Raw genomic sequence first — 144,179 nt, 5'->3', positions numbered from 1 at the left:
GTTCAAGGTAGTTTCTTCTTTAGCACAAAAGTCTTTAGTATCAAGCAAATCTTCTTCTTGGCAATACAGTTCGTAGCAACAAGGTAGCCCACACGGGGGCCACACGACGTCGAGGCAAAGTTAATCCAAAGGTTCGGCGTCGACCGCGAGGAGCGCTACGTCGAGCCCGGAGTCACACGGACCCCCAACAACACAGTACCTTTAGGAAAATGAAGCACCCGATGATCAGCGGCGTCGGGCAATCCGGCGTCGCGTCTTCGGTGTCGATCAGGCCTCAGCAGGCATCGTCGATGGTGCGGTTGCACAGGGTGAGCAGCGCTCACGGCGTCGAGAGGGCACACAGTTGATGCGATCAGCAGCGGTGCAGACACGAGGTCCTCTGGAGCTAGAGCCGTACTCCCACTCACTGGCGTTGCTGCTGGCGTCGGTCAGGCCCGGCGGCCGGTCGTCGAGGAAGCGGGACACTGGGGCCGTTACCCACTGCGTCGAGCTGGATTCGGCGACGTCCGTCGGCGTCGAGGTTGCTGGTTCTTTCAGAGGTGCTGGATTCATGATCCCGATTTAGAAAAGGGGGTGGTGATGAACAGAGTGTCTGAATTAAGCAGACCACTCTTACCCAGTCCAAAGATCAGGGCTTGATCCATCACCATTATTTATCTCACTGCCCCATCCCAGCTCAGAACCTGGCTATATGCAAATCAGTCTGTCCCTGGCCCAGTGCATCATGGGAACAGGGCAGACTAAACTACCAAGCCAATTCTTCACCAGAAAGGAGACAAGCTACCGGGGACCGGTTTCTGGCATTTCAGCCGTCTTCGGCCCGGCTTGCTTGAATCCTGATGGAGCAGTGAGAAAGGGACTCATGTCTGAGTATACCCTGCCACACCTATAGTGGCCAAAAACGATTTAGAAAAGGGGGTGGTGATGAACAGAGTGTCTGAATTAAGCAGACCACTCTTACCCAGTCCAAAGATCAGGGCTTGATCCATCACCGTTATTTATCTCACTGCCCCATCCCAGCTCAGAACCTGGCTATATGCAAATCAGTCTGTCCCTGGCCCAGTGCATCATGGGAACAGGGCAGACTAAACTACCAAGCCAATTCTTCACCAGAAAGGAGACAAGCTACCGGGGACCGGTTTCTGGCATTTCAGCCGTCTTCGGCCCGGCTTGCTTGAATCCTGATGGAGCAGTGAGAAAGGGACTCATGTCTGAGTATACCCTGCCACACCTATAGTGGCCAAAAACGATTTAGAAAAGGGGGTGGTGATGAACAGAGTGTCTGAATTAAGCAGACCACTCTTACCCAGTCCAAAGATCAGGGCTTGATCCATCACCGTTATTTATCTCACTGCCCCATCCCAGCTCAGAACGTGGCTATATGCAAATCAGTCTGTCCCTGGCCCAGTGCATCATGGGAACAGGGCAGACTAAACTACCAAGCCAATTCTTCACCAGAAAGGAGACAAGCTACCGGGGACCGGTTTCTGGCATTTCAGCCGTCTTCGGCCCGGCTTGCTTGAATCCTGATGGAGCAGTGAGAAAGGGACTCATGTCTGAGTATACCCTGCCACACCTATAGTGGCCAAAAACGATTTAGAAAAGGGGGTGGTGATGAACAGAGTCTCTGAATTAAGCAGACCACTCTTACCCAGTCCAAAGATCAGGGCTTGATCCATCACCGTTATTTATCTCACTGCCCCATCCCAGCTCAGAACCTGGCTATATGCAAATCAGTCTGTCCCTGGCCCAGTGCATCATGGGAACAGGGCAGACTAAACTACCAAGCCAATTCTTCACCAGAAAGGAGACAAGCTACCGGGGACCGGTTTCTGGCATTTCAGCCGTCTTCGGCCCGGCTTGCTTGACAGGAACAGACTAATTTGCATACAGCCAGGTTCTGAAACTGGGATGGTGCAGTGAGCTAAAAAACGGTGTTGGATCTAGCCCTGATCTCTTGACTGGGTGAGAGCTTTCTGCTTAATTCAGAGACTCTGTCCCTCACCACCCCTTGTTGTAAAGATTCACGATCCCAGCAAGTAGCACTTTTAGCAGATGAAGTCTTTTAGCCCTGTGACTTCAGCAGGAGACTGGCACTCTTCCAGTCCTTGGAGATTTTCTTAGCAAGCGTGAGAGTACACACCTAGTTCCTCTCTCCTGGTTCCTTGGCAAAAATAAAGAAGCAATGCAGGATTCCCCCAACAACAGCACACTGGCAGAAGGGGTAGGCAGTCCTTAGATCAGCAGGCCTCTTGTCCTTGGTTACAGGGTTCCTTGTCAGAAGTGATCTGATTTCTTAGTTCAGGGGTCCTTCTCTTATACCCCTTTCCGGCTTTGATCCCTTTGTCCATGCAGGGGATTTCCCCACATCCTGGGTCTGTTGTGGGCGGGGCCAGGCAGACGCACTTGGCCTATTCACTGAGCAGGGCTGGGTCCTCAGACGCCCGGCAGGAGGTGGAGCCAGCATTGACACTGGCAGGAGCAGAGCTATCGGCCTCCTGGCAGGAGGTGGGGCTAGGATCGTCCATGGCAGGCACAGAGCCATCAGCCGCTTGGCAGGAGGTGGAGCCAGCATTGTATCAGGCCGGGCCGGCTATCAACAACTACTCTCCCCCTACTCTCAACGTAATGTCCCACTCATCCCACACTGACTCATCCAGACCTGTGGAGCCACCCAGCTCCTGTCACACACATGCAAGACCAGCAGAAACCAGAAATGGTTAGACAAGAAAATAGACACTTTCTAAAAGTGTTATTTTCGAACCCAGAGTCCAAAAACCATCCGCACCAACGGATGCGTAATTAAACCCCGAGTTCAGGGATACCAAACTCGACATTGCACCATGCTCCCCGAGCCCTCTAGGATCATAGCATTAATAATCCCGGCGGCCCATTCTAATCAACGGAGAGCAGGCTACCTCGCAATAGTGAAGAACGAAAATGGCGGTACTTCACTATCAGGACATGCCAACTTGGTCAGGCGTGTCCTACCTTATACTTACAATGCACCCTGCCCGCGGGCCTACTGTAGGGGGGACTAACATGAAGTCAAGGGAAGGTTTGAGGGGCTGGCAAGTAGGTATACTTGCGCAGCCTGCGCGACAGCACTAGGCTGCACGTGGGTCTCGCAATGACCGACCCGTAGACATTCTTTTACGAGGCCGCTCCTGTGGGTGGCACAACACGTGCTGCAAGCCCATGAGCGGCATTTGTATTTACAAGCCCCGGCACTCCTGGTGCACTAGACGAGGGACTGACAGTAAACCAAATAAGCCAAACATGGATACAATAGATACATCAATTTAACATAGGGAGCACTTGCGCTGTGGCACTGATCAGCAGTGACACCGCGCCCAAAGCATATACCAGCAAAACATCGTAAAACAGTAGAGGCAAACAGAAAAAATGGAAGAGAGACTCAAGCCAATGATGTCAGGTCTAACACGTGTCCCCTCCAGCTGAAATGTGGGGAGAACTACCCTTCCCCTGGGGAGTTCTCATCACTAAGGCGGAAAAATCTGGACAGACCATCAGCATTGGCGTGATCTGTACCAGGGCAATGTTCCACCGTAAAGTCCATCCCCTGTAGGGAAATGGACCACCTCAACAGTTTCGGATTCTCACCCCTCATCTGCATCAACCATCTGAGGGGCCTGTGGTCTGTCTGAACCCGGAAGTGAGTCCCAAACAGGTAGGGTCTTAGCTTCTTCAGCGCCCAGACCACTGCAAATGCTTCTCTCTCTATCGCACTCCACCTCGTTTCCCTGGGAAGTAACCTCCTACTGATGAAGGCTACAGGCAAGTCTCGGCCCTCTTCATTCACCTGAGCTAGAACAGCCCCCACGCCATGCTCTGAAGCGTCCGTCTGGACAATAAACTCTTTTGAAAAGTCGGGTGCCTGGAGTATAGGTGCTGTGCACATTGCAGTTTTCAGGGTGTCAAAGGCCGTTTGACAGGCATCAGTCCAGATCACGTTTCGTGGCTGCTTCCTGGAAGTCAGCGAAGTCAAGGGGTGCACAATGTTACCGTAATCCTTGACAAACCTCCTGTAGTAACCCGTGAGTCCTAAGAAGGCTCTCACCTGCGTTTGGGTTTTGGGCGGCGCCCAAGCCAGGATGGTATCAATCTTGGGTTGCAGGGGGGCAACCTTGCCGCTCCCTACTTGGTGCCCCAAGTACACCACCGAACCCTGCCCAATCTGGCACTTACTGGCTTTGATTGTGAGGCCTGCTCCGCGCAGGGCCAACAACACTTCCTGGAAGTGGCGCAAGTGTTCCTCCCAGCTGGCGCTGAACACTGCGATGTCGTCCAGGTAGGCGGCACTGAAATCCTCCAGTCCAGCCAAGACCTGGTTGACCAACCTCTGGAAGGTGGCAGGGGCTTTCTTCATCCCAAAGGGCATCACCCGGAACTGGTATAGCCCATCTGGTGTGGAGAATGCGGACCTCTCCTTTGCCCCATCAGTCAAGGCGATCTGCCAGTACCCAGACGTTAGATCAAACGTACTAAGGTACCGGGCAGCCCCCAACCGATCGATGAGCTCATCAGCTCTGGGGATGGGGTGCGCGTCAGTCTTCGTGACCGAATTGAGCCCTCGGTAGTCCACACAGAACCGAAGTTCCGGTGAAGCACCAGGCGCTGCAGCCTTCGGGACCAAGACCACTGGGCTGGCCCAAGGACTGCTAGAGGACTCAACCACCCCTAACGCAAACATTTTGGAGACCTCCTCCTTAATGTAAGCTCGGACCTTGTCAGTCACCCTGTAAGCCTTGTGCTTCACAGGAGGGCTGTCTCCGGTGTCAACGTCATGGACACACCAATGCGTGACACCCGGAACCAAGGAAAACAGATCCGGGAATTGTCCCAACAGGTGGCGACAATCCTGTTTCTGCTCAAGGGTCAGTGTGTCAGAGAGGACCACACCATCCACTGACCCGTCTTGCTCTTTAGCACACAGGAGGTCAGGAAGAGGCTCACTCTCCTCCTCCATTCCAGCATCTGTAGCTAGGAGCATGCCCACTTCGGACCTCCCTAAGTGGGGCTTCAAACGGTTGACATGCATTACCCGCAAGGGGTTCCTGGGAGATTTCAAGTCCACCAGGTAGGTGACATCGCTCTTCTTTTCCACAACCTTAAACGGTCCAGTCCACCTGTCCTTGAGCGCACAAGGTTCCACAGGGGACATGACCCACACTTCCTGACCAGGCTGAAGCTCTACCAGAGTGGCATTCCGGTCGTACCATCGCTTCATCTCCTCCTGGCTGGCCTCCAGATTTGCCTGAGCAAGTTCTCTGAAGCGCCGAGTCTGGTTCCGAAAGGCCAGCATGTAGCTGTATACATCCTGGGGAGGTTTCCTGGGAGATTGCTCCCAGCCTTCCTTGACCAGACTCAAAGGCCCTCTTACCGGGTGACCGTATAAGAGCTCAAAGGGGCTGAACCCTAGAGACTTCTGCGGCACCTCTCAGTAAGCAAACAACAGGCATGGCAAGAGGACGTCCCATTTCCGCCTCATTGGTTCTTCAAGACCCATGATCATGCCTTTCAGGGTCCGGTTGAATCTCTCAACCAGCCCATTTCCTTGAGGGTGGTAAGGAGTGGTGAACTTGTAGGTTACCCCACACTCCTTCCACAGAGACTTCATATAGTTCGAAATGAAGTTGGTGCCTCGGTCTGACACCACCTCTCTGGGGAACCCCATCCGGGAGAAAACACCCTTCAATGCCCGTCCCACCACGGGGGCCGTCACTGTTCTGAGAGGGATGGCTTCCGGGTACCGTGTGGCGTGGTCCACCAAGACCAGGATGAACCTGTTGCCCAGGGCTGTCTTGGGGTCCAGGGGCCCAACAATGTCAATGCCCACCCGGTCAAAGGGGGTACTGACCACTGGAAAAGGTTGGAGGGGAGCCTTCTGCTTCCTTCCGCTTTTCCCACTTGCCTGGCAAGTGCGACAAGTCTTGCAATGGATGTCTACATCCCTTCGCATCTGAGGCCAATAAAAATGGGTGACAAGCCTGTCATAGGTCTTGTCCTGCCCCAGATGTCCAGCTAACGGAACGTCATGAGCCAGCCCCAGTAGGAAGGCTCTGAAGCGCTGGGGTACCACCAGCACACGGGCTGACCCAGGCTCAGCAGCCTTAGGCTCGCTATACAGGAGGTCGTTCTCCCAGTACACAAAATGTGACCCTGACTGATCACCTGAGGATTGGGCTGAGGCTTGCTGCCTCATGCCCACAAGAGAAGGGCACACTTTCTGTTCCGCACAGAATTCCTCCCTGGAGGGACCACCATCCTGCTGCCAATGGGTCAGCTCGGGCAGGTCTCCCAGTTCGGCAATTTGTTCCCCTGTGGGCTCCAGGGCATCCCCCTCAGGGTCTACCTCCTTCTGGACCACGGGAACTACGGGGGCCGGTTTTACGCGCCTCCTGCCTCTCCTCTTCACAGCTGGGTCCTGGGCCGTACTTTCAGGCTCCAGGACCCCATCAACACCCTTACTCGCTGTCATCGAACGAGTGGTTGCACACACCCACTCTGGCATGCCCAACATTTTCAAGTGCGCCTCTCTCTCCACCTTCGCCCAAGGGGAGTCTTCTAAATCATTGCCCAGGAGACAATCGACAGGCATGGCGGGCCTCACAGCAACCTGAAGAGTACCTGAAACTCCCCCCCATTCAAAGGAAACCTGAGCTACCTCGCACTCTCTCTGGGAGTTGTCGGCAGCTATCACAGGGTAGAATGCGTGGGGAACCACCTGCTCTCTGGACACTAAGTGACACTTGACAGCTGTCACACTCGCTCCGGTGTCTCTGAGAGCTTCCACTCTATGGCCATTAATGGTCACCCACTGCCTATATTTACTAGTGTTACTAGGCAGAGGGGGTGGAGGGACCATTTGCATGTCTCCTAGCGAGACCAGGGACATCTCTGCGGGACCCCTCCCACCATGGACAACCATCTCCTCCCCTCCCAAGGCTACACTCGCCAACTGACGGGGGGGTGCACGCGGCGGTGCATTCGAATCCTTCTTGGGACACTGGGGGTCATAAAACCGGTGTCCCACCTGCCCACAACCGTAGCAGGTTAGGGAGCCCCTATGAACAGGTTTACCCGTCGGGGCCCCTGGCTTCTTCTCAGGGGGAGGCTGGGAACCTTTCCCTTGGTTCCCTTGGGGATTACTTTGGGGCCCTTTCTGAGACTCCTTTTGTTTACCCTTGTTCCCCCCACTCTTCTGCTGGGGACCCTGCCCACCTTTGGCTGAGTCTCCCACTGGACCCTTGTGGACCCTGGTACTGACCCAGCGGTCCGCCTCCTCAGCAAGTTTTCTAGGGTTAGATATCTTGCTATCAATCAGGTGCTGGCGCAGCTCTGGAAAACAGTTATTCGACAAGTGCTCCCAAGCAAACAAATCATAAAGAGCTTCATAACTTTCCACTTTGTTGCCCTTCACCCAACCATCCATGGCTCTGCAAAAAGAAGACACATATTCAACCCACGTCGTACCAGGCAACTTCTTACATTCTCTAAAAGCTTGTCTGTACTTCTCGGGGGTTAAGCCATACCGCAACATTAAAGCATCTTTCATATGAGCATACGACATCCTATCCGCAACAGGCAGGTCTAACAGGGTATCTCTCCCCTCATTCACAAAGCGACCCCACAACCCCGCTCCCCAATTCTTCTCAGGGACCTGGTGGGCCAACAATGCTAGCTCATATGCCTTAAACCACTGACCAATATCTTCGTTTCTGTGATAATCCTTTATCACATCTTTGGGAAAGTAGAACTTACTTTCTGCAGGCCCAGATGGAATGCTGCCACCAGAGGGATTCAATTCTAATTTCTTACCTTGGATATCCAGTTCCCTCAACCTGGCTTCACGCTCCAAAGCTAACTTCTCTCTTTCAAACTCTAACTTTTTGATCTCCAACTCAGCTTCTCGTCTACCTCTTGCATTTTCTAACTCCAACTGCCCATTTATCTTTAGCCTTGCCATTTCCATGTTGTATGCTCGCTCTTTCGCCCTTTCTTCACGTTCTTCAGGGGAAAGACCTTTGGAGGAAACACTGCTTCCGGGAGAGGACTCAGGCCCATTCGCTGGCGCCTCCTCATCCCCTTCCACTGGCGGTACCACCACCGGATCAGTGGGATCTCTGGCTTCCAACTCGTCCAATTTGTAGACGTCTAACTTCGCTCTGTCGAATTCCTCCTCAACAACAACAACAGGGGTAGTGACTCCGGTGTCACTCATGGTCAAAACTGGCAGTGTTCAAAAAATCAAGCTTCAGAAAAGCGGAGAACCAAAAATAGGATCCTTCCCAATTAGATTGTGACTGCGTTATGGTCTGCTTTCACTATGTAGCGCACACTAATCACTGTACATGGGTCATAAATGCAAGGTCCAGATCCTCACCGCTGCATCCAATGTTAGAGCCGGCTGTCTCTAGTTGGCAGAGGTATGCACTTCTGACAAATAGGGACACACCTTTTCTAGTCAGGGCAAGGGGATCACACCCTTCGATAACCCCTGCTCACCCCCTTGGTAGCTTGGCAGAGCAGACAGGCTTATCTCAGAGGCTGTGTGTTAAGCAATTATGACCACATACAGTAACAAAGTGAATACACTACAAACGGACACGACACAGTAGTATTATAAAAATAGGTATTTTTATATAAGGTTTAGCACAAGACCAAATAACGACAAAACTGCACACAATCGTAATAAATACTCTAGGAGGGAAAAAGGGATAGTTCAAGGTAGTTTCTTCTTTAGCACAAAAGTCTTTAGTATCAAGCAAATCTTCTTCTTGGCAATACAGTTTGTAGCAACAAGGTAACCCACACGGGGGCCACACGACGTCGAGGCAAAGTTAATCCAAAGGTTCGGCGTCGACCGCGAGGAGCGCTACGTCGAGCCCGGAGTCACACGGACCCCTAACAACACAGTACCTTTAGGAAAATGAAGCACCCGATGATCAGCGGCGTCGGGCAATCCGGCGTCGCGTCTTCGGTGTCGATCAGGCCTCAGCAGGCGTCGTCGATGGTGCGGTTGCACAGGGTGAGCAGCGCTCACGGCGTCGAGAGGGCACACAGTTGATGCGATCAGCAGCGGTGCAGACACGAGGTCCTCTGGAGCTAGAGCCGTACTCCCACTCACTGGCGTTGCTGCTGGCGTCGGTCGGGCCCGGCGGCCGGTCGTCGAGGAAGCGGGACACTGGGGCCGTTACCCACTGCGTCGAGCTGGATTCGGCGACGTCCCTCGGCGTCGAGGTTGCTGGTTCTTTCAGAGGTGCTGGATTCACGATCCCAGCAAGTAGCACTTTTAGCAGATGAAGTCTTTTAGCCCTGTGACTTCAGCAGGAGACTGGCACTCTTCCAGTCCTTGGAGATTTTCTTAGCAAGCGTGAGAGTACACACCTAGTTCCTCTCTCCTAGTTCCTTGGCAAAAATAAAGAAGCGCTGAAGGATTCCCCCAACAACAGCACACTGGCAGAAGGGGTAGGCAGTCCTTAGATCAGCAGGCCTCTTGTCCTTGGTTACAGGGTTCCTTGTCAGAAGTGATCTGATTTCTTAGTTCAGGGGTCCTTCTCTTATACCCCTTTCCGGCTTTGATCCCTTTGTCCATGCAGGGGATTTCCCCACATCCTGGGTCTGTTGTGGGCGGGGCCAGGCAGACGCACTTGGCCTATTCACTGAGCAGGGCTGGGTCCTCAGACGCCCGGCAGGAGGTGGAGCCAGCATTGACACTGGCAGGAGCAGAGCTATCGGCCTCCTGGCAGGAGGTGGAGCTAGGATCGTCCATGGCAGGCACAGAGCCATCAGCCGCTTGGCAGGAGGTGGAGCCAGCATTGTATCAGGCCGGGCCGGCTATCAACAACTACTCTCCCCCTACTCTCAACGTAATGTCCCACTCATCCCACACTGACTCATCCAGACCTGTGGAGCCACCCAGCTCCTGTCACACACATGCAAGACCAGCAGAAACCAGAAATGGTTAGACAAGAAAATAGACACTTTCTAAAAGTGTTATTTTCGAACCCAGAGTCCAAAAACCATCCACACCAACGGATGCGTAATTAAACCCTGAGTTCAGGGATACCAAACTCGACATTGCACCATGCTCCCCGAGCCATCTAGGATCATAGCATTAATAATCCCAGCGGCCCATTCTAATCAACGGAGAGCAGGCTACCTCGCAATAGTGAAGAACGAAGATGGCGGTACTTCACTATCAGGACATGCCAACTTGGTCAGGCTTGTCCTACCTTATACTTACAATGCACCCTGCCCGCGGGCCTACTGTAGGGGTGACTAACATGAAGTCAAGGGAAGGTTTGAGGGGCTGGCAAGTAGGTATACTTGCGCAGCCTGCGCGACAGCACTAGGCTGCACGTGGGTCTCGCAATGACCGACCCGTAGACATTCTTTTACGAGGCCGCTCCTGTGGGTGGCACAACACGTGCTGCAAGCCCACGAGCGGCATTTGTATTTACAAGCCCCGGCACTCCTGGTGCACTAGACGAGGGACTGACAGTAAACCAAATAAGCCAAACATGGATACAACAGATACATCAATTTAACATAGGGAGCACTTGCGCTGTGGCACTGATCAGCAGTGACACCGCGCCCAAAGCATATACCAGCAAAACATCGTAAAACAGTAGAGGCAAACAGAAAAAATGGAGGAGAGACTCAAGCCAATGATGTCGTGTCTAACAGTGCTTTTTTAAAAGAATTCGCAAATTACCATCAACAACAAGTTGGTGGTAATTAGCAATTTCTTAACCAAAATTCGCAAATTTAAATTGCTACATACATAGCATTTAAGGAATTGCAAAAATTGCGATTCCTTAAATGCTATGGCAAAATAAGGAATCGCAATTTTTTGCAATTCCTTAAATTGCGATTTTTTCATACATTCAAAATCATGCAAAAAGGCTGTTTGCGAGTCGCAAAAGGCTTGATACATCTGCCCCTAAGTTCCCTAATGCCACCCAAGGTCAGCAGCTCTAGCTGTTAAGCCACATCCTCTCCCGAAAAGAAAGACTTTATGCACAGAACTGCGAGTTCATTACTATATCCCACTTGAAATTTGTTGGATTCATGTTGTCCGTTCGGCTGTGGATAGTGAATGCAGCCTTGTTTTGTTTTTTTTGTCTCGTGGTGCCTGAAGTTCTGTGTTACTGTTTCATACGGGCCTGACTACAAGTACCAGTACACTGGGATCTAAAAAAAGGAAAAAAAGAAGGCCTGCCATAAGTTACTCACACCTCGAAAGTGCAGCTCGCATTTCTGAGACTGGTTTCCAAGTTGCCAGCCAAGGAGTAGCTAATGTCTCAAGTTTGGCCCACAAGGATCCGAGCCCTTAACTGGCACTATTGCGCACAATGTACAACTGAGTATTGTAAGAGTGGTGACGTGCTGTAAGTTGCTGTTGGGTTTTCTATGTGGTTGCATTCTGAGGGGGGAGATCTTTGTGCCTGCTAACTAATCTCTTCTGAGATGTTTATAGGGTTGGTTCTGCAGGGTTCTTTTAAACCTCTGCCTAAACTGTCACCTGTGTTTTCTAGTCTTTCTTCTTAGGGTCTTGTTAACTTTGTGTTGTATAAGGCACACCTTTACTTTGCTAGATTTTAGTGGAGTGTTTATGTTAGTGGTGCTTGGGGCATACAGTGGTTCATTGCATTGCCTAGAGTGTTTATATTGATTCTAATGTAAGGCTGGTTGTTCGCGGTGCTTGTAGACCTAGAGTAGGTATATTAGTTCAGTGTCCAGGTTAGTCAATGAAGGTAACTCTCTGTAGTTGTGACTTGCATAAGGCAGCAACCTACTTTATCCTGTGCCCCAAAACCTTGATGATGTAGTTGTAAGATGAGGGATTTCTCCAAAGTGTTTTTTTGTTGGGGAGTGAGACAAGAGTGAGTCAAATATCCCCCATGGCCCAAAAGGGTTGGGTATTATGATCCTCCCCCTTTTTGAGGTTCTCCCACAGGCGCTAGGGGATAGATGGATATAAATAGACAGGAAGACAGATAATCAGACAGATAAGCATCTGCACAGCGATATATTTGCGGTGCAAGGGATAGCTCTGCTGTCAGTAATCAATGCAGACCGGCACTGGGGTCTGCACCTAGTGAGGGGTAGCTGTGCAGTCTAAGACAAGCTAAGAACAACCCTGTTCTCTGCACTGAGCAAGAGATCAGTCACCTGAGCAGTGTTTTGCTCTGCCAAGAGTAAGAGATTAGTAGTTTGCACAACATTTGTGACATTTTTATTTGTGCAGTTCAATGAAATAATGCATATGGTGCGAAGTGCACACTTTTATGAGGTCTTATCAACATCCTGGACTTTTCCCTCTCTGAGGCATCTAGGGTGCTCATCAATTCGAGTCCACTGCTTGTGATACCTCTGCCATAATGGTCATAATGAACCAGTTGCTTGTACATCCGGTAGGACTGTTTGAGCTGGTAGTGTTACCGGCTGTCAGTACTGCTGCATGTGGGAGCTGGGCCAAACAACTGGTGGGATCTGGGCCAAACAACTGGTGAATAAATGGGGTTAGCATAATTATTGTCCTGCTAGTTCTGCACGTGCAGGCAAGCAGCAAAATGGTAGGAGGCATTTCCTATAATTATTAGAGGAAAGGGGGAACAGTTTTGTTGTAACAAGACCAAGTAATTTCGGGAAATGTGTAATGCTGCAGAGTGCAAGCAATGTCCGGTACTTCAGTTACCAGATTTTGTTCCTCACTCTGCAACATAACTGGTGGGTTTGTAATGAACCTTTAAGTGTCACATATCCTTGAACGGAGAGGAAGTGTCTTGTTCTCAGTTGGGCTTGTTTGTTTGCTCACTCGTGATATAATACTCATCTCCCAACATTTACACCCTCGCACTTTCATAACTCACCAGCCACCACTGCTGGGTAGGGGACGGTCGAGGGGGATACCAAGGCCAATCTCCTTTTTAGCTGTCAAGCAGCTCCACTGGGCATCAGCCATGTTGCTCAGGTCTCAGCGTTCAGGTATAAAAGCAGATTAGATCTGAAGGTATCAGAGCGCTTTGCATGAATTCCACATTGTTCCAAAATAACATCAGTTACAGGAAACATATAAATATCTTTGAGGACGATGTCAAAGGAGCGTAGAGGGTAGGGGTAGGGTAACGGGGTTGGGGGGAGATACGATGGGAGACAAAGGGAAAAATCTGCCCAAGGTCCGACTGGGTAGGTGAAGGCTGAGGGGGATGTCACCAGCCCACAGAACAATATTTAAAAATCGTAGAAGACAGGATGAATAGGTGGTAGGGTGAAGGGGAAGGTGGGAGGTACGACAGAGAGATGAAGGAAGGTTTGACCAAGGACTAGCTGGGTAGGTGATGGCTGAAGGGGAAGTCCACAACCCATCACCTCTTTAGCTATCTAGTAGCTCCACCGGGCCTCAGCCAGAAAGCTAGGTCTCCACTGTCGGAGGAAAGATCAACAAGGTCAAAGTCCTGACGGGTAATCATGATAGGGGATAGGTTTAAGGTCAGGTCGAAGTTCGGTTTATGTCCCATGGCACCTCCTATATCCCTCTTACTCTACTGTTAAGGATAAATTAGCCTCAACAAGAATGAGGACAAGTCTTGAGGTGCTGTTGGTTAAAAGTAGGTGGACGTCAGGGTAACAGTGGGATATAAAAATGCTAATGATCCCGGCCGTGGGAGCTACTAGTCCAGCTTTAGTTCGTCGGCCATCTTTGTACTGTCTGCCTTTGTGCTGAAGTCCTTTGATGCTCAATGGACCAACTCTAATTGTAAGTTGCAGTAGAGCAGTGTCTCCAGAACCATATAGTAGCAATCTAACAGTGGAGCATGATCATGGCTATCATTCTCCCATGCAGCATTGACACAAAATACCTTGCTTGGTCCTCGCAATAGGTAGGGACGCTTCCCATCGCCTCTAAATTCTTTGTCCTGTGCTACACTATATAATCAGGCCCAGCAGTGTCAAATCCATTTCCGTTGTGTAGAAAAAATGAATTGCGTCGTCTCTGGCTCTTCGTTGCTGTCCCCGGGGCCACCATCTTAAGGACAGGCAACCAGGTATTCCTGTTGCTGTCCCAGGGGGCCGCCATCTTAAGGTCAGGTAACTGGGTATTCCTGGTCCCCGCGTAGCCGTTCCTGAGGTCAGAACTTTGGCTGCCGCTAGACCTGGGACCTGGTGAGTAGGCCGTTTGCTTTCCTTCTGAGGTTCTCACAGCGTTGTCTTAGATTCGAGCACCAGCGCCGGACAGCAGTCACGAGCGAGAGGAGGCCTCGCTCTCCATCGCCCCAGAATCAGTCACTAATTATATATATTGCACCACTGACATTACCCAACAGAATCAAGAGTGCATGTTTAGCAGTGCAGAGTCTCACACAGTATGTAGGAAGCATAAGCAGAGGCAGGACCTTGGAGGGCGCAGCTTGAGTGTGAAGCTTATGCTGTTTACAGCCGCTGAGGTGGGGCTGAGGAGAACAAGGCCACGAGAAGCAAGTGGCAGCACAAGAGACATCTGCAGCTCACAGGTGGTCAACTCGGGACTCCCAGTCTACAAAGGCGTCTGGAGCTGTGGCCCCCAGATTGCGGCCCGCTGACACAAGTACCTCGCAGCTCTTGACTTCCACATCACTGGGGGAGCACATGAGTTTCCACAGTATTTGATGGTTTCTAATGCCAGTGATCAGTATACCTGCCAAATAACACTGCTTCACCCCAACAGCACTTAGGATTCTGGGGCTGTTGTCCCCCTGAGTTACCACTGAACATTAGCCACCATGCCAGATCTTGGGGTGCTTGTCGCTCCTTGCAGCACGGAGGTGCAATGTTGGACAGAGACACATACTGTGTTGCAACCAGTTCCCAGGAAGGGGAGGTAAGTGCCAGAACTACCAGGACCTCCCGCATAGCTCGCAGGCCTGCGTCTGCCTTGAAGGTCAGCAGAGCACGCATTGGAGGTACTGAGCCTGCAAGGCAACAGGGCTGCGAGTGCAGAAGGTGGCGAATCCCACATGGAGAGCGATGCAAGCCAAGGTCTAGAGAAGCTCCAAGGAAGAAGGAAACTAGGCTGGCAGAGATTGCTGAGTTCTGGTGTGGAGGGTGGTGTATGAGCTTAGGTAAGTTAAGGCCATAGAGTAAGAAAGGAAATGTCAAACGCTCAGGACTTAGAATGGGATCTTATAACAACTGTTCAACTCCACCTGGTAGTACTGTGGCTGCGACTATCCCCCCCCCCCCCCCCCACCCCCACCCCCAAATGTGCTGAGCCCTCAGGAAACAGCTGACAATTAAGCTGGTACTGACAATGAGGACAAACAAACACCAGCCCAAACCCAAAAGGAAGTAAGAACTCACAAGGGGCCTTATGATCTACCATGTTAAGGATTCTGCGGGGCTCACAAGAAGTACTCAGTCTTCAAGCAAACAAAATGGACATACAAATTAGCCTCCTGAACACTCTAGCAATTTATGTGTGAGGCATTGATGAGAAAATTGTGAACTGAAAATTGCAAACCAAGAGAGAGCACAAGCTGACAAGCAGGGAATAGGGCAGAGGTGCGGGTGCTCCCCTGTCTTAGACAAGCTATCAACACTTCCGGTGACGATGAAGAATCTACTGGTTGACCTCAAAGACATGAATATAAACAGGCCCCAAACAAGCATAGGAACCCTGAACACTAAGGCAGGCGCCTCAGTGGTACCACTTCCAGTAGAGTCAGAAGGGCTGAAGTGTGGCTACCTTTCTGGCTGAAACAATGAGGGGCTGGGGACTGCTGGATCTAACACTGCCAACACTGGGGTGGCACCTACACCAATGGCAGGCTCACCAGATTTAGACAGGACCCAATAAAACAAGGATGAAGTACCAAAACAGCAGAAAGCAAGGAAGAGAAAGCGTTGCAACAAAAAGCTTCTACGGCCTAACAGGCTTGCAGCCTATCCAGTCTTCAATACAAGACTCAGGCCAAACTCTGCACCCAGGGATGCAGATCTCTATAAGAAACTGATGGCTCAGGACAGGGAAGACATTGCAACATTAATGACCACTTTTAAACAAACCAGCCCTTAGAACAGATAGAGGTAACATCCTCAAGCTCATTCGGACAATAGATGAGATGGGGAAGCCGCCTCACATAATTTAGTATCAACTGAATGTATTGACCAGGTGCTGGTCAGTGAAATCAATCAACGAAAGTAGTGTGTGGCTCTATTGTGAAGATCCTGAGTGAAGCCGATATATTCCAAGGCTGGGGGGGTAGCATTACACCATTCACGGGAACAGGATATCCCCATGTCCTGAGTCACAAAAACAGGTTGACTTAACATCGACCTGACCGAGAACTGTCTACTCGGTCCTGAGAAGCGCAAGAAGCAAATTAAATGGGCTGAACAGCCCTGTGGTGGGTCTGCCAGAGAATCAGAAGTGGCACAGAGTGGGGTTGGCTGTCTGGTGCCTTGAATAAAACCAGAATTTTACAATGACAAGACACTGCTCTTACTACTGGTATTGACAAAGCCCCTAGGATCTGCTCTTGGAATTTTAATGGCTTGGCTAATAAGCTTGAAAGACTAGACACCTACCAATACCTGCACACCTTCCATGTAATTCTCCTCCAAGAAACCTGGGCTCAGGTCACATCTCATCTAGAGGGCTTTACAAGCTTTTATACCTGCAGTAAAAGCACACAAACATGGCTGCAGTAAGGGCGGTCTGGCAATATAAGTCTGAGCTTCAAGCAATATTGAAAGCCTAGAGCAAGAAACTGATGATGCTGACCTGCAAATCGTAGTAATGATGGTCAATACTACAAATAGCCCGCCAAAGAAAATTAAAATGGTAAACGTCTACATTCACCCCAACGCCGCAAACAAGGCTAGGCTAACAGAGAAGCTGACTGAGACAATCCTGGTTTTTAAGGCTAAATGAACAAGACTGAAATGATAGTTACAGGCCACTTCTACATGTGGCTAATGAGCAAGTTACCGAAAAATGAGGTCACAGAGGCCCAAGAAGCACTTTGGATGATACCAACTCAGGTGGCATAGGAAGATAGGAGAAGTCAAATCCTACAAGGAAACCTAGGTCATTTAGGCCTTAGAGCAGTGGTTCCCAATCTTTTGACTCATTGAGTCACCACTGGAAGCCGGGGACCCCCAAGCAATTTGTATGAGTTACATTTCAAACATTAAAACAGTAATTCGAAAAAAAATACACATGTGTGCACACAAAACAAATACTCAAAGTACTAAGGATTTTGGGGCCAGATGTACGACCATTTCATTTAGCGCCTCGCAATTGGCGACACATTGCGAGTCACTAAATGAAATGTACAACAGTGTGTTTAACACTGTTTGGGATTCCCAATGGGTTTGCAAATTGCGAGGTTCATTAGTATTAATGAGCCTCTCGCAATTTGCGAGCCCATTGGGAATGCCAGCCCTCCCAGCTATGGTGGCCTGCTGGGCTCTGCAGGCCACCATGTCTCGGACTGCTTTTAAATAAAGCAGTTTGAAAAAAAAATGCAGCCTGTTTACCATGCATGCCCTTAAAAAATAATTTTGCATGCATTTGCAAAGGGGAAGGGGTCCCCTGGGGACCCCTTACCATTTGTGAATGCATTACCATCTACTTGAAGTAGGTGGTAATTGTGACTGTTTTGCGACCGCAAAACATTTGTACATGGTTTTGAGACTCGCTATTTGGAAGGGAATGCCCCTTCCATATAGCAAGTTGCAAAACCTATTTAGAGAGTCGCAAACAAATTGCGACTCGTGAAATAGGCTATGTGCATGGCCCAATAGGTTTTTGAATGCGCAAATGGGTTCGCCAACCTGTTCGCGCATATAAAAACAGATCGTACATCTGGCCCTTAGTATTTTATATTGAAGTAATAGCAACTCTGTCACATGTATTTCATTTGTTTTATAGCATCTCTCATACCATTGTAGGATGTCAGAGCACTTTACATCACACACATATAGAGACATTGAATCATACATGTAAATCAGTGTGTATATAAAATGATTAAAGGTTGCTTGGTCTGGAAAAGCATAAACTCAGGATTCAGAGCATAACACTGTGGCTAGCATTGACTTTAACATTAAAAATGTATTTCCACCCAAATATATCTTTTTAGCAGCATCAGGATAATGAATAACTGGGACAAAATATAAGTTACTAACTGGTACCATGCAGTTTGCAAGCAGCTCTTTGATGAAAGTTTATAGGTCCCTCTGCTAGATTACGATTGTCACTTATGAAGTTCACAGTAATAAAGGAATCTCTGTGACAAAAGCAGTAACCACGAACCTAGGCACATAAAATGCTGCTTTTTAAGATGCATGTTACATGTCCTTTGCAGTAGGCACATTAACCCTCTGTGCTACAATAGTTAAATCAAAGCTGCCACTGAACAAAACTCTCCACGCTCTCCAGCAAGTACATTAATCACTGGCATTCTCTTGACACTTTTATTGTTGCTGGAAAGCTGCTAATTATACAAGAAATATTTTTGTGCTTTTAAAACTGTTGCCTACGGACCCCCTGGGAAAGTGTCACGGACCCCTGGGGGTCCGCGGACCACAGTTTGGGAAACACTGCCTTAGAGCATTGAATGGTCGGTACAACCCGGCAAACCACCTGAGCCTTCTTTTCTGTCCAGATCTGGTGCATCACTCATTGACTACACATTTGTAAGTTTCTCACTACTACAAGTTGTTAGTGCTTATGAGTTAGGTAAGAAATTGGAAAGTGTGGTCTCCGGTCCCAAGAAATAATTCTAGACTTAGGCTTAGAAGCACTGTACCCGCAAAGGATAATGGAACTCCAGGTTACACGATCAACCTCAAACGCATAAAATGCACAGTCGCCTCCCTAACGGCACTGGCACAAATTGCCAAACTATTGGTGATTCATTCTAATTCTAAGACAACTGATGAAAACCCACTGATCAGCTGGGAAAGATTCATTATAAAACTTGCAGATCCGACTGCACAACCAGTCACTTTAGTTTCAATAAACAGGCAACATCAAGAGAATAAGGTCAACTCCCTGGAGAGGAGGGAGTAAACCCCCATGATCTGGATGACCAAAAAGGAAGCCAACCACCTTTGCCGAGCCCTCAAAAGGTCACCTATGGACCCTGTCATTCTGAAAGATCTCAGGGCTTTAAGGAAACAATTAAAAAGGGCAAAATTGCAGCTTCAAAGGGTGTCTCAGGATTCATTCTGGGCTAAGCTCCTGCATGACAGAAGAGAAAACAACTCCACCTTCTTTTGGCAAACAGGAAATGAATCAACAGGCACATTAGAGGGCATCGGTTGCAAGAATCTTTTTACTAATCCCGAAACAATTACATCTCAGGACAAAATGAGAGTTAAGAAGATGTATAGGGAATGGATAACTCTAAGTAGGGCGACTACTGAAGAAAGCAAACCTACAGTCGCTGCTTATTGTCTTTTGAAAAGCGAGAGTGGAATGGAACCCTACCTCTCACTGACCCATAACGCACAGGATGGATTTTTTATGACTCATTTTAGGTTCAACCTTTTACATCATTTACTGGCGGACCCCCCAGGTTTTACATTAACAGTTGAACAGAAGGGTACCTGCGGCTGTGACAATAGGTCTCCGCAGGATACCCTTCATTTTGTTTTATTATGTCCTTTTTATAGTCTACCCAGGCGTAAGTACCTTGTGGGAATCTTGAAAAGAGTAAAGTTCAAACACGCCAAGGTAGCTTTATTGTTCCTGCAAAAGGCTAACGATGCACATACCCTGTTCTGTATTATGAATTTTATCAAAATGGCGGTCAGGATTAGGAATTCGCCCGGGAGTAGTTGATTGTCATGACTGTTAATCAAGTCACCCTTGAAAAATGAAATGTTATGAACTGAATTGTTTTTAATGTTTTTTAATTGTTTTTATGTACTTTTATGGTATTTTCTAAATGCCGAATAAAGGAATTTGATATTGACATTGAATCAACAGGCTATTCCCAAGAGTGGAAGCATCCAACAACTCTGAGACAATCTCGTATCATTTCTTGTGTGTCACTCGAGGAACAGAAAATGCGCAAATTAGATGACCCGGACCCAGCAAGTACATCTCAAACCTCACAAAGGAAGAGGGCCCCAGAATTAGCCAGGTGCACATTCAGTCCTTGCACTGTGCAGAGGCAAAATGCAAGGGGATGTAGAAAAGGGGCACTGGGCTCAAATGCCATCCCACCAGCCATTTACAGGGAGGACCCACTTTTCTGGACAGCTCAACTTGCCCCATTCAGCTCCATAGTATTCCTTCCTCATGGAGAGGTTGAAATCTTGCCCCAAAATACAAGGGGAGATTAGGGCAACCCCAGAAATTACTGTTTAAAAGCCTTAATTGACAATAATGTAAAATACTGTGCAGGTGTTCTATCGGAGGAATTTCAACATTGGGCTGAGGCATACCTAATTGTTCCAGTAAATCAAACCGGCTTTACTAAACAAACAAGGACCACAACAAACATTATGGTGCTTTCGTTGTTGATTGATTCTACAAAAATCAATACAAACCCTGTCCACCTTGGTTTAATTGATTTTCAATCTGCTTTTGATACAGTGGATCAGGGTAGGCTCTGGAGGAAGTTGGCAAACCTAAAAATGCCAAATGGTTTGTTAAGAGCCCTGGAAATACTGCACACAGACACCTGGGGCCTGATCAAGTTAGGGGATGGCTCCCATTTATCAAGGAAAATAAAAACAATGCAAGGGTTAAAACTGATGTGTTTTGGCCTCAAACTTGTTTAACCTGTTCCTTACAGACCTCACACCTTGACTAAATGAAGTGAACTTACACTCACCAAATTGGTGGGCATCCAGTTATCGAACCTACTGTATGTAGATCATTTAGTCCTTGCAAACAGAACCAAGGTCGGCCTACAGCGCTTGTTGAATGAAACCCTCGTCTACCGTGAATAACAGAAAAAAACACAAATATTACCAATGCAAAGAACAATGGAATGGATGCATACCTGGCGTCTGGGGGATGATAGAATTGAATCAGTAAAAAGCATCAAGTACCTTGGAGTTTATTTCAATCGGAATGGAAGCTATAGCGTCCAACTGGAGGAAATTAGGAAGAAGGGCAAAGCGTTGGCCCTCGATTTGAGGTCTCTTTTCAACAAGCTTAATGACCCCACGTTTCCCCCCATCTTACAGGTAGCACAAGCTAAGATCCCTCCCACCTTCACATATGGGAGGAAAGCTATATGCTCTCAGGGGCAGGGACAGTGCAAATCTGGACAGAATGATTCTCAAATATAAGGGTGAATTTTCCTACTACCTCCGAACACATTGCCTGCTCAAATAAGGCTGGAATTTTTTATCCCCAAACAGTCAATGGCTCGGAAGACAGCCTTTGTGTCCTGTTGCCACAATTTTAGGAAGGCTCCAGAGGGCTCCCTGGCCAGCCACCTGTGGCAGGAACTGGAACTCAGGCCGAGCGCCCCGATCATGTCTATGTAAACCAGGAACTGAGTTCACAAAGCTTAACACATGTTTGGGGTTTAACTCTAGGCCTTAGCAAACTAATCAAATCTATTGCACAGTTGTTATCAATGTTTGAGGATAAAGATAAACTGTCTAAACGTAGTTATAGGTGGAAGACACTTCAAAAATACACCAGGTTAAAATCACAGGGCTACCTTCGTTAAACCTATTGCAATTGGGCCAAGGCGCATTTCCTGAAGTACAGATTGGGTTTATAACCATTATTAAAGATCTCCTCTCATGGAGAAGAAGGCCAGGGCAAGCCATTTGCCGGTTATGCCTGCAAGAACTGGAGAACATCATCCACGTCGTATGCCTGTGCCACACCAATATGGGGGATCTATGTGAGCGTTTGTGCAGGAACGGGAGAAACCTGTCATAAGGTCATGAAGGGAGGAGGTGCTAGCCTGTTTTGAGGCTACAGATATCAGTCTGAACTGTGCCTTGATCAAATTCCTTCAGAGATTTGAAAAGAGGGCTGCGAGTAAGGAGTAGGTAGCCGGTGAAGATGCAAGAGCTACTAGAGAAGTCACCACTTGGGCATTAACACTCTTAAACCTTGCAATTTCCCTACCTAGGCTCCAACCAAAGACCCAATACTGAAAGGAGGGAAGAATCGCACTTCAACTTTGAACTTCCCCACCTCAACCCCCCTTGACAACTGCTCTATCGGTTTGCTTACTCCTTTTTTCCAGCAATTAACATTTGTCTTCATTTTTAGAAAAAGGGTTTTTATGAACTGATATCTTGTACTTTAATGTTTTATTGATTACTAATGCCCGCACCGGTACAGATCATATATTTTACTTTTTAAATTAACATTAAATGCTTTTAAAATGGATTACTGCTATGAAATTAGTTGTTTTATGTGCTTTGTATAGGTGTTTTATCATGCATTTTATTGCAAAGATTTTAACAGATCATGAATTAAAGATTTCTTACTTAAAATAGTTCATGAGCTTTTCTTTAACTTCCAAAAAAGCTTAAAAATCCACAGAATCATGTAATCAGCTTGCTGTTTGGTCACAGAGAGGAAAAGGTGGTTAGGTGCAGAAGGATGGGCGTTAATAGGACATGAGCGTTATAGGTGACATGTCAGGTTTAGGAGAGGTGGGCAAGGCTAAGAGACGTTGGGTGTAAAGGACACAGGTGACATGAACCAGAGACAGGGGTAATGAAAAGAGGGAAGGGCTGTAGGAGCAGGACTTAATATACAACTTATTAAGTTCTCTGAAAAAGGAGAAGCAGCTCCAGAATTGAATCAAAGGGCAGGCAGCAGCGTAGCTTTGGTGTTGAAAATGGGTCTGTTGAATTAGCCCATCCTCTACGAGGAATTTGGGGTGGTCCTACCCATACCCACAGTGATGAAATGGCTACTCTGTGATATGCGTCAGCCCTCATTCAGGTAGATTGGCCGAGACACAAAGAGAAGAAGAAAGATTAAGGCTTCAATACAGTTGGTAACCAGTTAAGTTAGGCGCTCAGCAATATCACAGGAAAGGGAGTTAAAGCAAATTATTTTCCTAGGTGCTATTAGGGGAGAGGGATACGGTTACCATGCATACCCACTAAAAGCCTCTTTTGAAACGTTGAAATATATTTGATCAATGTTCTCTCCGAGCACTCTAAAATATCACAATTCCAAAGTAAGTCCAAATCCAATATCAAAGTCTCATATCGCAGGAAGAAACACTCCAATCCAATTTATCCACAGTAATGGTTTTATATCATCCACTTTAATCTTCAAAACGCAGCCAACACGTGTTTCGTCATGTCTTTTTATACATATTGACTTCTTCAGGGTGAAAAGTTCATGCTGTTCCATACAGAAGTGAACAAACATGGCATGTGCTATATTTGGTCCCACAATTTGCTGCAGATTTCACCTCGCATAAATCACAATAGCAAACCCCCACACTTTCCGAACACATTTTTGTTATCAGCTCACTCTTAATAGAGGCCTGAGAGAGGTACAGAAGGGAAAACACATTTTATATTTAGCAATTAGTCACCCCATATTAACTAATTTCTTATTGGTGCATCAATATGTATCAAACAATTCAGTGAGTCACACACTATCAAGTAGTAGAGAAATGTATTTTATATGTATGTATGTGTTATTTATGGTGCACCAAAAGGTAGTGGAGCTCTCAACACAGGGCAAGGCAAAGACAAAGTCAGCATGTGATGAGAGGGCTGTCAAGTTTTTTTTTATACCACTATAATTGTTGTGACTTTCACAATTGCTACAAGTCATAAAGTGTGCAAAGTTTCTGCTCAGTTAAACTTCCTCATTCACCATATGCATTAATAAAATGTGGTTCAGATGGGAAACTGTTGCAGAAATTTTCCCCAGCAAGTTTATCTTGTTCAATTTTTATCTTAGCACAGGGACAGATGCCTGTAGGGGTTTTGTCCACGTTTGCTTTTTTTGATTTAAACAAACAGAATAGTTTGTTCTCTTCTGTCTCAATACTTGGGTCTCTTCTCCCCCATTTTTATCCTCTCTGCGCTACTTTTCACACTTCTCTAACTTTCAATTTTCTGTGCCTTTTCTCCCTCTTTGTGCCACATTCCCACATTGTGCCTCTTTCCACTGTTTTTTCGGCCTCATTTTGCTGCCTTCCCCTCACTCGCTCTTACAGCCTTTTTACATTGTTTATTAATAGGGTAGTTATTTATTTTTCTACATATTCCACAGATGCTCCCACACTCGCTGGCACGAAGGTTCCCCTTTTTAATGTTTGCCGATGATACCTTTATTTTATCTAAAACACAGAAAGATTTGCAATTAGCTCTAGGCAGATTTAAGGTTTCTGCAGTAAGCATGAGCTCGTAGTTAATGTAGATAAAAGAAAATGTATGGTTTTACATAAACGTAAAGTGGTGAAAGGAAGTGTATACATGGACAATGCTCAGGTGGAACAAACCGATACCTTTAGGTACCTGGGGGTAACCCTGGAAAAGAAGCTAAGCTGGAAACCCCAGATCGATATATTGGCCCTAAGGCATGTCCAACTTGCAGGTGTCTTACTAAAAGAGCACTGGCTCTCGCAAGCAAACCCGGTTGGCCCTGCACTAACGATATATAATGCTAAAGTTAAGGCCTCAATTCTATAAGGCGCAGAGCTTTGGGGTTTCAAAAATGTATCACCCTTAACAACAGCCCAGAATAAGTTTCTAAGAGTTTTAACTGGACTCCCACAATCAACTCCCTTAAAACCCCTATATTTAGATTTGGGTTGCTGTGAAAATAGAGGAGATAGCTCAGTTCCGGCCCATAGCATACTGGAGAATGCTCTGGACTACTCTGGAGCTGTAACCCTAAGTGAATGCATTAAACCATGTAAGAGAAGCCGACACATCTTGTAAAATTACATGGCTACACAAAATCAAGGGTACATTGGTGGACATGGGGTTCAGCCACTTGTGGGAGGATCCAGTAGGCAGCACATTTCCATCAAAAAAAGCCTTTAATGAAATCTGTAGGAATATGGCTAAATTAAAGTGTATGTCATCCGCCCAGAATTCTTCCCTCTCGCAAAAATTCTTGGAGCATATGCATAGCACTCAGTTCGAGGCCTACTGGAACTTTATAACCAAACATGTTACAGGAAATTGTACAATCAGTTTAGGGTTGGCTTGCTTCCGATAAAACCATTTACTACAAAATGGCAAAACACAACGGATATTATATGTCCATCATGTCAAATGACTGTTGAGTCAATCACTCATATCCTGTTCAAATGTCCAGCGTACAAATGCCCTAGAGACAAATGGCTTAAGCCTATCTGCCAAAACCATGGCACTAGATCCAGCATACATGCACTTCGTATTCTCAAGACCAACACACATGCACACATAGTAATAGCTACAGCCAAGTTCCTGAGCTGGTCGTGGGGGATACGATCAAACAATTTGAAGAAACAAGGTGCAATGAGTGGCAATCACACATAACAGAAATGTTTTATGCATACAACTTGTTCCATTTTATGGTTATTTGTTGATGTGTAATAGGAATGTGTTCTAGTGCACTCAATCATGGAAATGAGAATATGGAAATGTGTGTCACCCAGGTCACTCACAATATATCACTGTGGAAAGGTCAGTGACACACAACCATAATTTAACATTTTGTAATCTATCCTTTGTTACTAGTTTTAATATTTTAGCATTTTATGAACTAAAAAAAAGTACTTTTTAGCACTTTGTAAATTTATACTCTGCATTTGTGTAGGTTTGCAGTGTACTGTTTTGTTGTGTCTTTAATGATTGAAAAAATCTAAATAAAGACTGATTTGATTTGATTTGCAAGAGGCTAGCTTCAACAGCTCAAAGGAGATCTTCTCGATTGTCGCCACCGCCCTGGCCGCAGCCCACACCATCACAACCTGCAACAACCATTTTAACTTCTTCCACAGCAAAATAGAAAAGATCTAGAGCAACATTGAACAACAAGCAGACCCCAAAGATCTCATTGTCAACCAGAACACCACCAACCGAGACAAATACCTGACTGAATGGAAAACAGTCACTGAAGAAGACATCACAGCGATCTTAAAAAAGTACACTTAGGTGCCCCAACGGACCCATAGTCCCATCACAGCTACAGCATGGGAGGACCCCTAATCATCAACACTCTCACCCACATCATCAACACCTCTATCAAATTACAACCTTCCCAGAAGACTGGAAACATTCAGCCGCCAAGCCCTCCTCAAAAAACCATTGGCCAACTATCTTGATCTGCAGGACCTACTTGACAACACCCAATCAGCATTCTGTAGCAACAACAGAACAGGAATGCCACTCATCATGGCTACAGGCCAGATGTGCACCACACTGGACAATCGAGTGACCACAGCCCTCATCTTACTCAACCCATCTGCTGCTTCTGATACAGTTTCCCACCATACCTTCATCAGAAAACCGCACAATGGAGGCAAAAATTACCGGCCCTCAACTGGATAAGCTCTTTCCTCACTAAAAGCATATAGTGGGTCAGACTACCACCCTACACATCGGAATCCAAGAATCTGATCTGCGTCCCCAGGGCTCATCTAAGTGATGAGCCCTGGGGGCGCATATCAGATTCTACCAACCCTGTTGAAAATCTACATGACACCACTCTCCAACATCATCAGATCACAAGGCATCTCCCTCATATCCTACACTGATGACACCCAACTCATCCTTTCTCTGACAGAAAAGTCCAACGTCTCTTACTACGTGATCAATGTAGCACACTAGGTGGCATACAACTGCCTGAAACTCAACTGCGACAAGACGGAAGTGCTGAACTTCTGAAACAAAAACGCTCCTTGAGACTCCACCTGGTACCCATCATAGCTCAGACCTACACCAACCTACCACGCCAGAAACATGGGAATTTATCTGTACAACAAGCTCAACATGACAGCACATTCCAACGGAGTCAGCTCCTTCTTCTTCCATATTCTCCACATGCTCTACAAGATCTCCAAATGGCCCTGAACACCAAAGACACTGTCACGCAAGCCCTCATGACAAGTAGATTAGACTACAGCAATGCACTCTACACCAGGCTCTCTAACCATCTCCTCCACTGACTCTAGACTATCTAGAACACTGCAACAAGACTCATTATTGACCTCCCACGACACACCCACATTTCACCACATCTTGGAGGACTCCCCTGGCTCTCCAGCCCCATATGCAGTCAATTAAAACTCCTCATGCACACATACAAGGCACTGCACAACACTAGACCAACATACCTGAACAGCCACATTTATTTCCACCAAAACACCAGACACAAATGCTTAGCATCACTGGAACTGACACACACACCCCACATCAACAAAAGCAGAACAGGAGGCTGAGCATTTTACTATATTGCAGCCAGGATCTCCCTTAAAACATTAGGAGCTCCTCCTCACTTCTTGAATTCCACATGAAACCTGGCTCATCAACAAATTCTGTGGGCCAAACACCCAACAACATTAGTCTAATGCCTTCACGCCTGCTCATAAATCCAAGTGGGGCACGACTCTTGAGCACCCTGTTGCCGCACTGCGGATAAGGAAATGTTTCCTACATCATGTTAACCATACAGTGATTCAGCTTTAATCTCTCTTTATCAATATTTATCCAAAATCTTTAGTCATATTTTTGCTTTAGTGTTGCACCACTGCGGAGACGGCATGTTTGCGCTATGAATTTTTATTCAACATTTTCAAGTGTCTGACGTTGCCAATCCAGGATTTTACGAAGACATGTGAAGACAAACATGTTCTCAAAAGCAGTCTTTAAACGTAAGTATTTCCCAATGCATTTTGAATCATTTAGATTCTTCGTCAGGGGTTAACTACAGGTAAAAGATAAGAAAACAATTCAACAGGCTGTTCAGTCATAAGTTCAGTGCAACAAAACCCAGCTCATTTCTCTAATTTCAATCTAACCCGAACTCAGCACCCAAAAGAACAACCCTAAACCAAACACAACCTCCCAGTTTTTATCCATCCCAATTTTCAAGATATACATCCACCATTCATAACCTGTCAAGTGACACGACTCTCTCCCATTAAAACGTTATCCCAAAGGCTACGAGCGACCCTCTCTCCCAAGTACCTTATCTGTGCCATGTTTGGCAACATAATTCATTTCCCTTGTTTGTCGCCGAAATGATCGTTGTAACTCCCTCCCGTCCGTAGCGTTTTTAAAGATAAGGTATTTCTCATCTGTTCGCAATCAGGTCGTGATTCGCTCCACCCCCCTTCTTGCAACGTGTTCCCGAACCAAAACTACATCTCCCACTAAGCACTACTAATAATATCTGAACTATGACACAACTCAACACTCAAAATAAATGCAATCCCATGAATTTGACAAAATGTAAACCATAAGCGTGAGTCCATATTAAAACAAAGCTAACAAATGAAACAGTGTTAGAACAGCTTGTTTGAGATTCAATGCAAAATGTTTGAGCAGCGCAGTCAGTTGCTTCCTAGATACCAGTGAGATGAGTCATTACATTTAAAACTTCAAGCTTTCAGTGATGTTTTTTTCTTGTGTCTCCGTCGTGATGCTTTCTTAGATTTTTAAACTTTGAAATTTGGGGTGCAAGCTCTTGAGGCGATAAGTTGCAAAGCAGGCTCAGGTGCTTCACGCCTGCTCAAGCACCTGGATACCCTCATGAGTGATTAGTTGCACCATACAAATCCACATATTATAACAGATTTTGCATGCAAACCTCTAGAAAGCATCCAATTGTGCAACTTTGTGAAGTTTTCCATTGACTTTCAAACAAATTGTGTGTGGAAAAGAAATTCCAGATTCCAGGACGTCGAACAGCAAGCAAGGATGTGGGACGTAGGACTGATGTTGAGACAGTCAAGTTGTGCTTGCCAGCACCTCCCGACACAGTGATAGAGTGGGTCTATCAGTGATGCTGTTGATGTAAAACAAGGTCCACATGTGACAACATGGGCCACTGTGTTGAGGAAGACGCTAAAATATGCTAAGTCACACAAAGTCAGGCATGAGCTTGCTGATGCACATAGCACCTACTATGTTTAATGGTGCATGCTATTATGAAAAACGTAGAGCTGGGATCTTTGATTCGGGTTTAACCCACTAATCAACATTCCACTATGCTGAAGTAAAATGCTTTTTGTTTGTGTGGCATCCCATCAAAGAACAAAGCAGGAGCCAAACATAGAGACAATTTATAAAGTGCATCTGCTGTTCTTAGCCTTACGTGCTAGGATAATCCCCGCTCCCTGAAAATATCCAGTTGGGTGGATATGGATACTGGTACCATGACTGTGGGTGGGCAAAAAGGTAGCCAGCTTGTGAACATAAGTATTCAACTTGTTCAGTCTGCCTGCACAGAGAAAACGGTTTGAAAAACTTCTAAACTCACCCCAAGGTGTCATGAAAAAATCTGAGGAGTTCTTGCATGAAACCAGACCAGAACAATTCCTGTCCTCAAGAGGCTTAAACTTTACATTTTCACACTGTAACACATATGCAACACTTATTGACCTAGTAATCAAACCAGAAGATTGCATCTTGCAAACCACTTTACATTTCAAAAATTCAGGAATGTCTTACTTTACTGTCTCTCTTTCCATCCTTGGGCACTTGCAGAAATCTACCAGTGGGCCAATTTCTGTGGAATAGGAGTAATTTAGGTTCCTTGGAGTATAACACTTAAGCTACAAATATAAGTGAAAAGCTGATTGACAGGATCTACCTAAGTAATGTTGTCAGCCCTGAATTAAGAAGGCACTCGACAATCTTCAGTAACAGCTCTTTCAGATTGCCAGCCATCCCATCAGTAAATGAACCAGGTAATTCAAGGGACCACTTTGATACATAACTGCCACAGAAACAACATATTGCAACCAATGTTCCCTCTAACTTTTTTCTTCTGTGTGTGGCACTGTAAGGTCTCTCTGTGCTGCAGCCAAGGCTATATGCCCCAGTAAACCAGCCTTAGCGCTGCTGGCGCCCCGTGTGACAATGTTTGTTGCCCCCCCCCCACCAATGACAACCCTGCCAGTGATTCCCTCACATTTATCCTTTAACAGTGCCCCTCAAGGTCTCCATTACCATTCTCTCTGAGATGTATTTAATTTATTTTATAGCGCCTCTCATACCAGTGTAGGGTGTACTTTACATTGCACACATAATAAACAGAGACAATCAATCATAGGTATGCAAATCAGTGTATTATAAATGTTACATATGACTGAGGACTGCAATGTACAGGAGTAACATGTCATTCATACTCATAGGCAGTAAAGTTTAAGAGTGCTTTGTCTGGAGAAGCACAAACACAGAATTTAAAATGTAACATCATGGATGGGATTTCTCTTTATTAAGAATCGCTCTGTAGCCAAATTAACCCTATTTGAAACATTAGGATAATGAATGGCTGGGGAAAAAATCATAATGCTCTAATCTGTACCTTGCAGTATGCATGAAGTTCTTTGATGACAGTTAATAGTTTACTGTTCTATATTAGGATTTTAATTTATAAACGGCAAGTAACAAAATTACCTCTCTGACAAAAGTAGTAAACCGCTAACCAATTTTCATTTTATGCACTTTGTGATCTGCATGGTACACGTTCTAAGCAGCAGGCATATTAACCCTCTGCGCGACCTTCAAACTTCCACTAGAGAAAATTCTGATCTCTCTAATACAACAAGTAACATTACACCTACAACAAGCCAGGACTGTTGACTTTGTCAATAGTTCTTATTTGCATATGATAAATAAGCACCAACTACACCTTCGTTGTAGTTAACATTGCAAATGCTTCTGTTCTGACATCGTGACACTGAAAAAAGAATAATTAGTCTATTTTTTACTAGTGGTGCCCCCAGCCACAATACATTCACGGTTTAGAATTCAGCAGGCAGCGACGGTGTCAGTCAGACCAGGGTGGCGAAGTGATTTGAAGCGGTGTGGAGGGCGGTGCCAACAAGGCATGGTGCAAGGAGCAGCTTGGTGGTGTCATCCTCAGTAAGACCAATGTTGCAGTGTGAGATGCGGCAATGCCTTCTGTAGTGCCTTAAGGACACGGAGCCAGCGATGGAGTCGCTTGCTTTTCCCTTCTCTGTGTCAACTGGTACAGAAGCGGTACCCCAAGGTTGGTGAAGTCTTTGCAGTCCCTGAGACTTCAGAACAGAAGGCAAGCTCTACTTCAATCCCTTGGAGATACTCAGCACAAGTGAAGAAAGTTCTGTCAGTCCTTTCACTGCCCAAGGCAGAGGCAGCAACCGAAGGCCAACCCATCAAAGCAACAACACTGCAAAGAGGCAGTACTCCTCCTGGCAGCTCTTCCAGCTCTATTTCCTGGCAGGCTCCTTGATTCCAGTGAGTTCTAAAGTCTGGGCCCCAGTATTTGTACTCAAAATTCCTTTGCTCTCTCAGGCAGAGAGTATCTGGGCTTAGTCCAAACCAGTTTGGTCCTCTCTGGCCCAGGTTCCCAGCAGGAGGCGGAGACAGCATTGTCTAAAGCAGACCAGACCCACTGAGGTGCAAGGGAATCTCTTCCCACTTCTTTAAATGCAGCCCAGGTCGATTCAGCGCAGCCCAGACTCATCCAGGAAAGGCAGGACACACCTTGACTCCCCAGTAGCTGTCTGAAGAGAATGCACATTCCCAGCCACAGTCACTCCAAAGCCAAACAGTCAATCCACTAACCCAGCAGAGGCACACAGGATGGCTAAGCAAGAATATACCTACTTTCAAACTCCCCCATCAGCACACGGGGTTAGCGGGGAGACGAGCACATACCTGGCGCCTGGTCTGCTTGTGCTTTTGAAGGTCGGGAGCATCGGTGGTGACATTGAAAGGTTCAACTCCGGACATCACGAAATGGCACCCTGACCGGGAGAGCGCCGGTGCACTCGAGAGCGGGGTCAGAGAAGGAGCCTCTGGACTTGTGAAGTCCGGGGAGCCAGCCAACGGAGGGTTGCCCGCACCGGAGAGCCGCCTGATCACAGCTGTAGAGACCTCGCGGAGCAGCGAGTACCCAATTGCGCCCCCCTGCGGACAGCGAATGGGAGGAGGGCTGCTAAAATTGAGACAGGAGCAGAGGGGCCTACACCTCAGGAGCTGAGGTCCGGGACACACCTTGACTCCCCAGTAGCTGCCTGAAGAGAATGCACATTCCCAGCCACTGTCACTCCAAAGCCAGACAGTCAATCCACTAACCCAGCAGAGGCACACAGGATGGCTAAGCAAGAATATACCTACTTTCAAACTCCCCCATCAGCACACAGGGTTAGCGGGGAGATGAGCACATACCTGGCACCTGGTCTGCTGGTGCTTTTGAAGGTCGTGAGCAGCGGTGATGACATTGAAAGGTTCAACTCCGGACATCACGAAATGGCGCCCTGACAGGGAGAGTGCCGGTGCACTCGAGAGCGGGGTCAGAGAAGGAGCCTCTGGACTTGTGGAGTCTGGGGAGTCTGTCCATCACCTGTTGTTTTTGCATTTGTCCCCCCGAGTGGGACGGGTATGCTCAGACGTGAGTCCCGTGCTCTCCATGCCACTGGAATCAAGCTATCCAGGCTGATGAGGGCTGAAAGCCTGAAACCGGTCCTTAGATGCTTGTTTCCAGTCCAGAGAGGACCTGGCTTGGCAGTTCGGGCTGGACTGTTCCCATGGGGCACAGGGTCAAGACTGATTTGCATATGGCTGGGTTCAAACTGGAATGGCATGGTGAGCAAAAAAACAATGGATTTAGGCCCAGATCTCTGTACTGGGGTGAATGTATGACATTGTTCTGCATTCTGTCCATCACCTGTTGTTTTTGCATTTGTCACCCCGAGTGGGACGGGTATGCTCAGACGTGAGTCCCGTGCTCTCCATGCCACTGAAATCAAGCTATCCAGGCTGATGAGGGCTGAAAGCCCGAAACCGGTCCTTCGATGCTTGTTTTCAGACCAGAGAGGACCTGGCTTGGCAGTTCGGGCTGGACTGTTCCCATGGGGCACAGTGTCAAGACTGATTTGCATATGGCTGGGTTCAAACTGGAATGGCATGGTGAGCAAAAAAACGATGGATTTAGGCCCAGATCTCTGTACTGGGGTGAATGTATGACATTGTTCTTCATTCTGTCCATCACCTGTTGTTTTTGCTTTTGTCACCTCGAGTGGGACGGGTATGCTCAGACTTGAGTCCCGTGCTCTCCATGCCACTGGAATCAAGCTATCCAGGCTGATGAGGGCTGAAAGCCCGAAACCAGTCCTTGGATGCTTGTTTCCAGTCCAGAGAGGACCTGGCTTGGCAGTTCGGGCTGGACTGTTCCCATGGGGCACAGGGTCAAGACTGATTTGCATATGGCTGGGTTCAAACTGGAATGGCATGGTGAGCAAAAAAACAATGGATTTAGGCCCAGATCTCTGTACTGGGGTGAATGTATGACATTGTTCTGCATTCTGTCCATCACCTGTTGTTTTTGCATTTGTCACCCCGAGTGGGACGGGTATGCTCAGACGTGAGTCCCGTGCTTTCCATGCCTCTGGAATCAAGCTATCCAGGCTGATGAGGGCTGAAAGCCCGAAACCAGTCCTTGGATGCTTGTTTCCAGTCCAGAGAGGACCTGGCTTGGCAGTTCGGGCTGGACTGTTCCCATGGGGCACAGGGTCAAGACTGATTTGCATATGGCTGGGTTTAAACTGGAATGGCATGGTGAGCAAAAAAACGATGGATTTGGGCCCATATCTCTGTACTGGGCTGAATGTATGACATTGTTCTGCATTCTGTCCATCACCTGTTGTTTTTGCATTTGTCACCCCGAGTGGGACGGGTATGCTCAGACGTGAGTCCCGTGCTCTCCATGCCACTGGAATCAAGCTATCCAGGCTGATGAGGGCTGAAAGCCCGAAACCGGTCCTTGGATGCTTGTTTCCAGTCCAGAGAGGACCTGGCTTGGCAGTTCGGGCTGGACTGTTCCCATGGGACACAGGGTCAAGACTGATTTGCATATGGCTGGGTTCAAACTGGAATGGCATGGTGAGCAAAAAAACGATGGATTTAGGCCCAGATCTCTGTACTGGGGTGAATGTCTGACATTGTTCTGCATTCTGTCCATCACCTGTTGTTTTTGCATTTGTCACCCCGAGTGGGACGGGTATGCTCAGACGTGAGTCCCGTGCTCTCCATGCCACTGAAATCAAGCTATCCAGGCTGATGAGGGCTGAAAGCCCGAAACCGGTCCTTCGATGCTTGTTTCCAGTCCACAGAGGACCTGGCTTGGCAGTTCGGGCTGGACTGTTCCCATGGGGCACAGTGTCAAGACTGATTTGCATATGGCTGGGTTCAAACTGGAATGGCATGGTGAGCAAAAAAACGATGGATTTAGGCCCAGATCTCTGTACTGGGGTGAATGTATGACATTGTTCTTCATTCTGTCCATCACCTGTTGTTTTTGCTTTTGTCACCTCGAGTGGGACGGGTATGCTCAGACGTGAGTCCCGTGCTCTCCATGCCACTGGAATCAAGCTATCCAGGCTGATGAGGGCTGAAAGCCCGAAACCGGTCCTTGAATGCTTGTTTCCAGTCCAGAGAGGACCTGGCTTGGCAGTTCGGGCTGGACTGTTCCCATGGGACACAGGGTCAAGACTGATTTGCATATGGCTGGGTTCCAACTGGAATGGCATGGTGAGCAAAAAAACAATGGAGTTAGGCCCAGATCTCTGTACTGGGGTGAATGTATGACATTGTTCTTCATTCTGTCCATCACCTGTTGTTTTTGCTTTTGTCACCTCGAGTGGGACGGGTATGCTCAGACGTGAGTCCCGTGCTCTCCATGCCACTGGAATCAAGCTATCCAGGCTGATGAGGGCTGAAAGCCCGAAACCAGTCCTTGGATGCTTGTTTCCAGTCCAGAGAGGACCTGGCTTGGCAGTTCGGGCTGGACTGTTCCCATGGGGCACAGGGTCAAGACTGATTTGCATATGGCTGGGTTCAAACTAGAATGGCATGGTGAGCAAAAAAACAATGGATTTAGGCCCAGATCTCTGTACTGGGGTGAATGTATGACATTATTCTGCATTCTGTCCATCACCTGTTGTTTTTGCATTTGTCACCCCGAGTGGGACGGGTATGCTCAGACGTGAGTCCCGTGCTTTCCATGCCTCTGGAATCAAGCTATCCAGGCTGACGAGGGCTGAAAGCCCGAAACCAGTCCTTGGATGCTTGTTTCCAGTCCAGAGAGGACCTGGCTTGGCAGTTCGGGCTGGACTGTTCCCATGGGGCACAGGGTCAAGACTGATTTGCATATGGCTGGGTTTAAACTGGAATGGCATGGTGAGCAAAAAAACGATGGGTTTGGGCCCATATCTCTGTACTGGGGTGAATGTATGACATTGTTCTGCATTCTGTCCATCACCTGTTGTTTTTGCATTTGTCACCCCGAGTGGGACGGGTATGCTCAGACGTGAGTCCCGTGCTCTCCATGCCACTGGAATCAAGCTATCCAGGCTGATGAGGGCTGAAAGCCCGAAACCGGTCCTTGGATGCTTGTTTCCAGTCCAGAGAGGACCTGGCTTGGCAGTTCGGGCTGGACTGTTCCCATGGGACACAGGGTCAAGACTGATTTGCATATGGCTGGGTTCAAACTGGAATGGCATGGTGAGCAAAAAAACGATGGATTTAGGCCCAGATCTCTGTACTGGGGTGAATGTCTGACATTGTTCTGCATTCTGTCCATCACCTGTTGTTTTTGCATTTGTCACCCCGAGTGGGACGGGTATGCTCAGACGTGAGTCCCGTGCTCTCCATGCCACTGAAATCAAGCTATCCAGGCTGATGAGGGCTGAAAGCCCGAAACCGGTCCTTCGATGCTTGTTTCCAGTCCAGAGAGGACCTGGCTTGGCAGTTCGGGCTGGACTGTTCCCATGGGGCACAGTGTCAAGACTGATTTGCATATGGCTGGGTTCAAACTGGAATGGCATGGTGAGCAAAAAAACGATGGATTTAGGCCCAGATCTCTGTACTGGGGTGAATGTATGACATTGTTCTGCATTCTGTCCATCACCTGTTGTTTTTGCATTTGTTACCCCGAGTGGGACGGGTATGCTCAGACGTGAGTCCCGTGCTCTCCATGCCACTGAAATCAAGCTATCCAGGCTGATGAGGGCTGAAAGCCCGAAACCGGTCCTTCGATGCTTGTTTTCAGACCAGAGAGGACCTGGCTTGGCAGTTCGGGCTGGACTGTTCCCATGGGGCACAGTGTCAAGACTGATTTGCATATGGCTGGGTTCAAACTGGAATGGCATGGTGAGCAAAAAAACAATGGATTTAGGCCCAGATCTCTGTACTGGGGTGAATGTATGACATTGTTCTTCATTCTGTCCATCACCTGTTGTTTTTGCTTTTGTCACCTCGAGTGGGACGGGTATGCTCAGACGTGAGTCCCGTGCTCTCCATGCCACTGGAATCAAGCTATCCAGGCTGATGAGGGCTGAAAGCCCGAAACCAGTCCTTGGATGCTTGTTTCCAGTCCAGAGAGGACCTGGCTTGGCAGTTCGGGCTGGACTGTTCCCATGGGGCACAGGGTCAAGACTGATTTGCATATGGCTGGGTTCAAACTGGAATGGCATGGTGAGCAAAAAAACGATGGATTTAGGCCCAGATCTCTGTACTGGGGTGAATGTATGAAATTGTTCTGCATTCTGTCCATCACCTGTTGTTTTTGCATGAATCTGGGGAGCCAGCCAGCGGAGGGTTGCCCGCACCGGAGAGCCACCTGATCACAGCTGTAGAGACCTCGCGGAGCAGCGAGTACCCAATTACGCCCCCCCCCCTCGGACAGCGAATGGGAGGAGGGCTGCGAAAATTGAGACAGGGGCAGAGGGGCCTACACCTCAGGAGCTGAGGTCCGGGCGCTGCCCCTGCAGTTCACCCACGGCACACCATCATCCCGAGTGCTGGAGGGGAGCGCCGTGTGCAGCCGGAGTGAGCAGAGAGGAAGCACTTTGGGCGCCCGATATTCAGGTGATCTGGGGGCTCGGGAGCAACAGCAGCGGCCTGAAGAGCCCGACCCCTGGCATCGCAAAATGGCACCCTAGCGGTGGGGACGCCGGAGCAGCCAGGAGCAAGGCCTCAGTGGGAGATCAAGGACCTGGGGGTTTGGCAGGTCTGCCGGAGGGGCTGCTTGACCAGAACAACAGAGGCCCCGCGGAGCAGCAGAAGTCTTTGCGGCCCATTGGGGCATTGGGGCCTGCACCGGAGGGGCGGTGATCTAGGCACCTAGGACCAGGCCCAGACCCTAGCATCCATCGAAGCGAGCATCGCCATCTAGGAGGGGTGGCGCACTGGACCAGACACTGCGGGGGAGTGCTCGCCTGGAGAGCCCCGCCCGAGAGGAACTGCGACAGTGGCGAGTCCCCTCGGGGGCCCACACCTGGTGCACCACAGGGCCAGTGATAGGTCCTCGGGCACTGGGCCTACAACACGAAGGCAGAACCGGCGAGGGGTCCCGCTAGGCCATTCTGAGGTGAGCGCTGGCACAGAGTGACTGTAGGGGTGAGCCCGGGGGAGCCGGTGCCTGGGGTGGGGGAACCAGCATACATAAACCCAGTGGGCCGATCGCCAGGGGAGGCAGCAGAGTAGAGGGGATGCCAGGGGCCATCAAATAGGGCCCGGGCGTGGTGGGGCCACACCCCCCCTCAACCAGCACAACACTGCGGACCCTTGAGGGTGGGAGCGGAGGCCCTACTACAGAGACAAGGGATTACACAACAACTGCACAAAAACATAAAAGAATACTTAGCACATAACGATACACCTGATGCACTAGTGACAGCGGTATGGGGAGCGCTTAAGGCGGTGGTACTGGGTGATCTCATCACGATATCAGCCGCCGAGGCTAAGGAAGGTAGAGATAAAAGGGAGGCGCTTTCGGCGCAGGTGGCGGAACTGGAGAGAGTGCACAGGGGTCCCCAGGATTTGGCGACAACTAAAAGCGGCCAGAGCGCAGCTGGCAGGACTGGATCTCGATCGCACGGAATATGGGACCCTTTGGTTGCAACATTCATACTAACCGGACGACTGCTGGCAAGCAAACTCATGGCGCGGGTTCAGAGGTCTAAGATCACCACTATCCAGGACAACCAAGAGCGGGAGCTCCAAGAGGAAGTTAAACTTGTGGAAGCCTTTCGGGCCTTCTATGCTGAGTTATACAGCGCAGATCTCTCTCTAGATAAAGGGGAGGCGGATTATTTGAACGAGGAGGCTGTAACAGCGCTCAATGAAGCCGGTGCTACTTCATTAGATGCACCTATCAGGACGGAGGAAGTGATAGCGGAGATTTCACGCTGAAGCCTCTGAAAGCGCCGGGTACGGACGCATTCACAGCCAGCTTCTATAAAGCATTTTGTCCCCTACTGGTGCCCCTCTTGACTAAGTTATTTAATTCCTTCCAAGGGCCGGTCTCCATCCCCCCCGACATGCTTGTGGTCAATGTCCTAGTACTGCCGAAGCCGGGCAAAGATGCTACGCAATGCGCCTCTTACAGGCCCATATCTCTGCTCAATCTCGATCTCAAACTCTTTACGTGGGATCTTAGCAGCTAGATTAGGACTGTGCTTACCTGCATCATAGAGCCAGACCAATCGGGATTCATCCCAAATAGGCAATGAAGCGACAACACCAAACGGCTTCTAATGTCATAGACAAAGCCCACTACAACTACTCTGATGCGGTGCTCCTCTCTGTCGACGCTGGGAAAGCGTTTGACAGGGTGGACTGGGGCTTCCTGGACAAGATGCTCATACGATTCGGTATAGGTGATCGAATCAGAGCCTGGGTTGCCAGCTGCTATGAGGCTCCCGGGCATCTGTCCTCGTCAACAGCATCGATTACTATCCGTTTGACATCAGATGGGGCACTAGGCATGGGTGCCCCCTCTCGCCTTTACTGTCTGCGCTATACATAGAGCCGCTTGCGCAAAGAATCAGGGACAACTCGGATATAACTGGCATCACATTCGGGGGCGAGCAGCAAACCATAAGCCTTGACGCCGATGACATCTTGGCGGCTCCGGATAACCCCAAACAGTCTGCGCCAGCCTTCCTGAAAGAAATGGAGGCTTTTGGGAAGGTATCGGGGTTCAAAATGAAAATGGTCCATGATCCTTCCTTTGGGCCGCAATGCTCGTAAGTCCACTAGCGGAACATTGACGTATGGGGGATTGGCTTCTCACACCTCAATCACTTACCTGAGAATCACCCTGACACCAAGTAAAACGCAGACTGTTGACCGGAACTACTCAGATCTCTACTCCCAAATCCAGGGAGACCTAAGAAAATGGAGACGACAACCGCTCTCACTGCTGGGTTGCGTAGCGGCGATCAAAATGTCCCTGCTGCCCAAAGTCCTATACATATTCCAGACCATCCCCATGAATCCACCGTTAGGAATGCTAAAGAAACTGCAGGACGCAATACTGCAGTTTGTATGAGTGGGGAAACGTCTGCGAATGCACAGGGATCTTGCTCAACGGGCGCCACAAGAGGGGGGCTTAGAGATTCCAAACCTTTTAAGGTATTTCCAGGCGACGCAGCTACGATATTTCTTAGAATGGAATAGACCGAGTCAGAAAAGAGATGGCTCTTCCAGGACAGAGCAATGGCCCAGATGTCGCTTTGGAAGATCCCATTCCTGAAACGCTCAGATAGACCAGCACACCTCAAGAGATCTCCAATTACTCACACGATTCTCAGGGTGTGGGACGCGGTAGCAATCAAAGGGGGACTTACCACCTTCCCCTCACCTCTCACACCCCTGTTTGACAACCCTGCATTCCCACCGGGGATGGAGCCCCACGCCTTTGTGGCAATGGAGGGCTTCCGATTGCAGGTCAGTGGGACACATTTTTGACCTAGAAGGCTTCATCCAACTCGATGACCTAAAAGGAATGTATAATCTTACTGCCCCACGGCGCTTTCAATATTTTCAGATCAGACACTGGCTGACTCAACCTGACACTCAGCCTCTTGTGGGTAGGCAACTCATGGCCTTCGAGAAATGGCTATTCATGAAAAAGACTGATAGTAAGGCGATTACGGATCTTTATAAAATGATCGGTCCTGAGCCACTTCCACACCGATCGGCGGGCCAAAAAAGGTGGGAATCTGAGCTAGGGAGAAACCTCTCGGATAAGGAGTGGGGGGATATCTTCCACAGAGCGCACCACACAACTAGAAACACTGCGAGTAAAGAAACGGTGGTTAAGATTGCTTCCTATTGGTACCTGACGCCTGCCTGACTAAACAAAAGCAATCCACGCCAGAGCACCACATGTTGGAGGGGTTGTGACGAAACGGGGACTCTAACACACCTACTGTGGGATTGCGTAGAAGTGAAAGGCTACAGGACAGATGTTCTTGACGCTATAAACACACACTTTGACACTGACATTCCTCGCTTTCCGGCCTATTCTCTCTTGGGTCTCCCAAATGCACTCACCTTCCCCTTAAAATCCATCAGAGGAAAGCAAATGGGGTTGGTACTAGGGGTGGCAGTTCAGCATATCCTCTCGATATGGGGTTCTTCGAGGCATCCCTCACACACGGGATGGCTCCATAGACTCTGGTATATATTGGGTATGGAACGAATCCAGGCAACCCTCACGCAATCATCAGAGTCATTTACTACTGTTTGGCAGCCTTTCCTATCCCTATTATCCACAGAATTCAATGAAATCACATGCCTGAAGTACCTGCGCCTGCTGAGGCTCACCGACATACCCACAACCAAGAGCGTCCGTGCTTGATGGGTAAGGACAGACGTCATGTTCCAGCACCCACACAGTGCAGTTTAGCGACACACCGGGGGGAGGGGGAGGGAAGAGGGTGGGCGGGGGAAAGGGGGGTTTGGGGGTTTTGTTGTGGGAGGGGAGGGGGACGTTGTTACTTCATGGGGTGGTAGGGTACACCGCCTGCTAAAGCTTGCCTCATACGAACTCTCAAGGACACTATACTTCCATACGGCTTTGGGGCCTGTACAAGCTCTGCTCCGGAGGAGGCAGGGTATTAGAACGACATCTGTACAACAAGGGGCATGTGATTATTGTGTTGTACTGTACCTATTGCACCAGAAATTTAATAAAACAAAGTTAAACAAAAAAATGATGTGTTTTTACACTCTGAGTCCAGCCATACTAAACTCCATTTACCTATCGTTTCCTAATGGGAAGTTATGCTTATAGGATGTTATAAGTAAAACTCCCATTCTTTCCTATGGGACAGTTAGCCTTGCAGTGGGGAAAATGAAATACACTGTAATCCACCACCAGGACATGTCACACACACCAGTACATGTCCGACCTTTAACAAAGACAGTACCCTGCTCACAGGGGTACCTTGAGCCAACCTAAGGGGTGACATACATGTATGAAAAGGGAGGATTAGGGCCTGGAAAGTGGGTGCACTTGCCATGTCGACATGGTAGTTGAAAACAGCGCGCAGACACTTGAGTGGCAGGTCTGAGACCCCCTTTCAGGGCTTCTTCGGTGGGTGGCACAATCAGTGCTGCAGGCCCACTAGCAGCATTTGATGTACAGGCTATGGCACTCTAAGTACATTTTACTACGGACATACTAGTAAACAAAATATGCCAATCATGGAAACACCAATATATAACACAATTTACAACAGGAGCACTTTCACTTTAACACTGAACAGAAGGGAGAAAGTGCCCAGAGACATAAAACCAGCAAAAACCGGGAGGTCAGAAAGCAAAAAGCGAGGGGAAACACGCCAAAAGATGCACGGTCTAATACAGTGACTTTTTGGATCTCTAGTTACCACAGCATGCAACCACAGTACAATATAATTATTAACCTACAGTGCAAACTGAAGAATAGACTATTGGCTGGTGTCTATGAGCCTGATATCCTAGATTAGGCACCCTTGCATTCTACGCAGATCCTTATCAGACAACTCCCCAATAGTTCTGGTACACGACTGTAAGCAAGATACAGGACATACTGGAACTTGGAGATCTAAACCAGAATTCTAATTAGATGTCTCTTTCAGGAATGAGCAGTGTAAAGCAATCACTGAACACTCGTACCTCAACCTAGTCTCTGTGCTGCGGATAACTAGGGGGCATATTACCAACAACTAGCGATAATTTTTGTCTCTAACTTGTTTAGAGACAAAAATTATCGCCGCACATCGGCGATTTTTATCGCAGATAAACCTTGCTATTAGCAAGGTTTATCGCAAATGCGATAAAAAACGGCCGAAATGCATGAATATCGCTGAAAAGTCAGCGATATTCATGCATTACCGAGCTAATGCTCTTAGCCATGTTATCCACCTCCCATTGGATAACATGGCTAAGAACTGCTCAGGGCAGGTGTTAGCTTTTGGAGATATTCCCGCTTAGCGCGAATATCTCCAAAAGTTGATAATAGGAGATAGCGATGTTAGAGACTGTTTTCAGTCGCTAACATCTTGGCACGCCCACTTTGCATCTCATTAGTGATAAATATCACTGACATGCAAAGTGGGGCCCAAGATGGTTGCTATCTCCTACTAGCTGTCGCTAACTGGTGTTAGCGGCAGCTAGGTAATAGGGAGATAATTTTATCTCCGCCTTCTTGGCTTTTAAAGCCAAAAAAGCGGAGATAAACCCCCTTGATAATATGCCCCTACATTTTGGCAGGCCTTTAAAGTGTATGTTGTAGGTAAGGACATAGCAAAGGAAGCAAAGACATTGAAATTGCTGTGATAATGATTAACATGACTTGAAAATTATCTCAGGTAGCTGGAAAAGATTAAACACGGGATCATAATTATGCCACACTTTCCTGAATGAATGAACCATTAAGCAATTACATGGAGGTTGCAGAGCACGAAAGGAGATTCTTAGCAAAGCAAGCTGAGGAATTGTGTATTAATAAATAATTTTGCATTATTAACAATCTGCATAATCTTAATCTGCACTCAAATTCACACATTTATACTGACCTGATGCTATTTCATTTGAAATAATTTGTTATGACCTGTTAAAGTGTGGTATCCTGGCTAACTAGGCTCAATTGATTTTCAATACCATCTTGTAAAAATGTATGTCACATTCACTGTTTATTTCTGCTGCACATAATCAAGCAAGTTATGTTTGTTTATTTCTGAATGACACTGTTCTTAAAGAAGACTCTTTGGCATGGACTTAGAATGTAACATTTTTCCAAGGGTCTCACATGAGGTATTGTATTTATTCACAATTGTTTACTGTTGTTGCTGTAACTAGTTTGTTCTGACACCTCCCGATGACATTAGGCAGGGTTAGGGAGTATTCATTAATCACATAGTAGGTTAGTGCTTAGGTAGTAAGGCTGTACGATGTTTTAAAAGTCTATATTCTGATTTGTTGAACATGTATTGTCTTCCTCGTACCATGATTCTGCAGTTTTTATACTGTTTCATGAGGCGATTTCATACATAAATGCCCAATTTTGGGGGTGAGCTGTCGGAGTTCTTACTGATTTTCCTGCATATTTGGAACTTGTTCTTTTATGGATTTTGCCTATTACTATGTTTTGTTCTATTAACCCCTTCGCTGCTCATGACGAGCTCAGCTCGTCATGCAGTACACTGGTCGTGTGCTTATGACGAGCTGAGCTTGTCATGAATCATGGAATATAACAATTTCCAGCACAGGAGAGGAATCAGCTTAGCAGTCATGTGGTTAAAGAGAGCCTTCACTGCAATGACGTTAGGCATATAAATGAGATTAGCTGCATTTGAAGAGCATTCCCAAACCACGCAACCAGTGGGAGTGTTTTTGTAGCGTAAGGTTTTAGGATACAGCACACTCCCAAAACTCAGGGCAATAGACTGGAGAAAGGTAGAACACCCAGTTGAGTGCTGTCTAGTACACTTTGAAATATTGCATGCGTTCACACCGCAGTGGGATCGGTCTACAGTCATATCACACATGGGCCATACTCCTATCCCCATCCTATTATATGTGGACAACGCAGTTCAAATAGACCAAACTACAAATAGTCTCCGGCACCTCTTAGACTTGTTTTGTAATGTAAATGGAGGACCTATACCTCAAAGTTAATTTTTCAAAGTCCTACATCATGACCGATGGTAGCCCTGGCACCAAATGAAAGTCTTTTAAGATGGGCAAATCTGCCTTATCAACGGTTAACATTTTTAGTTATTTAGAGATTTTATTTAAGCACCATTAAGCTGGTCATCACTCATAACATTGAGAGGTCAGATTTTTAGAGGACATATTGAAGCCATTTTTAGATTTGTCAGCAAGCTTCAAAATAAACCAATTGAGGCAATGCTGAATATTTGCAAGAGTAACTGTATGTCAGCATGTGTTTAAGGTACTTGCCTCTGGGGGCAGAATAGCATAGAAACTTTACAACGCAAAGAGAATCAAATTATGCGTAGACTTTTATGAGTCCTGGGAAGCACTACCTCTCTTATTTGTCACGAAGAGCTTGACATGCTGTCTCTGAAAGATGTGATAGGGCTAGCACCCCATTACTCTGGACAAAAATTTGGCCATCACAAGAGGCTGGAATAACAAGATCTTGTATCTGCAATTGCCTGCTATTAGATGGGGCAGAACCAATGCCACCACTTAAGTATGTGAGGGTTCTTTTGCATGGTTGTGTCTGTCCGATTATTACAGGTCCCCCTTTTTAATTGGCCCATTTTTAAGCAACGTGTTAAAAAAGCAAACTTTGAGCACTGCAAAAATACCTCTTAGATGCACCCCAAAACATGCAAAGTATTGTAAGTTTTTTTTTTTTTAAAGTATTGTCAGTTAAGCTCAAGTAACAACAACCTCTGGTCTAGAGCCTTACCTGGGATGAATTATATACCCTACTTATCGTTAATGGCTTACCCTTTTTAAATTAAGGACTTTGAACTTTAAATTTGACTCTTCCACAATTGGGCCCCTGGCATCAAGACCTACCTACCTGCAGGTGTGACAATATTGCAACTCGAAGTATCAGACACTTAGTTTTGTTTTTCCACTTGTACCAGGAGCCAAGACTTTGATCCTTGGCATCCTTTTTACGGAAGGCCAATGTGAGACAGGACTAGGAAGGGCTACTGATTATGCAGGCACTAGGTGCTTCGAAGTCTGGTGTGCGGGACTCAATTGTATCAAATCAGCATTACACATTAGGAGGGCTTATGAACCTTAAAAGATGCAGTTTCTGTATGAATCAGTTACAGTCTACGCTTTTTAATCTAATGAAATGTTATGAGTTGTACTGAATATCCTTGATTTTATGTGACTCAGTGATGTGTTTTTATTTATCATATTTTTATAACTATGTGATCTGCCTTTTGTGTGCTTTTATGGCCTCTCGTCTAATACAATTTATCTTGACTTCACTTGATATCGCACTTTCATGAATGGAAAGGTTCACATGTCTGCCTTGAGGATTTACTAGAGGTAATAAAGTAGCTTCAGAGTGGTGAGGTATCTTGGGCCTGATGGGATTTTAATTAGATTTTATGAAACTTATGCTGATTTAAAAAGCCCCCTCCTACTTAAGGAGTATGAAGAAGCCATTCTGGAAGGGTGACTTCCCACATTAACATTAGAGGACATGTGGACAGCACTTCTCAAACCCTAACAGATCAGAAGAACGCTGGGCATCATAAAGACTACTGTAATTGCTTTACATTAACAATATGGTATTTGCAAAAGTTCTAGTTAGTAGGTTAAAACCACTTATGTCAGGTCTGGTACTTCCAGACCAGACTGATTTTATACCCAGTGTTAGAATTGGGGTCTCTAGTTGGCAAAGGTAGGTACTTGTGCCAAATAGGGACCCTCTCCTCAGGTCAGGATAAGGGGGATTACACTCCTAAAATAACCTCTCCTCACCTCCTTGGTAGCGTGGCACGAGCAGCAAGGCTTTATCTCAGAGGTGTTGTAAGTTGAGCATTTGTGACCACATACAGTTACCCAGTGACAACACTACAAATGGACACCACACAAGGTTTTATATAAAAAATAACTATGCTTTATATAGAGTTACCACACGACAAATAAACAACAAAAAGAATCTACAATATTATTAGATTTCAAGAGTTCTGGTTAAAAGGCTTAAATCAAAGTTCTGTGCGAGTCGGTAGCCTTGTCCGGCTACAGTGTTGCTGAAATAACACAGAGTCTAACAAATCCAGCGTACCGTGGCGGTCCGGGCCCACTCAAATGTCGACAGACTCAGTCACAGTACCTTTTACTTGAGGCGGCTGGCACGGATGTGCGAGCCGGTTCCAGTGTTCGTCGTGGTGCGGAAAAGAAAGCGTTGCAGGACGCGTTGTCCCTCGACGCAGTGCAGGCAGCGGCCCGTTGATCAAGTCAGTGGATCCAAGGTCTGCGTTGCAGGGCGAGACGGTGCTTCATTGCGGTGCTTTCAGCTTGCGGTGCGGCGACAGAGCCGGAGTTCGGGAACTGGCGTTGTTCAGTCCGGACAGTAGTGCGAGTCGGGCGGTGCATCGCGAAGCATGCGAGGCGATGCCCAACTCCAGTGCGTTCACAGGACTCGAAGTCAGCAGCCGTGACCGCGCCGGTCAGACAAGTATGAGTAGGTGTAGCGAGTCGTTGCACGTCGTGGTGTCCACCAGTCGCGGTGCTGGCAACGGCTCGGTGACGGTGTCAAGACGGAGTCGCTGAGCTCAGAGCTTGCGTTGTTCGAGGCGGACATTTCTTGATGCGGTGCCTACAGGACACCGGGCTGGTCGTGAGAGTCGGTCACAGCTCCCTGCCTCTGTAGCCACTGAAACAGCGTTTCCAGCAGCAATTCACAAAGCCTGGGGAAGTCCACTGGTCCTGGGACTTCGGTCAAGGGGAAAGCCCTCTTCCAAGCCCTTGGAGATCTTTGCACAAGTTGAATGTAAAGTCCACAAAGTTCTTTCTGCTCTCTTTGGCAGTCAGGCAACCACTGCAGGCCAATCCCCCAAGCAGCACTTCAGCTTGGGAATAGTCTCTCCTCAGTTTCTTTAGGTTCTTCTCAGCAGAGGTTTCGTCTTGTAAGTCCAGAAGTGATCTAATTTCTTGGGATCAGGGTCCCAATATTTATACCCCAAAATCCTTTGTTCTCTGAGGGGAGAGGGGCCTGGCCCAGTCCAAACCAATTCTGAAGCACTCTGTTTACCAGACTTCTCTTTCCTTTCGCAGTGCAGAGCAGGAACATCAGACGCCCCACAGGAGGTGGAGCCAGCATTGTGGAAGGCAAGTACAATCCTGGAGCACTTTGTTGACAGTCTTTCTCCTCTTCTTTCAGTGTGCAGGGCAGAGACATCAGACGCACCACATGGGGTGGAGCCGGCATTATAGAGGGAAGGCCCAGCCCTATTCAGGTCCCAGGAGCAACTCTTCCCTACCATCTAGATGCAGATCTCCCGATTCATCACGGGTAGCGCCAGCCTGTCTCTTGGAATCCCCCAGCCCTGTCACTCACAAAACCAGATGAAGGAATACACAACTTCGCAGAGGCAGGCTGAAATGTTTAGGCAAGCAAATACCTACTTTCTAAAAGTGGTATTTGCAAACACAGAATATTAAGATAAACTTCACTAAAAGATGTATTTTATTATTATGAGTACAGGCATAAAAAACTCGAATTTCTACCATGTTCTCTGAGTCTGTTAGGATTATAAACATGTAATAATCTAGCAGCCCATTCTGGCCTTTGGAGAACAGGTAGCCTTGCAATAGTGAAAAATGAAAATGGCTGTAATTCACCATTAGGACATGCCACACACATCAGGGCTTGTCCTACCTTATACTTACAATGCACCCTTCCCTTGGGCCTACCATAGGGGTGACTGATATGAAGAAAAGGAAAGGTTTAGGGACTGGCAAGTGGGTGCACTTGCCCAGTCAGCATGACAGTACCAGACTGCCAGAAGGCTCTGCAATGGCAGACCTTAGACACGTTTTACAAGGCCGCTTCTGTGGGTGGCACAACCAGTGCTGCAAGCCCACTAGCAGCATTTAGAATTACACACCCTGGCACACACAGTGCACTGTACTAGGGTCTGACAAGTAAACCAAACATCCAATCATGGAACCACTAATCAATACATTAATTTACAGTAGGGAGCACTCGCACTGTGGCACTGTACAGCAGTGGCACAGTGCCCAAAGCATATAACACCAGAAAAAACACATGAGGCAAAAGAAAAAATGGAAGGGAGACCCACGCCAAGAGTGCCAGGTCCAACACCCAGCCACCCAACATTGTTACATTAAATATTCTCCTAGCAGTGGTACATTATTTAGACCCTCAATTACTGGCATAGTCACTTCTTCTTGGCATTAAAAAAGTATTTGGCTCTCTGGAATAGACATATATGTTTTAGGTATTAACTAAAATGGGCCAGGTTAGGCATTTTATTAAATTAACGTGTTCCGTAGGAACCCCTTGGCCAGAGTGTTTATCAATGGGCAGTGGCACCAGACAGTGTTGCCCTCTATCACCACTCTTATTTGCCATTTCTGTGGAACCCTTGACCTTTGTTTACAGAAAGATGCATGCACATAGAGGAATTTATATAGGTGGCAACCCATTGGTAGTATACCTGTACATGGACAATGTCCTTCTGTATATACAGAACACAACCGGAAACATGAATCCAATTGTTCAAGAAACTGACTGATTAAGTGTTATCTCTGGACTAAAATTTAATTGTGCAAACTGAAGTAGCCAGAGGGTCATGTTTTCTTCATTTGGCATGGACATCTCCATACATAGCTACGTTTTGGGGCGCAATTGATGACTGCACTGTACAAGATGAGATAAATCCTTGCACTGTCGTTCCTATTATTGGCATTGTTAGGCTTGAGGATATGTAGCTGGGGCTCTACTTTTGGCAAAGTGTGAAACTGCAGTGTGACGGATGAAAGGTCCAACACCTACACCTACACCTAAAAAACAAAAAAAGACTTAAGTTATTAAAGTGATTTGGTGGTCCTCTTTAAGGACTGATCCGCCCAGTGGCAATATCGTGGAACTTCAAGGACTCACTGAGAACATAACCTTTTTTTGTTTTTACACATTTCTTTATTGGTTTTAGCACAAGTAGAAAAAACAAAAAACATAATAGTGACAATTCTGAAGTGCCACTCACAAACGATATCACATCAAACAAAATTAACAAATGTGAACGGTGGAGTCACAATAGCCTACAGCAAACATAAGGAGATGATAGACTGAGTGCTGAACCTTTTCAGACACTCACCCCGAGTCACAGATCTGGGTTGACTCTATCATCGTTCTTTAGCTAACTTCGCCGCCCCAGTTCATACCACGAAACCAGTCCCTGGATGCTTGTTTCTGGTCCAGAGAGGACCCGGCTTGGCAGTTCGGGCTGGACTGTTCCCAGGGGGAACAAGGTCAAGACTGATTTGCACATGGCTGGATCTGAACTGAGGTGGGAAATTGAGCTAAAGAACGATGATGGATTCAACCCAGATCTGTGACTCGGGGTGAGTGTCTGAAAAGGTTCAGCGCTCAGTCTATCATCTCCTTATGTTTGCTGTAGGCTATTGTGACTCCACCGTTCACATTTGTTAATTTTGTTTGATGTGATATCGTTTGTGAGTGGCACTTCAGAATTGTCACTATTATGTTTTTTGTTTTTTCTACTTGTGCTAAAACCAATAAAGAAATGTGTAAAAACAAAAAAAGGTTATGTTCTCAGTGAGTCCTTGAAGTTCCACGACTGTGCTTGGTCAGTCATCTCCTTGTGTTTGTCATAATAGTCTAGACATGTCACTCCTCCAATCTCAGGTGTGGTAGCATGTCATAATGAAGAAGGGCCCTGCATTGACATGGGTGGCAGTATGGTGTATCGTGGCAATAGTCCCTGGGGGTACAACATGATTTGGAAGGATACCCAGGAACGTGTACTCGCCAGTACAGGCTAATCCACACATGGAGATATAAGAAGATCCTGCAGGCCAGTGCCAGTGGTCACTCCAAGCCAGTACAACAATTCCGGGGTGCCTGAGATCCACACCCACAGTTGTAAGGGGCCGTGTTGTTGTGGCTGTATTACCTATGTTGAGTCCTCATAGGGGCATGGTCCCGCTATCTCATGTGCTGGCATGGCTCATCGTATGAGTTGTAGAATGGGACAGAAGGACCTAGGGTAGTGGTCAGGGTTCAGGGTTGACGTGCATACTTTTTTCCCTCTAAGTTTCTGATATAGGTATCCCAGAACCTGTCTCTAGCATTCTTCCCTCCATGTCTACGTGCCACTGAGAGGACATCCAGGTCAGCTTTTGCCCATTTGAGCAATGTGGAGAGCCAACAGGGTGTATCAGTGGCTGTATGAGCCTTCCAGGACATGATGATTTGGCGTTTGAAGAGTATTATGGTGGCTAGGTCAAGGAATCCATGAAAGTAGTTATCGCTCTTAGTCTTGGGTCTAAGACCGAGTAGGCATGATTCCAGGATCGGCAGGACCAAGTGCTCTAGCAAAGTGGAAGTAATTCTGGGACTTCTCCCCAGGGCCGCTCCATCACCCGGTGCTCCCAGACCATGTGGTCAAAAACCTTCTTCATCTGCTCTACATCTGGGGCATGCAGAGGATGCTGTAGGAAACAGATGCTTGATGCGTTTCGGTGTGAGATGCCCCTGATGCAAATAGTAAAATTGTGTGTAATAGAAGTGTGGATTATGTGAAACCTCATTTACATGTTGTAACACCTGGGTCCAGAGACTGTCTGTGAATTGCATCTCGAGGTCCGCCATTCATCGGTCTTCAGCCCTGTCATACGACTCACAATGGGACGAGTGCAATGCAACATTAAGGGCCATAATATTTTTCTTTGGGACAGGATTGCGTGGAGTGGGGGTGTAGTGTTGTGATCGCATGCTGTCCGGCAAGATATATCAGGAAATGTCCTGCCACAATGCCATACGTGTCCATAATCTCAAAATGGGGATTTGTGCAGCCACCATGTCACCCGTTTGGTCAATCTCTGCCTCTCTCCAAGGCGACATGTTATGGTGTTGTTGGGTCACCTTACATACCAACCTAAGAGTAGCAAGGGGTCAAGAAATTCAGTGTGTGCCTCATCCAGTGATGATGTGTGCTATAATCAAATGAAATAGCGAAATCTGTCATAGGGTCTCTCCAAATGCTCAAAGAGATCCCATCAGACTTCCACCCTGTACCGCCCTACATCATTTGGGAACCTTCAAAGTGCACATGGGAAATCGAGTGCCCAGTGCAAGATTTGGCCAGACTCAACCAAATCTGTCACATCAATCCCAAACAGTCTACGATGTAATCAATATTCGGTATCAGGAGGTTGTTGAAAAGCAGTGCTAAATAATGTAAACCAAAAGTGTATAAAGTGCTGTGGCTAAAATTGAGTAAAAGGAGGAAAATATTTTTAATGGACACCTCCTTTTTCTCAATATTAAAAACAGTGCAAATGGTAGCTTTAACAAATAACTACGCAGATGAAAAAAATGGTCGACATGTTTCTGCAGACTATAAATGGGCCCATGGGTCACCTTGCTGCTTCATCAGGACCTATTTTTGCTACTGCTATGTGTGGTGTTGTGAAATGAATCAAAATAGAAAGTAATGTGACAAACAAAGTAAATATCACCTGAAAATTCTCCTGTGTTCAAATTGTCAGAGTACACCAAATGGGCAAACATACACACACAAAAAAATAAGAGAGAAATGTACATATCGTTAGTGAAAATGTCATTTAAAAAAAAACAACTGCTGAATTATTATGTCCAGTCAGGTAAACGAACTGCAAAACATCATGTCACCTAATATAGGTGTACCATGAGAGCTAGACCATCAGTGTATCTAATAATCATATGCACGGTGAACATATAAACTCACACTCACCCAATTTGTAGGAGAATGTTGCCCCCCCTCACCTGGCCACAGCTCAGGTAACACGGAGCACCGCTCTATTCAAGCCAAACAAATGAAATAGATCAGAGGGAGCACCTCACTGCTGCAAAACAAAACTTCGCACCTTTACTAGACTAATCATGTTTGAATAAAACCTTCATTTCTTATTATAAATGTTATAGTCACTGACCAATCAAGTCACCCCTGAAAACATGGGTGAATTGAGGCTCAACGTCTGTGCAAGTAGTCAACATATTTTTAAGAATACTTTTAGAGTAGTGTCTACTCACAAAACCCGTCATGGTTGAGTTTCTGTGACATTCATCATGTTGCACACAACCCATTTTAATCAAATATATACGCTCTCATAGTGGTTTGCTTGCCAATCACTTATTAAATGTAGAAAATGTGGTGAAAGAGCCCAGGAGTCACGCTTAGTATATACTGCACTACCCCTTAAGTAAAGCGAGACAAAGCCATACACCGGGCGATTGCTATTGAAAGCTATTCTACGCCGTGTGTGTGTTTGGAACTCAAAAATGAAGCTGCGATCCCTCGCGCCATCTCTTGTCTCCGAGCGTGTAAAAAGTGCTTTCTATCGTTTCAGCAACGAGTGACCTCAGCTGTTTTGCCGCGCTGGCAGTGTGTGGATCTTACTTCAAATATCTATCGCATGCCTGCTGATCTATCTTCTAGTTCAATGGTCAACCGGCGTCGCCTGCCTGCCTACCTGTCCGTCGGTACTCCAGACGTCCTTCTGGGCTGTCTATGGGAGGTACCGAATGGACAGGAGGAGGTCTATTAGGCGGAATCCCAGGTTGGCTGCCGCTGTGTTGTCATATCAGCGCGCCCTCGAGGCTGTAGGGAAATGTAGTGCGTTGGCGTGCAAGCTCCGATTTCACATGACAGATGTAAATTCTGGATGTGTCTAAGATCACTTATCCTCATGTCTTGTGACTCAACTTGAGCATTTAGGAAATTCAGTCTTTCATCCCTTAGTATTTATTGTAGAAGATGATTACTCCGACATCTATTCTCAGAGGTATAGAACTACAGATTATACTACAAAGCCCCTGGGAATCTAGGGAAATGTAGTTAAATCTACCCCGTTTTCACACTATTAGCAATCTTGTATGACGGAACCCTCCTCTTAGCCCTCCTGCTGTTTTATGCTCATGGGAGAGACCAGATGTATTAGAGGAGCCTGAGTGAGAATGCGCAATGTGTATAGACGCATTAAACTTAGAGATAAATAAAATCACGCCAATCAGTCCCAGCAGACATAGCAAAAAAATGGTCGAGCGTGATTCATAAAAATGGGCTTTAGCCATTTAATCTATTGTGCTTACCCTCTATTGTCGAAGGCTCTCATATGTTATCCTGATCATGAATTCTCTCCTCTCTCTTGGGAAAACAACTCGTACCTGGGGAACTGGGACGCGTTGTGCGATGCGTGTAAATATATTACAAAGACATCCATGGGATGTCTTCGTTCAACCCATGTTTATCAGTCTGTAATTTGCAGACCCATCTCTGCTCACGTTTAAAGAGGAAGCCACTTACATCAGTGACGTGTGTTGGTATCAGTGGCTGTTCTAATACAGTCCAGTTTAGTTCCAAAGGACTGTGTTTTGCCTCTATAAAGTGATTTGTCAGCCTAGTTGCTTGCTTGGAGCATCTAATTGAACTTTTGTGCTCAGAGATGCGTATTTTGACCTTCCGTGTGGTCATCCCTACATATCGTTTCTTACAAGGGCAACTAATCAAGTATATCAAATTGCTACTATTACAATTTGTAAATCTGCGTTGTTCTCAAGGTCGATCTGTGCCAATGTCTATGGTCAGGGACTTCACTGTCTGTGGACAGGCTGCACAATTGCCACAGGGATGGTGGCCCGTAGCTGCCGGCATATCCCATAGAGTGCCTATTGCTCGTGGGATCTCACCTTTGGGTCGGGTATGTACCAATCTGTCCTTGAGGTTCTGGCCTCTTTTGAACACAAATAGTGGGGCAGGTAAGATGTCAGCTCCTGTATTCAGGATTTTCCAATGCTTCCTCACTATTTTCTGAATCTGATTTGATTCGGTGCAGAATGTTTGTACACACGTGATTCGATCCTGTTTCAGTTTGGGCGGCAGAATCTCTAAAAGGCTATCTCTGTTATTATTTGATGCTCTTTTTTTTGACTTCCGAATCAGTTGCCTAGGATAGTTCTTCAGTGAAAGGTCTGTTTCAAGGCTCTTCGCATGGTGTTCAAATGCCTGTTTCGTAGAGCAATTTCGTTGGAGCCGAAGGAATTGCCCATAGGGCAAGTTATCCCGGAGTGCTTTGGGATGACAGCTGTGGTAACTGAGTAGGGAGTTCTTTGCCAGTGGTTTGCGGTACAATTCTGATTCTAGACCCGTGGAGGTAGAAGTGATTAAGAGGTCAAGGAATGCCAGATGTGATCTGCTGTGTTCCATAGTAAATTTTAAGTACCGATTCCTTCCATTCAACCAAACGTGGAAGTTCTGAAGTTCTTCTTCCGTACCTCTCCAAATTGCTAGAACATCATCGATGTAACGCTTCCACAGGCGTAAACTGCCTGTGAAAGGATTTGTTTCTGCGAAGATGTGGTCTTGCTCAAATCTGTGCACGTAAAGATTCGCGAGACTAGGGGCAAAAATACTGCCCATGCTAGTCCCGCTGATCTGTAAATAGAGAGATTCTTCAAACTGAAAGAAATTTTCAGTCATGGCCAGATTCGCCAGAGTCATAATCACTCTGACTGGAGTGATGGTGTTAAGATCCTTCTCAGCCAGAAGAGCCTCCACTACCTCTAAGGTCTCTAGCTGAGGTATTGAGGTATACAAACTCTCTACATCGAATGATACCAGGATGTCTTGATTGTTGTCGTAGTCTTTCTCAGGTAAAAGTCTTAGAACATCCTTAGTGTCCTTAAGGTAGGTGGGCATTTCCCCCACCATTGGTTTTAAAAAGAAATCGACGAACGTCGACAAAGGTTCCAAAATGGAGCCTATCCCCGAAATGATCGGGCGACCAGGCGGTGGACATGTGGGCTTGTGTACCTTCGGTAGTTGGTAAAAGTAAGGTATTCTCTGGTTCACCGCACACAGGTATTGTCCCTCCTTGGCTGTAATCCACCCTTCACTAAGGGCCTCCTCCACTATTTGTCCGATCTCTCTCGTCAGTCTCTCAGTAGGGTCTACAGTTAATTTGTGATAGGCCTGACTATTATTCAGTTGACGTAGACATTCATTCCGATAAGTCTCAGAGTCGAGTAGCACTATCGCTCCACCCTTGTCCGCAGGTTTGATAACTATGGACTGGTTGTTGGCCAAGTCTCTTATTGCTTCTTGTTCTTTTCTGGAAGAGTTGTTGAAAGGTCTTCTGTGTAGACGAAACAGTTCTTTCAAGTCATGGTCAACAGCTTCTTCAAAAGTGAGCACTTTTGCTGGGAGACCTGTCGTAGTGGGGTTGAATGTTGATGGTTTCTTAAGACCAGTGTTTAGGTCAGCACTCTGGCTCTCTAGTAAGGTTGAATTCTTATCGGCAAATAAGTAGTGTAGCCGAATTGTTGTTGGGTCACCTCCTGGAGTGCCAGCAACTGTCAAACTGGGATCAGTGGGGAGTATGGAGGATGGGACCCATTGCCTTGCTCGTATGCATGCCAGCACACATATCCTATCTTTATTTGATGTGTCTCATATGGTCGACGAGCCCTGGTGTCCAGCAGCCACATATATATGTGTCCACCTAAGGAGCCTGTGAAAGGTTGCTCTCTTCGGTCAAGGGGCTGTGCCCAGCCAGAGCATCAGCCACTGCAGCTGAGCTGCTGCATAGTACAACTCATAATTTGGACCACCCTCATGAAGCAGGTACTAGAGTATGAAGAGCACCACCCGTCTCCTGCCTGAGCACCATATCAGCTCCAGCAGGAGACATGGAGGTCCTAAATGAAGCGCTTGGTGAGGGAAAGTGGTAACACTGCAAAGAATACAGGAGTCATGGCAAGATAAGCATTTTGAAGATTACCCGCCAGCCTAGCGGGGACAGCTGCAAGGACAACCATAAGGGAGGGATTTACAGATGTAGTTTGGGGCTCTACCCATGTTAACATTGCCCTCCACAAGTCCTTGTCCTAGTGGTAGATCTGTACACCCAAGTACTTCATCATGTCAAGGTGCTATTCCAGCTCAAACCGTGGCAGGGCCCTCCTGTTATGCTCATAAACTGGAGAGAGGGGGAACAGGTAAGACTTAGACCAATGCAATTTGAAGCCTGATACTATTTCAAATTCCTCCAGTGTCTCCATCAAGGCTTGAAGTGTGGCAGTGGCATCATACAGATAGATAGGGTCATCATGTGCTTATAAAGAGATGATATGGCGCTTTTCATGTACTTGGAGACCCCAAAGCTGCACTTGTAAGCTCTGGCAGCAGGCCAGGGGCTCCATGGTCAGGATACAAATCAATCAACAGGGATAGGGGACAACCCTCACTGGTGCAGCTATGTATGTCAAAGCGGTCGGTTATCAACTGTACCATCCTGACTCTTGCTTTCGAGTTCTTATAGAGGGTGCATATCTAATTAAGGTACCCCGGTGTTAGAAACGGGACCCTGGCCGGCCAAGACTCGCGTCGAGGTCAGTCAGGGATCACCATTTCTAAAGTCAGGGAAGGGGAGTCACACACCAAGGCAACCCCCACTCGCCCTCTAGGTAGCGTGGCGCGAGCAGTCTAGGCTAAACTTGGAGGCGGTATGAGTTAAGTATTTGCGCACGCACCCCAGCAACAACACCCAAGGCCCACCACAAAGAAGGACTCCACACAAGGTTATATAAAAAATAGCCTTTGTATTATAATACACAAAACACATTAGATAACACACGCAAACTGTACAATGTGCCAGAGGCACAGGCAGAATTTACAAGGGGAATTATGTACAGGACAGGGCCACATGGACCACTGTCAGGGGTAGGCACTTGTTAGATAATAATACTGGTAGATATACACTTATGTCGTAAACATAGAATGAGTAGCACCAAAATTATAAATGCAACACACATCCAGTAATCACTGGAACAATAAGGACCTCCTACGCAACCCTAACTCACTGGAGGTAATCACGCAGGTAACCAGGACCTAAGGAAGGAATACCAACACCTAAGCAGTTCGCTCTTAGCAAAGGGAAGGAAACCTAAACATAACATGAACCATCAACACTCTACTATGCAGGTCACATCTAGCATAATGGAATAAACATAAGAATACCTAATCAGGTCACTTTTAGAAAAGGTAAGCAGAATCAACATTTCACTGTGCAGGTCACATTTAGTACAGTGGATAAACCTAAACAATCCTCTCTGCAGGTCACATTTAGCAAAAAGGGGATAACCATAAGAATACCTAGTCAGGTTACTTTTAGAAAAGGTACAAGTTAGAACACATGCGCAAGAATTGCATAACAAGAAATTACAATGCGCGGGGTGCACAAAGCACAATACTCAAGTGTCCCTCAGGCCAACTGGCCTCGAAAGGGGCGGAATGCCCTGAGTCTTAATGTCAGGGCAGCTGTGCAGGCAGCACAGCACACCAACCTAAACGTGGCAACTGTCCACTAAGTGCTGGACAGTTGTAAATATGCAGATGCACAACGTTGGAGCCAGGAGGGCTCAAGAACACAGTGGGCAAGGAGCCTCTCAGGGGCTCACCAAGCAAATGTGCAGATGTAGAGCTTCAGCGCTCTCAATAGAATGAAAATGCCCCCCAGAGCCTCTCTCAGGGCTCTCAATCAATGGGGGCGGGAGCCTCGCTGGGCTCGTGGATTAACTGGGGCCAATGAGCCTCGCCGGGCTCGAAGAACAGAATGGCCCCTCAAGATCGTTGGAGTCCCTCACGGGGGACTCGGGATTCAGCAATGCCCCCAGGAGCCTCGGGGCTCCACACAACAAAAAGGCGGGCGTCGTGGGAGCGGCCCTCTGCCAACCGGGGCCGCTCTACTCTCAATGGGGAGGCCCCAGCCCCTCTGCACTCACCAGCTCTCCTGCGTGCTGCTCCGGTGCCGCGGGCGGGGCTCCTCTCCCTTCCAGGTTCCTCGGGACACGGCCGGCTGCTTCTCCCTTCGCTGCTCGGCTCCGGGGGCGGGACTTCCGGTTCGCCTCTCCCGGGCCGCGCAGCGATTGGCCGGCCAATCCAGCACTTCCGGGTCGTCGCGGGCAGCGCGGCGGCCCGTTCTAGACAGGCAGGCGGGCTCACAGTATCCGAGGAGTGGGCTCCCTCGCGATACCTACAATATCCAAGTACGGGGCAATGCCGGGTGGGCACCGGCGCTCAGAATCAAAATAAAGCGAGGTGGGCACTCGCTAATGCCGTAAATCGGCACAATCAGACGGGCAGATGCCGGGTGGCATCGGCTGCACAACGAGCGCTCCCCAGCGCTCGGGGACAAGGCACAGCGCTCTCAAGCGCCAAGGGAAGCGCGCTCAGCGCTCCAAGGAAAATAAAGCACGCCTAGCGCTATAAATCAGAATAAGAGCGCTCCCATGCACTCTAAGTAAAAAGCAAAAGCTCCAGCAGGGACTGGAGGCAGGCAGAGGGGCAAAGCAGGGCCAGAGCCAGCACACTGGGTCTCCAGGCAGGGAGACAGCCCAAGTGGCGGTCCTCTTGGCCCCTGCAGCAGCCCCCTCTGGTAAGATCCTAGGCAGAACCAAGAACAGGACAAATTGCATGGGGACACAGCCCCTTCTTATACAGGAAAACCCCTTTGTCTCAGGGTGCAGGGTGGGGGGAAAACCAGTCGCAGCTGGTTCTGAAGTACTCTGTTTACCTCAACCACCCTCTCTATTCACTGGCAGGGCTAGGGCCATCAGTCGCACTACAGGGGGTGGAGCCAGCATTGTCCGGGGAAAGTCCAGGCCCATCAGGGACCAAGTGCACTCCTCCCAAGCCATCAAGCATGCTGATCTCACACTCACCACCGGGCAGACCCATCCAGCCTTCCTGGAGCCAGGCTCACCAGCCAGCTCCAGCCAATCACACGACAGGCATATTTTCCAGCAATATGCCAAGTCCCAGAAATGGCATTTCTACACATGACACACTCACGCAACATACATCATTGCGAAGCATTCATTCCCACGAACACGCACATACCAAATTCGAGCATGCACTCCCCACACATCAGGAATTACTAGGGACACAGACATTCCCCATGCATCCCTATGGGAGAGCAGGCCAGCCTAACCACATGCACGCACTTTACTCTGGGACACAGAGAAAAAGTGCGCACAGACCAGAAAATCATACATACAGATCACAGATTAAAAGCAAAAAGATTAGGGGTGAACCTGCCATAAGGGCCAAGTCCAACACAACCCCCTACCAGCCAAAACGCAGGGCAGACCAATCACCACCGTGATGGACTTACCTGCTTGGGGCGATAAAACACGGACGCGGGCCCGCAACTGCAGGGACACCCTGCTGTTTTACGCCACTGTGAACCCCTAGGGTTCTTTCTAAAGCTACTGTAGGGACTCACTGGATTACCCCACTGGTAATCTCCAGCTGCCCTCGGCGAGGACCAAGCCCTAGGCCTCCCAGGTGCCACTGGTTCCTGCCAACTCACCAAGTGGGGGGTAGTAACCCCTGGCACATAACAGCCATGCTCCACTCTTCCTGTCTGCAAGACAGGGCTAGACTGCCACTGGTTCTCCAGCCTAGGGTCTACAACCTTAGGTGGACCAGGAGTCTCAGGGAAGGCTCTCCTCCCCTTACCTCTTCTCCTAGGGTTCCTCCGCCTCCTGCGAGGGGTACCCTCTAAACACCACTCTCCCAACCTAGGGTTTAACCCCTCAGGTGGTACCGGGGTCAGAGGCGGGCCTTCCCACCCTCTGCACCCCCTTCCAGAGTCCTGCTCCCTCCCAACCGGGGCGGTACCTCTGGAGAAAGAACTGGTTAGGACACTGCTTACAGTATTCCCACCCTTCAGGTCAGGCAAACCCTGAACCTGGACCTCCAACCTCCGGTCTAGAACCTTTGGTGGAATCACTGCCTGGCACTCCAGGACTTCTGAGGACTCACAGGTCACTCCCAAATCACTCATCTCACTGGACTTCTGTACTCTCCCCACTGGAGCAGTACTGCCAGACTCCACAACTACAGAAGCTTCGCTCACAGATGCTCCAGGTCCCCCACACACTAGGAGATCTCCCTCAAGTGGACTAACAGGTAAGCATAGGTCCCCACCCTGGTGTTCCCTAAAGAAACCATCCAGGCTCTGAGGCAGGGCTTCGGGCATCTGGGGACTCTTGGTCTCACACTTACTTCCGCTCCACTGAGACAGACAGCAAGCCCCTACACCCTCCTCACTATACTGAGACCTAGCTGGGCTACTCTCACCCTCCTCCACCACGCTGGGTTGGAGAAAACCTGACCCACTATTATTGGAATCACTCACTAGCGGCGCTAAGGAACCTCTTGCACTCTCCCATCGGTCGGCTTCCGCTGCAAGTTCACATGGTGAAAACAATCCACACCCCAACAGGTGTTGACGCAACTCTACTGAACAACAATTGAGCAGGTGCTCTTTGACAAACATGCTGAACAATCCGTCCCAATCACATTTCGTGGGACCCAGTACCCAATCAGACAGTGCCCCACAACAGTCATCTTCAAAATCTTCCCAAGACAGGTGAGACGGTTTCCTAAGGTTCCTAAACCTCAACCTATTCTCCTCCTCTGGAGAAACAGGAACCATACTCTGGGAACTGGGAGTGGGACTGTCTACACCAACACTTAAAAAGCTGCCACCACTGGACTCCACCCTCCCTGGGGAATCCAGACAATTACACATGCACTCAGGGGGTAACCTACTCTCTCGGGCTACCTTCTCCCTGAACAAGGCCCTCTCAGCCTCTAGCTTGGCAAGCTCCCACCTGAGCTGTTCCATCGCTAGCTGATGTTCCCTCTCTTCCTTCCTATCCAACCACTCCTCTGGGGACAGGGAAAGGGATGGGGCGCTGGTACTGACACTGGGCTCAGCAAGGGACTCCCTATCTATGGGGTCCTCACTCTCTGCTGACATCCATCCACTGTCATCACCATCCAACTCACATTCATCAACAGAATCTTCAGGGCTCCCCACAGACTCACCACCCTCATGGCGTGCGGCCCGGGCCCTATCTCTCTCTCTGTGCTCGAGATCCCACTGATCCTTTTGCCACTGGATCAGGCTGTCCCTAAGCTGGGACTGAGTAACCAACTCACTCACCTCTATGCCTCCCTTTTCGCAGAATCTGACCAGCTCTAACCTACTGTACCTAAACAGACTACAGAGATCAAAAACTGGCTCCATTTTGACGGACGTTCTCGGGAAAAGTTTGACACAGGGAACCTGGGGGTCTGAGCTAAACAGGAGAATACAATCACAATTCAGCAAGATTCCTATCTCAGAACTTGCACTCCACTGTCCAGCGTAACACACACTCATTCACACACAACCCTCCCCTCGGACTGGTAAGGCAGTTTCTACCACCCCTGATTCTCTCAACCTGAGCACTAGCGACACAGGTACCAAACTCTGGGAGCAGGGCGGGGAACAAGGTACTGGACAAAATACAAAATGCCACCTTTCAGGAGAAGCAAAACTGAACTTCCCTAAAAAACAATAATTCCCAAAATGTGGTTATCTAAAAAATGCAGAGCTTTGAAGTGTGGCCTGTCGCCACTGTGGTACAGCGCAAACACAAATCCTTATCCTCACCGCTTGCCGCCAATGTTAGAAACGGGACCCTGGCCGGCCAAGACTCGCGTCGAGGTCAGTCAGGGATCACCATTTCTAAAGTCAGGGCAGGGGAGTCACACACCAAGGCAACCCCCACTCGCCCTCTAGGTAGCGTGGCGCGAGCAGTCTAGGCTAAACTTGGAGGCGGTATGAGTTAAGTATTTGCGCACGCACCCCAGCAACAACACCCAAGGCCCACCACAAAGAAGGACTCCACACAAGGTTATATAAAAAATAGCCTTTGTATTATAATACACAAAACACATTAGATAACACACGCAAACTGTACAATGTGCCAGAGGCACGGGCAGAATTTACAAGGGGAATTATGTACAGGACAGGGCCACATGGACCACTGTCAGGGGTAGGCACTTGTTAGATAATAATACTGGTAGATATACACTTATGTCGTAAACATAGAATGAGTAGCACCAAAATTATAAATGCAACACACATCCAGTAATCACTGGAACAATAAGGACCTCCTACGCAACCCTAACTCACTGGAGGTAATCACGCAGGTAACCAGGACCTAAGGAAGGAATACCAACACCTAAGCAGTTCGCTCTTAGCAAAGGGAAGGAAACCTAAACATAACATGAACCATCAACACTCTACTATGCAGGTCACATCTAGCATAATGGAATAAACATAAGAATACCTAATCAGGTCACTTTTAGAAAAGGTAAGCAGAATCAACATTTCACTGTGCAGGTCACATTTAGTACAGTGGATAAACCTAAACAATCCTCTCTGCAGGTCACATTTAGCAAAAAGGGGATAACCATAAGAATACCTAGTCAGGTTACTTTTAGAAAAGGTACAAGTTAGAACACATGCGCAAGAATTGCATAACAAGAAATTACAATGCGCGGGGTGCACAAAGCACAATACTCAAGTGTCCCTCAGGCCAACTGGCCTCGAAAGGGGCGGAATGCCCTGAGTCTTAATGTCAGGGCAGCTGTGCAGGCAGCACAGCACACCAACCTAAACGTGGCAACTGTCCACTAAGTGCTGGACAGTTGTAAATATGCAGATGCACAACGTTGGAGCCAGGAGGGCTCAAGAACACAGTGGGCAAGGAGCCTCTCAGGGGCTCACCAAGCAAATGTGCAGATGTAGAGCTTCAGCGCTCTCAATAGAATGAAAATGCCCCCCAGAGCCTCTCTCAGGGCTCTCAATCAATGGGGGCGGGAGCCTCGCTGGGCTCGTGGATTAACTGGGGCCAATGAGCCTCGCCGGGCTCGAAGAACAGAATGGCCCCTCAAGATCGTTGGAGTCCCTCACGGGGGACTCGGGATTCAGCAATGCCCCCAGGAGCCTCGGGGCTCCACACAACAAAAAGGCGGGCGTCGTGGGAGCGGCCCTCTGCCAACCGGGGCCGCTCTACTCTCAATGGGGAGGCCCCAGCCCTTCTGCACTCACCAGCTCTCCTGCGTGCTGCTCCGGTGCCGCGGGCGGGGCTCCTCTCCCTTCCAGGTTCCTCGGGACACGGCCGGCTGCTTCTCCCTTCGCTGCTCGGCTCCGGGGGCGGGACTTCCGGTTCGCCTCTCCCGGGCCGCGCAGCGATTGGCCGGCCAATCCAGCACTTCCGGGTCGTCGCGGGCAGCGCGGCGGCCCGTTCTAGACAGGCAGGCGGGCTCACAGTATCCGAGGAGTGGGCTCCCTCGCGATACCTACAATATCCAAGTACGGGGCAATGCCGGGTGGGCACCGGCGCTCAGAATCAAAATAAAGCGAGGTGGGCACTCGCTAATGCCGTAAATCGGCACAATCAGACGGGCAGATGCCGGGTGGCATCGGCTGCACAACGAGCGCTCCCCAGCGCTCGGGGACAAGGCACAGCGCTCTCAAGCGCCAAGGGAAGCGCGCTCAGCGCTCCAAGGAAAATAAAGCACGCCTAGCGCTATAAATCAGAATAAGAGCGCTCCCATGCACTCTAAGTAAAAAGCAAAAGCTCCAGCAGGGACTGGAGGCAGGCAGAGGGGCAAAGCAGGGCCAGAGCCAGCACACTGGGTCTCCAGGCAGGGAGACAGCCCAAGTGGCGGTCCTCTTGGCCCCTGCAGCAGCCCCCTCTGGTAAGATCCTAGGCAGAACCAAGAACAGGACAAATTGCATGGGGACACAGCCCCTTCTTATACAGGAAAACCCCTTTGTCTCAGGGTGCAGGGTGGGGGGAAAACCAGTCGCAGCTGGTTCTGAAGTACTCTGTTTACCTCAACCACCCTCTCTATTCACTGGCAGGGCTAGGGCCATCAGTCGCACTACAGGGGGTGGAGCCAGCATTGTCCGGGGAAAGTCCAGGCCCATCAGGGACCAAGTGCACTCCTCCCAAGCCATCAAGCATGCTGATCTCACACTCACCACCGGGCAGACCCATCCAGCCTTCCTGGAGCCAGGCTCACCAGCCAGCTCCAGCCAATCACACGACAGGCATATTTTCCAGCAATATGCCAAGTCCCAGAAATGGCATTTCTACACATGACACACTCACGCAACATACATCATTGCGAAGCATTCATTCCCACGAACACGCACATACCAAATTCGAGCATGCACTCCCCACACATCAGGAATTACTAGGGACACAGACATTCCCCATGCATCCCTATGGGAGAGCAGGCCAGCCTAACCACATGCACGCACTTTACTCTGGGACACAGAGAAAAAGTGCGCACAGACCAGAAAATCATACATACAGATCACAGATTAAAAGCAAAAAGATTAGGGGTGAACCTGCCATAAGGGCCAAGTCCAACACAACCCCCTACCAGCCAAAACGCAGGGCAGACCAATCACCACCGTGATGGACTTACCTGCTTGGGGCGATAAAACACGGACGCGGGCCCGCAACTGCAGGGACACCCTCCTGTTTTACGCCACTGTGAACCCCTAGGGTTCTTTCTAAAGCTACTGTAGGGACTCACTGGATTACCCCACTGGTAATCTCCAGCTGCCCTCGGCGAGGACCAAGCCCTAGGCCTCCCAGGTGCCACTGGTTCCTGCCAACTCACCAAGTGGGGGGTAGTAACCCCTGGCACATAACAGCCATGCTCCACTCTTCCTGTCTGCAAGACAGGGCTAGACTGCCACTGGTTCTCCAGCCTAGGGTCTACAACCTTAGGTGGACCAGGAGTCTCAGGGAAGGCTCTCCTCCCCTTACCTCTTCTCCTAGGGTTCCTCCGCCTCCTGCGAGGGGTACCCTCTAAACACCACTCTCCCAACCTAGGGTTTAACCCCTCAGGTGGTACCGGGGTCAGAGGCGGGCCTTCCCACCCTCTGCACCCCCTTCCAGAGTCCTGCTCCCTCCCAACCGGGGCGGTACCTCTGGAGAAAGAACTGGTTAGGACACTGCTTACAGTATTCCCACCCTTCAGGTCAGGCAAACCCTGAACCTGGACCTCCAACCTCCGGTCTAGAACCTTTGGTGGAATCACTGCCTGGCACTCCAGGACTTCTGAGGACTCACAGGTCACTCCCAAATCACTCATCTCACTGGACTTCTGTACTCTCCCCACTGGAGCAGTACTGCCAGACTCCACAACTACAGAAGCTTCGCTCACAGATGCTCCAGGTCCCCCACACACTAGGAGATCTCCCTCAAGTGGACTAACAGGTAAGCATAGGTCCCCACCCTGGTGTTCCCTAAAGAAACCATCCAGGCTCTGAGGCAGGGCTTCGGGCATCTGGGGACTCTTGGTCTCACACTTACTTCCGCTCCACTGAGACAGACAGCAAGCCCCTACACCCTCCTCACTATACTGAGACCTAGCTGGGCTACTCTCACCCTCCTCCACCACGCTGGGTTGGAGAAAACCTGACCCACTATTATTGGAATCACTCACTAGCGGCGCTAAGGAACCTCTTGCACTCTCCCATCGGTCGGCTTCCGCTGCAAGTTCACATGGTGAGAACAATCCACACCCCAACAGGTGTTGACGCAACTCTACTGAACAACAATTGAGCAGGTGCTCTTTGACAAACATGCTGAACAATCCGTCCCAATCACATTTCGTGGGACCCAGTACCCAATCAGACAGTGCCCCACAACAGTCATCTTCAAAATCTTCCCAAGACAGGTGAGACGGTTTCCTAAGGTTCCTAAACCTCAACCTATTCTCCTCCTCTGGAGAAACAGGAACCATACTCTGGGAACTGGGAGTGGGACTGTCTACACCAACACTTAAAAAGCTGCCACCACTGGACTCCACCCTCCCTGGGGAATCCAGACAATTACACATGCACTCAGGGGGTAACCTACTCTCTCGGGCTACCTTCTCCCTGAACAAGGCCCTCTCAGCCTCTAGCTTGGCAAGCTCCCACCTGAGCTGTTCCATCGCTAGCTGATGTTCCCTCTCTTCCTTCCTATCCAACCACTCCTCTGGGGACAGGGAAAGGGATGGGGCGCTGGTACTGACACTGGGCTCAGCAAGGGACTCCCTATCTATGGGGTCCTCACTCTCTGCTGACATCCATCCACTGTCATCACCATCCAACTCACATTCATCAACAGAATCTTCAGGGCTCCCCACAGACTCACCACCCTCATGGCGTGCGGCCCGGGCCCTATCTCTCTCTCTGTGCTCGAGATCCCACTGATCCTTTTGCCACTGGATCAGGCTGTCCCTAAGCTGGGACTGAGTAACCAACTCACTCACCTCTATGCCTCCCTTTTCGCAGAATCTGACCAGCTCTAACCTACTGTACCTAAACAGACTACAGAGATCAAAAACTGGCTCCATTTTGACGGACGTTCTGGGGGTCTGAGCTAAACAGGAGAATACAATCACAATTCAGCAAGATTCCTATCTCAGAACTTGCACTCCACTGTCCAGCGTAACACACACTCATTCACACACAACCCTCCCCTCGGACTGGTAAGGCAGTTTCTACCACCACTGATTCTCTCAACCTGACCACTAGCGACACAGGTACCAAACTCTGGGAGCAGGGCGGGGAACAAGGTACTGGACAAAATACAAAATGCCACCTTTCAGGAGAAGCAAAACTGAACTTCCCTAAAAAACAATAATTCCCAAAATGTGGTTATCTAAAAAATGCAGAGCTTTGAAGTGTGGCCTGTCGCCACTGTGGTACAGCGCAAACACAAATCCTTATCCTCACCGCTTGCCGCCAATGTTAGAAACGGGACCCTGGCCGGCCAAGACTCGCGTCGAGGTCAGTCAGGGATCACCATTTCTAAAGTCAGGGCAGGGGAGTCACACACCAAGGCAACCCCCACTCGCCCTCTAGGTAGCGTGGCGCGAGCAGTCTAGGCTAAACTTGGAGGCGGTATGAGTTAAGTATTTGCGCACGCACCCCAGCAACAACACCCAAGGCCCACCACAAAGAAGGACTCCACACAAGGTTATATAAAAAATAGCCTTTGTATTATAATACACAAAACACATTAGATAACACACGCAAACTGTACAATGTGCCAGAGGCACGGGCAGAATTTACAAGGGGAATTATGTACAGGACAGGGCCACATGGACCACTGTCAGGGGTAGGCACTTGTTAGATAATAATACTGGTAGATATACACTTATGTCGTAAACATAGAATGAGTAGCACCAAAATTATAAATGCAACACACATCCAGTAATCACTGGAACAATAAGGACCTCCTACGCAACCCTAACTCACTGGAGGTAATCACGCAGGTAACCAGGACCTAAGGAAGGAATACCAACACCTAAGCAGTTCGCTCTTAGCAAAGGGAAGGAAACCTAAACATAACATGAACCATCAACACTCTACTATGCAGGTCACATCTAGCATAATGGAATAAACATAAGAATACCTAATCAGGTCACTTTTAGAAAAGGTAAGCAGAATCAACATTTCACTGTGCAGGTCACATTTAGTACAGTGGATAAACCTAAACAATCCTCTCTGCAGGTCACATTTAGCAAAAAGGGGATAACCATAAGAATACCTAGTCAGGTTACTTTTAGAAAAGGTACAAGTTAGAACACATGCGCAAGAATTGCATAACAAGAAATTACAATGCGCGGGGTGCACAAAGCACAATACTCAAGTGTCCCTCAGGCCAACTGGCCTCGAAAGGGGCGGAATGCCCTGAGTCTTAATGTCAGGGCAGCTGTGCAGGCAGCACAGCACACCAACCTAAACGTGGCAACTGTCCACTAAGTGCTGGACAGTTGTAAATATGCAGATGCACAACGTTGGAGCCAGGAGGGCTCAAGAACACAGTGGGCAAGGAGCCTCTCAGGGGCTCACCAAGCAAATGTGCAGATGTAGAGCTTCAGCGCTCTCAATAGAATGAAAATGCCCCCAGAGCCTCTCTCAGGGCTCTCAATCAATGGGGGCGGGAGCCTCGCTGGGCTCGTGGATTAACTGGGGCCAATGAGCCTCGCCGGGCTCGAAGAACAGAATGGCCCCTCAAGATCGTTGGAGTCCCTCACGGGGGACTCGGGATTCAGCAATGCCCCCAGGAGCCTCGGGGCTCCACACAACAAAAAGGCGGGCGTCGTGGGAGCGGCCCTCTGCCAACCGGGGCCGCTCTACTCTCAATGGGGAGTCCCCAGCCCTTCTGCACTCACCAGCTCTCCTGCGTGCTGCTCCGGTGCCGCGGGCGGGGCTCCTCTCCCTTCCAGGTTCCTCGGGACACGGCCGGCTGCTTCTCCCTTCGCTGCTCGGCTCCGGGGGCGGGACTTCCGGTTCGCCTCTCCCGGGCCGCGCAGCGATTGGCCGGCCAATCCAGCACTTCCGGGTCGTCGCGGGCAGCGCGGCGGCCCGTTCTAGACAGGCAGGCGGGCTCACAGTATCCGAGGAGTGGGCTCCCTCGCGATACCTACAATATCCAAGTACGGGGCAATGCCGGGTGGGCACCGGCGCTCAGAATCAAAATAAAGCGAGGTGGGCACTCGCTAATGCCGTAAATCGGCACAATCAGACGGGCAGATGCCGGGTGGCACCGGCTGCACAACGAGCGCTCCCCAGCGCTCGGGGACAAGGCACAGCGCTCTCAAGCGCCAAGGGAAGCGCGCTCAGCGCTCCAAGGAAAATAAAGCGCGCCTAGCGCTATAAATCAGAATAAGAGCGCTCCCATGCACTCTAAGTAAAAAGCAAAAGCTCCAGCAGGGACTGGAGGCAGGCAGAGGGGCAAGGCAGGGCCAGAGCCAGCACACTGGGTCTCCAGGCAGGGAGACAGCCCAAGTGGCGGTCCTCTTGGCCCCTGCAGCAGCCCCCTCTGGTAAGATCCTAGGCAGAACCAAGAACAGGACAAATTGCATGGGGACACAGCCCCTTCTTATACAGGAAAACCCCTTTGTCTCAGGGTGCAGGGTGGGGGGAAAACCAGCCGCAGCTGGTTCTGAAGTACTCTGTTTACCTCAACCACCCTCTCTATTCACTGGCAGGGCTAGGGCCATCAGTCGCACTACAGGGGGTGGAGCCAGCATTGTCCGGGGAAAGTCCAGGCCCATCAGGGACCAAGTGCACTCCTCCCAAGCCATCAAGCATGCTGATCTCACACTCACCACCGGGCAGACCCATCCAGCCTTCCTGGAGCCAGGCTCACCAGCCAGCTCCAGCCAATCACACGACAGGCATATTTTCCAGCAATATGCCAAGTCCCAGAAATGGCATTTCTACACATGACACACTCACGCAACATACATCATTGCGAAGCATTCATTCCCACGAACACGCACATACCAAATTCGAGCATGCACTCCCCACACATCAGGAATTACTAGGGACACAGACATTCCCCATGCATCCCTATGGGAGAGCAGGCCAGCCTAACCACATGCACGCACTTTACTCTGGGACACAGAGAAAAAGTGCGCACAGACCAGAAAATCATACATACAGATCACAGATTAAAAGCAAAAAGATTAGGGGTGAACCTGCCATAAGGGCCAAGTCCAACACCCGGCCTGAAGCTGATTTCCTCCAGAGTTGCCAGAAGGTAATCCCACCCCAGTATGTCATGCTCCTTATCTAAGTCAAGCGACACCACCAACTATTCCCCCGTCTCACTCAAGGCAGGTTTCATCAGATGAAGTGGTCGTCGTATGTTGAGAAAAGAATTGCATTCTGGAATAAACCCACATTGTTCGACTTGTGCTAGGGTGTTAGAAACAGCCAATTAGCCAGGGCCTTCCCTAATATCTTATTGTCTACATTTAATAGGGAGAACGGCCAATATGAGGGGACTGCGGGGGGATCCCGGCCTGGTTTTGGCACCTCTATCAGCACCTCACGGAGCGAGTCTGAGAGCTGACCCTTCTTTCTTGCTTACTTAAAAACTTTCAAGAGAATCTGGGAAAGGTGTGCACTGAAGGTGGCATATTATTCTAGCATGACTCCATCCGTACATAGAGTTTTATTTCATGCAATTTGGGTGATAGCCACCCGTATCACATCAATTTGAAGGGGTTCATCCAGTTCAGCTCATTAGAGTGGAATCAATCAGGGTAACAGTAGCCCGTGAAGAAACCCTTTGATTCGGTTAATTGGGGCTGTCTACAGCTGCATACAGGGAGTGATAGTACTTTGCAAAAGTGGCAATAATGGCCACTTGTGTATTAACCACCATGCCACCCCTCAACTTGATTGCTCCTACTGATGGGTATGCCTGGCACTCTTTAACAAGCCATGCCAATAGCCTGTCTGAACGCTCCCCTCCGCATGGAGAAAGGCAAGGCAGTGACTATAGTCATGTTTCCCCTACGGTGCATCTAGATCCCTGTGACTCTTTCTCAGCTGTTGTTTCTTTCCGTCCCATAGGCCCACTATGACACCTTGGTCTCAAGTAGTGTCAACTCCCGCTCCATGTCCAGCAGCTTCATGTGCAGGGCCTTACTTACCCCCTGACGTAGTGGCAATGCATTACCTTCTGATTACCTCCTTGTAGAAATCCCACTTCAGCACCCTGGAGGGGGTTGCCTGTGTTAAGTTCTAAATATTTAGTAATTTGTATTGAAAGGGCCTCCCTGAAGGGGGCTTCTGAAGTACCTTGGTCTGAAACCTCCAGGGCTGTAATGTCATCAGCAGTGGGCAGTGATCCGAGAGGGTGCGCACCAAGGACTCTGTCACAGTAATCTATGTGCCCAATGGTTCATTGCAGAGAAAATGATCAAGTTTAGCTTGGAGGTCATGGACCAGGCAATAAAACAAGCCACTGGTGTCCAGATGGTGCAAGCGCCACATATCGTAAACGCTCTTGTTAACCATCAAGTCCTGAAAGTATTGTGACACCCTGACAAACATAGCGCCGTTCAGCGGAGGGATGGAGCAGCCCTGGGCAACATATGGAACACAAATAAAATTGCTGCCTAATGTGCTTGGATTGTGTGGGTCCCGGAAAATAGCTGGGGTGGGTGAAGAGCCCTAAAAAAGTAAAGTGAATAGTGTTAGTGGCATAAACAACCACCAGCATGAGGGGAGCACAATCCATTTGCCCTTCCACCACCTACTACCTATCCTCAGTGTCAACTCTGTGCATGTCTTTCACAATTGGTACCCCCGGGGCAATCTATCTCATGACCCCCTTTGCATATGGGATGCTGTAGTGCTATACACCTGCCCCCTCCATTTTTGCACTTTTTGTAAGTCTGCCTGTGTCAAATGCATCTCCGGCAAAAGGCTATGTGTGTTCAATGCCGTTTACGATATGTATGAACCCAGTACATGCAGGCATATACCGCCTGATTCATCAAAGAAAATAGCGCTCGCAAAGGGCCAGATTCTGAGAATCTGGCCCTTTGCGAGAGCGATTTTTGAATTTGGGATTCAGCATCCCAAATGTAAAAATCGCAAATTGCGATCTCGCAATTTAGCGAGGAATTACATTTAAGGAATCTCTATTTGAGATTCCTTAAATGCAATTCATCATCCAAATTTATTTTGCGAATTCGCAATTTCTTGCCGCAATTTACCGCGAGGTCAGACCTCGTGGTAAATTGCGAAAACTCAGAAAAATGCATTTAAATGCATTTTTCTGAGTTGCATGTTACACACACACATGTCCTTTGGACATGTGTGTGTGCAACACCTGTGTGAAATTTCATTTGAGGGGTGCTACAGGGTGTCCTTTGGACACCCCTGGCACCCTTCAAATCGCTATCTTATTTGCGATTAGCAAATTGCTAATCGCAAATAAGGAATACTCCCCATTCATTCCTATGGGCCTTTTGGCCCATAGGAATGAATGGCGAGTTATTCCTTATTTGCGATTAGCAATTTGCTAATCGCAAATAAGGAATATGTAGGAATCGCATATCTTCATGCAATTTCTACATGAATCCCGTTTTGCGAGTCCTTAATAGCGATTCGCTATGAATCGCTATTAGGGCCTCGCAAAACGGGATAATGATGAATCAGGCTGATAGATACATAACATGAAAAATGCGTACTCATACAATGTAGACCCTAACTAGATGTTCCTACGTTTACCTAGCATGTATGTAGGTGTATAGCCAAGAACCCCCTTAGGGTAGAGCCAACCTTATTACCTGATGTGGGAGAGCGAAGGACCCCATCTTGGCCTCGAGATGGACACCCCGCAAGGGATGTCAGACCACTGCGTGCTGCAGTGTCTGCATGCAGGGACCTCAGCGTCTCAGCGTCAGCATGTCAGAATGGGAGTCTTTCTCCTCTGGTTTGCCCAGTAAAGATGTAGTGCTTATACATACATGAAAGGTACCCTCAGGGGTTCTACCTAGAAATATACAATGGGCTAGGATGACGATAGAAATGGGCCTTATACAGAGTTATTATACAGAAGATGGTAATCCTGAGTTGATACTGAGAACCCTCATGCATAATACATGAGGCTAGTTTTCAGAGAAACCACAAAACAGTCATTTAGCACTTAACTAGGTAAATGGTTAGCACCAGACCCGTTATGTAGAACAGTGGTAGGACATATGTAGGTAAAAGGTGATGTAACTACGTAGGCCTATATTGGGGTTCATAACACCATGAAGCCATTAGTATCCGACTGTCAGAGGCATGGTTTGACAGCAACGCCTCAAAAGAGTTCTGGTCATATTTCAGCACCACTTGCCCTACCTCTGCTCGCTCTCTGGCCTTCTGTGCCATGAAGGGGCAGCTATTGATCTCCCTCGCTCCTCCTACCCCTCAGTTGCAATGTCAGCCATTTACTAACATTCCAGTCATCTGATGTGGACTTCGCAATTCCCTTGGCACGAAACCAGACTTATGCGTCTCCAGGAGTCAAGAAAGAATGGGTTCACTCATCATCCATCACCTCAAGTTTAGCAGGATAGAGAAGAGCATACTTCAGGCCTAGCTCGTGGCTGAGTAGCTTGACCACAGTATGCAACTTGAGAAGATGCTGCAAGTCCACAGTAAAATTTGCCCTCAAAGTGCTAAGTACCTTTTATCCGGAACAACAACAGAATCAAGTCTCTGTCTCTATCATTAAGGTTTTCACACTTACAGGACACGTATGGCCCCCCGATGGTGGTGATCTCCCTGGTAGACAATGTGCTTTCTCCACAGCAAAGAATTTAGGTACATTGCCTGTCAGTACTGTGGGCATCAGCCACTCTTTGAAGAAGAGCTCCGTACTCAGGCCCCCCCAAGCATTCCAGAAAGCTCGGAAAATGGACATTATTATGCTTTGAAAAGCCCTCTGCATCCTCTGATGTGGAGAGGTCATCTCCACCCTCATGTCCCTCAGTTTGGTTTGGAGTTTCTGCAATGTGGGTCGCATTGTGGTTAACATTGATTCAACATTGTCCATACAGTCCACCAGTTTCCTGTGGTCCGTACAAAGCAGGTTCACATCCAGGGAGACTGCCTTGACCTTGGACTTCAGCGTGGCTTTTGTGTCCAGAATTGCCTGCAATATCTTTTCAAACTGTAAAGAGTGATTGCGGAGAGTGGCCCAGAGTGCCGACTCCATTATCGGGAGGGGCGGAAGGCCTGCTGCATCCCCAATGCCTGAGGTACAGTTCTTAGCAGATTTCGGCTTTCGGCTTCACCATCAAACCCATATTGGTATCAACCCAAGTGGATGCTCCAGCAGGATCTAGACAGTGGGCCATCACCCCCGAGTCTCCACCTGGTTTGAGTCGTGGGTAAGTGCAGTGCAATTCTGGAGCTGCACGTGTGTTAGAATAGAAATATTCATGTTTGTCCATTGCCCAATGTAAGCTACTATTTGCAGCACGATTTTCTATTCAGGCACCATTTTGAATCATGATCAAAACGAATCCTTTGCTACTTCTGAGAAAAGGCATCTGTTAGGTTTTGTTTCTGCAGTTTTGGGGTTTAGCTTCACTAATGAGTAGACTGTTCCTATTAGTGCATACCTTGCTTACTAGATAGAGGCCTCTCCCACTTGTCTGGTGGCGGGTGCAGAGTGAAACGACCTTCGGTTGTATTAGGTGGTGTGAGATATGAGAACCAAAACTTATTTTTTGTATTTCACTGTCCAACTGCACCCGCCTGAAAAATTTCATTGTGAGCGTGCCTTCACCCAGTCATGAAACTTACATAATGTATCTTTATGCTTGTTGATTTCAGCACCTCTGCAGCACTCCTAGTGACTGGGGAGACTGGGCTCCACTCTGGGTGTATGTGAATAAACAGTTATTGGTTTGTATTCTCTACTGTCTGACAGACTCTTCATTTAGTATGGAAGGCTGAGAGGTGGACATTAGTGACCCGGGTGACCCCAATTGGGCCACTTCCTTCACATGGTGTCTGTCACACCCCCTCATAGGAACTGAATGTAAACGCTTGTGGAATATTATCGAAAATGCAAACAAATAATATAATCTGCTATCAATTAAAAGGCAACTATAGGTAGTCAATGGCTAAAGGGTAACCCATGAAAAGTAGCGGATTCAAGATACTACAGCCCATGCAAAAGCTGTAATAATTGGTATCTCCATAGTAAGAGATGTAATAAAACTCAAGAAAGTGTGCCAGTTGCCTGAAAAATACTGTGCTCACCAATCCAACACAAGGCAATGTCCAGTCAACCTAGGTAATTTATAAACCTTGATGATACAAAATGGTATAGTCGGTATGGGCCATTAAATATGTATTTACCCAAAGGAACCAGATGTGAAAGTTTGCGGAATGAAATAGAAATTTGAAAAGAGACTGCAATCTGGTATCAAGCCTAAAGGCATCTACAGTTGGTCAATGGCTAAAAGGTAACCCTTGAAAAGTAGGGGATCCAAGATATTACAGCAATGCATGAGCCATAATATGTGGTTTCCCCTTGGTAAAAGTTGTTGCAAAACTCACGAAGGGTGCCAAATTGGATCCTAGTAAGTTCTGACCCAAGAAACACTTGGATACCAAATATTGCAGGCTACTATATTTGGTATTCCCTAAAGGAACCATATGTAAAACCTTGTGGAAATGTAAAAAATTGAAAAAATACTGTAGTCTGCTGTCAAATAAAAGACAATTTCAAGTGGTCCATGGCTAAAGGGTTACCCAATGAAATGTAGGGTATACAAGATATTACAGCAATGTGTGAGCCATCATATTTGGTATGTCATTGTAAAAGATGTTGGAAAGGAAAAGAAATGGCGCTATTTGGCATAGAAATACTGTGCTCACCCATAGCACATTGGACCATGTCAAATTGAATACTGGTAAGTTCTAACCTCAGAAACACAGGGGATACCAAATATTAAAGCCGGTATAGTCCATTATATATGGTATCCCCATAGAGAACCTGACATACAATCTTGTGGAATAATGTAAAAAAAATTGAAAATATACTGTAGTCTCTTATCAAAGAAAAGACGACTTTAAGTGGTCAATGACTAAAAGGTAATCCATTAAACATAGGGGATACAAGATATTACAGCAATGCATGAGCCATAATATTTTGTATCCCCATTGTAAACGATGTTGGAAAGCAAAATGAAGGCCACTATTTGGCACAGAAGTACTGTGCTCGCCCAACCAAAATAAGACTATGTCAAATTGAATCTTGGTAAGTTCTAACTCAAGAAACACAAGGGATACCAATATTATAGGCGGTATGGGCCATTATATATGGTATCCCCTAAGGGAACCAGACGTGCAATCTTGTGGAATGATGTAAAAAATATGAAAAGATACTTTAGTCTGTTATCAAATAAAAGACAACTTCAAGTTGCCAATGGCTGAAGGTTAATCAATGAAACATAGGGGATACGAGATATTACCGCAATGCGTGAGCAGTAATATTTGGCATCCCTATAGTAAACGATGTTGGAAAAAAGAAAGAAAGGGTTATAAACCGCATTGAAATACAGTGCTTACCCATCCTACATAAGACCATATCAACTTGAATACTGGTAAGTTCTAACACCAGAAACACAGGGGATACCAGATGTTAAAGCCGGTAAAGGCCATTTTATCTGGTATCCCATAAGGGAACCGGACGTAAATCTTGTGGGATTCATGTAAGAAATCCTCAAAGATACTGCCATCTGCTATACTATAAAAAGCAACTTCAACTGGTGAGTGGCTAAAGGGTAACCAATGAAAAAATGGGGCTACGCGATATTATAGCAAAGCGTGAGCCGTAATATTAGGTACCTCTATTGTAAACGATGTTGGAAAACAAAAGGAAGGACCCTATTTGGCAAAGAAGTACTGTGCTCCCCCATCCAACATAAGACTATGTCAAATTGAATCCTTGTAAGTTCTAACCCAGAAAACACAGGGGATACCAGATATTATAGGCAGTATGGGCCATGATATATGATGTCCCCTAAGGGAACCGGACGTACAATCTTGTGGAATGATGTAAAAATATGAAAAATACTTCAATTTACCAATGGCTAAAGAGTAACCTATGAAACATAAGGGATACAAGATATTACAGCAATATGTGAGCCATAACATTTGGTCTCCCCATAGTAAACGATGTTGGAAAGCAAAAGGAAGACCGCTATTAGGCACAGAAGTACTGTGCTCACCCATCCAACATTTCAAATTGAATCCTGGTAAGTTCCAACCCAAGAAACACAGGGGATACCAACTATTATAGACAGTATAGGCCATTATACATGGTATCCCCAAGGGAACCATACGTAAAATCTTGTGGAATGATGTAAACAATATGAAAATATACTGTAGTCTGTTGTCAATTAAAAGACAACTTCAAGTGGCCAATGGCTAAAGGGTAATCGATGAAACGTAGGGGATACAAGATAATACAGCAATCCGTGTGCCATAATATTTGGTATTCCCATAGTAAACGATGATGGAAAGTAAAAGGAAGGGTTATATTCAGCATAGAAACTCTATGCTCACCCATCCAGCATAAGACCATGTAAATTTGAATCATTGTTAGTTCTAACCCACGAAACTCAGGGGATACCAAATATTATAGCAGGTATAGACCATTATATATGGTATCCTCTCAGGGAACCGGGCATACAATCTTGTGGAATGATGAAAAAATGTGAAAGGTTACTGTAGTCTGCTATCAAGTAAAAGGCAACTTCACGTGGTCAATGGCTAATGGATTATCCATGAATCGTAGGGGATACAAGATATTACAGCAATGAGTAAGCCATTATATTTGCCTATTGTAAAACGCTCTGGTATCCTTCGGGATCATGTTCGCGCTATATAAAACTTTATAAATAAATAAATAAATCCCCATTGTAAAAAATGTTGTAAAGCAAAAGGGAGGGTGTTATTTGCCATAGAAATACTGTGCTCACCCATCCAACATAAGACCATATCAAATTGAATACTGGTAAATTCTAATCCCCAAAAAACTGGGGAAACCAGATATTATAGCTGTTATAGGCCACAATATTTGGTATCCTCTAAGGGAACCAGACGTACAATCTTGTGGAATGAAGTAAAAAATATGAAAAGATACTGTAGTCTGTTATACAATAAAAGACAACTTCAAGTGGCCAATGGCAAAAGGGTAATCGATGAATCGTAGGGGAAACAAGATATTAAAGCAATGCATGAGCCATAATATTTGGTATCCCCATTGTAAACGATGTTGGAAGGCAAAAGGGAGGGTGCTATTTGCCATAGAAATACGGTGCTTACACATCCAACATAAGACCATGTCAAATCGAATACTGGTAAGTTCTATCCCCAGAAACACTGGGGATACCAGACATAATAACTAATATAGGCCGTTACATATGGTATCCCCTAAGGGAACCGGCCGTACAATCTTTTAAAATGATGAAAAGATGTGAAAGGTTACTGTAATCTGCTATCAAGTAAAATACAACTTCAAGTGGTCAATGGCTAAAGGGTATCCCATTAAACATAGGGGATATGAGATATTACAGCAATGTGTGACTCACGGCCATGGAGGAGCTCCGAATGCGCGCAGACAGGGGCCAAGCTGTGGCCCTCATTTTACTTGACTTGTCTGCCGCATTCGATACTGTCAATCACAGAATCCTGCTCCAGCGGTTGAGAGCGGCAGGGATTGACGGCACGGCCCTTATCTGGTTCCACTCCTACCTCAGCGACAGAAAACAAGCTGTCTCCCTTCCCCCTTTTCAATCGGTCTTCTCCCCGGTCCCACACGGTGTCCCCCAAGGTTCCTCTATCAGTCCGATTCTTTTTAACGTTTACTTAAAACCTCTGGTCACGTTAATCAAGTCACACAACATGACCACAGTAAACTACGCGGACGACACACAGCTCCTTCTCTCGTGGGAAGGCGAAGACTCCATCTCCTTACAAGCCTTCCATGACTGCCTACGAGACACGGCACGCTGGCTGCACCAGAACTCACTTCAGTTCAACTCCTCAAAGACTGAGGTGATGTACTGCCCTGCGAGTCGCATACCCCGCCCTCTGCCCGCTGAGTTCTGGCCCCCGGAGAACTCCAACAACCCCCCACCAGTTACCACCGTCCGCAACCTGGGCGTCATGCTCAACCATCAATTGAGCATGGAGACTCAGGTCTCAAGAACAGTCGCAACCTGCACCGGCCTTATGCGCTCACTGCGCAAAGTCTTGCCTCTGCTTCCATCCTCCGCCAGAGCACTAGTAGTCAGGTGTACTATTCTTAGTCGCCTTGACTACTGCAACGCCCTGCTGCTTGAATCTCCGGCGACACTACTGGACAGACTCCAACGAGTCCAGTCAGCAGCAGCCAAACTGGCTCTGGGATGGACCAGGAGATCCTCGGCCACTGCCGCACTGGCCGAGTTACATTGGCTACCTTTGAGGCAACGCATTGCATTCAAGCCCCTTTGTTTGGTCTTCAAGGCACTGCATGGAACAGGACCCAGACCTCTCCAACGTCTATTCTCCTGGTATACCCCCACCAGAACACTTAGGTCCACTACTGCTTGCCTCGCGAGAGTGCCTAGATGTAAGAAGGCCAGGATGGGAGGAAGATCGTTCAGAGTAGCTGCAGCCAAGCTATGGAACAGTCTACCTGCCGAAATTCGCCATATCCCTCACCTCCTCCCATTCAGGAAACGTATCAAAACTTGGCTCTTTCCCCTGTCCCGATAAAACAAATAACCGGCCTTTTTCAGCTCCCCCCCGTCAATAAACCACAGGAGTAGCTATCAGCGCCAGGATACCTGCCAGGTGACAGTCGCGCTTTATAAATATTTTAAATAATAAATAATAATATTTGATATCCCCATAGTGATGATGGAAAGCAAAAGGAAGGGATATATTCAGCGTAGAAACTCTGTGCTCACCCATCCAGCATAAGACCATGTCAAATTGAGTCCGGGTAAGTTCTAACCCAAGATACAAAAATGATACCAAATATTATAGGCAGTATAGGCCATCATATATATAGGATCCCCTAAGGGAACCGAACGTAAAATCTTGTGGAATGATGTAAAAAATCTGAAAAGATACTGTAGTCTGCTGACAAATAAAAGACAACTTCAAGTGGCCAATGGCTAAAGGGTAACCCATGTAATGTAGGGGATACGAGGTATTACAGCAATGCATGAGCCATAATATTTGGTATCCACATAGTAAACGATATTGGAAAGCATAAGGAAGGAAGCTATTTGGCATACAAGTACTGTGCTCACCCATCCAACATAAGACTATGTCAAATTTAATCCTAGTAAGTTCTAACCCAAGAAACACCGGGGATACCAAATATTATAGCTGGTACAGGCCATTATATATGGTATCCCCTAAGGGAACCGGAGGCACAATCTTATGCAGTGATGAAAAATGTGACAGGTTACTGTAGTCTGCTCTCAAGTAAAAGACAACTTCACGTGGTCAATGGCTAAAGGGTATCCCATGAAACTTAGGAGATACGAGATATTACAGCAAAGCGTGAGCCATAATATTTGGTATCCCCATAATAAACGATGATGGGAAGCAAAAGGAAGGGTTATATTCAGCATAGAAACTCTGTGATCACCCATCCAGCATACAAACATGTCAAATTGAATCCGGGTAAGTACTAACCCTAGATACAACGCGGATACCAAATATTATAGGCCGTATATGTTATGATATGTTATGTTATAGAAGGTTTTATAGCACGCTCAAATACTCTAGAGTGTCCTGGCGCAAGCTCATGCAGAGAGGCAGAAGGGGTGGAGATGGAAATTAGAGTGCTGTGGTGAAAAGATGTGTTTTAGTGCTTTTTTGAAGGAAAGAATATCCTGGGTGGCGCGAAGTTGCAAGGGAAGTGCGTGCCAAGCTCTAGCTGTTTTTACAGAAATGGATTGTCCACCTAGCCGAGCGCGCTGGAATCGTTGAAGGGCCATCCGACACTGGTTGGCCGACCTAAGGCATTGATTGGGAACATACATGAAAAAACGCTTTCTCAGGTAATGAGGACCTTGACCATGAGTGGCTCTGAAAGAAAGGACCAGAGATTTAAACAGAATCCGTTGGGCCACTGGCAGCCAGTGTAGACTGCGCAGATATTGTCGTACGCTAGACCTCCTCGAGATGTTAAAAAGAAGTCTAGCCACAGCATTCTGGATAATCCGAAGACGCTTGATCAGGTAAGCTGGAATACCAATGAACAGAGCTTTCGCGTAGTCTAACCGAGAAAGGATAAGAGCACGCGACACTGTCTCTTTGGCTTCCCTCTGGAGCAAGAGGAAGAATCTGCGTAAGGCTTTAAGAGTGCCAAAGCAGACGCCTGTTAATTTTTTTATGTGGTCCTCAAATTTGAGGTTTTCACTAAACCACACTCCCAAGTTTTTTGCCAGGTTACCCGTTGAGTTAGGGCAGGGAGCGTCCGGTGGCCACAGTAGTTCTCTGAAATTGGTAGGAAAATCACCATAGAGGAGAACTTCAGATTTTTCCTCATTGCACTTCAGTTGGGCAAGTGCAAGCCAACGGAAGACCGATGAGAGGCAGAGCTGGACAGCGGAAGTATTCTAATTTCTAATTTAAAACATTTGTAGAGCGCAACGTTCACCGAGCGGTTTCTTGGCGCTAACAGGGTCCGAGTTACTGAGGGTTGCAGGGGTGAGCGAGTTTATGAAGGGAGGCCTGTCTAAACAAGAACGTCTTGAGGTCTTTTCGAAAAGAGCCATAGTGTGTGGCAAAGCGTAAGTGATCAGGCAGAGAATTCCAGAAAGCAGGGGCCAAGGTAGAGAAATTGGCACCACCCCACTTTTTTCGCTTAAAGCGTGGGGTTTGAAGGAAAGCTTTGGAGGAAGACCGGAGTTCTCTGGAGGGAACATATTCGCTTATCAGCGAGGAAATGAAGGCCGGGGCCGTGCCTTGCCGGGCCTGGAAGGTCATACAGGCGGTCTTAAATAGGGAGCGCTCCCTGATAGGCAGCCAGTGGAGCTCCCTGAGAAGGGGGGAGGAGTGATGGTAGCGTGGGAGACCGTAGATAAGCCGGGCCGCGTGGTTCTGCACCACCTGGAGCCTCCGTAAGCTGTATGCCGGAATGCCATTATAGAGGGCATTAGCATAATCCAGCCGCGAGATTACCAATGCGGCCATAATCAATTTGAGAGCCTGGGGGGAAAAAAAACGGGAAACAGTACGGATTGTTCGAAGGGTAAGGAAGCAGGAGGAGACAACGGAACTGATTTGGGAATGAAGAGTGAGGTGACTGTTCACTTTCACTCCCAGTGTTTTTACTGTGACTGAAGGGGTAGGGGGCGGGACCAAGAGTGGGGGGCCAAAAGTTGGGGTTCCAGGGACTGGATGAACCACCAGTGAGAACCAACTCGGTCTTCTCCGGGTTTAATTTGAGGTGGTTGTGGTTCATCCAATCCCTGATGAAAATCATAATGGACTGAAAATTGGAAACGGAGAGAGAGGAAGAAGAAAGGTCGAAGATGAGCTGGAGGTCATCTGCATAGTTAAATACAGTGACCTCCAGCTGCTGAAGAGCAAAAATAAGAGGAGAGATATAAAGGTTGAATAGTAAAGGAGAAAGAGAAGAGCCCTGGGGGACACCACAGGTGACGGGGAGTGGGGTGGTCGTGAAGGCTCCCAGCCGAACTGCCTGGGTACGGTCCCTCAGAAAGGAGGAGAGCCAAACCAGGGCTGTTCCCTGGATTCCGGCCGCCCTGACACGGGACAAAAGGATGTTGTGGTCAACCGTGTCAAAAGCGGCGGAGAGATCCAGGAGCACCAGCGCCTGGTGTTGGTTATGATCCATTCCCTTCCTGAGTTCGTCTAGGACCGATACCACGACAGATTCGGTCGAGTGCCTGGGACGAAAGCCAGCCTGGCGGGAAGCCAGTCCCCCATTTGCCTCTACGTGGGCACTGAGTACCGTGGTGATGTGGCGCTCTAGTACCTTGGCCAAGTAGGGCAGTAAGGAAATGGGGCGATAATTGGCTGAGATGGATGGATCCGCGCCAGGCTTCTTCAGTATAGGCACTATGGTAGCAGATTTAAGTGCAGGTATCAAGACTCCCTGGGCCAAAGAGTTATTCAGGAAAGTGACGGGGGGTTCAGGGCAAGAGGAATATATTTGTTGCAGAATGCGTGCAGGACAGACATCTGCAGGGGAGCCCGATTTAACCTTAGGGAGAATCTCCAAGAAAGCTTCCTGGGTAAGGGGGGGAATAGAGGTAAGACGACATGGGACGGTCGGAGGGGGAGGATCGACAAAGGCAGATGAAGGGGGAGGGATATTGGCCTTGATGGTAACAATCTTATCTCGGAAATAAGAATTGAGTTGGGCACATAAAGACTGGGATGGAGGGATTTGGGGTGTGGCTCTGTCAGAGAAGGCTAAATCATTCACTATGTTGAAGATCTCCCTGGGCTTGTTTTCAGCTGACGTGATTTTGGCAGAGAAATGGGCGGTTTTGGCATCAAGGATTGCCGTTTTATATTTGGCAAGTGTAGAGAGGTAGAGGGTTTTTAATACAGGACAATAGTCCTTCCTCCAATGTCTCTCTGCTTGACGGACGGTCAATTTAAGTTCTTTTAAGTTGCCATCAAACCATCTATTTGAATCCTTGGGTCGACGGATGGAGATACGGCGCAAGGGGGCTTCAGAGTCACAGCCTCTAGCTAGCCAGGCATTAATTGCCTCGGCTTGAGAGTTTGACGAGAGGCCAGCGAGGGTCGGGGTGGAATTCCGGAGCAGGGAGGTCAAAGCAGGGAAGTCAACTCTGTTCCAATTTCTGGCCCATGTGTTTTTGGCGCGTGGGTTTTTAGGCGCTGGTTCAGTAGAGATGAAAAAGGAAATGAGGGCATGATCCGACCAGGGGCAGGGGGAAACAGTCACCGGGGAGATTGGGAGGTTGAGAGACCATACCTGGTCGAGAATGTGACCGTGAGAGTGGGTGGGAACCGCATTATGCGACACAAAGTTCAGGGAGAGAAGAGATTCTGTTAATTCTTTCGAAGTGGCGCACTCGGAAGGATCGGAAGGCCAATAGTTAAAATCACCGAGGACCAGGACTGAAGCGTAATTGACCACCAGGGTGGCCAGTAAGTCCTGGAACGCAGGTAGGGATAGGGGCGAGGGCTGGGGTGGGCGATACATCAAGAGACAAGTGATGGGGGGAGAGAAATAGAGGGATCGGGCAACAAGGAATTCAGAGGAAGGAATAGAAGAAGATGAAAGAATTTGAAAATTTAGGTCTGCCCGAGCAATCAATGCCACACCACCGCCTGTCCTGCCCGCTGGGCGGTCAGCGCGTAGGGCAACATAGGAAGGGGGAAGGGTGGCCAGGAGGACGGGGAGGGACGTGTCACAAAACCAGGTCTCAGTCAGGAGCAATAGATCCGGCTTCTCCGAGTCGAGGAGGACAGATAGCTCATGATGGTGTTTGACCGCAGATCTGGTATTGAGTAAGATGACAGATAACGGAGGAATAGGGGGGGGAGGGTTAGATAGGGGGGGACAAAGCGAGGGTGGAGCCGACAATGGCGGCAGCAGTGTAAGGGCAGAAGAGGAGATGAGATCTAACGATGCAATGTGCCTTACAGTGGATTCTGACAGTGGCCAGCGGCCCTGGAGAGAGGTCAGCTCCTCAGAGGAGTAGCACATAAAATTGGCATGGGGACGTGCCCCTGGCCCCGTCCGGTCGCGGACGGGCGCAGACGGGCTTGCCTTAGGCGCGCCTTCGGCGCGCAAACGGCGCGCCCGCTGCGCACGTCCGCTGCGCGTTCTGGGGTTGCACATTGAAAAAGGAGTTCTCTGGGACGGAGAGGGGGCGTGGCCTGTGGGTGGGCGTGGCCAGGCGCGAAGGGAGCGGCGTGGAGGGTGACTCGTGAGCGCTGGATCCGCTACACGGCGCCCTCAAGGAGTAAAGTGCAAGGTGCTAGCAGCAGTTGAGGTAGGCTTTGTAAAATACACAAAATACACAAAGATACAGTTTTAAAATCAAGCTCCCGGCTGTTTTGCCTCAGGAGTACGAACCAACTGGGCGCTTGTAAGTCGGCGCTTTAAGTAGGGCGGAGGGGGCGTGGCCTGTGGGTGGGCGTGGCCAGGCGCGAAGGGAGCGGCGTGGAGGGTGACTCGTGAGCGCTGGATCCGCTACACGGCGCCCTCAAGGAGTAAAGTGCAAGGTGCTAGCAGCAGTTGAGGTAGGCTTTGTAAAATACACAAAATACACAAAGATACAGTTTTAAAATCAAGCTCCCGGCTGTTTTGCCTCAGGAGTACGAACCAACTGGGCGCTTGTAAGTCAGCGCTTTAAGTAGGGCGGAGGGGGCGTGGCCTGTGGGTGGGCGTGGCCAGGTATCAAGTATCCAGATTATCACCTGGCCAGGTGAACAGGAGCTGGGTGTCATCGGCATAGGCAATTATTTTTGCACCTAATTGTTCGGCCAGGAAGATCAAAGGGGTCAAATAAATATTAAACAGCAGGGCACTGAGACTAGACCCCTGAGGCACACCAGTAGAAAGTGTCCTGGCAGAGGACGCGTGTGGCGGTATCCACACCTGTTGGGTTCGATTGTTCAAGAATTATATCAGCCACTCTAAGGCGGAGCCAGTAATGCCGACAGCAGACAGCCTGGCGAGAAGAAGCTGATGGGGCACCGTGTCGAAGGCGGCAGATAGGTCTAACAAAATCAGTGCCGCTCTGCCGCCTCCGTCCAGGCACTCCCTAATAGCCTCTGACATCTCTACCAGAGCAGCTTTAGTGCTATAGGCAGTACAGAACCCTGACTGGGCCGAGTGCAAAACATTGGAGGCCTCCACAAAGGCGTCCAACTGGCGGAACGCCATATAGGCCATTATATATAGTATCCCCTAAGGGAACCGGACATACAATCTTTCAGAATGATGTAAAAAGTGTGAAAAGATACTGTAGTCTGCTGTCAAATAAAAGGCCTTCAAGTGGCCAATGGCTAAAAGGTAACCCATGTAACGTAGGGGATACGAGGTATTACAGCAATGCGTGAGCCATAATATTGGGTATCCCCAGAGTAAAAGATATTGGAAAGCAAAAGGAAGGAGGCTATTTGGCATACAAGTGCTGTGCTCACTTAGCCAACATAAGACTATGGCAAATTGAATCCTGGTAAGTTCTAACCCAAGAAACACAGGGAATACCAAACATTATAGCGGGTACAGGCCATTATATATGGTATCCTCTAAGGGAACCGGAGGCACAATCTTGTGCAGTGATGAAAAAATGTGAAAGGTTACTGTAGTCTGCTATCAAGTAAAAGACAACTTCAAGTGGTCAATGGCTAAATGGTATCCCATGAAACTTAGGGGATACGAGATATAACAGCAATACGTGAGCCATAATATTTGGTATCCCATAGTAAACGATGGTGGAAAGCAAGAGGAAGGGTTATATTCAGCATAGAAACTCTATGCTCACCCATCCAGCATAAGACCATGTTAAATTGAATCCTGGTAAGTTCTAACCCAAGATACAAAGGGGATACCAAATATTATAGGCCGTATATACCATTATATATTGTAACCCCCAACGGATCCGGACGTACAATCTTGTGGAATGATGTAAAAAATGTAAAAAGATACTCTAGTCTGCTGTCAAATAAAAGACAACATCAAGTGGCCAATGGCTAACGGGTAACCCATGTAAAGTAGGGGATACGAGGTATTAAAGCAATGCGTGAGCCATAATATTTGGTATCCCCAAAGTAAACGATATTGGAAAGCAAAAGGAAGGCCGCTACTTGGCATACAAGTACTGTGCTCTCCCATCCAACATAAGACTATGTCAAATTGAATCATGGTATGTTCTAACCCAAGAAACAGAGGGGATACCAAATATTATAGCCGGTATAGGCCATTATATATGGGATCCCCTAGGGCAGAGGTCTTCAAACGTTTGAAGGTTGAGCCCCCTCAGTTGAATTTTTTTAAATGTCGGGCCCCCCCACCACCTGACAGACATTTATGGAATCTGGTACACTACATAATCGATCGCCACCTGCAAATCCCGGGCCATATCCGGCAAAAAATGTTCAAAACAAAGAGTGTCTCCTCCTTCTCCATGAATTCCCTCACTACCACTCACCAACAATGCACCTCATCTCTCTATGGCACCTTTCTTGTAAACATATAATTTTTTTATAGTGCTACTCTTATTTTCATCATACTCAGGGGCATATGTACAACTCCCTATAGAAACCACACCGTCACTTTTTACGACGTGGTGGCGACAGGGGCATTACCCTATTTACAAGGCAGAGTTAAGCCACTTAACTTGGCTTAACGCCTCCTTGTAAATAAAGCCCCTTTCATGCTATGCTTAGCGTGAAAGGGTGGGCAGTGGGTGTTGCGCTGGGCGTTCCACTGCAACAGGCACTGATTTTGATGCTGCGCCCCATTTACAAGGGCAGCGTTAAATTGAGGCAGCGTTAAAATTAAGAAGAGGGAAACCCTAGTCTTAAGCTGGTGAAACTAGGAGAAATGCATTATTTCTCCTCATTTTTGCTCCATCCATGTGTGCTGCCTTGTGCAGCACACATAGAAAAAGCAAAATGCCTTGTAGTTGTAATCTTTAAAAAAAAAGAAAAAGGGTTTTCCGTGTGTGCTGCATTAAGCAGCACACATGGAAGTGTGACAAATGGCATTTAAAGATTGTTTATGTACAGGAAGGTCCCCCTTCTGTACATAAACAATCTTTTCCCTGCATGCAGACACCCTTGCACTATAGTGCAATGGTGTCTGCATTGGCGCTACACCGCTAAGTGTAGCGCCAGCGCAGGGGAAACGCAAGGCTGCACCCTATTTTTGTAAATAGGGTGCAGTCTTCCATTTCTGAAGTGGCGGAGAGAGGCCTTAACCCATGACTGCTAACGCCTCACTCTGCATCTTCCTTGAACTTATGCCCCTCAGTTCTTTGATCTGCATGGTACACCTTCTTTGTAGCAGGCACATTAACCCTCTGTGCTGTGAGGGTGGCAGGAATGCTCATGTGAGTGCACAGTGAGGTATGCAACAGTGTGAGAGTAGGGTAAGTGGAGTGACTGCAGGGTAAGTGAGGTGACCGTATGAATTTGGGTGTGCATGTTAGTGCAGAGTGGGACTAATGAATGCATGGTTAGTAATGGGCTTGTTTAAGTGAGATTGCAGATTGAGAAGTGAGGGGACAGGTGAGTGAAGTGTCACATGAGTGCAGGGTGGGTAGTGTGCTTGTGTGGCTGCAGGTTGAGGTACAGGGAAAAGCGTGCAAGTGCATTGTGAGAGAAGAGTGATCACTGAATGCAGGTGAATGGTGTGAGTGCACGGGGTCAGTGTGAGGGAATTGTGATCGCTGTGAGTGCAGAGTGAGCATGAAAGTGAAGGGCGAGAATGAGGAATGAGTGTAATTATGAGTGACATTTCAACAACTATGAGTGACACATTCTCGCGTGCAAAATCAAGCAAAGTGGAGAAGGGAAACATATAAATATCAGAAATTACACCCATTTAAGCAACGAGAAACTGTAAGAACATCTTAAAATGGTGCAAAGCACCAGAAATGGAAGGGCAACAGTCCGCTGATTTTGGGACTCAACAGTCAGCCCACCGCAGGGCACTGGGCAAGCCTCAGAAGAGTGAAGACTAGATGCCAAGTTTTGAGATTGCTTATATGAGACATTTTCATGGTTTCAGTGCACTTGTCACATTCTACTACTAAATTTGTTATACTGAGTGACACTTTCTCACAAGTAAAACTAAGGAATTAAGTCCAAGTAAAGAGCTAAAGTGTTGTATGTGTGAACATCTAATCAATACCCTTCACATGCATTTCTACCTCGGAAACGCTCATACGAATGGGGATAATAAATGTGCAAGCACGTTGAATTTATGATCTTGGAAGTGACATCTACAGAATGTAAACCTTCTCCTCCTTTTATTTGGGTTGAAATGTGTGTTCAGTGCCCAGTTTCTATGTACATAAATCACACGTGCTAAGGGTTTTTGGACATTGTTGCTACCTGCCATCCTTTTTTTTCCTGTTTAATATGGCCCACTTCAGAAATCAGTATGAACCCTCTGCGCTACTTTATTAGCGAGAACACTGCCACTAAACTAAATGTTTATCTCTGCCACAAAAAAACATTATTCACTAGAATTATCTTGGCATTTGTATTGTCTGAAAACGTCTGGAAAACAAAGAATACAGCCTCACTGTCCGGTGGTTTTAAACCCATGTTATTTATACAAAAGTACAAGTTCCACAAGTACAAAAAAAAAACGATCTCTGTGCGAAAAGTAACTCACAGGTTTCATCAAACCTCATAAAATACAGTTTGCGAATATACAGCATGACTCATACACATACACGATCCGACTTTCCAGCAGGGATGAACCCTTTGCGATAGATAGTATATCATATCGAGCCAACTGCCAGTACACGAAAACTTCGGCATTAACAAAAACATTTATAGGACTCAAAGGGCTTCAGCTTCTCCTCCCCCCCTCTCCCATTGTGTGTGTCAGCCCGGGCTGAGACACCTTTCCGGGCGCGCACACAGCCCCACAGGAGCACTTCACAGTCTTTTAAAGACCATTCACTTGTTCACGAGGCTTTGATGGCTTTCACCCCTTCTTATGGCCCCTGCCGCTCCACTCTGCTGTTTGCTTGAAGAATCAACCCCCTTACATTTGACTCTAGGATGGTGCCCCTCTGCCTGCTGTGAAGTAGAATTGAGGACAAAGGTGAGATTCTAAGGTGGAATGCGCACCCCCCCTTAGATGGTGTCGCGCCCCCCCAGGGGGTGCGCCCCACAGATTGAAGAACTCTGCCCTAGGGGAACCAGACGTACAATCTTGTGGAATGAAGAAAACATGTGAAAGGTTACTGTAGTCTGCAATCAAGTGAAATGCAACTTCAAATGGTCAATGGCTAACAGGTAACCCATGAAACGGAGGGGATACAAGATATTACAGCAATGCGTGAACCATAATATTTGGTATCCCCATTGTAAAAGATGTTGGAAAGCAAAAGGGAAGGTGCTATTTGCCGTAGAAATAGTGTGCTCAACCATCCAACATATGAACATGTCAAATTGAATCCTGGTAACTTCTACCCCAAGAAACACAGGGGATACCAAATATTATAGGCGGTATAGGCAATTACATTTGGTATTCTCTAAGGCAGTGTTTCCCAAACTGTGGTCCGCGGACCCCCAGGGGTCCGTGACACATTCCCAGGGGGTCCGTAGACAACAGTTTTAAAAGCACAGACACATTTCTTGTATAATTAGCAGCTTTCCAGCAACAATAAAAGTGTCAAGAGAATGCCAGTGATTAATGTACCTGCTGGAGAGGAGGAGAGTTTTGTTCAGTGGCAGCTTTGATTTAACTAATGTAGCACAGAGGGTTAATGTGCCTACTGCAAAGAACGTGTAACATGCACTTTAAAAAGCAACATTTTATGTGGTTACTGCTTTTGTCACAGAGATTCCTTAATTACTGCGCACGTCATAAGTGACAATCGTAATCTAGCAGAAGGACCTATAAACTGTCATCAAAGAGCTGCTTGCAAACTGCATGGTACCAGTTAGTAACTTCTATTTTGTCCCAGTTATTCATTATCTTGATGCTGCTAAAAAGATATATTTGGGTGGAAATACACTTTTAATGTTAATGTCAAAGCTAGCCACTGTGTTATGCTCTGAATCCTGAGTTTGTGCTTTTCCAGACCAAGCACTCTTTAAACATTTTATATACACACTGATTTACATGTATGATTCAATGTCTCTATATGTGTGTGATGTAAAGTGCTCTGACATCCTACAATGGTATGAGAGATGCTATAAAACAAATGAAAGACATGTGCCAGAGGGGCTATTACTTCAATATAAAATACTAAGGGCCAGATGTACGATCTGTTTTTATATGTGCAAACGGGTTTGCGAACCAGTTTGCGCATGCACAAACCTATTGGGCCATGTACATAGCCTATTTCGCGAATCGTAATTTGTTTGCGAATTTCTAAATAGGTTTTGCAACTTGCTATTTGGAAGGGTCATTCCCTTCCAAATAGCAAGTCTCAAAACCATGTACAAATGTTTTGCGGTCGCAAAACAGTCACAATTACCACCTACTTCAAGTAGATGGTAATGCATTCGCAAATGGGAAGGGGTCCCCAGGGGACCCCTTCCTCTTTGCAAATGCATGCAAAATTATTTTTTAAGGGCTGGCAGTGGTCCCAGGGACCTCTGCCTGCCCTTAGAAAATGAAACGAAAACGTTTCATTTTTGTAAAATTTTTTTTTAATGCATGGTAAACAGGCTGCATTTTTTTTTTAAACTGCTTTATTTAAAAGCAGTTCGAGACATGGTGGCCTGCAGAGCCCAGCAGGCCACCATAGCCGGGAGGGCTGGCATTCCCAATGGGCTCGCAAATTGCGAGAGGCTCATTAATATTAATGAACCTCGCAATTTGGCGACCCCATTGGGAATGCCAAACAGTGTGCATTTCCTTTAGCGACTCGCAATTTGCCACTTGCAATGTGTCCCCAATTGCGAGGCGCTAAATGAAATGGTCGTACATCTGGCACCAAAATCCTTAGTACTTTGAGTATTTGTTTTGTGTGCACATGTGTGTATTTTTTTCAAATTACTGTTTTAATGTTTGAAATTTAGGGCCAGATGTAGCTCGGTCGGTAACGGCCGAAAATCTGTATTTTCGGCCGTTACCGACCGGTATACATGATTTGGCATGTAGGGGCACAATTTTACAGAATCGGTAACTTTACCGATTCGGTAAAGTTACCGATTCTGTAAAATACCGAATCGGTATTTTTACCGATTCAGTAAATCTCAGATGTAGGTGGGACTCTTCTGAGTCCCAAAGGCCCTACAAAATCGGTATTTTACCACACAATCCTATTGTGTGGTAAAATACCGATTTCAGGTGTGCATGCACATGTATGCATGCACACCTAGCCATGTGACAGACAGACATGCCCTTAGGGCATGTCTGTGTGCCACATGGCGCACATGCCTATTTGTGGGGTGCCAGAGGGTGTCAAAGTGACACCCCCTGCACCCTTGCAAAATTCGGTATTTACCGATTCTGTAAATACAGAATCGGTATTTCCCATTGATTCCTATGGGCTTTGAAGCCCATAGGAATCAATGGTAAATACCGATTCTGTATTTACAGAATCGGTAAATACCGAATGTGACAGATTCGGTATTTACACATCTGGAAATACCTACATGTCCACCACATTGATTTACCGATTTTCAATTACCGAATCGGTAAAATTCGGTAATTGAAAATCGGTAAATCAATTTTACCTACATCGGGCCCTTAACTCCTAATAAATGCTTGGGGGTCCCCGGCTTGAAATGGTGACACAATGGGGGTCCTCAGGAGTCAAAAGTTTGGGAACCACTGCTCTAAGGGAACTGGATGTAAAATCTTGTGGAATGAAGTAAAAAAATTGCAAAGATTCTGTAGTCAGCTATCAAACAAAAGGCAATTTCAAATGGTCATGGATAAAGGGTAACCTATGTAACGTAGGGGATACGTGATATTACAGCAATGCCTGAGTCATAATATTTGGTATCCCCATTGTAAACTATGTTGGAAAATGAAGATAGGGGGCTATTTGCCATAAAAATACTGTGCTCATCCAGTCAACATAAGACCATGTCAAATTGAATATTGCTAATTTGTAACCGCAGAAACACAAAGGATACCAAATATTATAGACGGGAAAGGCCAATATATTTGGTATCCACTAAGGGAACCGGATGTAAAATCTTGTGGAATTATGTAAAATTTGTGAAAAGATACTATAGTCTGCTATCAAATAAAAGGCAACTTCAAGTGGTCAGTGGCTAACGTGTAATCAATGGAAATGTAGGTGATATGAGATATTCCAGCAATGGATGAGCCATAATATTTGATATACCCATTGTAAAGAATGTTGGAAAGCAAATGGAAAGGTGCCATTTGGCATATAAAATACTGTGCTCACCCATCCAATATAAGACCATGTCCAATTGAATCGTGGTAAGTTCCTACCACACAGGGGATGCCAAATATTATAGGCTGTAAAGGCAATTATATTTGATAACCCCGAAGGGAACCGGATGAGAAATCTTGTGGAATTATGTAAAAAATTTAAAAAGATACTGTAGTCTGCAGTCAAATAAAAGGCATATTCAAGTGTCAATGGCTAAAGGGTAACCCATGAAACATAGGTGACATAGATATTACAGCAATGCTTGAGCCATAATATTTGGTATCCCCATAGTAACCTATTTTGGAAAGCCAAAAGAAGGGTGCTATTTGGCATAGAAATACTGTGCTCACCCATCCAACATAAGACCATGTCAAATTGAATCCTAGTAGGTTCTAACCCGAGAAACACAGAGGATACCAAATATTATAAGTAGCAGAGACCTTTATATTTGGTATCCCCCTAAGGCAACCAGATGTAACATCTTGTGGAATGATTTAAAAAATGTGAAAAGCTACTGTAGTCTGCTGTCAAATAAATGACTACTTCAACTGGCTGGTGGCTAAAGAGTAACCCATGAAACATAGAGGATACAAGATATTATGGCAATATGTGAGCCATAATATTTGGTATCCCCATTGTAAATCAAAAGCAAGGGTGCTATTTGCCATAGAAATACTGTGGTCACCCATCCAACGTAAGAACATGTCAAATTGAATCCTGGTAAATTCTCACCCAAGATACACAGTTTATACCAAATATTATCGGCGGTAAAGGCCATTGTATTTAGTATCCCCAAAGGAAACCAGTTGTAAAATCTTGTGGAAGGATGTAAAAAAAGTGAAAAACTAATGTAGTCAGCTAAAAAATAAAATGCAACTTCAACTGGTGAATGTCTAAGGGTAGCCCATGAAACATTGGCGATACTCGATATTACAGCAATGCGTGAGCCATAATATTTGGTATCCCCATAGTATCTGATATTGGAAAGCAAAAGAAACAGTGCTATTTGCCATTGAAATACTGTGCTTACCCATCGAACATAAGACCATGTCAAATCGATTACTGGTAAGTTCTATCCCCAGAAACACTGGGGATACCAGATACTACAGCTGCTTTAGGACATTATAATTGGTATCCGCTAAGGGAACCAGATGTAAAATCTTGTGGAATGATGTAAAAATTGTAAGCAGATACTGTATTCTACTATTAAACAAAAGGAAACTTCAAATGGTTAATGGCTAAAGGGTAACCCATGTAACGTAGGGGATACGAGATATCACAGAAATGCGTTAGCCATAATATTTGGTATCCCCATTGTAAACGATGTTGGTAAGTAAAAGGAAGACCGCTATTTGGCATAGAAGTACTGTGCTCACCCATCCAACATAAGACCGTGTCAATTTGAATACTGGTAAGTTTCTAACCCCAGAAACAAGGGGATACCAGATTTTATAGCCTGTATAGACCATTATATATTGTATCCCCTAAGGGAACCGGACACACAGTCTTGTGGAACAATGTAAAAAATGTGAAAAGTTACTGTAGTCTGCTATCAAGTAAAAGGCGACTTCAAGTGGTCAATGGTTAAAGGGTAACCCATGAAAAGTAGGGGATACAAGATATTACAGCAATGAGTGAGCCATAATATTTAGTATCCCCTGAGGGAACCAAACGTACAATCTTCTGGAATGATGTAAAACATCTGAAAAGATACTGTAGCCTGCAATAAAATAAAATACAACTTCAAGTGGCCAATGCCTAAAGGGTAACCTATGAAACCTGGGGGAAATGAGATATTATAGCAAGGCGTGAGCCATAATATTTGGTATCCACATAGTAAACAATGTTGTAAAGCAAACCGAATACATAGAAGTACTGTGCTCACCCATCCCTCATAAGACCATGTCAATCAGAATCCTGGTAAGTTCTAACACTAGAAACACAGGGGATAACAGATATTATAGTCGGTATAGGTCATTATATATGGTATTCCCTAAGGCACAGCTTTCCAAACTGTGTTGCGCGACACAGTAATGTGTCGCGCCACACAGTTTGGAAAGCTGTGCCCCAGCCGTAGGTGTGTCGCGCGATGAGATGACTTCTGCCGGGAATCGGCAGAGTCGAGCTGCAGGGGCTCTTAGAAGTGGTGAAAAACAACAAAGCCCAATTAACATGCGCAATGTCTTTAAAGACGTGTGAAGTGCTCGGGTGCGGTTGTGAGCGGCCCCGGTCTGCCACACACGACGGGGGGGGGGGTGTGAGTGGGGGCTGCACGACGGGGGGGGGGGTGTGAGTGGGGGCTGCATGAGTAATGGTACACATTATTCAATTGTGCAGCAAAAATGCCTTTGCGTGAGCACAAGTGCATTTTCTTATTTTTGTTCCTCCTTTGGGAAAATATTTTTCCTCTCATTGTCACACCTAAATTGGTTAACTCCTGCCCCTGCCAGAAATAAATCTCTGATTTCCTGATTACTCTATATTTTCAAAAAAACAACTGTATGGGAGGGTCTAAAGGGGAAACAATTTAAAGACCTCCAAAGTATCCTATCCTCCAATCCAACTGTAAGTATAACCAACATAGATTTTGTCCAGGAAAAGAAAGTCAGCAAAGTACCAGGTACTTTGCTGACTTTCTTTTCCTGGACAAAATCTATGTTGGCTATACTCTAACAGCCTGATTCATGTACATGCCGTTTTGCGTGTCCCTAATAGCGAATAATAGCGACTCGCTATTGAGAAAACGCAAAACGGCATTCATGTATTTTTCGGTGAAAAAATAGCGACTCGCACGCGGGCGCAAAAGCCGTTAGCGACCTACAAAAAACGCAGAAAAATCGCAATTTCCGGCCACCAGCGATCGGGATTGCGACACGCAATCCCGATCGCACGGGATTGCGACTCGCAATCCCGTGCGATCGGGATTGCGAGTCGCATTATCGCGGGATCCGGAAATACGGGAAGACGCATTCCGAGCACCGTGATGACATCACAACCAGGAAGCAGCCAAATCCCACCCCCAAACACCACAGTGACGCAATCATCCGACTCTACACGACGGAAAGCTGCCGCTAAACCGCCGATAGCGACTCCCGACCCGGCAGAAATAGCGCCCGCCATGTCTGAAGAACCACTGCCCGGCCCCAGCAACAGCGCTAGCCGCAAGCGCAAACTGAAATTCTCCGAGTCGGAGCTGGAGAACCTCATAGAAGGGGTGGTGGCCCAACACGAGCAGCTGTTTGGTGCCAACTCAAGGAGGGTCCCCGAACAGGAGAAGCGGAGGATCTGGGTGGGGATTGCCTCCAGCGTGAACTCTGTTGGCGTTGCGGACAGGTCGGTGGAAGAGATCAAGAAGCGCTGGTACGACCTCCGAGGGCGTGCCAAGGAGAAGGTGGCGGCGCGTCTCGGTGAGTCATCAGGCACTGGAGGTGGTGGACCGACTGTCCCACCCAACACCCCCCTGGAGGACCAGGTAGAGGAGACCTTGGAGAGGGAGGCGTGTGTTGGTGTGACCACTCTGGACTCCTCCCGCCCAACCAACAACACCCAAGGTAAGTGGCATGCGACTGCGACCCTGTCCCCTATGACCGTCCCTGCCGAATAGGCTCACTCATTGGCCCTTAATCATGCCTATGTTGTGCATCAGGAAATGCCCTGAGGCATTGTGGGAGACGTAGTATGTCCACAATGTAGTAGTACCACAATGCGGCCTGAAAGGTTCCTAAGCGCACAAATCCACAGCCATCCAGGGAATGTCACCCAGCATGCATGTAACATCTGCACGTCTGACAGTCACATGCACCTAATGAGTATCCACTTACCCTCACAGGTGCAGATGATAGCAGTGACAGTGAGAGGCTGGTGATCAACGAGGAGGCCCAGGAGGAGGAATCCCTACCCGCTTACCAGCCACTAGCCCCTGCCGCAGCGCCAACAGCAGCAGCCAGGCCCCCCACCTTACCTGCTGCAAAATCTGCAGGACCACCGCCTGCCAAGGCCAGGCCCACCACCTTACCTGCTGCAAAACCTGCAGGACCACCGCCTGCCAAGGCCAGGCCCCCCACCAATGTGCCTCCAGTGCCTGCCGCACCTGCGACGCCAGCTGCTACAACACCTGCAGCTCGTCCTCCACGATCTGGGCCAGCCACATCCGCTACACAGCGGCAGAACAGCAGGAGGGGCAAAGGGCATCTCCATGCCTGCATGAGCGTGGAGCGGCGAATGCTCCGTCTACACCAGAGGCAGTCGCAGCAGCAAGGAGCCATCCAGCTCCAGCTGCAGAAGATCGGCCGCAATGTGGCGGGAGTCGGCCAGCGGGTGGACCGCATGACGGCAGCCATTGAGCGCATGACGGCGGCAATGGAGGCCAATACTGCTGCGCTGGGGAAGCAGCGCAGTGTTGCACGCAGGCGCCACCACCAGCTGCTGAGCCAGATGGCGACCTATAGTCGCTCCAATTATGTGGCAGCAAATGCCACCACCCAGCTGTCGCAGCGCTCTATGACCCAGCAGCACCAGCTGGTCCAGTGCTGCGAGGAGATTACCCGAGTGCTGGAGCACTTGACCACCGCCGTGGTCCCACTGCTCCAACCTGTGCTACCGGCCGTCGTAGGGGGAGATGATGGGAGTGAGGCTGCCTCCAGCGTGAGCAGCAACTCTGCCACGCAGGCCCCCCCACCTAGGCGCAGCACCAGGGCTACGCCTGGTCCATCTGCCCAGGATGAGGATGAGGAGCCTCAACGGCGCCTAGGAAATGTGCGCAGGAAGCACCAATGACATTGTGTGAGGGACACAGGCGCAGGCTGAAGATAAGCCTGCCATGCACATTTACATGCAGTATGCTGGAATACTGTATTTTTTTGTAAATAGTTCTTACCATGACCCTTTTCTGTTGTGAATCAAACAAATACATTTATTTTGAAGCATACATTCGCCTTGTGTTATCATTACATTTAGCATGCAATTGTGATATGTGGGGTGGGGGAAGGGGGTGGGCTAGAAATTGTTAGCTGTGATGTGGTTGCGACGTCTGTGGCCTTCAGCTGGGTTCTCCCCGCGTGCATGGTGCGCATTTGCTGGTGGCCGGTCGTCCCCCTCAGATTCACTGCCTGAGATGTCAACTGGTATCCGGCGCTTGGTTGCAATGTTATGAAGCATTGCACAGACAGCCACAATGCGGCAGCACGCTGCAGGACTGTAATACATGGCCCCACCTGTCTTGTGCAGTATACGGAACCTGCTCTTGAGCAGGCCAAATGTCCTTTCAATACAGTTCCTTGTCTGGATGTGCGCAACATTGTAGCGCCGTTGCTGAGGTGTGGCAGGGTTGAGGTAATGGGTCAGGAGGTATTCCCGTAGGGCGTAGCCACTGTCACCTGAATGAGAGGAGCAGATGTTGAATGCCTGTGCAGCGCAGTTACTTCATAGCAATGTGACATTGTCGACAAAGTGTACTTACCAAGTAGGTGTCCTTCCCCAAACTCTCCCCTGATCAGTCGTGTGTGGAGTCCGCTGTGCCTGAAGATGAAGGAGTCATGGGTACTCCCTGGGTACTGGGCCACAATGTCAGTGATGATGCTCTTGGCATTGCAGACCATCTGTATGTTGAGGGAGTGGTAGGACTTTCTGTTGCGGAACATATACTCCGTGCCAGCTGGTGGGCAGATGGCGACGTGGGTACAGTCTATGCAGCCGAGGACATGGGGAAAATGGGCAACATTATAAAATTGTAGTTTAGTGAGGTCCAATTCCTGTTGGCTCGTGGGAAATGTGATGTGCCGGTGGAGCTGGCTGAGCATGGCGTCAACAAAAGTGTGGAGGCAGCGTGACATGGTGGGCTGGGATATCCCCCCAGCAGCGGCTACTATGCCCTGGAAACTGCCGGAGGCCAGGAGGTGCAGGCTGCACAATACCTGCACATGTGTGGGCACCGAATTGTTTCGCCTTGTTGGGTGCTGCATGATGGGGTCGAGTTCTTGTATCAGCCAGGTGATCATTTCCCCATTCAGCCTGTATTTAGCATAAATCTGTTCTCTGGTTTGGCCCAGCAAGGTGACCCGCAGCCGGTAAATCCTTGCCTGCCTCATGCGTCTCCTCCGTGCTGCTCGCTGTAGCCTTCGCCGCCTCACCACCATGTACATCCCAGGCATTGTGGAACGCCTAATGCTGCTGCTGAATGTCCTTATGTGTGATTGGTCAGGCCTGGCCCTGTTGGTGATAGGACAACGGTTTTTTGAAAAAAAATTTCAATGCCTTTCATGGTTACCACCTGCTTTGAGTTGTCCTTATTTTGCGCCGTGCAAATAGCGATTTTTGGGTTTTTCGCTAATTGCGATTTTTCTTGAATGCCGATAGCGATTTTCTTTTGCGAATTCGCTATTATTTTCGCAGATTCCGTGGTGTGTCGCTATTTCCGATTCGCTAATGCTCAGCGGCAGGGATTCTGCGAATATATTAGCGAATTCGCAAATATGTGTTTGCGAATTCGCTATTTTGTTGTTGAATGCCGATTACGGAAATTGCGCCCGCATTTGCGTTTTCGCAGCGATTGCGGGCGCAATTTCACTTCATGAATCAGGCTGTATGTTCTACCAACATATACTTTTGATGCCCATTCATCTATGCCCTATAGAATGCTTGTTGAGTGTCATTGGTCAGCTTTGACTGGCCTTTGGTCCACATCCTTTTGTCCACTGCTTTATGTTCTAAAATAGGTAGTTTGAGGAACACATAGTATGAATATGGATCAACACTTGAAAATGGATATGTTGTTACCTTTCTATTTCCTCAGAGCGGGGCCTCCTATTGACCTGAGCATGTGCCAGGCGAGGCGAGGCTTTTCCCCATAAACATTTTGGGTGAGTTTTTCTTTTACTGTTTTTGCCCCACATGGGATGCAAGGCCAATATATGTGTTGTACAGTATATACAATGCTGTGTTTTCATAATTTTTGCATGTATGTCTCGTGTCTGTCCCTTTTATTTTAATACAGGTGAGAATTCACTGACCTACCAGATGTTACACGGTAGGCACCCACAGGGTGGTTTTTCTATTAAGTGATTGCGAGTTTGCAATTGTTGCAGTAGTATCCCATATCATAGGTCCTGAAGAAAGCCTTTATAGGCTGAAACATGTCGACCAGATCCATCTGATTGATAGTAATATTTGTTTTAATACTATCCATATACTGTTGCTTTTAACATTACCTCTGTGATGACCCCCCCCCCCATAAAGTACTTTGCCTTGGCATCACACTAGGTAATTTTAGTTCACGTTCTTGTTTCACTATCTGTTTCACTGCAACCCCTCCCATTTAGCCATGTTATTCATAAATTCTTTTCGTCACTGGAGGATCTGTTTCTAGGTCTACTCACAATATCGTCAGGTGAGAGACCTAACAGATACCAGTCTTTGTACAAAACAATCCCAAATGACGGTACTCCGCCAAATGGTGGGCTGATGGGAGTATTTTCTGTCTTGTTCTCACACTTTTTCTCCCTTTTGTGATCAGACACTTGTTCATACATGCATCACTTTTCAAATTAACACACAATATTGAGCCCTTGATAGACCTCTAGTGTCCCTTGTGTGTTTGTTACTCTATATTTTCTACATTTTCATGGGCATGTCCACCCTGGAACTCCCACGCCCTGCCCCTGGAGAGGATTTACTCATGTGCACTGGTACGGCAAACAGGGGCAATATTTTGCCCGAATAAGTGAATCCGTGCATGCAAATTCGCCGCTTGTGAAACCCAAAAGGGAGTTTGCCGTCATAAATTGAGCCATTTGCTAGTGAAAATTGAAATGACAAATGCCAGCCATTTGGTTCTGTGAGTCAGACCTGACATTTTAAATCGATAGGCAGATAAAGCACCTTCTGCTCAGCCAGTGGCGTCATGAGCCCGCCTTCCCCCTCCCCCTATTATCTTTATGAGCCACAGACAAGGATTGCCCTTGTGTCACTAAAATGTCACTGAGTTGTTTATGGGCAGTTTCCATCACCAGGTTTTCTGATAGCTGCTCATACATGTTGTAACATATAGGGGATGTGGGTCAAGGAATGGATATTGGAAGGAGCGGTGGAAGTAAGGAAGGAAGGAACGAACGAAAGATGAAAGGAGGAGAAGAAACAGAAAGTAACAAAATGTGGAAGGAAGGGAGGGAGGAAACAGAAAGGAAGGAAAGGTGGAAGGAAGGGAGGAAACAAGCAACGAAAGGTGGAAGGAATGGGATGAAACAGAAAGGAAGGAAAGGTGGAACGAAGGGAGGGAGGAAAGAGAAAGGAAGGAGGCGTAGTTCCATAATTTAAGTGACACTGCTGTCAGGGGATTTACTTACCTTTTGGCAGGATAACGCAAGGAAAGGCTTCTGGGAGCCCCACCCTGCCCGCAGTCTACCGGCACATGCTGCACGCACCGATGGTGGCGTCGGGATGAATGGCTGTGCGCGCATCCCTGTGTCTTTCCCTATATATGCTTTAATACTGTTGTGTGTGTGTGTGTGTGAGCCAATGAGTTGGTACCTTCAGATTTGCTTCCAATTGCCTCTCGGCATGGTGTGGTAGTATTTAACATGCACGTCCCTACGCTACCTGTTTTTTTGTGTTAGTATTTATTTATTTATTTTATTTTACGCAACTTTTATAGCGCAACAAATACCCTGAGGTGTCTCGGCGCTGTGGAGCTACTAGATTCAGTTAACCTCTTACTGGTTAAACAACCATGTCTTTAAGAGCCTGCGGAAGCTCATCAGATTCGGGGCAGTTTTGATGTCAAGTGGCAAGAGATTCCAAAGTTTTGGTACGGCTACAAGAAAACGCCTGTCTCCCCAAGTGACCGTTCTTGTACGTGGCACAGGGAGGAGACTGATGTTAGCCGATCTTAATTGCCTTCTAGGGACATAAAGCTGAAAGGCTTCAGTCAGGAACCTGGGTCCTATGCCATGTACTGCCTTATATGCAATACAGAGGGCCTTAAATTTTATACTGCTCTCAACTCTCAGCCAGTGGAGCTCACGAATGCCATGAGTAGTGGATTTGCGGCGAGGAATGTTTAAGAGAATCCTGGCAGCCGCATTCTGAATGGATTGCAGCTTAGTTATGACACGCTTCTGAGTATGAAGAAAGAGAGCGTTCCCATAATCTATTTTTGAGAAGACTAAGGTGGAGACCAAAGTCTTCCCAGCTGAGGGAGGAAGATAAGGCAGTAGTTTCCTTATTTTTTTCAGAACAAAAAAAGATGACGAAATGACCTTGTTAGTGTGAAGGTCAAAAGCCAACTTGCTATCAAATATCACTCCCAGATTTCTGGCTTTGTCCACTGGAACAGGTGGGTGGCCAAGCTTTTCCGGCCACCAACTGGGAGACCATTCAGGGGAGAGTTTTCCAAAGGTCATAATCTCGGTTTTGTCCGAGTTGAGCCTAAGACAGTTTGAGGTCATCCAAGTACTGACCTCAAGCATAGCTCTCTGGAAGTTAGCTGCCACAGCAAGGCCGTCCTTGTGGATAGCCAGGACCAGCTGGGTATCATCTGCGTAAGATGTAAGCCGTACCCCATAGGCCTTTATTACCCTCGCCAAGTCCGCTACGTAGATATTAAATAGCATTGGACTTAGCGAGGAGCCTTGTGGGACTCCACAGGGGAGAGCAGAGATAGGTGAATAAAATTCTCCCAGCTTCACCGTCTGGGTACGGTTTGCGAGAAAAGATGAAATAAGATCCCTGGCCAAACCGTTTATCCCCAGGGCTGTGACACGGTCGACTAGAGTGACATGGTCGACCGTGTCAAAGGCCGCTGACAAATCCAGAAGGATCAGGACAGCCGCTCCTCCCTGATCCATGATCACCCTGATCTCATCAGAGGCCTTTATCAGAGCGGTCTCTGTTCCATGCCCTTTCCTGAAACCAAATTGCGTTTCGTCGAGAAGATGGTGAATCTCGACGAACTCTGAGAGCTGTCTATTCATCAGGCATTCGCATACTTTGGCAGGAAAGGGCAGACACGCAATGGGTCTATAACTAGCAACAGCCGTAGGATCTAGGGAAGGTTTTTTTAGAAGAGGTTTTATGACAGCCTTCTTCCATATATTGGGAAACTGGCCTGTCTGAAATGCAAGGTTGCAAATCTCCATAAGGGGGCGTGAGATCACTTCTGTGAGTTTTGACATCACTGAGGGGGGACATGGGTCAAAAGGGGAGCCCGATTTGATGAGAGAAATAAGTTTGGTGACATCATCGTGTGAGGCAAGTGAGAAACATGAAAAGGAATCATGATTATGATGGTGGGGCCCTTCTTATGTATGTTGTGTTGTTAGCATGTCGTGTGTTTGTGTTAGCAAGGCGGCACACTTTTTCGTTTTTGCTCATTCATGTTTGTTTGATCCAGGCATTTCTTTGACTGTTTTTGAGCATGTTTGTGACTATAATTTTCATGTCAGGTACTATATTTCTTGCACTTGCCCGGATGCATTGGCCTCTGTATGTGTGTCTGTGATTGTGTGTTTTTTGTATGCGCATCTGCCCATGTGCGTGCACTGATTTGTGTATTTTTTCTTTCTCTGTGCGTCTACCTCTGTTCTGTGTAGGGGTATTTGGTCGTGTTTCTTTTTGTGTTCTTGTTTCTTATCGGAGTTTGTCTGCGTGTGTGTGCACCGGTTTGTACTGTGTGCTCCTGGGTCCATGTCTGTTTACATTCATGTTTAGGCTTTCCAGCCTGCATTTATTTGCCTTCCTGTTTTTTTTTGTTTCTGAACCTTTTTCTTTGTGTAGGAGTTGTTGAGTGTGTTTGTCTGCCTGCGATGGTTTCTGCATTTGCTTTGCGTATTTTTTTCACAGCTGTGTGCAAGTTTAAAACCAGTTGTATTTGAAACATCTAGCAGGGCAGATATGGTTTCAGTTACTTGAGGGTGTACTGTCAAAAGTGCAGGTGCTTCCGTTTTTGTTTTGGGGTGCTCCCGGAGAGTTTCTCTTGACTTGACTAGTTTCAGCATTGTGTATTTGTTAGTCAATTGCCCTTTGTGTCTAGGAGAGTGCAAGCTTTTGTGTATGCGAGTGTCTGAGAATTTGCGTTCATCATGCCGGCGCTTCTTTGAGTCCTCTCTGTGTGTGTGAGTGTGTGTATATGTGTGGGAGAGCGTGTGCTCGAGTCTGGAAATGTCACATATTTCTATGCATGTGATTGTTTTTGAACATGTCGGTCATTCTTTGTTTATTTATGCATGTTTGTGGCAGAGTATGAGGGGGAGGTATGGGAGACATTTAGATACTCCAGCACTATAAGCAGAGTATGAGGGGGAGGTATGAGAGACACGTTTACATAACCCAGATACCTGCTTCTGTGGTACGGTGTGCATTAAAATAATTCATATGCGCTACAGGTGAAACATGTTTTCTAAGATTGACTTTTTCATCTTTAATGTTTATTTTATTATAGCATACTAAGGGCGCAGGTGGCAATCTGCCACCAGTTCCGCAATAGATCAGCAGCACGGACGTTATTATGCATGAACAATGGTTGTGGGCATGAATCAATGTGTGCATGATTATATTCTTGTTTCAGGCACAAACTTAACCTTGCTTACACCCAGTTTTGCGAGTCACTGTCTTTGTTAGAAGAGATTCACAATTGCTTTATTAGCCATCCTGCTTTCTCAAATTTGCTTGAAAATGCACCATTTGCTCACTATTTTTTCAAAATTTTCTCAGGGGGAGAACCCCCCCCCCCCAAACCTTCCTAAGGTGGTATGGGCTCGCGCGCTGCGCACACGTTAGCGTGTCACACAATCAAGATTGTCAAAAAGGTGTGTCACTCACATGAAAAGTTTGGAAAGCTATGCCCTAAGGGAACCGGACATACATTCTTGTGGAACAATGTAAAAAAAATTGAACATTTACTGTAGTCTGCTATCAAGTAAAAGGAGACTTCAATGGTCAATGGCTAAAGGGTAACCCTTAAATAAAACCTAGGGGATACAAGATATTATATCAATGCCTGAGCCATAATATTTAGTATCTCCTAAGGGAACCGGATGTAAAATCTTGTGGAATGATGTACAAAATGTGAAAAGATACTGTAGTCTGCTATCAAATAAAAGACAACTTCAAGTGGCCAATGGCTAAAGAGTAACCCAAGAAACGGAGGGGATAGGAGGTATTGCAGCAATATGTGAGACATAATATTTGGTATTCCCAAAGTAAACGATGTTGGTAAGCAAAAGAAGGCAGCTATTTTGCACAGACATATTGTGCTTACCCATCCAACATAAGACTATGTCAAATTGAATCCTGTTAATTTCTAACCCAAGAAGCACAGGGGATACCAAATATTATAGGCAGTATGGGCCATTATATAAGGTATCCCCTGAGGCAACCGGACGTACAATCTTGTCGAATGATGTAAAAAAATGTGGAAAGATACTGTAGTCTGTTATCAAACAAAATGCAACTTCAAGTGGTCAATGGCTAAAGGGTAACCGATGAAACGTAGGGGATACAAGATATTACAGTAATGCGTGAGCCATAATATTTGCCCATAGTGAACGATGTTGGAAAACTGTAGGAAGGTTGCTATTTGCCCCTTCACCACCCCATCCTCTACCTATACCTATCTCATATTTTCCCTCACCTACCCAATCGATCCTCATCTCCAGCACATCAGATGCCACATCTCCAACCCTAGCGGATAACCATATCCCACCAGTACCCCATCTTCTAGCCATACCTGACTCATACTTCACCCCCACCCAGTCTACCCCTTCCTCCAACACTCCGCACCTCATATCTCCGAACACATTCACCCTGCCGCCCAACTCTTTGGATTCAGATCACACATCATCTGAAGATAGGGAACCCCCCTGGACTTTCGATCTCAGCTCCGCTCCTCACTCCCCCTAACGCATTCCCCCCACCACTTAGCTCATCTAATACAACGTACACCCACCCGCTAGATATGGAATCCCCTCGGACCAAAATCCTTGCCTCCCCCTCTAACCGCATCCCCCTAGAATCATCTCTCCCACTACCTCAGCCTTGCCACATAATGTTTCACATCACTCCCCCTCACCCCATCTCACCCATTCCCTCCCCAGGCATCTGCTGGCACATAATAGGACACCCCTCTGCAACTCTGAAAACTCGCCATTCCCTCTTTTCAACCCTCTCCCTACTCCCCCTCCCACATGTACACCACAGTCATCCACCCCTATTTTAAGGCTATCTACCGCAATAACACCACCTTCCACTTCCATCAAAAGCCCCCTCATCAAAATGTCTAGCTCATCCATCCACACTCATAACTCATTCACCCTTTATTACAACTCTTCATTCAACACTACGCCTACCCACACTCGACCACTCACTCAACCCAGTCATTACGCAGCCTTCCACATTCACTCCACAGTCACCAACTTCATTTATCAACGCACCAGACCCTCGACTGGATGAGATTATGATTGCACTACATCAAATCAAAATCGAACTCCAATCTTTTAAGGATGGGCTTCTAAAACAATCCCGGCACATAACTCCTCCTAGTACTTTGATTGCTAGTGAACGCCGGAACCTCCCTTCTCTACTATCGAAACCCACCTTACTCAGCTGCAAAACAATACCCCTCCGTAACACAGTAACACGCCCAGCGCGCTGTATCAACCCGCTCTCCGAGAGCGATCTCCTCTCTCTTCTTCATTCGTACGAACCCAAACTCTCAAACACCTTAATTCCTACGCAGATGAACATTCCTACTATCCCCCCAACCCTTACAGGCCCTCCACACAAAACAAGAGAGGCATCTTCGATAATAACCTTAGAAGAGTCCCTATCACTCATGATCCCACCTCCCCCCTCACCATTCCCCGTCTCAAAGGCATACTCCTAAATTGTAGATCTGCCTCTAGACACGCAGCAGACATAGCTGACCTCATCATCTCACAAGAGCTTGACTTGATTATATTAACCGAAATGTGGCTAACAGAATCCTCCACCCCACTCCTCGACATCCTAGTGCCCCCCAATTATGACATCATGAGACTATACAGAATCGAAAAGATAGGTGGTGGTATCGCCTGCATACATCGGAGTAATATTACAGTTAAGAGGGCCATATCCCTGTCTTCAGCTCTTGCGAATATTTATGCCTCAACCTTAGCAGTAATGGTAAATGAATTTGTTCGCTACACATCATCTACCATCCACCCAGAGACAACCTCATCTTCACCAAACACCTCATGGACATCATCTCCTCAAACACAGGAAGGGAGAATACCCAAATATTCCTGGCGACTTCAATCTCCATTGGGATGACCACAATGACGATGTGGTTAATAGTCGGTTCAAAAACTTTATTCGATTCAGAAAGAATCATAAAAGTAAGACATTTTACAGAACATGATTTAAAGATATTTTTTTTAAAAGACAGTCTTAAAATTAAACATTAAACTGGTAAAAGGACATTAATTAATATATTCTTTCAAGCAACAGATGTTAATTCATAAATTATTCACACTAGGATGTCCATCAGGGGGAGCAAGGGAAAAGAGTCACAATACAACATTCTACATGAGCAAAGACAAAGGTTCTTAAGGCCAAATTAACCGTACCGTTTTCTGATCAGAAGAGACACTCGTATGAAGTTTAACATTGCACAACATACTCCAGAGGATGACAAAGATAACAAGTAGTCATAACCTTCATTGTAGTTACATGGTTGCTTCCCCTTCAAAATAGGCTTAATAAACCTAATTCTCGGATCCTTATATAAGGGGCAAAACAGAACAACATGCATGGTACTTTGACTAGCTTTGTTATTACAGGGACAAGGGGGCAACCTCTCACACCAACCCCCTTGTTTAGGAAACGCAAAAAGAAAATGCAAGATGTTTAGCCTAAACCTTGTCAGATAAAATCACCATTGCACATGAGTTGTAAAGGTTAGATAAAACTGATGCTGTAAATTAACCATAGGACCAGATGGCCTGACTAAGGAATGCACATGTGAGTATTTCCAATAGCTTGATTTAATAACGGTTTTAGTGTCTCCCCGTATTTTTTCAGGGTTATCAAAGATGTCACCCAAACCTATTTTATGGAGCATTTCGTTAACATAAGATAACCAAGGAATCTGTTTCCAATTTTCCAGTTTTAAACAGTCCTGGAGAATGTCTCTAGAGAGCTGAAGGTCCTCTGATAACCATATTTTGCCCCATAATAGTAGGGGTGAAAGACGAATGGTATCACTCACATAGCTCAAACCTATTTCATCGTGAGCGAATTTGTTTGATGAACCTGATGGAATTGCCAATACACGCTTTATAAATTTATTGTCCATGACTTGTATCGTGGCAGGGCTTTCAGTCCCCCAAACCCCAGCCCCATAGGTAGCCACCGACAAACATTTTGATTTATACAGGGTTTTTAAGTGTGTGACAGGTTTTTGACCTAGTTTGCCACAGAAGCAAACAGACCTTCTATGGAGCGACTGGTGCTCTGGACTCGAATCTTCATTAACGGGGCACAACTTAACTTATTATTAAAAAGGTTTCCCAGCTAGTTAAAATTTTCAACCTTTTCAATGTTAGAGTTATTTACCACAAACTTTCTGGTTTTAGTCCCCTTTGGGCCACAGACCATAGCAAAGGATTTGGTGAAGTTTACCTTTAGATCTAGGTCCAACATGAAGGTGTTAAAAGCATCAAGACAGATCTGCATGCTATTTCCTGTGAGTGTCATAAGTACCGTGTCATCGGCATAAGAAAGCATTGGTATGCTCCTGCCGTTAACCTTTGGAAAGTCATGACAATGGTCCAAAAGATACTTTTCCAGACCATTTGTGTACACAAGGAACAAAAAAGGGGCTAATATGCATCCTTGTCGTACGCCCTCAGTTGAGAGGATAGATTTAGTTTTTTCCCCCCCTGGCCCAAACCTTATGGCTACAGTTGTTGATTCATGCAGTCTGCGAAGCAAGGTGACCAGGGGTTCCTCAAAGCCCATATCCCCCATCATTTGCCAGAGCTTGCTCCGACACACAGTGTCGAATGCACTTGAAAGGTCCATGAAGGCAAGGTGGATGGAGGAATTCCTTGCCTTCATGTACTTTCCTATAATTAAAGCCAAGTTCAGGCACTGTTCGACCGTCCCTTTACCTTTTCTGAACCCGTATTGGGAGTTCACAATGAGGCCCACCGAGTCTGCCCATGTTTCCAATCTGGCTAAAATGACCCTACCCAATAATTTACATGATGCATCAATTAGTGAAATTGGTCGATAGCATCGGGGGCCAGATCTATCGCCCTTCTTAAAAATCGGCACCACCACTGCCTCCTTCCATGATGCCGGAATGCGGCCAATAACAACTGCCCTGAACACATTTAACAGTAAAGGGGCCCAAACCTTGACATTATGCCTGAAGAAATCCAGGGGTACTGAGTCAGGTCCGGGGGCTTTTAGTAATATGCCTTTCCTCAGGGCATCCTCCACCTCTTGCAAAGTAAACGAGGAACTCAGGGACAACGATGTTTGTGAGTCCATGAATTTGTTCGCTACACATCATCTACCATCCACCCAGAGACAACCTCATCTTCACCGAACACCTCATGGACATCATCTCCTCAAACACAGGAAGGGAGAATACCCAAATATTCCTGGCGACTTCAATCTCCATTGGGATGACCACAATGACGATGTGGTTAATAGTCTTAAACAGTTCCTCGACGACGTTACCCTGTCCCAAATCTGTAACACCCCCACACACAAAAAAGGGTCAATCCTGGATGTAATAATCTCCAAAACTTACGCCATTCAGTTGGTTTCGATCCAACCCTGTGACTGGTCAGACCATTTTATTATTAACTTCTTTATCAATAAAACTCTGCAATTGAACTCAGTTCAATCCAAAAAACCAAAGATTTGGAAAAGAGATCTAAAAAAACTTAACCCCAACACTTTACCCGCTGCCTGCTCTAACCGTCTTCTTGCTCCCGCAGGCTCCCTTGACGTACATGATCTCACCAAACACTACTTCAACTCTATGACCTCGTTAATTAATGAGGTAGCCCCCTTACAATTAAAGAGCGTCTCCACTAAAGATTGTAAGCCCTGGTACAATGGTCTTCTTAACGAGGATAGACGGTCTCTCAGATCTCATGAACGCATGTGGAGAAGAGTGCCATCTTCGTTGCACCTTAAGTCTCTTAGGATAAAAAGAAATACGTACTATAGAAAGATCAAGCGCACTAAAGTGGAATTCTTTAGCCACCAACTAGACCAGGCACAAAATCGACCAAAAAAACTCTTTGAGCTCATCAAAACCCAAACTAAGGTTGCTCCCCAACAACTTCAAAACTCAGCTATCTTGCAACCCAACTGTAAAGAATTCTCTGACTTCTTCAGACAGAAAACTGATAACATTAAGAAGGATCTCCTAAATGACCTAGTACTACACGCCAGACCGCAGATGAGCATCGCACTTACACCCCCTTCAGCATCACACTAAATTAGCTCAAAACATCACTTAAAAAACAACGCAGCATGGACATCCTTTGATACCTATTCGGAACAAGCCTTAGACAAGATTCTCACCACTCTAAAGCCGTACAATCACTCCTCTGACCCTCTCCCTGCAAATTCTGTCAAAGACTTGACCCCATGGCTTTTGAGCCTTTGGACCAAAATTATTAACAGTTCTCTACAACAAGGCTGTATCCCAGACTCCCTCAAAATTGGACAGGTCTCTCCTATACTAAAGAAACCCTCAGCTGACCCTTCTGACCTAAACAACTATCGTCCTATCACCAATATTCCTACCTTGGCCAAACTACTGGAAAAATGTGTTCACTTCCAACTCACTAAACACATCGACCACTTCGACCTGCTTAACAAACACCAATCAGGCTTCAGGGCAGGTCATAGCACCGAAACAGCCATGATACACATCATTGATGATGCGCTTCAGATCCTAGATCAGAACGGAGCTTGCCGTCTCATCCTGCTTGACCTATCCTCAGCCTTTGATACGGGTAAACATGAAAACTTGGTAGATATCCTAAAGCAAAGATTGGGGCTATCTGGATCTGTTCTAAACTGGTTCACCTCTTTCCTCCATAACAGAACTCAAAAATTCAAGATCAACGGCACTCTCTCTAATCTAGTACCAGTCGGGTTAGGAGTCCCTCAAGGCTCCTCCCTATCTCCGACATTGTTCAATCTCTTCCTGGAACCCCTCATGGAATTGCTCCATGCATCTAACGTCAAATTTCACATGTATGCGGACGACACACAACTCTATCTCACGATCCACTCTTTAGAAGACATTACAATGCTCAACACAACACTCAGGAACACTCAGATTTGGTTGGCAGAAAACCATCTCTAATTGAACGCTCAAAAAACTGAATTCCTCCTTATTGCACCACCTGCCAAAGTCCCCATGAAGCAAGACCTGGTCAAATATATTACTGCATTCAAAGTCAAACCTAACATTGTAGACTCAGCTAAATCCTTGGGAATAACTCTTGACAGCAACCTTACCATGCACATTAGTAATGCAATAAAAGGAGCAAACTTACAGATCAACACGTTGAGGAAGCTGAAACCATTTTTGCCAGCTAACGATTTTAAGCTGGCAGTTCAAGCGCTTGTTATCCCGAGGGTGGAGTACGGAAGTGTTTCCCTATGTGGCCTCCCTAAAGCATCAACAGCACCCCTAAGAGCCACTATAAATGCAGCAGCAAGACTCATCACTGGCTCAAAGAGAAACTCTCATATTTCCCCAGACTTAAAAGCCTTGAACTGGCTTCCGTTTGAAGACAAAATTCACCTAAAGATAGCATGCATGACTCATAAGGCCCTACACCACAAAGCACCTAGCTACCTCGCACAGAAGTTGACGATTTCGGGTGGTTCAAGAGCTTCAAGAAACGCTGAAAACCTGCTACTGAAACCTCAAAGATTCAAGAGGAAGAAAACATATCAACAAACCTTCTCTGGGATGGCGCCCAGGATTTGGAACTCACTGCCCCCAGACACCAGACTAAACGCCTCTACTGTTTCATTCAAATAGGAAGTGAAAGAGTTCCTCATGGCAAAACTCACCTACCCATAATCCATGGTATCTCTTTGACAAGCACCCCCTTTCCTTTGACACTCACTTGGACAAAGGGCCTCCAGACTTTTTAGATACGCATGCTGAGCACTACCTAATTCAACGTTCTCATGTTGTACCCTTATGCCTCACTTTTGTACTATGTGCTTTGCAGTGGCGTCACTAGGGTTGGTGTCACCCGGTGCGGGTAACTCATGGTGTCACCCCCTCACGACTTACCGCATGGACCTCCTCCGCTCCGAGTCCGCCAGGGACACAGTTGGTAAGTAACGTTTGTAAATGTAATCGCCTTTGGGACCTTATAAGTGTTTAGCCATGCAACGGTTGGCATTGTTGCACCAAGGATATTGTGCTGCATAACTAAATACTTATAAGGTCCCAAAAGCGAGACCTATTAGCTATGCCAATGCTTGTTTTTTTTTGCGTTAGTCGCAGTTGATCAGAATCGGCAACAAGCACTTCACAGTCAAAAGATCAGCTACCACTTTCAAAGGTTTGACCTCTTGGCTTTGCCAATTTTGATTTTGTCTGTGGGTGGGTTTTCACAAAATTCTAGCATGGAAAACAAAATAGGGTTAATTATAAAAAAAAAATGAATTGCAAAATATGTGTAATAAATTAGGGTTATGATTAACTGCTACGTTATGAAGGAATGTTGACTAATTGGATTAAGGTTTACATTTGTGTGGGAATTGTTGTTAGGGTAAGGGTCTGGCTTTGATAAGAGACCAAATTAGTCTGTAATCTGTATTTGTAAAGTGCACCTTTGGCCCTAGAGGCATCTTGCCACTTAATAACAGATGTTTGTTGGTACTCATTTTATCAACCTCAGATGGATGAAAGGCTGGCTGGACCTTACAGACCTCGAACCTGTTATCAGGAGGTCAAACAGATTTCTGGATTGGATGCCTTATTTCCAAATTATTTTTTGGGAACTAAATAAGTAGGAAACAGGTTTTTCACACAACTGTACAAATTGTAGGTGTGAATCTATGATGCCTACAATTTAGTAGGTGCGAGTCTGCATCGTTTTGGGGTGAGTTATACTAGAAATGAGAGTATGTTGGTGACAGTGCCTAGGAAAAAACCGGTCTTTGTCTATCCTTAGTGATCTAAGAGTAGTAGAGTTCCCTGGGGATAGAATGGGACGAGGGGGCATAATCTCAGTGCTCAAAGACCTCCATGTCCTGAGGTTGCATTAGAGCAAGCTATCCATTAACAAGTGGCAGGAACCAGAGGGCCACGGGTGCTCTAATGATGAAAGCGTGGTGCCAAATATCTGTACCAGCTAATAGCAGAGAAATGAGAGGGGAAGTAGCCGAGCGGAGACCACTGTGTCTGCCGGCAGTGACTTCTAAGAGGCCTGAGGATGGAGAGGGGCAGCCAGAGAGGGCAGCATTGGACAGGAAGGGTCAGAAAGGGCAGAGTGCGACAGGGAGGGCCAGCCGGAGAGGGCAGGATGGGACAGAGAGGGCCAGCCAGAGAGGGCAGAGTGGGACAGGGAGGGCCAGCCAGAGAGGGCAGAGTGGGACAGGGAGGGCCCGCAAGAGAGGGCAGGATGGGACAGGGAGGGCCAGCCAGAGAGGACAGTGAGGGCCGGCCAGAGAGGACAAGATGGGACAGGGAGGGCCAGCCAGACAGGACAAGATGGGACAGGGAGGGCCAGCCAGAGAGGGTAGGATGGGACAGGGAGGGCCAGCCAGAGAGGGCAGAGTGGGACAGGGAGGGCCAGCCACAGAAGACTGGATAGGACAGTGAGGGCCAGCCAGAGAGGGCAAGATGGGACATGGAGGGCCAGCCAGATAGGGCAGAGTGGGAGAGGGAGGGCCTGCCAGAGTGGGCAAGATGGGACAGGGAGGGCCAGCCAGTGATGACAGGATGGGACAGGGAGGGCCAGAGAGGGTCAGAGAGGGCAAAGTGGGACAGGGAGGACCGGCAGAGTGGGACAGGGAGGACCAGCTAGAGAGGGCAGAGTGGGACAGGGAGGGCCAGCCAGAGAGGGCAGGATGTACACAGTAAAGTCAATATGGTCGACTTCTTTTAAGAACAGTGGGCATGGCTCGGGGCTGCAGATATTGTTTCAAAGATAATTTACTGATGAAGCATAACGCTGAGAAGGCGGTGCGAGGTAACGTTCTGCACAGAGAACACAGAGCACCCCCACACAGATCCCCGTGTCTCCCCGGGCTTCGATGAGCTATACATGCCAATGTATTACAATAATCCCTTGGTGGTCAGAGCCAAGGTGCAATTCGTCTTGGAGTGAGTGAAGGCACCCCGCCCACAACTAGAAACCTGAACTATCAGTCCACAGAGAAACACTGACGCAACAGCACCTCCCCCCATGCCCCCCTCACCCCCAATCACCTCCCAAGAGGGATTCCAAGGAAAGTGAAAGCCTTGCTGGCGCTAGGGAGAGCAAACACTGGTGGGACACTGTCTGCCAAGTCTACCCAGTGGCCATAGGGCATCATTCTGAGCACCCAGAGACTGAAAGTAAATGGGGCTTTCAGAGCTTCCCTGTGAGACCGCCAGACAGTCTAGGAGCTAAGCTGCTGCCTGGTCCGTGAAAGGAGAGCAGCATCTTAATTTTCGGTTTTTGAAAAATATTGCACTAGCCATTTCTAATGTTGGTGGGAGTCCTGCCTCCCCAGCCCCCCTCACTTTTAGCCACCCCTAGGATTCCTCTAGGCAAAACAATGTTTAGGTCCTTGCAGATGTTGAATCAATATTTCATTCACTAAAATGGGCCATGCTGAGTTGAAAATTATTTGACACCTTTTCCATTTAAAAAAAGCAATTCGATTTCGAGGCTTACTTATAGTGAAACCGCACACACAAACATATATTTCAGTTTCAGTTCAGTTTAAATGTATTTGTTTGATAGGTTGACGACTAGGCAAAACAAACATCACAACCAACACGTAGTTAAAAATGACAAAAAATGTAAATGGAATTAATAATATAATAATACTATACATCTAAAAAGATGTATGCTAAAATTACAAATTGGTCTCACTTCAAGTTTATGTAAGTTATACAATACAAGAAATAAAAAAAACGCATCCAATTCCTGCTTCGAATCACATAAGTATCATTCCCCAGGACGTCTGCCCACCCACAACACGTTATAACATTTCATCTGTCCATTAATACGAAGAGGCCTCCATATAAACTAAGCCATACCAGACATGAAATTACTTTTAGAAGAGTTCCTTCTATCTCCCTTCTGCTCATCTTGCCAGCTAAGCAAAAACGAAAGCGAAAGACTGGAAGCAGCATTTGTTTCCCTTATTTAATCAAACGTGCTAAATATAATCACTCCACTGTGTTGGTGGCTGGGCCCCTACCGTAGGGTTTCTGGAAATAACCCTTAGCACTCCCCTGCCGAGACTGTCTAAGTGCGTGGTGGTGGCGGCAGTGGTGCACGTCAGAGGACTCCGCACAGCGCAGGGGATGGCCCAGGGCCGTCATTGGTAGCGCAGTAAGACTGACGGCCCTGGGACCCATTAACTTGTTACGCCGCCGCGCATCGCACCATCTTCACTACTATGTTAGGTGGTGCATGCGTGGCTGCGTGCACTGCAGTATTTGTTGCTTGTAGGCAGAATGCAGATTGGTGTCACCCCATGACGATGGTGTCAGGCAGGTGTCACCCGGTGCGGTCCGCACCCCCCTAGTGACGCCACTGGTGCTTTGTATTCTTGATGTGCCTTCCTTTACACGTTTGTATACCTAGCTTAACTGATTGTAAAGCGCTCTGATATCCGCAAGGATCTTGTTCGCGCTATATAAGACCTTCAAATAAATAAATAAATAAATACATAAGTACTGTGCTCACCCATCCAACTTAAAACCATGCCTAATTTAATCCTGGTAAGTTCTAAACCAAGAAACACCAGGGATACCACATATTATAGCCGGTATACACCATTATATATGGTATCCCTTAAGGGAACCAGATGTAAAATCTGGTGGAATGATGTAAAAAACTGTGAAAAGTTACTGTAGTCTGGTATCAAACAAAAAGCAACTTCAAGTGGTCAATGGTTAAAGGGTAACCGATGAAACATAGGGGATACAAGATATTACAGCAATGTGTGAGCCATATTATTTGGTATCCCCATTGTAAACGAGGATGGAAAGCAAATGGAAGGTTGATATTTGCCATAGAAATACTGTGCCCATCCATCCAACATAAGACCATGTCAAATTGAATACTGGTAAATTCTAATCCCAGAAACAAAGGGGATACCGGATATTATAGCCGGTATAGGCCATTATATATGGTATCCCCTAAGGGAACCAGAGGTAAGTCTTGAGGAATGGTGCACAAAATGTGAAAGGTTACTGTAGTCTGCTATCAAGTAAAACACAACTTCAAGTGGTCAATGGCTAAAGGGCAACCCATAAAACGTAGGGGATATGAGATATTACAGCAATGTATGAGCCATAATATATGGTATCCCCATTGTAAGTGATGTTGTATAGATAAAGGAAGGTTTTTATTTGCTTTGGGAATACTGTGCTAATCAATTCAACATAAGACCATGTCAAATTGAATACTGGTAAGTTCTAACCCCAGAAACACAGGGGATACCAGATATTATATCCAGTATTGGCCATTATATGGGGTATCTCTTAAGGGTACGGCTTGAAAATCTTGTGGGATTGATGTACAACATCTGAAAAGATACTGTAATCTGCTATATAATAAACAGTAACTTCCACTGGTGAATGGCTAAAGGGTAACCTATGAAACATAGGGGATACAAGATATTATAGCAATGTGTGATCCCACATAAGACCATGTCCAATTGAATCCTGGTAAATTCTAAACCAAGCAACACCGGGGATACCAGATATTATAGCCGGTTTAGGCCATTATATATGGTATCCCTTAAGGGAACCGGATGTAAAATCTTGTTGAATGATGTAAAAAATGTAAAAAGTTACTGTAGTCTGCTATAAAAAAAAAGGCAACTTCAAGTGGTCAAAAGCTAAAGGGTAACCCATGAAACGAAAGTGATACAAGATATTTCAGCAAGGCGTGCACCATATTATTTGGTAACCAAAGTAAACGATGTTGGAAAGCAAAAGGAAGGGTGCTATTTGCCATAGACATACTGAGCCCATCCATCCAACATAAGACCATGTCAAATTGAATACTAGTAAGTTCTAACCGCAGAAACACAGGGAATACTGTATATTATATCTCGTATAAGCCATTATATATGGTATCCCCATTGGGAACCAGATGTAAAATCTTGAGAAATTATGTAAACAATTTGAAAGATTACTGTAGTCTTCTATCAAGTGAAAGGCGACTTCAAGTGGTCAAAGGGTAAAGGGTAACCCAAGAAATGTAGGGGATACAAGATATTACAGCAATGAGTGAGCCATAATATTTAGTATCCCGTAAGGGAACCAGACGTATAATCTTCTGGAATGATGTAAAACATCTGAAAAGATACTGTAGCCTGCTATCAAATAAAAGATAACTTCAAGTGGCCAATGGCTAACGGGTAACCCATGAAATGAGGGGGATACGAGATATTAAAGCAAGGCGAGAGCCATAATATTTGGTATCCCCATAGTAAACGATGTTGGAAAGCAAAAGGAAGGCCATTATTCGACACAGAAGTACTGTGCCCACCCATCCAACAAAAGACCATGTCAATTTGAATACCGGTAAGTTCTAACCCCCGAAACACAGGAGATACCGGATATATTAGCCGGTATAGGCCATTATATATGATATTCCCTAAGGGAACCGGATGTACAATGTTGTGGAATGAAGTAAAACATTTGATTTGAAGTTACTGTAGTCTGCTATTAAGTAAAAGGCGACTTCAAGTGGTTAATGGTAAAGGCTAACCCATAAAACGTAGGGGATACGAGGTGTCACAGCAATGCGTGAGCCATAATATTTAGTATCCCCATAGTAAACAATGTTGGAAAACAAGGAAGGGTTATAATCAGCATAGAAATACTGTGCTCACCCATCCAACATAAGAGCATGTCAAATTGAATTCTGGTAAGTTCTAACTCAAGGGAAACAGGGATACCAAATAAAATAGGCGGTATAAGCCATTATATATGGTATCCCCTAAGGGAACTGGATATACAATCTTGTGGAATGATGTAAAAAATGTGAAAAGACACTGTAGTCTGCCATCAAATAAAAAACAACTTCAAGTGGCCATGGCTAAAGGGTACACCATTAAACGTGGGGGATACAAGATATAAATGCAATTCTTGAGCCATAATATTTGGTATCCTCATAGTAAACAATATTGTAAAGCAAAAGGAAGGCCACTATTTGGCATAGAAATACTGTGCTCACCCATCCAACACATGACCATATCAATTTGAATGCTGGTAAGTTCTATCCCCAGAAACACAGGGGATAACAGATATTATAGCCGGTATAGGCCATTATATATGTTATCCCCTAAGGGGACCGGACAAACAATCTTGTGGAACAATGTAAAACATTCAAAAAGTTACTGTAGTCTGCTATCAAGTAAAAGGCGACTTCAAGTGGTCAATAGTTAGAGGATAACCCATGAAGTGTAGGGGATACAAGATATTCCAGCAAAGAGTGAGCCATAATATTTAGTATCCCCTAAGGGAACCAGACGCCCAATCTTCTGGAATGATGTAAAACATCTGAAAAAATACTGTAGCCAGCTATCAAATAAAAGACAACTTCAAGTGGCCAATGGCTAAAGGGTAACCCATGAAACGTGGGGGATACGAGATATTACAGCAAGGCGTGAGCAATAATATTTGGTATCCCCATAGTAAACTATGTTGGAAAGCAAAAGGAAGGACACTATTTGGCACAGCAGTACTTTGCTCACCCATCCAACATAAGACTATATCAAATTGAATCCTGGTAAGATCTAATTCAAGAAACACAGGGGATACCAAATAATATAGGCGGTATGGGCCATTATAATGGTATCTCCTAAAGGAACCATACGTACAATCTTGCAGAATGATGTCAAAAAATTGAAAAAATACTGTTGTCTGCTATCAAATAAAAGACAACTTCAAGTGGCAATGGCTAAAGCGTAACCCATGAAACTTAGGAGGCATGAGTTATTACAGCAATGCTTGAGCCATATTTGGTATCCCCTTAGTAAACGATGTTGGAAAGCAAAAGGAAGGTTGCTATTTGGCATAGAAATACTGTGCTCACCCATCCAACATAAGACCATGTCACTTTGAATACTGGTAAGTTCTAACAGCAGAAACACAGGGAATACCAGATAGTATAGCCGGTGTAGGTCATTATATATGGGAGCCCCTAAGGGAACCGGATGTAAAATCTTGTGGCATTGATGTAAAAAATCTGAAAAGATACTGTAATCTGCTATAAAATGAAAGTTAGTACAAACAAAGCACTGCCAATGAGGCCGGGAGTCTATAGCACTGTGTGGTCTGAGAGGTGCCGACAGCCCCACTCACTCTATGCCTGCAGGGGAGCACACAATGTGCAGTAACACAGAAACATAATTTTGCCCTTCTGTTGCTGGGTCACTGGCCAATCAGTGGCAGCTGGTGACATTTGAAAGTGGTGGGCGGAAACTGATAATCATACTGCACCGTAGTGAGCGAGCGTAGCGAGCAAGCCTGAACCCCCTAAGGAGGGTTCGGGGGGAATTCCCCCCGAGAAAAGTTTGAAAAAATAGTGGGAAAATGGTGCATTTTCAAGCAAATTTGAGAAAGCAGGAAGGTTAATAAAGCAATTGTGAAAGTGCAGGTATTACATTATTAAAGAGCTGTCATATAACATAGGTAGCTACTTATTCAGTATATAGGGTGACCAACTGGCATAGGTGCAAATTCAGGACGGTGAGTGTAAAAATTCAGGACAAAGGGTCAAAATTCAGGACAAAAGGTCAAAATTCAGGACAAAACTTCAAGACAAAAGGTACGTTTTACAGATACGTCAGAGGTGGTCTTGCAATAGTATATATGTAAGTAAATAGACAACCATCTAAGTACAAGTCAAAATAGGTTTATATTACAATTGTGCACTTCACGGTTTTTCAGTATGGCTGCAGCTTGCTGCCTTAGACAATTCAAAATTCGCATCTCTCTCCAGCAGGTACATTAATCACCAGGCAATGGTGAACCACACCTGAATATAAGTGAAGCCGCTTTTATTGTTGATTGAAAACTACTGGATATATAAAGAACTTTGCAGTGCCAGCCCCCAGTAACAAAACCACTCCCCCTCCTTTCCAGCCTCCCAGGGAAACACCAGATGCCCGGTCCGGCCAGTCCTGCCTTGCTATCACCCTTCAATGGTGCCCCTCATCTTCACTTAGACCGTCTCTCATGTGTATTTAATTTCTCTTATAGTGTTACTCATCCCAATTATGTAGGGCAGGGTGTCAGAGTGCGTTACATCACACACATAATATATAGACAATGACTCATATTAACGTGAAAGTCAATGTATAGGAAATGCTACTTAAGATAATGGGTGCTACAAGGTGTCATCATTCTTTTATCTATTATTCAGTCTTTCACCATTCATTCTGTCCTTTCATGTATGTGCCCATTTATATCCAAACATATTCAACCATTTTCAAACCTATCCACCATATATCCTTCCATCCATCATTACACTCATCCATCCCTCCATCCACCCTTTCAGTCATCCATCCGTACAGTCATCATCCACTCTTTCACCCATCCATCTATTCACTCATTCATCCAGCCATTTACCCTTTCACCCATCCAGCCATTCATCCATTCACTTACTCATCCATCCACCCAGTCACTTATCCTTCCACCCATTCTCCCTTGTAGTCATTCATCCTCCCTTTCTCTCTCCATCCCCCTTTCACTCATCCATCCATCCATCCATCATCCACCCACCCATCTACTCATCCATTGATCCTATTACTCATCCATCCTTTCATTCATCCATCCATCCATTCTCTCATCCATCCACCCTCACTTCTTCACTCATCTATTCATCCTTTTGTTCATCTACCCCTTTCTCTCTCTATCCCCCTTTCACTTATCCATCCATCCATCCATCCATCATCCACCCATCCATCTACTCATCCATTAATTTATTCTATCCATTGATCCTATTACTCATCCATCCTTTCACTCATCCATCCATCCGTTCTCTCATCCATCCATCCTTTCACTTCTTCACTCATCTATTCATCCTTTTGTCCATCTACCCCTTTCACTCATCCATCCATACATTCACTATTTTACTTATCAATTCAATCAATCCTTCCTTTCACTCATCTATCCACCCATTCACTCGCCCATTATCTAAGCTTTCACTCATCCACCCTTTTACCCATCCATCTACCCTTCCACCCATACATCCATCTATTTACCTTTTCCCTCATCCATACTTTCACTCATCCATCCATCCTTTATTTTACCTATCCATTCACCCTTTCATTCATCCATTCATCCTTTCAGTCATCCATCCAGCCATTCACAAATTCCTTCACTTATTTACTCACCCACCTTTTCACATTATGAGCTGAGCCTTTGTCTACAGAGTTGCAGACAGAAGAGCCCATGAAGAACTTCACCCTCGCTGTAGTTCCTAAAGCAAGGGGTGGGGTGGGGTGGGGGAAAGTTCACTATGCCCCTGCACATAGGCAGTCTGAAAATGTAGAAGTCATGAGTCACACATGATGCACAGTGCCAGGATGTGAGGTGACTGTGACATGGTGTTGTTTCCAGGGCTTGAAGTGGTGTAAAAAACTGGGGGGGTCTCTTCAAAGGGGGTGTTCGATGTAATTAAGGGCGTAGTTTAAAACACCTAGGGTAAAAATCAGCGCTAGCGTAGTGTTCCGCCCGACTGATATTATGTTGTTTCTGTCATTGCATCCAGATATATAGTACAGCAAGTATCATTACACCAACAAAAACCAGGACTATTGGCTTTGTAAATGGTTTTTAGTTGCTTAAAATAAAAAAAGGAGCAACCATGGCTTTGTTGGATATAATATTGAAAATATTTCAGTTAAAAAATGATGAGACAGTGAAAGAACGATAACCCGTTCTTTTTAACTTATTTTACAGGCTTCTTTATATACACTGTTTTCTCACGTTGCTAAAGTTGCAGCATTAGCGTTTTGCCTTTTATTTTACAGAACGCCCTGCTGTACACCGAGGCATGAGGAGGCCACCACATGATTTACCAGCCCAGACTGCCCCATTGACATTCTGTATGTGGCAATCAGCCCCATACAGAATGACAATGGGCGGGGAGGGGCTGCTCTTTTGCTCAAGGAGGAGCGCGAGGCGCCCCATCAGGAAGGTGAGGCCTCTCACAGGGGAGCAGTGCTGCTCCCTGTAATGGCCAAAATTACGGACAAAAGGCGTCCGTAAAAGGTTTCCTCACGGACAACGAACGTGAGGTCCAAATTACGGACTGTCCGTGAAATTTACGGACGGTTGGTCACCCTATCAGTATAACCACAGAGCTTCATAACAGAATTCAAGATACAATGCTGAGAACCTCACAGATTGTTTTTATTTAAACTGCAAACAACAAAAGAACCAACTAAACAGGTCACAAACTATCACCATTCAACATATTTACTTTTTGTATCTAAATTCTGCAACCTATGCCAGAAAAACCAGGACAGCAATCCTTATCGAACCCTACCCCCGCCCCACCCCCTCTGCGCGTGCAGCATTTTGTTTCCCAGTTGCACTCGGTGATAACATGATGACCCCTTCTGCTAGTGTAATGTCCGCGCTTCTGATTTTTAGCTAAATGTGAGAAGCTCGGTGTCACCTTCTACTGTTTCATTCACTCAAGTTTCACACATTACCCACATGTTCTTCCTCTGTGCCCACCAGGCGTGCAGCGGCCATTGTGCTCAACGGCCCCCCCCCCTGTGTGTGTCAGCCCGGGCTGAGACATCTTCCCGAGCAGACAGTTTTTGAGCTGCCACTGCCAGCCGCACCCTAACACTTCACAGGTCTTTAAAAGACCATGTATGTGTTAACGAGGCCTCTGCCTATGGCCGAAGAATTCGCCCCCCCCCCCGAAATTTTTATCAGCCATGAGTCTCAGCAGTAGGCCCACTGAACTACCTTACCAATGATCCAAGGCAGCAAGCGATTGAAAGGTTTGAGGCAAAGGTTCTTAAACAGAGCAAATACCTTGCCTCGGACCTTCCTTTCCTGCTTATTGACATGCTCTCTCTGACTAGAGCAGGATAGGGGTTGATCCACATCTTAGTGTTTGGTGCTCTCTCTGGCCAGAGCTGCCTAGGGGTTGATCCGAGTATTAATGCCCCAGTACTCTCTCTGACTAGAGCAAGCTGCAGAAGAAACCCAAAATTATTTGTAGAAGCAAAATGCCTCAGTGTTTCATCTTCTACAGTTTCCTCTGGGCTTTACCTCCTCTTGAAGAGATTTAAACGTTTAAGGTTCTTCAGAAAAGTTCCTTTCAAGTCTGATAATGCTTTTGGAGTACTTGTCCCAATCACCGGATAATCCACATGGAGCATTCACAATGGGAAGATTGTCAAAGATGTGTTGTCTTTCTTGACCGAGGTCTCAGAAAAGTAATGCTGCCTTGTGATTGGTTTCAAAATCTTCACCATCTATGCTCAGAAACATTTCAACGGGTACATATCCATGACTTCCACTTCACATGTGGTTTTATAGGATGCTGTGAAAATGGCGAGATTTAAACTAAGTGATGAGTGAAAGCCATCTTGAAGCATACGCAGCAGAAGCAAAAGATGAAGCAGCTGAAAATGCCTGCAGATCAAAGGCTGTCAAGATACACTAGTGCTTATGGAAATCCAATGCAATTATATTTAAAGTAAACAATACAGCCCAATCCAAAATGGCTGACAAGGAAACAGAGTGAGGATATTCTGTGTAATGAAACTTAACACAATCAAAATGGCTGACAGCGAAATAGTGTGACGATAGTTTACCAAATGGAACTTAGTCCAAATCCAAGATGCCAGATAGTAAAGTGGCATGTAGATAATCCAACAGTAGCATGTGCACAGCCAAAATAGTTGAAAAGTACCCCAAACCGTGATTGACAAGCCCAAATGATAACATCACCAAAGGGGAAAGGAAGGCACCAGATCAGTACACAGCTGTGTGCATGTGGCTAGGAAAATCACTAGGTTGAAAACTTGCCTGGAAACGTGCCACAAACGTAGTACACACCAATGTACCCTCTAATTTAATTTCTCCACGTGCAGTAAGAAACCCTCTATGTGCACAATTCCCATTGACCTCTGCAAAACACCTCCTGGGTAAGCTAGCTGTAGGGTTGAGAGAAAGCTAGGAGTGGTCCTTTGTTATCCTTCATGCAAAACGGTACATTTATAAAGTACTTATAGCAAAATGTTTGCCAAAACAGATTTTATTGTACACAAATAACATGACATATCATAAAAGAAGCAATCTTCCTTCTAAATGGCAAACTGTTTTTCAGCTTCCTACCAAATAAACACGTACCCACATAGCTCTCTTACCAAAAAGATTAAATTCCAAATATGGCTTGCTCCAAGTTCAGAAATACAATAAATGCTGAAAATAAAAACAAACACAACAAGAATACCAAAGCATATTTTATATTGCCCACACAGTAAACTGAATCCTATGCTGCTTTGCTCTGGGGCTCATAGTGGTGATGGATTAAAGGAGTTAGTGGCATGCCATCGTGAAGTGGCTAGAAATTAACTCAGCCAATAAGGAGGTTGTGGACCTAGGCTGACCACTTTAGATTAATGGCAATGTTTGCCACAGGCAGCAATCTAAGGACACACAGTTGGCAATGCAGTTCTAGGCATATCTCTTTTACAATAACATGACATAACAGAAGGAAGGATTGGGGGAAATGGGCGCTTAAATCTCAAGTCTCTCTGACAGGGGTTGATCCGATTATTAATGCCCGGTGCTCTCTCTGGTCAGGGATGCAGTCGTGTGGTGATGGCTGAAAGGGATACAGTCACTGGGGGCGATAGTGAGCATGGATGCAGTCAGTGGGGCGCGGGAGGGGGAGAGAGGGAGCGATGCAGGTATTAGGGTGATGGTGAAGTGATGCAGTCACTGAAGTTTTTATGGGCAGGGGTGCAGTCACTATGGTGAGGGGGGATAGGGATGCTGTCGATGGACACCGGGACGCCTTAAGGATTTTGGGGGCCCTGGACCAAACGTATTTCAGAGGCCCCTGTTAGGAACATATTTAAATTTATGATCAAGTTCCAGCTCTTTCATGCCCTCTCTGTCTCACTGGCAGTGCAGAAACACACTGTTCCAAAATCAAAATGTGTTTACATCTAATATTCAGGGTTATTGATGTGGTTTTCAATATTGTGACAGAGCCAGCTTGCTAATACTACAACAGTTACCTCTATGCACCCCTTCCATCCGAGGACCTGTTTGGAGCTAAAATAAACTTTTTATGGTTGTTGCATGAAACATAAACACACCATTTGTCTGAAAAATTTCTGCAATAAACTCTCACACATTCCCCTCCTTAAAAATAAAAGAAAAGAAAATGCTCTTTACAATCTGCTTAAGAATGATTAAAGTTCCTCAGGGCAAAACTCTCTCAGGGGGCCCCTAGGAAGGCTGGGGCCCTGGGCCAGAGCCCACTTTGCCCATGCCTTAAAACGGCTCTGGATAGAGATGATGAGGGTGGGGTGGGGGGAGCTGACACTGGCTAGAGGACCTGGAGCTGTGGGCTTGGGCTGAGACGGGGGTGCTCTTAGAATGAACTGGGACTTGCAAGGCGATGGGGCAGGGTCAAAGGGCACACTGCAGAGCATAATTTTGATAGCCTATACTGGTAGCGCATTTGCGCGCTACACAAAAAGAAAGGCAAGGGTGTGAATTTAAGGATTTAATGATACCATACCGATGTGTGCGGAGAGCAGCTGCGAGCCCTGTACTGGGAGCGAGGATAACCAGGGAGGATTAAAGTTCGGTAGCCGCCCGGGAATTTATTGAAGCTCTGAAAACGGTCCGGTGCTCAATGTTAAGAAAGAAGCGCTACTTAGCCGCCCATTCAAAGGAGCAATTAAAGCGCTTTGAAAAAAACCTGTCAAGTTTCCTGCTTTTTTAAAGTTCACGCAGCAACATTGACGGACGGTACGGTAGAGGATAGGATTAGGAAGCAAGCCTGGCACTGGTTAGGGAGGGATGGCAGAGGTCAGAGGAGGCCCCCGCCTCGCATAGTAAAAAACTTACGGTGGAGGACGCGCCATCGCGGTGGTGGTGGTGACGGGGACCGTCCGTAGGCAGTGGCACACACACAACAACAACAAGTCAGTGTCACACGACAACGAGTCACTCCCAGACTCTCTCAGACAGACTCTCTGACTCTAGTGACTACTTTTACTTTCACTGAAGTGCGGCACCATCATCCTGCTGCAGCAGCCAATCCTGGCGCAGCGTTAACAGCGCCACTGCTCCAGGATTGGCCTACGAGCAGGATGCTATCTGCCCATGATGAGACCAGGGCCCCGGGTCCCTGCCTGTGTCTCTGAGTGGCTAGGGGAGGGGGGGACCACTGTACTCATGCGCGGGCCAGTCAAAATATTGAGGACTCCTGGATTTCACATGCGCAGTGTGTACAGTTACTGTAGTACACACTGCGCATGTGAAATCCAGGAGTCCTCCGTATTTTGACTGGCCCACAGTTACTCCGCTGTTCTGCTAACACTCTCTGTCGCAGTCCCGCCCCCGACGGCCCACTTCCTATTCGCTGCCCGATTCTGTCGGGCTTGTCCCGGAGACAATAGCGCGATGATTTATTTCACAAAATGCTCAGATTTTAAATCATGCATGTTGCGCGGTCGTCCATGGCTAGTGGGGCAACGCCCCAACGCCCCCCATGGACGCACCGCCACTGTGGCCAATCATCATCCAATCACTGAGTTTGTGGAATTGAGTTAGCTGTCGCTGACGGTGAAATGCAGGTGGCACCAGTTTTTTAAATACAACTGGGCCAGTCGCCTCACCCTGGATTCGTCATCACTCTCAGTCTGAGCAAAGGGCAGTGCACTGCAGGGTAGTCTCAGGGTGATTACTACTCTTCAGAGAGGATGTAATTGTAAGAGTCTGTTTCGCAGAATTAGCCATGGCATGTCACATGGCTTGGTTCCTGAGGCTCAGCTTTATTTTGCACTGTAGCCAGAACCTGAGGCTCCCTATGCTGGGTGATGACAATTTTTGTTCATTATCAGTAGTGAAGAAACTCAACCTTGAAGGTGGCACTGTATAATGCAGGTTCACTGGCAGCAAAGTTTGCACCCGCCTTTGCAATGATCTGATCCTATTTGCAGATCCTTATGCCTAGTAGTGCAGCTGTGATAGGAGGTGCTATAAATGCATGACTAAGCATTTTACTGTGGTGATGCGGACTTCGATGCTGTACTGCATTCGCCTAACCACTGACACATGATACTTGGCAGAGCTGTACCTCCAGCCTGAAAAAAACAAAAAGTGCTTTAATTCCCACACCTTCATTGTCCATGTGGCCCCCAACACCCATGCCTTCCCTCCACCCCCACCAGCAATTTAAAAAAGGGTTACAACTGTATCATATCTCCTTTTCAGGTCAAGCCTAGAGTCAGAGGGCATGCGCTGTTCTGCGAGGCAGGATGTATCAGCAATATGGCCCAGTAACAACAAAGCCCCTGCACTGGAGACAAACAGTAATGTCCGGGTGATTTGTGGTTTCAATACGAAAGGTATATTATGCACATCAAGAATTTCACAGTAAACAACCATTTAGTGCAATAAGAGAGTTCAAAAATGGTAAAGTTCTTGGTGTGTGACACCGGTTTAAGGTTCCTCTGTACTGGCCAACACGTGTTTCATCGCAGGGAAACAGACTGCGAATCTTCAGGGCCTCATAAATTATGGACCGGAAATGGTGATGTGGCCAACCCGATATGGGTGAGATATGTAGAAAATGAACGTTGCTCGCGTTGTTCGGTAATTTCTCGTTAGTGTTTTAAGAAGGCCATAACCGGGAGGAGACGAATTAGCGCTGTAGCGCTCAGAGTCATAGACAGGCGGATACACCTGGCTAACTGTATTCTCCCTCCTGTAGTTCCCGGCGCCGTTTTTCCAAAGACGGTTGGCCAGTACAGAGGAACATTAAACCGGTGTCACACACCAAGAACTTTACAATTTTTGAACTCTCTTATTGCACTAAATGGTTGATTTACTGTGAAAATCTTGATGTGCATAATATACCTTTCGTATTGAAACCACAAATCACCCGGACATTACTGTTTGTCTCCAGTGCAGGGGCTTTGTTGTTACTGTGCAATTTGTGTGGATCTTTGAGGTCCAACCTGGAGCGGTTACGAGGGATTACCGCCCGCCCTTCTTGCCTGGACTGCTGTACTCTATAGTAGCATACACTTTGCGGCTACCCAGGTGCGCGCCTTGTCATTTCTGGAAAACCCCAAACCCTCCCAGTTGAATCATAGTATCAGCAATATGGGTTTTAACCAAGCCCATTGATTGCCATTCGTTCATTTTTGTGCCTTTCAGAAATTCTGCCTTTCTATTGGTGCATTGCTTGTAATTGTCCCTCCTATAGGTGCTTGGTTCACGCCCAGGGAATTTCACTTATTGGGCCTTATTTATGAAGGCCTTGCGCCGCCGGTGCGTCACTTTTAACATGGGAAAAAGTGACGCACCGGTGGCGCAAGGCCTTCATAAATAAGGCCCATTGTTTCTTCGGTTTGGCTATCACACATTCATGGTTCCTCCTGGTCTGCCATCGCTATGCGTGCTTCCGCTGCTCTTTTCAACTTGATCGGCACAGCCTGCAGTGCTTTATCCATTCATCTGTGTGGCACATCGAGCATCAACTTTAAGCATGGACCCATTTGCACTTTAAACTGCATGCTTCAAACAGATGGACATCTTGACCACTGCGTGTTTCTCTGTGCATTTGGTGTGTTTCTGCTCAAGCAAGCGTTATTGCAATGGGGGGATCTGCCAATGTGGTCTTATGTTTACACCTGAAAGACTGGTCACTGGAAGCACAAAATACAAATAGAAACATTTTTTTTTTGTTTTTTTTCGCAGAGTTTTATATAGCGCGAACTTGACCTGAACCGAATCAGGTATCAGAGTACTTTACATAGCACCAGTTACTTTACATGAGGACACACATTAATTTTTGTTAGGCACGGGAAGATGAAGTGATTTGCCCAGAATCACAGGATGGTTGGCGTCGTTACCGAGACTCGAACACAGATCCCCAAGTCCGAGGTCGAGCGCCCTATCCGTTAGGCCAACTCCTCTCTCCCTGTTACTCGAGAGATTTAGACTGAGCGCGCTCGGTGCCTTGCTTGCTTGTGAATATATACTGCTTCTAGAGAAGTGATCCTGTAGAACGTTTCAGAGCTGTAACTATTAACGCACATTATCCCTTGTTTCTCCAAGCTATAGTGCAGAGTTTTGGGAAAATGTGTGAAACCCCACCTTATGAAATGCATTGTGTAGTTAAATTTAAGTGCTTTGCAGGCCTCTCACCCCTTCAAAAATCCTCCAAGGGAAACACTGAGTAGCAGAGAAATCTAACCAGGGCTGTTGCATGGATTTTTGCCACCCTTGGCAAAGTGACATTTTGAGCCTCTTCACTCCCTGTAGTCTTTGCTAATTATATGATAATGCTGATGGTCTTCTGCTCCTCTAGACGTAAGGCAGCAGCCTGCTCTTGTGTTGTTTTTTAAACTGACTCTGGAAGATGATACCTTTTTCACACTGAGACCCGATTCCATAACGTGCCCTCCACTACGGCTGCGATCTGTTCGCAGTAGTGCTGATGTGGCTCTTGACTAACAAGTGGTCATCATTGCCCAACTCACTTAGCTGATTTTGGAACTATGAAGCAGACAGTTGGTCCTGCCACTATCAAACCTGTGACTAGGAAGTTTATAACAATAATGATGATGATAAATAGTTTTTTATAGTATGTAATGCCAGAGGGTTGCAGTTGTAGGCACTTTAATAACACGTTACCCAATTTAATGCTACTCATTTTATCTATATTGGATGGATGCAAGGCTGAACTGGCCCTGCTGGAATTCAACCTGGTTGGTCGCACAATAATAAGAGCAGGGAACAGATAACCTACTGAGCAGACCAGCTGACTAGGGATCATTGTGCAGAAAAACTTGAATCCTGCTTAAATAAGACTACTTCTTAGGAAGTACAATAATAATAAAATTGCTATTCTTCTGAGCCTTTGGGAAGAAAGTGGGATTCATTATTGTTGGAAGTTTATCTAAGTCACCAGTGGCAAACGACCATCCCAAACACACCAGCTAAAAACACATGAAGCAATCACATTGGTGTTGAGGCAGTCCAGGCATGGGTCAGCATCATTATAAAAGAAACAAGACTGCCCCAAGCGAGATCCAATTACCATCCCACATCTCATAAGGTAAGCAAGGCAACAACAGCTCAAAAATTCAGCAAGGAAAAGGTCAGGAATACCAGTAACCAATGTTCACTCTAATTGTTTTCCTCTGTGTGCGGCAGTGGAGGGTCTCTGTGTGCTGCAACCGTGGCTATGTGCGCCAGGAACCAAACCGCACATGTCTGCGGCGCCAAATGGCACTCAAAACGTTTACTTTAAAAAGTGAAAAGATGGGGCATTTTCACACATACATAGCCACAATAAGGGTCTCTTACTGCTGTTGTCTGTCTTCCCCGCTGCCTGTACGTGGTCCGTGCCCCTTTTTCTTCCCTCTGTTCCCCTCGCTGTCCCCATGCTCTCTCTGCCCGGTCTTTCCTTCTGTACCCCTCGCTGCCCGTGTCTCTGCCCAGTTTTCCCTTCTGTTGCCCTCGCTGCCCCGTGGCTCTCTGCCCGTTCTGCCTTCTGTTCTTAGCTGCCCCTATATTTCTGTATTCTGTATTTTGCCTCTGTGCCATTCGTTTTTTGTGCCTGCCTGCCCTCTGTGCCACTCGTTTTTGTGCCCCTTTTGCCTTCTGTTCCACTCGTATTTCCCTCATTTTTTGTGCCTTTCTGCCCTCTGTTCCACTCATTTTTTGTGCCTTTCTGCCCTCTGTTCCACTCTTTTTCTGTGCCTTTCTGCCCTCTGTTCCACTTCATTTTCCCCTCATTTTTTGTACCCTTCTGCTCTCTGTTCCTCTCGATTTTTGTGCCTTTCTGCCCTCTGTTCCACTTGATTGTTCCACTCGATTTTTGTGCCTTCTGCCCTCTGTTCCACTCGTTTTTTGTGCCTTTCTGACCTCTGTTCCACTTCGTTTTCCCCTCATTTTTTGTGTCCTTCTGCCCTCTGTTCCACTCGTTTTTTGTGCCTTTCTGCCCTCTGTTCCATTTTGTTTCCCCCTAATTTTTTGTGCCCTTCTGCCCTCTGTGCCACTCGTTTTTTGTGCCCTTCTGCCATCTGTTCCACTCGTTTTTTGTGCCCTTCTGCCCTCTGTTCCACTTATATTTTGTGCCTTTCTGCCCTCTGTTCCACTTTGTTTTTCCATCGTTTTTTGTGCCCTTCTGCCCTCTGTTCCACTAGTTTTTTTGTCCCTTTCTGTCCTCTGTGCCACTCGTGTTTTTCCTTGTTTTTGGGCCCCTTTTGCTTTCTGTTTCGCGTGTTTCCCCAGCCGCTGTGCCCCCTGCGGCCCGCGTCCTGACTGCCCACTGTGACCTTTTGTTTAAGTATTGCTGTTAATCAGAGCCCCTTCACGGGCTCCGGTTAACAGCAATACTTAAATAAAAGGCCACAGTCTGCCCTGCGCTTTACTAACAAAAGCGTAGTCAGTTTCCAAACACAGCGCGTACTTTAGCACACGCTGTGTTTGGAAGCTGTCTCTACGCTTTTGTTAGTAAAGCGCGGGGCAGACTGTGGCCTTTTGTTTAAGTATTGCTGTTAATCGGAGCCTGTGAAGGGGCTCTGATTAACAGCAATACTTAAACAAAATGCCATAAACGGCCCGCGCTCCCACACAGCTGCAAGCGCCGCAAGCGCCGCAAGCGCCGCAAGCCCCACCAGCCCCCCGCCTCCTTACCTGCACTCCTCACACCAGCTCCGCCGCCACCGCCAGGAAAAGTGCCTCATGTTCGTGCCGTTCGCCTCTTTAATGCGGCTGGCTGCGCGACTCTCTCTAGCGACGTCCTGTGTGCGCGGTCCACGTGAGGTGGTGTGCGCTGACGTCAGGGGAGGTGCGTGCGTGCACATGCCCTAGAAGAAACAGTGCCAGTAACCCAACTCTGCACTGTCAGAAGCAATGATGCAGGTGTCTTCCCTAATTTATCTGGCATAAATGTTTATGCTTGTTTCTTTACCTTACTCAATAGCTTTTGACATTTGATAAGCTTACAGTTTTACCAGCAACCTGCTTGTTGCCTACTGAGCAGTGAATTCAAAATCCTGTGAACCACTTACACATCTACGGGTGCATGGTTTGGAGCACCAGAATCTGAACTCCCCTGAAATATGTGCCAAGCTAAGTTTAGATGAATATGGTGCATGTCCATCCACAGATGTGCATAGCCCTAGCACCATTTGCAACCAAAACAGCGCCCCACATTGTTCAAGACCCCCCTAAAATTATTCAACACAAATGTCACTGGGGATTCACTGTGCATGTTTTCTTTAAGATATTTGGACATGTCTTTGCATACAATAAGGTTTTGTAAATTTGTGCGCAATGAATGGCTGCCTTTCTTCATAATTATGTTTCATCATTTTAAAACTCAACCATCTTCCTTCCACAACACACAATTCGGCAACAAACCACATATTTCAACTCAACAACACAAGAACAGAAGACATCAAATACATCTAAACCCTACCATATAATTCCATATCACGCCACAAAATCCAACAGCATATCACATAATTAAAATCTCTATGACACACAAGTACACCCCACATAATTCCAGTACACTCAACTCAATATCACATAATTACTATCCACATATTTTAACTGTACACCATTCCACATAATTCCACAACTAATAATTCCAATCCAACCCACATAATCCCACACAATTCACAACACACCACACGATTCCACAACTAATAATTCTAATCCAACCCACATAATTCCACTCCACAGCACATATATCCACTCCACACCAATTCAAAACACATGGGTAAAAGATATTGCAATTTACAGCACCAATACCTCTAACTCTCACAAATTTGAGACCAATTTGCATTGTAAATGCTTGTTTTACTTTCATTCATGCAGCACTCCAGCCATGCTGCTACACTACGTTACTTAAAACATAGACAAATAGCTCTCTATAGGCAAAACATATTAACTTTGCCAATGCTTGTTTTAGTTGTCATAGAAATACAATGCAGGCTAGCGGTAAGCCAGTAAGCTGGCAGCCTTATAACTGTATGTATATAATGAAACAGTTTTGTAAATTGTTCATTGTATAAATAGGGGAGATTGCTCTTGCCGTTTTTTCTGGCCAGCACGCGAGGACATTGTACTGCCCTACTTACCAGGACATTTTGGCGTATTTTCTCCACTACCCAGCGCATCACCGGGGGTGAGGACTCCAGTCCCCAGGGTGCACAAGGCTATCCCCAGCTGCCGGGAGAGAGGGGCGAGGCGTGGTCCATCGCACTTAAAGCGCTGCCTCTCCCCCAACGGCACGGGAATTTGCTCTTGCTATTTTTGTGGCCAGCACGGTCGGGGGCATTATTAGGGACATTGTACTGCCTTACTTACCGGGACATGTTGCTGGATTGTCTCCACTACCCAGCGCATCACCCAGGGTGAGGACGCCAGTCCTCAGGGTGCACCAGGCTAACCCCAGCTGCTGCAAGTGAGGGGAGAGGCTTGGTCCATGGCGCTCAAAGCGATGCCTCTCCCCTCATGGCGCGGGAGATTGCTTGTGCTTTTTTTTTTGGGCCAGCACGCAAAGACCAAGTTCGGGGGCATTATTAAGGACATTGTACTGTCCTACTTACCGGGACATTTTGCCAGATTGTCTCCACTACCCAGTGCATCACCCGGGGTGAGGACTCCAGTCCCCAGGGTGCACCATGCTATTCCCAGATGCCCCGATTGAGGGGGGAGGCGTGGTCCATCGCGCTTAAAGCGCTGCCTTTCCCCCCTGGCACAGGAGATTGCTCTTGCTGTTTTTGTGGCCAGCACCCGAGGACCAAGTTCGGGGGTATTATTAAGGACATTGTACTGCCCTACTTACGGGGACATTTTGCCGGATTGTCTCCACTTCCCAGCGCATCACCCGGTATAAGGACTCCAGTCCCCAGAGTGCACCAGGCTATCCCCAGCTGCCTCTCCACCCACGGCACGGGATGCACACGGACGGAGCACGGATAAAGCCCGAACCAAGGGCGGGCCTGTCTGTGCCTGTCAGGGGCCGGAAGAGGCTGGGCTAGGCCACCCCCCTGATATTGTTTGTTTTGTGTTCCTCTGCAGTATTTGGTATAACTAGTTGTGTAATATTGTACCAGCGCTGCTTTCCTGACTTTTACTGTTGCGTCTGGTGTAATCCACACTAAACCAGGGTAATGAGCAAGAACAAGCGGAAAGGGGGAGTGGGGCCAGGAGTGGTGGGAACTTTCGATGTGTTCCTTTCTCAAGCAGAATCCGTGCTAATGCATGAGATTCAGCTGACTGAACGCAGACTCTCTCTAGATCCAATCTGCCCCCCTATAGGTTCTACTTCTGTACTTGAGTCTAATGCAACCGCTAATTCCAGCACCCAAACTAATTTAGCTCTTAAAGCACCAAGTTTGGATAGTATTTCTTCCTCATTGCCTACTACCTCAGCTAATGTACTTACTAGGCGGCAAAAGTCAACTTTGACATCAGATGGCGATCCCCCGCAAAAAAACAGGAAAGCGCGTGGTGCACCAAAATCTAGCAACCAGGTATCCAAACAAGCGAAACACAAGCCTGTCACAATAGGGAGTGGGGAAGGATCTAATCAAGCTCCCATGCCCTCTAATATAAATCTGGGCATCGGCAACACCAATACTACATCTATAGAGGTTTAGCAGCCCTGTACTCTTCAGGACCAGGCTGATTTTCTCAAACGGGTAGAAGAAAAATTGTTAGCGTTAATTGATTCACTATTGTCAAAACTGGTAGCAATAGATTTAGACTACAGAAAATTGAACAACATATTCTTAAAGCTCCACAAGCATGTCCTGGGACTGGGCAGGATGAATCTATTGTTGTTGGACAGGAGAATAGAACAGCATATGGCTCATGCCCAAATCCAGTGGCCCGCCCTCCCCCTCCTACAGCAGTTCTCCCTAAACCCATTTCATTGTTAAAACCTACACAAAGATGTCCGTTGACACATATGGTAGGGCCAAATGGCCCAAAAGCAAGAATGCAAAGTATGGGTGGGGGTAAATTCATCATTGTCCCCCTCCACCTTCCACCTGAAGGCACACCCTATACTATAGTATTGGCAAACGTTCCGGGACTTCAAGCTCTAGATCAGGAACACTGGTCCTCTCTTAAAAATGAGGCTCTCCATCTGTTGAGTAACAGGACTGGTGTTGGGACCTATCTTTTTTTTTTTTTCTGAGTTTAAGATGGTCCGAAGAGTTCACTGGGTTGGACAATCTGATTTTTGATGGTGAGTGTGTGGTTTTAAGCTTTAGGTCTCCAGGTTTGGTTCAGCTAATTTTGGATAGGGCAGGGTCAGGTCGATTATGCAAAGATGATATCAATGTACTCCCTCTGGGTTCTTTTTACCAAACGTGTTAATATTAGAGGGGGAGTACCAAGGGTACCTGCCAATAAACCAGGCTCCTATAACTACGCGGTCCCTACCTTTAACAGATTTGAAGCCTTTGGCTCCATGGAGGACAATGATTGACTCAAACCTAATCCCTGCCCCACCAGCCTTAAGATGTACAATTTATGGGAGTTAGGAATGGGCTGTTCTGAACTTGTCACCAAGGTCACTAGGGCATCTCCCCTCATAATGTCAAAAGCTCCGCTGGGAGATACTAAAAGGGTAGACATTACGGGTGAAGTTGTGAGTTCATTAAGAGTAATGTTATTCCATCCGAGGGTGTAATTGAATCTGGCTTTGTGTCCTGTGATAATTTGCTACCACCCAGTATACATCTAAGTCATAGAAACTCAAATTTTTTACTAGTCTTCTGGAACATTGCAGGGCTAAAGAACAAAAACTTCGGTGGAATGGTCATCATTTGTTGAAGTCCATGGCATTATGGCCTTCCATGTGTTTCGACAAGGCTATTTACATTTCTATAAACCTACTATGGCAGGTCTGAGGGGGAGACCGATGGGGTGTCTAGCAACCTGGGTGAGACAGGCCGGCAGGTATAATGTCCAGGAATTGAATATCGACAGTAGAGATATTTTAATGATTAAACTCCAGACGCTTGATGCCCCCGATTTGCTAATTATTTATGTTTACGCAAGAGGGATGCCTGGTGGTAAAGCCTCTGACAACGTTGCACTCTTGGACTCCTTTCTCGATCAGTACAGAGGTGTGTGTAACCTAATAATAGCAGGTGATTTCAATTGTTCCTTTGACCGTTAGATATCAATGATGTAAATCTTAGTCTAGAGGAGGATGTTCAATGGAACATTCCGCAAATGACACTTCCTCCAATAAAAAAATGGAATGGAGCTGCGCTTCAGCTAAAAGTACTATGTCTGGAACAGGGGATAAGGGCTGCTAATGGGAGGGCGGATTCGGATAGGAAGGGCTCGCCAACCTTTAGCAAAGTAGTCGTATAGACTTCATCTTCCTCAATAAGTAATTTTGGCCATCCTTAATAGATATGGTTGTTTTGGGTGGAAAGCGACCACAACCCTTTAGTACTGTCCTTGCAGCTTGAAGAATGCCATGCCATGGAGGGTTCGTTAACTGAAAGGGCATTTGTGGAAGTGCAGCTTAGTAATGATACTGGGAAAGTCAAATGGTCTAATTGCATCAATAATGAGGAACAATTGGAGCTTATGAGGCAGATGGTCGACAGTGCAACAGCAGATCTCCAAAGAAGTGTTACACAGGAGGAATTTGACACCAAGGTCATTCACATATACAATTAAACTTTTTAACAAGCTTAAGGGCTTTTTTTATAACCAATGTTAAGAATCCCATGAAAAATAATGGCCCAAAGGTGGATGCATGGTATTGGAAATCATGTAGAGAAGCTTATAGAGCGTTAGCCAGGGCTATTAGATCTAAGAATAGGGACAGTATTAGAAGCGCAAGGGTAGGGTACAAGCTAACACAACAAAAAGCAAAAAGGGACTGGGATGAGCTACTCTGGGGCGAGTTATTTAAAGCCAGTAAAGGTAGAAATATGGCTACTTTCTGGCATTTGGTGAAATGGGGTAAGGTGAAACCAAGACAAGCTCCTGTTAATCATGTAGCCCCCAAACAGTGGGTATCCCACTTCAAGGCCCAGTTTGCTATAGCAGATCATGATCAAGAACATGATCAACACCAATTTCTGATCCCCTTAGCTAATCCTCCCTTGCACTTTACCAAGCAAGAGGTAGATCTAGCATTAAACTCAGTCCCGAGAGGTAGAGCGCCTGGGTTGGACTGTGTACCTGCTGATCAATCAATCAATCAAAGACATTTATAGAGCGCGCTACATACCCGTAGAGTCTCAAGGCGCTGGGGGGGGGGGGGGGAGGGGGTGCCGCTACTGCTCGAACAGCCAGGTCTTCAGCTTCTTCCTGAAGGAGAGGTGGTCTTGGGTCAGGCGCAGGTCGGGAGGGAGGGAGTTCCAGGTCTTGGCGGCCAGGTAGGAGAAGGACCTTCCTCCTGTAGTCGCTCTTCGGATGCGGGGGACGTCGGCGAGCACGTGGTTGGCTGATCGGAGGTGGCGTTTGGGATCTGTTCTTCAATAACAAAGCCACATGGGTAATTTATATTCAGTCCCTAGGGAACGCAATTGCCAGTGGTACCCCAAAACCAGATTCTTGGTTGGGAGCCAAAATCCTTCCAATCTTCAAAAAGGGGAATCATTCAAACCCTGGCAATTATAGGCCCATAAGCCTCATTGACTGTTTACAAAAGGTGACAGCTAGGCTGGTGCTGAGTCGTATCCAGGATTGGATTGATACATTTGATATCCTCTCTCCATTGCAGGCCGGGTTCCGCTCACACACCAGCACTATTGATCAGGTTTTTAGGTTTGTCTTAATTTATTTGCGTGTGGTGATTTTAAAAGGTGGTACAATATATGCTGCTTTTGTAGATCTTAAGTCGGCTTTCAAATTAGTCCCACGTGCCAAAATGTGGAGAGTTTTTGCTGAACAGGGCATGCCCTTGGATTTACTGGCTTTTTTAAACTTCACACCTCTAAATTTGCACAGGTTCATTGGAGTCAGCAGGGGAGTGTGACAGATAGGTTTCCTATCGATAGGGGGGTTCGACAGGGGGGCGTTTTGGCACCAACTCTATTTTCCCTGTATATTAATAGGGTAATTCAGTATTTTATTAATCATCCAACAGACGCCCCTACTCTTGCTGGCATGAAGATCCCTCTGCTTATGTTTGCAGATGACACTTTGTTAATCTCTAAAACTCAAAAAAGCCTTCAGATGGCCATTGTTAGGTTTGAGGAGTTTTGTCGGTACCACAGCCTTTTAGTCAACGAGGATAAGACCAAATTCATGGTGCTACACAAACACAAGATTTTAAAAGGGAGAGTAGCCATGAATGAAGCTACACTAGAGCAGATACACGTTTTTACATACTTGGGTATTACTCTAGGTAACAAACTTAATTGGAAACCCCACATAGATCAGTTGGTCCATAAGCCTGCACAACTGGCTGGTGCCCTATTAAAGGAACAGCGCCTTTCTCATACTAAGCCTGTAGCCCCAGCGTTAAAAATGTACAACTCAAAAATTAGTGCTTCGGTCATGTATGGGGCCGAATTATGGGCTTTCAGTAATCTTGCGTCACTGACGACTTCCCAAAACAATTTTTTGAGGGGCATAACGGGTCTTCCACAATCTACCCCATTGCTGCCCCTCTATCTAGATTTGGGTTGTCATTTTATAGAGGACATGGCACGCTATAGACCAGTGGCCTGTTGGAGAAGGCTCTGGGTCACTCCAGAGCTTTACCTGTACGCACAAGCTCTCCTCGAAGTAAAGGATGTAGACCATATGTGTAAAATCCCATGGTTGAGGCAGGCAAAAGTTATTTTTAGTGAGATGGGGCTGAGTCGATTGTGGGAAAATCCTGTAGACAGTGTTTTTCCTTCTAGAAAGGAATTCAAGGAGATATATTGGAACATGGTTAACACAAAGTGCGTCTCTACTTTATCTAGGCCGTCTTTATTGAGGGAGTTTTTGGAGATCAAACACATTACTGAGTACGAAGGGTACTGGGATTTCATTACATTTTTTTTTAATGATAGGAAACGTTACCAACAATTTAGAGTGGGTTCACTTCCAATCAACTCATTTGTTGGTAAATGGTGTACCACGACCTGCACCAGATGTCCATTGTGCCCGACCCAGACTGAATCCCTTGTGCATATTTTATTTATTTGCCCAGTCTATAAATTACAGAGGCACAGGGAGCTCAAACCCATCTGTATGTCTATGGGCATCAATAATGGCAAAGAAGCATTTAGGATTTTAACCTCGATGCTAGTGTTATTTTCCTCCTGTGCTGAACATTATTTATTCCCATTGTTCATGGCGAGCTCAGCTCGTCATGAGTGTATGGAGGTGTACATCATGACGAGCTGAGCTCGTCATGAGCGTCCAAGGAGTTAAAACAGATATAGCTGCACCTATAGTAATTGCAGTTGCCAAATTCTTAAATTGGATGTGGTACGTTCGCGCAAACAAGACAAGATTATGTTAACTTGTTTTTATTGTAGACACCTGCTCCTTTTATATAGCCACTTATCTACATGCATCACCTATTACAAATAGGTATTTGGGATCTATTTGTTAGTACTTATATCAATTTTAGAGTATCTATTTATTGTATATATATATTTATTTGTATTTCGGTGGAACTACCTGTTGGTGTCAATTCTCTAATGTGTCAGTTTCATATTATTCATGGAAATGATTTGGTTAAATATTTTAAATGTAAATGTCTTTCATAATTTTTGTTAATCGAAATAGACTTATCGAATCGATAATCTGAAATGTTTTATTTCTCCATTTTCCTATCCTGCTTTTTCCCGTTGCCTTTTTTCTATCCCTCACACTTTCATATTTCTCCCATATCGATGGGTTTTACCCTTTTAGTTTTTTTTAATCTCTGCCATGGTTTCCCTCAGCTCTGCCAAGTACCACGCATCAGGTGTTAGGCTAACGCATTTCAGTGCAGTGGTCCGCATCACCGCACTGAAATGGAAAGCCATGTATTTGTAGCGCCTCAGTATCAATCCAGAGTGCTATTAGTGCTCTGTTAGAAACTGAAATCCAAGTTGCAGCCCACGGTTTGCTCTGCTCGCGCAGGCTTGGGGCAGCTGGCTTTGCTCGTGACTGGGCTGGCTTAGGAAGGCCGAGGGCAGAGTCTACAGTGTAACATGGTTTATTCACTTCCCCTTGACACCGGCAATCCATTCAGATTAACCGTGTGACTCACTGTGAGAATCATCATGTGATGGTACATCACAGTCACTGTTAAAATTATGGCCCACACCTTCTATCAAGAGACTCGCTCTCTATATATATTGGTGAGCCGGCACGGTACGAGCGGAAAACGTGACAGTCATAGAGTAATGTGACAGTCTTTTAGACACGCGGCCAGTCCCGTCCCAGTCCAGACTGCCGCAGGATTGGTGGTGTCTGACAGGCAGAACTGAGCTTATCTCAGAATGCATGCTGTTATTTAGCCAGCAAGGAGTCGTCAACTCGACTCCTGGAGGATTGCGGCTGCAGCCGACTCCGAAGACAGCAGCACCCAGGAGGGAGAGAGTGTGTCTGCACCGGCAGCTGGTAAGGGAACCTGCGCCCCCACCTTCAAACTTAATCTCACTCCACATGGGCCAGTACTAGCTTCACCAGTCAGTTTAGTCTTGAATTCCCTCAGAGCAGGCCAGAAAAACAAATTAGGGATTATACTCAAACACTCAGCAGGTAATGGGCTCCACAGGGATGAAAGGGTCTGCACTTAGCACCTAAACCCGCAAATGGCATGCTGCCATACCGGCGCTTCACAGCAGATAAACAGCAGTTAACTGCAGCGCCACAAGAAGTAAGGGACCCTGCATGAGACACCTGCCTACACGTAGAATCTTTTCCCCACACCCTCCAAAAACACCAGAGAAACCCATACACTCGCCCACTCTCCACCCAGCATCCCCCCTTCCATACTTCCATTCCACATAGGACTGCCCGGGCCAGGGCCGGACTGGCCATAGCGGGCACTGGGCGTTTCCCCGGTAGGCCCTTGGGTGGGGACCGGTTTTGGGCCCCTTGGGATCGTTTTTGTTCACAGGGGTTGGCAATATCGCCCCCCGGTAACAAAATCGGCTGAAGCTGGCCCTCGCAGACTGCTCGGCTGCACTCCCCCTCACCCCAGGGGGGAGGCAGCTGAGCAGTTTGCCAGGGCCAGTTTCTGTTCCTAGTCCGGCCCTGGCCCGGGCACACCCCCTGCACACAAGATTGCTGCAGGTGAGTAGGTCTACACATAAACAAGCTCGAAGCTGAGCCCTGGGGAGCAATCATCAGGATGAATGCGGCCTCCCTAGAGCCTCAGTCTGTTGGCGCCTGCCTAGCAGAGTGAGTCCGGCCCCTAGCAGCGACAACTTGATACCTGGTTATGGTAATGAGGGGCAGCGGTAATGGTGCCAGTCCAACTTTGAGAATGTCCAGCAGTTGAGCCTGGTGTTTTCAGTAGCTCTATTAAGGCTGCAGCCTGCTGTTGCATTCTGGTGCTGCAGGATGGGGCTGGTAGTGGCGTTCTAACCGGGCTGACACCGCTCTGCTGACCTCCTCAGTTATCATTTTTATTCAGATGGATTAAACCGTACTGTCTTTGAAACAAACAGCATCCTGGCTGGCTGTAAGGTGGCAGCTATGTTCCCTGCTCTGTCATTCTCTCTCCTCATGTTTTAATTTACAATATGTTTCCAGCTCGTCAAAAATAAAAATTCCATTCTTTCACTCTGACCCTTTGCATATGTTTAATTTTCACGTATTCAACGTTTCCTTCTTTGTACTACTTGTGATTTGTTTAAAAAATAAAAATGCCATTCTTCCACTCTGACTCCGTGCATATGTTTAATTTTCATTTATTTCACGCTTCCTTCTTTGTACTACTTGCAACTTGCTTAAACAATAGAAATTACGGGGCATATTACCAACCACTAGTGATAATTTTTGTCTCTAACTTGTTTAGAGACAAAAATTATCGCCGCACATCGGCGATTTTTATCGCAGATAAACCTTGCTATTAGCAAGGTTTATCGCAAATGCGATAAAAAACGGCCGCAATGCATGAATATCGCTCAAAAGTCAGCGATATTCATGCATTATCGAGCAAATGTTCTTAGCCATGTTATCCACCTCCCATTGGATAACATGGCTAAGAACTGCTCAGGGCAGGTGTTAGCTTCTGGAGATATTCGCGCTTAGCGCGAATATCTCCAAAAGTTGGTAATAGGAGATAGCGATGTTAGGGACTGTTTCCAGTCGCTAACATCTTGGCAAGCCCACTTTGCATGTCATTAGTGATAAATATCACTGATATGCAAAGCGGGGCCCAAGATGGTTGCTATCTCCTATTAGCTGTCACTAACTGGTGTTAGCGACAGCTTGGTAATAGGGAGATAATTTTATCTCCGCTTTCTTGGCTTTTAAAGCCAAAAAAGCGAGCTAAACCCCCCTGATAATATGCCCCTAAATTCTTTCACTCGGACTCCGTGCGTGTATTTATTTAATTTTAATTTATTTCACTGCTGTCTTATTTGTACTACTTGCCACTTGCTTTAAAAAATCCATTGTTTCACTTCGACTCTGTTTGGCCATGTAATGTTCATTTATTTAACCTTTCCTTCTTTGAACTGCTTGCGACTTGCTTCCTGTCTTCTGTGCAGCAGCGGCTCCAGTATTAAAGAACGTGAGATCATTTGTAGCGTGAGACTGTCTGGTATCCCATGAGATCGCGTATCCCCGTACTCAGCCCGAGCAGAGATCGACTGCTTCTGTCTAATCCTGCCCGGGCTGAGATAAATCTCCGAAGATGGCCGAAGTGAAGGGGATACACGATCCCAAGGGGATACCAGATATTACACAACACCGGCAACTCACTATTGATAGTCTGTTCTTTTCTGGCTGGGAGTGCCCGTTTGGCTCGCGCCGGTGTTCTCAGTGCCTGCAGGACGAGACGCATAGTGGCCCTGCAGGTTACGGGGGTGTTACGTTATGTGAAATGGTACCTCCCTTTGTTTGTTCCGCCCGGCCTTGATAAGCCTGTAGCGATGAAACAATTGTTTTGTCGCTATAGGCTTATCAAGGCCGGGCGGAACAAACTAAAGGAGCGGGAGTGAAGATTACCAATTGTCCTTGCTACAGGTGTTGAACTAGTAGGACGATTGTGATCTCGTTTAAAAACGAATCTTGGAATACGAACCTTTCCACCGATTTGTCTAGCCTTGAGAAAGTCCTTTCGGATGAAACACGTGTCGGCTGCCTGATTCGGATGTTATAAAAACTCTTTTTGATATGAAATAAAGGCTATCGGGAGAAAATCAAAGATCGACTTTGTTAAGAAGGCACTTCAGATGTAGTTGAAATGTAATGTTAATTTATTAACACCAACACATGCGCTCCGTGGTGCGGAGCGCTCAGCCTGCCAAGCCTGCCACCAGCTGTCATCTGTTAACATTCCAGAGACAGCTGGTGACGTAAGCTCAGGGATTACGGTGTCCTGGAAGGGACACATGTAATCACAACACATCCTCCTCCTAGAGGGAAGAAAAGCAACCAGGGGAGGAAAGGAAAGAGGGAGAGAAGAGAGCGAGAGTGAGAAAAGGGTGAGAGTGAGAAAAGAAAACAAACAATAATTGGATGCAATATTTTCTAACATGTAACCGTAAGTGGTTACAAATACATTTCAATGCTACTCACAAACATAATCTGACAATTTAATGGGCGGTAATATTCTCTTTCCTGCCCTACTGGAGGCTTGGTTCAAAGCACGGTTAGGAGCCTGTGGGAATGGTAACCTCTTACTTATTCTGCTTGCAACTGTCCTACCCGGTTCACACTGATTGAAAGGAGTGCTGCCCAACTCAAGATTTGGTAACCCAGTGGTGCCGGACGCTTGTAGTTCTTCGGCAGTCTCTTCATCTGACCATTCAAAACATTCTCTATCTAAACCTTGTGTCTGTTCTGGGGCCACATTCTCAGGTCTCTCTGTTTTGTTTTTGCACTGTGACAGGGCAGAGAAATGCCACACCTTGCCATCGCTGAGCAAGGCTGAATTGCAATACACCTCCCGTACTACCTGTGGCTCTGTGTATCTATTGTTGCCCTTGCCTACATGTCCACTTCTCTTCACCCTCACAGTGTCACCAATCTCCAGAGTAACTGGTTTGCAACCG

Source organism: Lissotriton vulgaris, chromosome 12, assembly GCF_964263255.1.
Source record: "Lissotriton vulgaris chromosome 12, aLisVul1.2, whole genome shotgun sequence".
Lineage (NCBI taxonomy): Eukaryota > Metazoa > Chordata > Amphibia > Caudata > Salamandridae > Lissotriton > Lissotriton vulgaris.
Note: the sequence above shows the minus strand (reverse complement) of the source record.